A 144,179-nucleotide genomic window follows, 5' to 3' on the forward strand; every position below is an offset into this window, starting at 1 on the left:
CCCTTGTCCCTTTGCTTCCTGACACCCTATGCATGTGATTTTACTTGGAGCAGGTGGTGCACTGACACCCTATGTATGTGGTTTTACTTAGAACTGTCGAGTCTTAGTTGGCTCCACTTTCGCAGTCTGAGTGGACTGACCCAAGCAAATTCAAACCTCCATGGGTATTCCCAGTTGGAAGTGAAGAAATGGAATTGTCTGTCTCCTTTGGAAGGAACTTCAGGTTGTGAGGGTCAGTGTGAATCAACCATGGAACCTCAGGAGCAGCTGCTGGAAGATGGAGTGAAGGTGATTTGGAGAGAAGCAGAACAGAGAAGACATGGAATCCTGAAGAAGCCCAGATGTATTCCCTGTGATGCTGAGGCCCAGCTGCAGGTTTTCCCCGCCCACTGTTCAGTGATTCGGCTCCACTGCTTTGCTGAAGGTGATTGTCTTTTTTTTTTTTTTTTTTTTTAATTGACAGGCAGAGTGGACAGTGAAAGAGAGAGACAGAGAGAAAGGTCTTCCTTTTCCGCTGGTTCACCCCACAATGGCCACTGCAGCCAGCGCACCGCGCTGATCCGAAGGCAGGAGCCAGGTGCTTCTCCTGGTCTTCCATGCACTTGGGCCATCCTCCACTGCCTTCCCAGGCCACAGCAGAGAGCTGGACTGGAAGAGGAGCAACCGGAACAGAATCCGGCGCCCCAACCGGGACTAGAACCTGGTGTGCCAGCGCCGCAAGGCGGAGGATTAGCCTAGTGAGGCGCGGCGCCGGCCAAGATGATTGTCTTTTACTAACAACCTAAAGCAACTTAGTGTTTATAAGGTCAGCCGCAGGATGAAGAAAGGGGCCCCATTCTTTGAACATGATTTTAGCTCTTTACTCTATTTTACTTATAGCACCCAATAATTCACCTCTAGGCTGGATTAGCAGCACATGACATACATTTATCTGTGAAAATTGAGAAAACAAAGGGCTTTTGTTTCTTCTATCCAGTAGAAAAATTAAGGGCCCAGTCTTCATTTTAGAACACAACATAACAGTCTTGTTTCTTAGTTCTACCCTAATGAATCTCCAGAGTAATTACTCATCTTTTTCTTTCTCTAGCTAAATTGGTTCTATTCTAGCTAAACTGGTTCAGATTTTCTTTCTGGCTGGCCGTATTCTAAATTTCAGGGACAAATTTCTTATCATTCAAGGTATTTACTAACATTGGACTCATGGATCTTGCCCCTCATTTTCTTATCCAGAAGTTCAAAATATGGATACTTTTTTGGGACTCTTGGGCCCAATTCAGTTTCTAAATTAACTCCAGCCTTTAACTTCCCATGCCTGTCTTTTTGATTCTAGGAGATATATTTTGGCACTTTCTCACTTCTTCCATCATATTTTCTCTTTGTCTCTCTTTCTCTCTCTCTTTCCCTCTCTGTTTCTGCCTTTCAAATAAATAAATGTTAAAAAGCTTTATTTTACTTATTTGAGACAGAGAGAGGGGGAGAAAGACAAAGAGAAAGGCGATGTCTTTCATGTACTGGTTCACTCCCCAAATGCCTTCAAAGCCAGGACAAAAGCAAAAGCCAGGAACTCCATCTGGATCTCCCATGTAGGTGACAGGAACCCAATTCCATCTTCTGCTGGCTCCCAGGTGCATTATTAGCAGGAAGGTGGGTGAAAAGCAGAGTAGCTAGACTTGAACTCGCACTCTGTTATGGGATGCAGGTGTCTGAAGCAATGGTCTGCTGTAATAACAGTTTTAACAACAACATAAGAACATTCAGCAAAGTTAAGATCACACTGGTGACTGGTACAATAATCATTTTCAATTCATTTAAGACCAACAGCTAAACGTGGCCTACACGTATGACTGTGACTGTGATATGTAAATTAGATGGCGTACAACTGTGCATAAAGGGACCACCCCATCTTGAGTCTTTTTTTTTAATGATTTAATTTTTTTGTTCATGTATTTCTTTATTCATCATTTTACTCTTTCATTCAAAAAATGTCTGCCAAATACTACTCATGGTAGTGGTGAAAGAGCAGACTGAGGTTCTAATCCCAACAGCAGGACATGGTGACAGTGGGCAGCAGAAACACAATAGAGAAATAAGCAAAGAGGTGATAGAATGCCAGGTAGTGATGACTGCTCTGAAGAAAAATAAAGCATCATAAAGAGGCAGGAGCGAGGGAAGATCCATTTTAGATGAGAGGATCCAGGATGGTGTCTACGAGGAGATGACGTTTGAACAGAGGTCTGGCTGAAGTGAGTCTCGCGCACCATCTCGGACAAGAGTGCTGAGGACAAGGGAGAAAGAGGACTTGGAGCAGAGAAGTCTGAGCTCTGGAGAATTCTCTCTCAAGCTCACTGAGTTTGCTGGAAACGTTCAGTTTGTTTGTTTGTGTTTGTGGTTGTGGGACTGAAAGCCTCATTTTCTTCGTGACTCGGCCAGAGGTCGCTCTCAGGTCCTCGCCCACAGCCTTCTCCATCCCAAAGCCAGCACCAGGGAGATTCCTGCTGTCGGGTCTCTCTGAGCAGCAGACTGCAGAGAACTCTGCGTTTACAGGGTTCTTGTGCTAACAATGCTGATTAGCCTGAAGTCAGCTGTTTAGTAATCTTAATTACATCTTCAAAATTGCTTTTGCCAAGTAATAAAATCACAACAGACCTGATAGCTCATTGCATTCAGTCTCTAGGATTAGGAAATTTGGGAGAACAATTTAGAATTCTGTCTGCCATTTGTATCTTTTCCACTTAATTCTGATTTGCTTCTCCTGAATCCACAAACGAATTTTAGTTTTATATATTGTATTACTAGAAAATAGTTTATGTTTCAGCATGAGAAAAATTTAAACTAAACACAGAAGAATACCTAAGTAGGTTAAAATTTATAATCTAGGGAAACAAACACCCTCTGAGGATTTCTGCTATGATTTGAAGGCAGCTACTTTTGTCCCAGCCATCTTGTTTACTGTTGAGTCTGGTAACAGATGGGATCCAAAATTAAAAGTCTCTTCTGCTGCATAAAGCAGGGGTTCTCTTTTGTTGATTGCTGGTGTACCAGTTGATATCCTGAATTTAAAATCAGTGCTACATGCATATTTATAGATGCTATTTCATTACAGCCAGAAAATATTTTATTGGCACCATTATTCTACATTTTTAACAAATACAGTTCGGCATTCCAGTAATTTACATAAAATATTTATTTATGAATCAACTTGCACAAAATCTAATTCACTTGTTAGAATGATGTATTGTAATTTTGAATAAAAAACAAAGAAGATTTAGTGGGCAAGTGATTAAGGTCTTTAAATATTTTAAAAAGCACAAAAAGAGAAGTAAATTATTCTGTGGGGGTATAGTAGTTGTAAGGAGGTGTATTTCAATATATAGGAAGGCTCTTTCTTAAAAATAAAATAGAGCTTCCTGAGCAGGATCCAGGCTGCCTGGAAAACCGTAATGTTTCTTTCCAGTTGAATAATCCCAATAGGGAACGCTACACTGTATGACAAAATGCTATCATGCGGTTTCAGCCAACTTTATCTGTAAAGGGTCAGATACTAAATATTTTTTGTCTTTGTAGGTTATACTGTATCTGTCACAAGTTTTCACCTCTAGTTGTAAGATGAATGTAGGAGCCAGCGCCGCGGCTCACTAGGCTAATCCTCCGCCTTGCGGCGCCGGCACACCGGGTTCTAGTCCTGGTCAGGGCGCCGGATTCTGTCCCGGTTGCCCCTCTTCCAGTCCAGCTCTCTGCTGTGGCCAGGGAGTACAGTGGAGGATGGCCCAAGTACTTGGGCCCTGCACCCCATGGGAGACCAGGAGAAGCACCCGGCTCCTGCCATCGGATCAGCGCAGTGCGCCGGCTGTGGCAGCCATTGGAGGGTGAACCAACGGCAAAGGAAGACCTTTCTCTCTCTCTCTCTCTCTCTCTCTCTCACTGTCCACTCTGCCTGTAAAAATAAATAAATAAAGAGAATAGAAAATGAATCTTGATGTGAATGGAAGGGGAGAGGGAGTGGATAAGGGGAGGGTTGCGGGTTGGAGGGACGTTATGGGGGGGAAGCCATTGTAATCCATATTCTGTACTTTGGAAATTGATATTCATTAAATAAAAGTTAATAAATAAATAAATAAAAATTAAAAAATTTAAAAATTAAAAAAAAGATGAATGTAGGTATAGGCAATGCATGAATAAATGTGACTGTATTCCAAGAAAAGTTTATTTATAAAAGGAAGTGTTGAGCCAGATTTTCTTTGAACTATAGTTCCTCAACTGTGATGTATCACATTTCCTGGGTTGGGTTGGAGGAGGACCTAAACATCAACCAAGTTTTTTATGTATCTAAAAGTTTAATATTTTAGGATTCATTGGTTGGGTTATAGGAAGACACAGACACCATTTGCTGAAGTAACCCCCCTGGGAGGAGTTGTCCCTATACAACCCCTGTTCAGGTGTGCCTGTAGGCAGATCTGATGGAAAAATCTATTAGATGGATGAGATTTAAGCTGACTAGCACTAAATAACTGGGAATGTTATGCACATTTTTAAAAATGGAAACATGTGCATGCATTTTGTGATCCTAATGTGAAGCAGGATTTTTTCCTCCTGAGTTATGCATTGTAACATATTTTTCTATTTTGATGATATTTACATTTAATTGGTTGAGGTCAGATAAGAAGAGGAGTGACAATCAAGCCAATAATAGATAGTGACCAAAGGATTCCAGTTAAATAATACATTTGGATGAAGTTGGAATTTCTCTTAACAACCAGGTTGCAGGATTGTTATAAAAAAAACTTGGAGGGAGACATAAAGTCTCTTTGAAGAACAGCTCCCCTTTGTTTGGTCCCATGTTTTGTTTTGCTTTATTTCTGAAATTTTGAGAGAAAAGAACATTATAATTTGTTCAAATGAAATTATTCTTTAGAGCATGAGTGATCGTTCCCATGGACTGGAACACAGGAAATGAGGGCCAGTCATTTTCACCCTCTCCTGATGTTCAGAGATTATTCCTGCATTGATTTATTCCTGAAATCTACTGTATGTTTTTCTTAAAGGTTATCATGAACCTTAAAAATATTTTATAATAATCATTTTATGTTATAATTTACATTTTGTATATAATGTATCCATTAACAGATTTTTATAGCTATGGTTATTTTTAATACTTTGGTAGTTTAACTTTTATACTAGAGTTAGAAGTGATTTTTGTACATTATGGTATTAGAGTACCCTGAATATGACTATATTCTTACAATGTTTTAACTTTTTCATGTGCTTTCATGTTGTTAGTTAGCATCCTTTCATTCCAACTTTGTGAACTTCTTTCAGCAGTTTTTGTAAGGCAGGTTTAGTGATGATGAACCCCCATAGTTTATATTTGTCTGGAAAAGTCATTATCTCTCCCTCCTTTCTGAAGGCAAACTCACCAAGTAAAATACTCCTGGTTGACAGTTTTTTATATCAACCCAAAAGATTTCTGCTAAGAAATCTGATAATCTTATTACAACTCCATTCCACACAACAAGTTGCCTTTCTCTTGCTACTTTCAAAATTTTCTCTGACTTTGGAGAAGGTGATGATAATGTGTCTTGGTAAAAGATCCCTTTCTATTTAATCTATACAGGGTTCTTTAGGCTTCATAAACCCGAATGTTCATTTCCCTCCCCAGATTTGGGAAGTTCACTGAAGTTATTTCTGTAATTACTTTGCTAAGCCTTTCTCTTTTCTCTAGTACTCTCATAAGGCATAAAGGCTTTCTTGATAGGGTTCTATAAGTCCTATAGGCTTGCTTGCTTCTTTTTGTTTCTCTAAATGGGTTATTTCAAATGGCTTGTTTCAGATGTTCCTGATTGTTTCTTCTGCTGTATTGAATTTACTTAAAGCTCTATGTAATTTCTTGATTGGGTCCTGTGATCTTCAGTTCCAGAATTCCTATTTGGTTCTTTTTTAGGGTTTCCATCTCTTTATTGTCATTCTCATGTTGTCCATTTGTTATTTTCTTGTTTTTGTTTAGTTGTCTCTCTATATTCCCTTGTAACTCATTAATCTCCTTTAAAACAGTTATTTCAAATTCTTCGTCAGACAGTTTGTACATTGCATTTCTTCAGGGCCAGTTACTTTATTCTGTTCCTTCAGTGCTGTCATGCCCCTCTGTTGGTTTGTGATTCTCGTGGCCTTGTGCTTGGCTTGTGAATTTGAAGAAGTAGGTATCCAGTCCACTCTTCACAGACTGCCTTCAGCAGGGAAAACCATTCACCATCCTGTCCATTAAGGGTTTTGGTGCCTGCCATCACATAGGACCCATGGGCAAACTTGTTGCTGGAGTCCGTGGGCATCCTGGTCTGGTTCCTGGGTCAGTGGATGGGTGCACCCGAGTTCACAGGGGCTGCTCTGTTGCCTGGGTCATCAGGGGTGAGTCTGGATCTTAGGTTTGTGTGTGTCAGCCTGGTGCCAGGGTTCATTAGGATGGGCTGGATCAGTGGAGTGAGAGGGGAAGGCCTGGGTTCAGTGGGGCCCCCTGGATCTTGCGTGTAAAGATTTGCTTGAAGCCTAAATCTTAGGGGAATAACTTGGTACTGGGACAGATTTTGAGCCTGAATTTACTGGGGTTAGCCTGACACTGGAGTTGCTTGGCACCTAAATTCACAGAAAGGAGGCATTTCCTGAATCCATGGAGGCTGTCCTGGCACTGGGGCCCATCATGGTGGGCCTAGCACCTCTGCCCAAATGGGGCTGGCTAGAACACAGGACCATGGAACTTGGCATGGTCCTGAGGAAGTCCTGGGGACCTGATTCTTCAGGTGCATCCTAGAGATTAGAATTGTGGGGGCCAGTTTGGGGTTGGGGCAGGACTAAATTCTGGGTTTGTGGAGACCATCCTGGAGCCTAGAATCCCATAGGCAAGTCCAATCTGGAGGTGACCTGAACTTGGAACCCCAGGGGCTGTTCTGGCACTAGTGTGGCCCTGGAGGCTGGATCTGCAGGAGACAACCTGGAGATTGGGTCAGCCCTGGTACTGGGGTCTGTGGTGAAGTTTGGTGCTCGTGTTACTCTCCTTTCCCTTTGCATAGGGTATTTCTCTCCAAACTGTGTTTTCCAGGCTCAGGGACAAGATGATGCAGGTAATGTAAAAATGTTTTTCCTATACTCTTTAATGTATCTTTTCACATTTTTATGCTCTAAGCAGGTACTATAACCTCTCGCCTGGATTCCTTAGCTTTTCTTTTTATTAAAGATTTTATTTATTTATTTTAGAGGCAGAGTTGCAGTCAGAGAGAGGAAAAGATAGAGAGAATGGTCCTCCATCCACTGGTTCACTCCCCAGTTGGCCACAATGGCCAGAGCTGCGCTGATCCAAAGCCAGGAGCCAGGAGCTTCCTCTGGGTCTCCCACATGGGTGCAGGGTCCAAGCGCTTGGACCATCTTCCACTGCTTTCCCAGGCCATGTGATAGTTGTTTGGCAAGAGGATGAATACTGAAAACTCCTATTCCACCACCTTACTGACTTCCCTTCATGAAATAGTTAATACATCAAACAGCTGAACCCAGGAATAGGATGATCATGGAATATGTTGACAGGACAGAAAGCCGAAACTGTTGGCAGAAACCTAAAGTCAATATTGGAGACAAGTAAATAGTGCCTGCAATGCCACATTAGGAGGGCTTGAGAACTGCTCATTTTTAAGTGACAAGAGACTCCCTCTTCTCCAGAACCACAGAAGCAATTGTGCTTTCAGGTAGCAAATTTCTATCATTCTCAGCTTCCAAATAAAGTGGGGGTTTTTAAGGTATAGTTTTTACTTTAAGAAGAAGCTATCAGCTTATGCTCCATTTTCCTGGGTATTTAGAAAGTCTAGAAGGAAATGGTATTCTTGTACATGGGAATGTTTAAATGTGAAATACTTTTAGATCAAAGATAATATGTGATTGGTTTAAAATTTTTAAGTGGGCTTGAGTATTTTCAGAGGTTTGTGGGATTAGGGACAGGTGTGTGTGTGTGTGTGTGTGTGTGTGTGTGTTTGACAGGCAGAGTGGACAGTGAGAGAGAGAGACAGAGAGAAAGGTCTTCCTTTGCCATTGGTTCACCCTCCAATGGCCCCCGTGGCCGGTGCGCTGTGGCCGGCGCACCGCACTGATCCGATGGCAGGAGCCAGGTGCTTCTCCTGGTCTCCCATGGGGTGCAGGGCCCAAGTACTTGGGCCATCCTCCACTGCACTCCCTGGCCACAGCAGAGAGCTGGCCTGGAAGAGGGGCAACCGGGATAGAATCTGGTGCCCCGACCGGGATTAGAACCTGGTGTGCCGGCGCCGCAAGGTGGAGGATTAGCCTAGTGAGCCGCGGCGCCGGCTGGGACAGGTGTGTTATTACCATTATTTATAATGATTTTCTTTTTCTTAAGTCAGGACGTTTCATAGCTGTTTAATTCTTCTCTCCCAATTACCGCTCCAAGATTACTAGCAATAGATGTGGCAAATAAACAATAAAAACCATAGTCCTCTAGTGGTCTTAATTTGTTTCTTGGAAATAATACATTTTCCAAGTCCCTAGACACAAAAATGTACCAGCCTTCCCCCTTTTCTTTATAGTGGTGATTGTATGCTTTGATTTGTAATTCAGACATTTATGAGAAAAATCTATGTCACGGTAACTTAAGGGTCATATTAAATACATTTTAAATATGTTCTAAAGTCAGCACAGTTACATATGCATTGTTTTCTTTTTTAGGATGATTCCATTCAGGCAGGCAGCTTATTTCGTTTGCCTGTTTACTACAGTTTCCTGTGGTAAGTGGATTATTTACAAGGCACAAAATGAAGGGATTGGGGAGGAGAAGCAAGAAACACCACCCCTGGAGAAAGCTTCCAAGATTGTTCAGGACAAGTATCCTTTCAACGTCTTGTGGCAAGGACCACTTGCTAGATGTATTGCCCTGGAAACACACGGCAGAGTCGGGGGGAGCCCAGGAGTGATGAGGTCTCAGGGCACATGAAAACAGAAATGTCTGTTTGGACACAACTTTCTACAAAGCAGATTTCAAAATAATCAGCCCTCTATTTATATCATCAATGTTAAGAAACAAACTTTGCCTGAGAATTCTAAAGAACGCTAGGCATTTGGTGGTGTCAGGATGCAATCGAAGTATCTGATAGGTACATGTTATGGATTTTTTCACTCTCCTAGGGAACCATTTCAGAAATCAAAGTACCTAGTTTAACTTTAACTTAGCAGACCATTTTTCTGAGTAGTTAAATGTGAATCATTTGCAATAGCAGGCTTTCATCTTGTTTCTTTCTCTATTCACTCCATTAATTTTCAGAGAATTAGAATGATTCACTGTTTTTCATTAACCATTGTAGAGTGGAGTTTTCTCTGTGCTACTACTGGGGATGGATTTTTTAAAAACTTACTTATTTTTATTTGAAAAGCAGAGTTACAGAGATGGGGGTGGAAAGAATGAGCTTGATCTTCCATCTGCTAGTTCACATCCCAGATGGCTGTCACAGCCAGGGCTGGGCCAGGCAGATGCCAGGAGCCTGGAACATCATCAGGACCTCCCCTGCGGTGGCAGGAGCTCAAGCACTGACGCCATGTTCTGCTGCTTTCCCAGTGTGTTAGCAGGCAGCTGGATGGGAAGCGGCTGGGCCTCCAACTGGAGCCCACGTTGGGTGCCAGAATCACGGGCAGCAGCCGAATCTGCTGCACCACAGTGGCAGCCCTAGTGGTGGATTCTGAATCATGTCAACTTCAGATGTCTACACCACAATGGTTCTCTACTCACCTCTCAGATATATGACTAAGGAAAAACACAACACCTGTGTGTAAGGTTTACATTTGTAAAGAAATAAAATTCCTCCAGGAAAGAGCTTGTCTTCCACCCCACCCAAATCACTACGCCCCTCCATCTGTTCCCTCAAACCCAATTACCTATCTGAGCCACCATCAATACTATTGACAAATCCATTCAAGACTGGGAAAGAGATGCTATGGCCCATGGTCACTTCAGGTTTTTCCTCTTCTCTCCAAATAAATCATTCTAGGAAAATCAGAGGAGTAAATAAGAAGAAATGGAGAAGTATATATCACAGGCAGTCCTAAAATGTAGAAACAGACACTGTTAAAAGTCGTCTGTTTAGTAGGCTGGTGCTGTGGCATAGCAGATAAAGCCACTGCCTGCAATGCCAGCATCCCATATGGGCACTGGTCCATGTCCCGGCTGCTCCACTTCCTACCCAGCTCCCTGCTAATGGCCTGGGAAAGGTAGTGGAAGATGACCCAAGGATTTGGGTCCCTGCCACACAAGTGGGAGACCCAGATAAAGCTCCAGCTACTGGCCAAGCCCCTGCCACTGTGGCCATTTGGGGAAGTGAACTGACAGATGGAAGATGTCTCTGTCTCTCCCTCTCTCTTTGTCCTGTGGACTTTGAAATAAATAATTAAATCATCTGTTTAGTCCTTCAGATTTCTTTGGTCTTAGATATTTTTCTACATGGATTTATTTATAAATTTTACAAAGCTGTTAACTACAGATACTTAATTGGAAATGATTTCCATTTACAACCATCTTTTAATGTGAATAAATATGCATTATATTTTTTAGAGTTTTTGCTCTTACTTTTTAATGATAACTTGGTATGTGCATTTTTGCACACATATTCAATTATTTCTGTAGAATGATTTCAGAAGTGAAAATACTAAATACATAGATGTGAATGGTTTGGAAGGTTTTGTGACATACATAATGAAATTATTTTCCAGGAAGTTTTCCTACTTGAACTTTTCTGTCAGTCTATGAGAGTGCTCATTTATCCTACATGGGTCAGCTCTAAGAGCTAATGCTACTTCCTGGCCTTGCATATATTCACCTACCCAGAGATATGATCCTTACTTATTTTTGAGGATCTGCTGTCTCCCAGTTTTCATCCATGTAATTCTGGTGATGTGGCATCTGATGATGGAGCCTGTGACCCAGTCAGACTCAAAGCAGGAAGTTTACACATCATGCTGGTTTAAGGGCCCAATGAGAGCCAAAATCTTACAATCAGGCTTTTGCTTAGACTCCGGAAATAAGACTCAAGTTTTCTTCCCCACCCCCAAATTGACTTGAAATATAAGAGATTGCAAAGGCCTGACTGCTGGTACTATCTTGCTACTTTGTGGAACCTGATACCAATGGCAACACCAGGCAACAGAACAAACGGATGGAGAAAATTGTAAACTGATGCTATCGATTGATCACAATGTTCAGTTATTCCTGAAGCCAAAACCACTATCACATTTTTGGTTTCTGTATCAGTAAATTCCATTTGTACTAAAGCAATTCTGAATTGCATTTTCTATCATTTATAACCAAAGTCACTACATGATTTAGGCTTTTTTACTGATTTTGTGGAAAAAATGGCATTTAGTTGCATTAAATCACCTGTATTTTTGATTCTTTTTTTTTTTTTTTAAGATTTATTTATTTATTTGAAAGGCAGAGTTACAGAGAGGCAGAGGCTGAGGCAGCAAGAGAGGTCTTCCATCTGCTGGCTCACTCCCCAAATGGCTGCAATGGTCAGAGCTGGGCTCCAGTCTAGCTCTCCCATATGGGTGCAGGGGTCCAAGCACTTGCACCATCTTCTGCTGCTTCCCCAGACTGTAAGCAGAGAGGTGGATCAGAACTGAAGCAGCTGGGACTTGAACCAGCACCCGTGTGAGATGCAGGCACTGCAGATGATGGCTTTACCCACTACACCACAGTACTGGCTCCTGCATTTGTGATTCTTACTATATCTTATATACATACTAGTCACTTATATTTCTTTTATAATTTATCTCTTCATATTTGTTAACTAAGTTGTTTTGTTTCTAATTATTTACTTTCAACAAAGTTGGAAGAGACCTATTGTAGTATAGAGTTGACAGAACTCTTAGTATTGGATCATTATGTGATTTTTGACAGTTCAGAGAAAGAGTTTAAAAATTTAGTGTCACTATAATAATAAAGTTTCTTCTATACCTATTTGTGTATATAAGATTTCTCACCGCTTAGATTCTTTTTTCTTTAAAAATTATAGTGATTTTATTCTCCTTATTTTCTTAAAGATTAATTTTAATTAATTAATTAATTTGAAAGAGTGACAGAGGTAGAAAGACAAACAGAAATAATCCATCTGCCATTTCACTCACCAACTGCCTGCAACGACCAGGTCTAGGCCAGGCCAAAACCAGCATCCAGGAATTCCATCCTAGTCTCCCACATGGGTGGCTGGAAACCATGTAATTAGGCCATCTACTACCTTCCCAGACACATTAGCAGGAAGCTGGATTCAAAGTAGAGCAGCTGGGACTCAGGCTGGCACTCCGACATAGAATGCTGATGCAAATGGCAGCTTAACCCAGGACACTGCAATACCAGCCCTTGATTTTCTTCTCCTTACTGCTTGTGTAATTTTTACAAAGAAGGTTGAATAACTTGCCCAAAGTGCATGGGCATGGAGGCCCATGTGATAGCTTTGCAAGCCATGGGTTTTATGATTTAACATGTAACAGTGCTTTATGCACTCTCTAAAAATAACACAAACTAGACTATCACTGCCATCATTGACATTACCAACTTAGGAGGTCAAGTGAGAACATCTAATATAACTTTGCTTCCATTAAGCTAAGAAGCTGATGTACTTCCCTTTCACTGTCTGACTCACATGGCAGTTCACAAAGGCTGGATCACAGAATGGCACTGGCATTCTTGTGTCCCTGCATGTGCACTGGCATGGGCAGGAAGAATCTTGATACTTATGAATGACAAAAAAAATCCATTGTCTAAAAATGGGCTCTTTATAACTACTGTTGCCACTGGACCAATTACTCAGTGTTTTCTGCATCTATGAAATCTAGGTATAGACACTTGAGAGTTTGTATTCGCAGAAGTTTCCATCTGAAGAGATCTGTGCTCTTTCTGAATATAAATGCTACCTAAAGAGGTAGTCATTTTAGCTACACTTCTGGGCGAAAGAGTAGCAATCTTGTTGAGTTTTTGTAATGGAGTTCAGGGTCAGAACCCCCAGAGAAGCAAAGAAAATGTTCGTCTTCAGTGCTTAATGAAATATATGTTGTCTAAGCTGCACAATCTCTGAAGGAAATTAAAAAATACATACTACTTAAACGAGTGCCTACTGTCCCAAGGGATAAACAAGTGTGTCACTGGAATATTTTGTGGTTAGCAGACCGTTGACTAAAACAAACATGCTACCTGAGCTGGAAGGCTTATTAAGTGGACTTTGAAATAATGTCTTTCATGGTAAACCTAAATTACCTACTAAAGCCAGACACTTAATTTTCTAATAATAGGTGAGTTTCAAGGGTTCTTTGGAGCTGTGATTAATTCCAATCAGCAAATAATTCTAAATTTATTTTCAATTTTGTCTATGCATGCATTTGCTTACACCATCTATGCAAATGAGCTTGTAAAAAGAAGTAAATATGCAATAACTGTCCATTTTCTTGACTTGAACTGAGATGAGGATCCATATTTAACATTGCGTCATAGAAAGGGGGAAATGACTGGAAATCAGAAGTGCTGGCTTTATGTCCCAGGTCATTCATCAGCTGTGCGGATCTCGGGCAAGTCAATCCATTCTGAGATTTAGTTACTTAACTTCTTTTTAAAATAAGAAACAGGGGTTGCCTCTGTGGTGTAGCGGGTAAAGCCACCACCTGCAGTGCTGGCATCCTATATGGGTGCTGGTTCAAGTCCCAGCTGCTCCACTTCCCATCTAGCTCTCTGCTATCGCCTGGGAAAGCAGTGAAAGATGGTCCGAGTCCTTGGGCCCCTGCACCTGTGTGGGAGACCCAGAAGAAGCTCATGGCTCCTGGCTTCAGATAGGCACAGCTCTGGCTATTGTGGCCATTTGGGGAGTGAAGCAGCGGATGGAATATCTCTCTCTCTTTCTCTCTCTGCCTCTCTTTCTCTCTCTGTGTAACTCTGACTTCCAAATAAAATAAAATAAAAAATAAAACAAAATAAAAAACAGTTAAATGTATGTAATAAACCTACCTCAAGCTTAAGTGGTGAGATACTAGAAATATTTTTGTTATGAAAATTTTCTGATAATAGACCAAATATCATTGTTTTTAAGGCAGGATATTTTCATAGCACGTTAGGCAATGGGAGAAAATCAAGCGAGGTTTGCGTTTTTAATGCGGGTAATTCATGTGCAAATTATTGTATGACTTAATGAAAATGAACCAAGTGTTTTATACAGAAGCACCAAAAGTATTCAATAATATTATACATTGTTCAAATAGTTTCCTCATTATATTTTATTCAGCCTCTATAATTGGAGTCACATTGTAAAGCTCTTTAAGTCATCAGCAGAAGAAATGAGAAGGTTAAGACTACAGAGGCATTTCTATTAAGATTATTTGCACTCATTCCAAATTAATTTTTCAATGATTCCATCATAGGGTGTCTGACTCAACTATACAAGAATGCCTTCTTCAGAGGTGGGGATGTGACTTCCATGTACAGCCCGAATGCCCAACACTGTCAGATGATGTGCACCTTCCACCCCAGGTGTTTGTTCTTCAGTTTTCTTCCAGCAAGTTCAACCAATGATGCCCAGAAAAGGTAAAAGCTGATATTGGTGAAGCCAATAGTTTCTCATAATGGTGTCAGTTGTGTGCAAAAAGGTGTAGCAAATCACAGGGCTGTTTCTCAAATGGGGTTCAAGGATCAGTTTCATCAGAATCCCCTAGATTCCCACAAATGCAGGTTCCTAGGCCACATGCCAGATCTACTGATCCATAGTCTCTTTGGCTTGCATACCTTCATCCAGGGTTGGGGAACCTTTGTTCTGCCAAAGACCATTTGGATACTTATAACATCATTCGTGGGCCATATAAGATTATCAACCTAAAAGTTAGTCTGCCATAGATGTATTGAATTTTGAATCTCACCTGCAGTTGCCTAGGCAAGGCCAGACCAAATGATTGTGTGGGCCTTGTATAGCCTGCTGGCAGGACATTCCTCAGCCATGCTAAAGTGTAAGAGGCTAGTCATTTGCATTTTCCTTTTTTTTTTGTTTTTTTGACAGGCAGAGTCAGACCATGAGAGAGAGAGAGACAGAGAGAAAGGTTTTCCTTTTTCCATTGGTATGGCTGGTGCTCTGTGGCCGGTGCTGTGCCGATCCGAAGCCAGGAGCAAGGTGCTTCTCCTGGTCTCCCATGGGGTGCAGGGTCCAAGCACTTGGGCCATCCTCCACTGCACTCCCGGGCCACAGCAGAGAGCTGGACTGGAAGAGGAGCAACCGGGACAGAATCTGGTGCCCCGACCGGGACTAGAACCTGGGGTGCTGGCGCCACAGGAAGAGGATTAGCCTAGTGAGCCGCGGCGCCGGATTTTCCTTTTTAAAAATTAATCGATGTATTTGTTTTGAAAGGCAGAAAGAGAGAGTATCTTCTATCCACTGATTCACTACAGATGCCCACAGTGGCCAGGGCTGAGTTAGGCAGAAGCCAAGAACCTAGAACTCATTAGAGGTCTTGCACATGTGTGGCAGGGACCAAAGTACCTGGGCCATTACCTGCTGCTTCCCACGGGGTCCAATAGCATGAAGTTGGATTGGAAGTAGAATTGGGATTCAAACCTAAGAACTTGAATAGGAGATGCAGGTGCCAAAAGCAGTGTCTTAACTGCTAAACCAAACACCATCTCAGAAGCTAACCAACTTCTAAGTCTTCAAGAAAAATGGCTGAAAATCATCACTGTCTCAAGAAAGAGTCTAACAACAGATGAATATTTCACCTGAATAAGAAAATGCACTTAACTGTCCAGTGTATATTATCGTTATGGATGGTACAGCCTTAAGAAAATATAAATTTAGACAAGGATTTTGTTGTGAATAGAATTAGTAAGATACAGAAATTGCAGCCTTGGGATACGCTAATTCTGAATGGTGCCTAGGTAAGCCAGTTTGGGCACCCATAGTACTTGTGTTGTATGCATGTATCTATGGGAGTTTGTATGCTTGTGAATATGTACAGTTGGCTTGTCATTTGGAAAAGTATGAGTATTTTAAAAATAGCTGGCAATTAAAAATCTTGTTAGGTAATGAAGATGCAGCCACAATTCACCTTAATTTTCTTTCATTTTGATCAATATTCAGAATGAATTTTTTATTGTTCCCTTTCTGTATCCATAAATCAGGGTCACTCACTTTGTGTTTAAAAACTAGAAATTGGATGATTATTCTCTGATCTTACATATTAAACTTGTAGAGAAAACGCAGACTGTATATGAGTATCCTCATTAAAAGTTGAGTTAGAGTCTACACTTCTTATAAATAATGAAAATAACAGTAAGAATAACATTAAAAACAAAAATAAGCCTTCCATTAAGCATAGACTATAAGGAATTAATAAGCAAGGTGAACACCGTTCAAAGATTCAACTTTTATGACTGACATAATTTTTAAGCAAATATAAAGTATTTACTAAAACACTCACCTGTTGGGAACATAACTTCTCCAAAGTTTAGGAACACAAGAAGTATCACTGACTCTTTAATTAGCTTTTTGTACTTAAAAATCGATGAGTATGAAGAAAATCAATGCTCAGGTGAGCTATCACAGGGGCCATTAGATGTTATGGAATTTCCTTTAAAAATGGTCCCTCCAGCAAGTATCAGAGCAACGGTATATTTTCCTTATTCCCTGATTTGTATTAGTGTACAGAAAATGCTAGACATTTTCTTAATGCATGTTTATTATTCTACTTCCTAAGTGGAGCTACTTTTTAAAACAGGTTTGGCTGCTTCTTGAAAGACAGTGTTACAGGAACCTTGCCAAGAGTGCATCAGACAAATGCAATTTCTGGACATTCCTTAAAGCAATGTGGCCATCAAATAAATGGTAAGATATGGATTTCCTCCTGAATTTGAGTTCGTAATGGCTCCATCGGAGAACATCTTTCACTCAGAGCCTGAACTGCCATGGACTTTGGAAAGGAGCACTCAGAAAGACAACAGAGTTATGGCAGTAAAATGGACATCAAAGAGGGGACCTATTCATCCTGACAATCCTGGTGTCTTTATCAATAAGCACACACATGCTCAATGAACTTGTATTGTTAATGAGGTTACCACTACAGTGTAAGATTTGTAGAAAGTGAATAAATATCCAAGAAATAATCTCCCCTTTCATTCTAGGTAAGAATCCTTAAGAAAACAGAGAGAACATCTCTATCCCTCTCCCAGCTTCACTTCCAGTTTCATTTCACCATTGACAATTTTGACACCAGTCATTTTCAACCAGAAGTGAATTTGTCCTGACTTATCTCCCAGGGGCACATGGTAGAGTCTGGAGACACATTTGTTTGTCACAACTGGGGAGCTGCTACTGGCATCCTGTGGAGTGAGGCCAGAGATGCCTCAAACCTTCTTACAAGACACAGGGTAGAGTTCCATTGCAAAGAATTTTTGGCCCCAATTGTCAATTGTACTGTTGACAAAGGATTTAGGAAATTTTATTGTATGCCCTTAAGCCCAGGTTAAGGGACTAGATTCTGTACATCTTGCAAGGAATAATACTTCCTAGAAGAAATTTTCAGGACTAGGATGATGGAGAACTTTAATTTGATACTTGTTGCTATTGGTGCTTGGGAAACAATTTCTAATAGTATAGTAATAAATTTAAGATAGAGGAGCTATTTCTCTAACATGACTAGAACTTATCAGAATGTGAAAAGTGCTGAAAATATTTTCTCAACTGATAGGTTGGTGGAATCTTTTAAAAAATGCTGAAATTATATATCATTACTAAATTATCCATATTATATTAACTTTATAAGTTAATTTCAATTCCCTTTCCTTTCCCATTACCACCATCCCCTCAACACACACACACATAGTCATTGCACTTTGCGTGTGTTTTAAGATTTATTTATTTGAAAGGCAGAGTGACAGAGAGGGAGAGAGAAAGAGATCTTCCATCTGCTGGTTCCTCCCCAAATGGCTACAATGGCAGGGGCTGTGCCAGGAACAATCAGGAGTCAGGAGCCCCATCCTGATCTCCCACATGGATAGCAGGGACCCAAGAACTTGGACCATTTTCTGCTGCTTTTCCAGGCACATTAGCAGGGAGCTGGGATCAGAAGTGGAGCAGCTGGGACTTGAACTGGAGCTCTGATATGGGATGCTGGCACTGCAGGCAACCACATAACCCGCCGTGCCACAATGCCAGCCCCTGACATCTGTGTTTTAATCAGTTAACAAAAAGGTGCAAAGTCTTAATCATAATCCTGACCTAGCAAAGACAATACAATAGCTTACCTGAAATGGAATGCATTTTTCGTTTTATGAGCTCAAATTTATAGATTAATTTATTTTGTATAAATTATTCAATTAACTATTTTTTGCAATTATTCCTTCTGATAGAAAAATTAAGGGAAAAAGAGTAGTTGTGCCTTTCTCAGTACTCCATAGCTATTGTTAGTTTATTCCAAAACTGAGTCTTACTGTGTCTGGTTTTAATGTTCCTTTTTAACTCTCCCCAGATATCTTGAAGTGAAAAATTGCTCTCAGGTACATAAAGTGTTTAAACTCGGGATCAATTTTAATTAAAAAACATTTACAGGTAGATGTATGGCTTTCAGATAACCGTAAAGTAACCACAAAGAAAACTTTGTTTGTAAGTATTCTATCACAACTCTTAGCCTAGCTTTTCTTTTTTCCCATGTGCAACAAAATTAGATTTCATTACTATAACCAGCAAATCCCTCTGCACATGAATGACTGGGGATAATCCACCCCCATGATCACTTCAATATATTGTTTGCCTGATAATTGGTCTAATTTCTGTCTTTTTTTACCACTGAATTTAGTTTTATGACTTCAACCATATTTCCTAGGAGTAGGGAAACTTACATATATTAGGTTATTGGTTCATACTGCTGGTTATACTGTTTATTTAAGCAACAGTTTAGCTAATAAATCTGAGACTTTTAAAAATAAATCTAATTTTTCTCATTGTCTGTTAAAATATACTATTTACATAAATGTCTATGGGTGGGTGTTAGGTGCAGCAGTTAAGATGCCATTTGGGATGCCTGCGTCCTGTATTGGAGAGCTGTGGTTCAAGTCCTGGCTCTGCTTCTTGCTCCTTCTTCCTGCCAAGGTGCATTTTGGAAGGCAGTAGGTGATAGCTCAAGTACTTGGTTCCCTGCCATTCATGTGCAAGGCCAGGATGGAGTTTCCAGCTCATGGATTCAGCCTAGTCTAGCCCAGCAGGTATTTATGGAGTGAACCAGCAGATGGAATAACTATGTTCATCTGTCTCTATGCCTTCCAAATAAATAAAAATGAATAAGAAATTAAGAACTTTTTTCAATTAAAAGGAGCTTAAATGAAATTTAACAAAAATTCAATCAGAAATGGTAATGTTGGCCGGCGTCGCGGCTCACTAGGCTAATCCACCTAGCGGCGCCGGCATACCGGGTTCTAGTCCCGGTCGGGGCGCTGGATTCTGTCCCGGTTGCCCCTCTTCCAGGCCAGCTCTCTGCTGTGGCCAGGGAGTGCAGTGGAGGATGGCCCAGGTGCTTGGGCCCTGCACCCCATGGGAGACCAGGAAAAGCACCTGGCTCCTGGCTCCTGCCATCGGATCAGCGCGGTGCGCCGGCCGCGGCGGATATTGGAGGGTGAACCAACGGCAAAGGAAGACCTTTCTCTCTGTCTCTCTCTCTCACTGTCCACTCTGCCTGTCAAAAAAAAAAAAAAAAAAAAAAAAAAAAAAAAAAAAAGAAATGGTAATGTTTCATCATACATATATAAGAAGTCTCCACATACTATCATGATCCAACACAGAGCTCTCAATGGCAAGGATTACAGATGCAATTCACAATCAGGAATTCAAAACAGAAAAATAAGGAACAAAGATAAAGAAGCTCCTGCATTCAGTGTAAGAGGTTAAAGGGATATAACACAGGGCCCTGGCACACACTATCAGGGTCCTTGCTATTATTGCCTTGTTCACTTTCCAACACCCACTAACAATTTCAGTGTGAAGTATTACCCGTTTTGCTTCATGCACCTTGCCTTTCAGGAAGCAAAGTAACTCCGTTCAAATTCTGCTATTCCTGGGGGAAAATAAAATCACATTTGGCTTTGTTTATTTCAAGTAGAGTTTGATAATTAAGTAATATAATATTTAAATCTCCTGTTTAATAGAGTAGTTGTCAAATATGGGATGTTATCATTCAAAATTAGCCAACACTGGGGCCAGCGCTGTGGCGGTCAGCATCCCATGTGGGTGCAGGTTCGAGTCCCGCCTGCTCCACTTCCTGTCCAGCTCTCTGTTATGGCCTGGGAAAGCAGTAGAATATGGCCAATTCCTTGGGCCCCTGCACCTGTGTGGGAGACCTGGAAGAAGCTCCTGGCTCCTGGCTTCAGATTGGTTCAGCTATAGCCGTTGTGGCCAATTGAGTAGTGAACCAGTGGATGGAAGACCTCTCTCTCTCTCTCTGTCTCTGCCTCTCTGTAACTTCCTTTCAAATAAATAAATAAATCTTTAAAAAAAAATTAGCCAACTCAAATAGTAGTTGATCTACCTCCAGAAAAGAAATTAATTTTCTCTATGTCCTTCATTTGTACAGCTTGCCACCGAGCCACTTACGAAGGAATTGATATGAGAGGAACCAATTTTAATATATCTAAGGTTCAAAGTGTTGAGGAGTGTCAGAAACAATGCACTGACAATATTCACTGTCAATTTTTCACATATGCCACACAAACATTTTATAATGCAGAACACCTGTAAGTAAAATTCAGCGTTTGCTGTTTATGATGATGCTTTTAAGATTTAATTGTATTCTGCATGACTTCATTTATTTTTTCAGCTGAAGGCTTTTAATGACCACTTTCTTTATTTATTTCCTACTACTAGTGTCATTTTTTCTAAAGCGAGTAAGTTCCATTTGGTCTACAGATAGGCTGTTCTTGTGGAATGAGGTATTAGTGATGTAAAATAAGGTCTTCCACTCCATTCTCACCCTAATGTTCTCTGTGTGGAAGGCTGATATCTACTGGATTAAGAATGTAAATCCTTAACCCACTCTTTATCAATGACATTGTTCTGATTGCCTTGTTTGTTTTCTACTGCCCATGAATCATTTCTTTGCTGACTATTACCTGGACTGTTGCATGCATCCCAAAATTTAGGAAGCAAAGTAACCTCTTTTCTTCTCCTTCAGGAACAATTGCATTCTAAAGAAAAGCGCAACGGGAACGCCCAGCAGTATAAAGTTGCTGGAGAATGTGGTGTCTGGATTCTCACTGAAGCCCTGTGCGCTTTCGGAAAGTGGTAATTATGTGACTATTTTTCAATCTGCGATTCCAGTGAGCAGAATAAGAGCCCCCAAGAGATGTCCAGATGCTAGTCACTGGGATCCGTGAATGTGCTACTTTACTTGGAAAATGGGTCTTCGCAGATGTGATTACATTAAGGACTTTCAGATGGGGCGACTGTCCTGGATTATCTGGACAGCCCAATGTAGTCACAGAGAATCTTATAAGAGAAAGAGGGAGGCAGAAGAGTCAGAGTCAGACACAGAGAGATTTGAAGATGTTGCACCACTGACCTGGAAGATGGGGAAAGGATCCGCAATCCAAGGAATGTAGGGGCCTCCAGCAGTTGAACAGAGCAAGGAGACAGGTTCTCCTTTACAGGCTCCCAAAGTAACAGATATCTGCTGACGTCTTCATTAGACCATTTGCAGGCTTGTGATTTCTAGAACTGTAAGACAGTAAATTTGTGTTGTTTATTTAAGTCACTAAGTTGGCAATCATACTCCTATTACAGCAGTAATCGGAAACTAATATAGTGATATTGTGGAGAAAACTATAAGGACATTTCATGATGGTGTCCATTTCTAGAGAATGATCCTGTGATGAATCAATAAAACCTTACGGTTTCAGATATACGAGTATAGGTCATTTCCATTGAATCATCCAGAAAACTGCTATAAAATTTCCCATTACTTAGCATATCAGGGTACAGCTGCTCCCCAACATAAGACAGGTTATATTCCAAAAAACCTGTTGTAAGTCAAAAACACTGTAGGTCAAAATTATGTTTAATACACCAACCTACTGAACACACTAGCCTAACACACAGCACCCTGTAGAGTGTTGGTGGTTTCCCATTGTGCTTGCAGGGCTGTCTGGGTGCTGTAGTTCATTGTGCTACCCAGTATAGTGGTAGAATATCATACCATCTATCACTAGCTCAGGGAAAGATCAAAATTTGAAGCATGGTTTCTATTGAATGCACATCACTTTTGTATCGTCATGAAGTTGAAAAATCATTAACAGAGTCATTGTAAGTCGGGGATCAGTTCTGCACAGGACTGAGTGCTGGCTCTGTGCCGAACCCTGTATTGGTTGCTGGGCCAGGGCCTCTCTGTGAAGACTCGGAAGTTGGCAACAATGCATCTCTTCCTATTTGTCTTTCTTCCCTGGACCCCTCCACGGTGTGTGCCTGCTTTTTTGGTTCAGATTTACTGATAATTTAATTTTAATATTCATATTCTGCCTGGGAGAGCTTCGGAAGGTATGGTCTACAGGAGGAAGGACTCTGTTCACATGCTTTCCAGCCTGCATACAGCACTGTTGCGCTCTCCCTGAGGAATTGACAGCTTGTGCTCTGCCTCAGGCCCTTCATAGCTGTTGTCCACAGTCTAATCTCCAACTGCTCTGTGCTTGCTTTCTTGTTGAAATGCAATGAATCCTCATATTGCTTCAATCTAATTAAACGGCCTTACAGAGTGATAAAAATGCTGGATATTTCAGGAAATGGCTAGCGATCCTAAGGGCATGGCTTTTCACTGGGTATGATTTCCATATTCCTCAGGGAACACCTAAAGGCCAAATGCCTCCTAAATCTATAGCAACTGTGTCTCTGATTCTAACTCGTCAGACAAAATTTCTAAGTCGGACATGATTTGTAGTCATCACCATTCATTGATGTTTTGTGCTTAGTACTTCTCAAAATTGAAAATCCTTTGTACTTTTTCAAAACGGATATGACATTGCTGGATTTTTTTTTTTTTTTTGCCTTTCCAGAAGAATTTTAGGAAGCATGTTTATTTCTGAAAAAAAAAAATGATAGCTGGGCTTTTAAGATATATATTTGAGAAGCAAAGAGACAGAGCAGTCACCTGCTGGTATACTCCCCAAATGTCCTTAATGGCCAGGACTGGGCCAGAAGCCAGGAACTCAGTCCAGATTTCCCACACAGGTGGAGGAACCCAATCATTTGAATCATTGCTGCTGCCTCCCAGGCTTGCAGTAGCAGGATGCTGGCGTAAGAGCAGAGCCAGGGGTCAAATCCAGGCACTCCAATCCGGCACACAAGCATCTTTACCACCAGGCCAAATGCCCACTCCTGACTAGGATTTTGATTAGGCAGGCACTGAATCTGGATCATTTGGGGGCGTTTGCCATAATAACAATATTAACTTTTCTAGTCCATGAAGATGAGTCTTCTATTTATTTAGATCTTTTATAATTTTTTTCAATGGTGCTTTATGGTTTTGAGAATGAGGTTTGTAATTTTATTGTTAAATATACTCCCATGAATTTTATACTTTTTGCTATGATTGTATATGGATTTATATTATGATTTTAATTTTAGGATTGTTCATTTCTTGTGTGTGGATAAAAAATTTATATTTGTATGGATCTTGTAATCCTGCAGCTCTCTACTGAACTCGTTTATTAGGGCTAATATTTTTTGTGTACAACTTTTCTATGTACAAGAGTATGCCATCTGTGACTAGAAATGATTTTACTTCTTCTATTCCAATCTGGATTTCTTTTTTTTTTTTTTTTTTTTTTTTTGACAGGCAGAGTTAGACAGTGAGAGAAAGAGACAGAGAGAAAGGTCTTCCTTTTTCCGTGGGTTCTTCCCCAAGTGGCCGCCACGGCCCATGCGCCGCGGCCGGTGCGCTGCGCTGATCTGAATCCAGGATCCGGGTGCTTCCTCCTGGTCACCCATGCGGGTGCAGGGCCCAAGGACCTGGGCCATCCTCTACTGCACTCCTGGGCCACAGCAGAGAGCTGGACTGGAAGAGGAGCAACCAGGACAGAATCCGGCACCCCAACCAGAACTAGAATCCGGGATGCTATTTAGCCTAGTGAGCCGCGGCACCGGCCAATTTCTTTTTCTTCTATAATTGCCCTGTCTAGACTCTCCAGTATAATGTTTAAGTTTTGAGACATCTTGTCTTATTCCTGATCTTATGAAAAAGGCATCCAGTCCTCCACGATTATCTATGATAACTGTGGGTTTTCCATAGATTATTATTATTATATTTAGGATAGTCCCTTTTATTCTTTTATTATGAAAATATAGGGGGATTTTTCTTAATTTCTTTCTGCACCTATTACAATGATTGAGTGTTCTTCCCTCTTTATCTTAATGATATTACACGGATTTTTTTATGGTGATACAATTTTGCATTCGTTGCCTAGCCCCCACAAAGTCATGGTGTATGTTTCCTTAAGGTTCTGGCTTTCATTTGCTAGCATTTTTTTTAATGATATTGAGTCAATATCAAATAGTAGGAGATATTATATAGTTTCTTTGTAGTGTTTTTGTCTATATTTGTATTAAGGTGACACTGGCTTTATAGAGTAACTTGGGAAAAATTCTTTATTTTTGAGAGAGCTTATGAGGTACTGGAATTGAGTTTTTACATATTTAGTAGAATTCAGTAGCAAAGTTATCTGAACCTAGGCGTTTCTTTGTGGGAAGTTTTCTGATTAGTAATTCCATTCCTTTACCTTTAATGTGTCTATTCAGATTTTCTGCTTCATATTTTGTCAGTTTCAATCATTTGTGTTTCTAGGAATTTGTCCATTATTTAAGGTTATCTAAGTTGTTGGCATAGTATTTTCTTATAATCCATGTTATTTCTGTAAGGGTTGGTAGTAAACTTCTCTCTTCCAATACTCATTTTTATAATTGATTCCTTGTCTATTTTCTTCTTGGTCAGTTTAGGTAAGTTTGTCCATATTGTTGATCTTTTCAAATAAACAACTTTTGGTTTTGCAGATTTTTTTGCACTATCTCATTTCTTTTCACTATAATTTTTATTATTTCCTTCCTTCTGCTTACCTTTGTTTTTTTTTTCCTTAAATAATTTCTAAGGTAAAGTATTATTTATGCATTTGAAATTTTTCTTCATTTTTTAATTTTTTTTAAGATCTATTTAACTGAAAGTCACAGTCTCTCTCTCTCTCTCTCTCTCTCACACACACACACACACACACACACAGAGAGAGAGAGAGACTCTTCCATCCACTGATTCACTTCCAATATGGTTGTAATGGCTAGTGCTGGGCTAGACTGATGCCAGGAACATGGAGTTTCTTCTGAGTCTCCAACATGGGTGCTGGGGCCCAAGGACTTGGGCCATCTTCCACTGTTTTCCCAGGCACATTAACAGGGAGCTGGATTTGAAGTGGAGCAGTGGAGACTGGAACTGGTGTCCAGATAAGATGCCGGTGTCACAGGCTGTGGCTTAGTCTGCTGTGCCACAGCACCAGCTCCATTTTCTTAAATGCCCAGAAACAGTGAGTTTCTCAGCCTTTCCAAGTTTCCAAAGGGCTCTGTGTGGGTGGTATGGCATGCCTTTGATAGGCAGCCTCTATATAAGTTTGCCTTAGCCTTTACTTCCTGCTGGTGAAGGTGCAATTGCAGGTTGGGGTAGACGTAAGTTCTCTTCCAGCTTTAATAATCTATGATGTTTTCAACAGTTTACTTATTTATTTATTTTATTTGAGAGGCAGAGCGTGGGACAAGGGTATCCTATCTAATGGCTCACTTCCCAAAAATGCCTGCAGTTGCCAGGCGTAGGCCATGCTGAAGTTGGGAGCTGGGAACTCAATCCAGGCCTGACCTAAACCATCACTGTTGTCTCTCAGGGTCTGCATTAGCAGGACCTGGACTCAGGGGCCAGAGCTGGGCATCAAAACTAGATTCTTAGATATGGGATGTGGACCCCCCAACCGGCACCCCAATAACTAAGCTAAAAGACAACCTCTGTGCTTTATTTTTTCCTTTAATTAGTTGAGATCTAATTTCCTAGTCTACCATATTAAGGTATTATGAGATATGATATCTCTTGACTCAACTACATTTATTTAAATTATGATGGTTTTTTACTTCCCATAATTGCTGTCATCATTCTTTAAGGTTCCATAATTTTAATGAAATTTCTATTGTTAAATTGAGTAAACTGAGTACATAATAAAACTGAAGAAAAATAGGAAATATGCTTTTTTTATTTGTATGTATCTCATAAATACAACATTAGGTACATAGTAATTCTTCCCATCGCTCCCACCCTCTCACCTACTTTCCATCCCCATTCCTCCTCCCTTTTCTGTTTGGTCTGAGAAAAAAAAACAGAAGCAGAATGAAAGAAAAAAAAAGCAAGAACAGAATAAAAAAATAAGATAATTGTTTCTCAACAGTCTAAACAAGAGAAATATGCTTATTTAAGGAGAAAAGTGGATTCTTTCCTATTCTTATTTCAGTGCATAAATGTGACTTTTGTTCAGCTGCCAAGTATTTTTGCTAATCTCTTTTTATTAAGATCTTTTTCATAATACTTAGGGAAATACAGCATAAAATCTCATGTTTCTTTGGCCCAATTTAGGGTCAGGATAAAATACATGACCCAATTTAGGGTCAGGATAAAATAAACAAGAACATATGCTGAGTAACAGAAACACTTTGCATTTGTGGAGAATATAGTTGACCAATACTATTTCTCTAGCCTAGGGATTTGATCTTATTGTTGAGATCTTATTAGTGAGGCCAATTGTGGTTTTTCCTAAATGGCAAACAGCAAGTTTGGGAATATTTGAAATGACATTGTTTCACTCAGAATGTCTAGTGCCGTGAGTAATCAATATTTCTGATTTCTTTAGTTGATGATGGCAAAGTATAAGCAACTTGAGCTTTCTGTCATTGAGGAACATCTTCCCTCTGTGAGTTCACAGGATGCCACATGAACCTTTTCCAGCATCTCGCATTCTCAGACGTGGATGTCGCCAGAGTTCTCACTCCAGACGCTTTTGTCTGTCGCACCATTTGCACCTATCATTCCAACTGCCTCTTCTTTACGTTCTACACAAATGAATGGGATACAGAATCGCAAAGGTGAGTATGAATGTGTGGTGTCTGCTGCTGTTCTTTTCTTTTTTTTAAGATTTATTTATTTATTTGAAAGGCAGAGTTACAGAGAGGCAGAGAGAGAGAGAGAGAGAGAGAGAGAGAGAGGTCTTTCATCTGCTGGTTCACTCCCCAGATGGCTGCAATGGCCAGACCTGCACCTATCCCAAGCCAGGAGCCAGGAGCTTCTTCTTAGTCTCCCACACAGGTGCAGGGGCCCAAGGACTTGGGCCATCTTCTACTGCTTTCCCAGGCCATAGCAGAGAGCTGGATGGGAAGTGGAGCAGCTGGGACTTGAACTGGTTTATATGGGATGCCGGCACTCAGGCAGCAGCTTTACCCACTAAGCCAGAGTGGCAGCCCCTGCTGCTGTTCTTTCAACACTTTTGTATCTCAAGTTTGAAAAAGGATTTTTTTTTCATTTCCCTCAAAACACACAATTCTCCAGTTTGAGTAGGTACTAATCTGCCAGGTGCAGATCAATTAGGAGATTAGCAGGCTTTTCTACCCACCTTCTCTTACAAACACATCAATGAAACAACCGCCATGAGGAAAAACAGATCTGATGCTTTTCTTACTGATCTCAATGTTTATTATTAGCTTGAAGTAAAACCCACTCGCTGGCAATACGTCCTCAGTGTGGGAGCTCTAATGGCTCCATATTTCAGAAATGAGAGCTCTGTTGAAAATGATCAAGGTTCTCATTCAACCTCTTTATCCACAGATAACCCACGCCTTTCTTTACACACAGTGTAGGGCTAAGAGAATAGGATATAGCTATATAATCACATCAGCAGCATAAATTCCCAGAATTCATTCTTTGATCTATTTTGTGTGCTGCATTTCTAATTAGAAGGCAGAATTTTACCACTGTCCTCCCTTCAGGTTATCTGTACATATTAATTTTCACCAGAAGGAGATGTGGCTTGATTTACATTTAATCCCTTTAATTTGTTAGAGTTCTGTAGTCAAATTACTTTGAAGAGAGTATCTCAGGAGAATAAACTTTGCAGAGTTGCTTTTTTTTAAAATGGGAGCTGCTTTTCTATTTGCCTAGTGCCTGTAATTCAGTTTCTCTTCTGTTGTTTCTTTCTTTTTTTTTTTTTTAAATAGAAATGCGTGCTTCCTTAAGACTTCTGAAAGCGGTACACCGAGTTTCCCTACTCCTCAAGAAAACACGATATCTGGTTATAGCCTTTTAACCTGCAAAAAAACGTTGCCTGGTAAGGTGACTCAATAATATTACATTAAAGTGACAATTTTTATGATTTTTTAGGAAGTAACAGTGATGAAACAGTCCTCAAGGTACCAGCAACTTGAGTGACTAGGATTTATTGCTTTTCTCATTCTTTATCTTTTTACATTTATAACTGGCACAGAACCCTGCCATTTCAAAATTTACTCTGGAGTCGACTTTGGAGGAGAAGAATTGAATGTGACCTTTGTTAAAGGAGTGACCCTTTGCCAAGAGACTTGTACAAAGACAATCCGCTGTCAGTTCTTCACCTACTCTCTACTCCCAGAAGACTGTAAGGGAGAGAAGTAAGGGGATGTTTCCTTGACAATCGGCAGTTTTCTTGAGTGCCCTTCCCTTCCGTGAAGGCTTGACGTACATGCAGTCCATTTTTTCTAGGTGTAAGTGTTCCTTAAGACTGTCTTTGGATGGTTCACCAACTAGCATTACCCATGGGACACAAAAGAGCTCCGGTTACTCTTTGAGACTGTGTAAAACTGAGAATGGCTCCGGTAAGTAAACCGCACTTTTTCATTGAACTGTAACTGTCTGTGTTGCTTGGAGAGCTTGCTTAGTCTTTCATAGTGGACTCATATATTCTGTTTTCTTTGATGGAAGGGGATTCTTGTTGACTTCTAATTCCAACCATTAGCTTCAATGCTTTCTTTGTAGTTTGCACCACAAAAATAAACGCACGCATCGTGGGAGGAAGCAACTCTTCGAGGGGAGAGTGGCCCTGGCAGGTGAGCCTGCAGGTGAAGCTGGCGGCTCAGAGCCACGTGTGTGGAGGGTCTATCATCGGTCACCAGTGGGTCCTAACTGCAGCTCATTGCTTTGATGGGTGAGTTGTGGACGCAGCTTATTTTGCCTTTTCATTTTGAAGGAGTTTCTCCATCATCATGTGACTTTATTAATGGAGAGTTATTCTCTTCTCATACAAGACATTTTCAAGAAGGATGGTGTTTAAATTATTTAAAAGCTACAAGGATCAGGGAACTGACTCATTTGACCCATTAGAACAGAGTGAGGCCTTTTGGTGGGACTGACTCCAGGCGGATCATTTGTCTAAAGAGACTAACAAAATGCCCAGCTGCTGCTGCTTCTACTCACCTCTCCCTAAATGCATTTTTCACAGACTTGTTTTTCAGACCAAAAGAAATTTTATTTTCTGCACTTTGATTAACAAATGTACTCAGTAATAATAATACAAAATAAGAGTGATAGCATATTGCTATGCACATTTCAATGTATATAATTTGATGTAATATTTCTTTTATCAAGCAAATAGTACATAAAGAATTCTGAAGTTTTAAAAGACTTAAACTTTATAGTAGGACAGAGCATGAGTCACAGCTTTGCCACTTATTAGAAATACAACCCTGGATAATTGAGTAATAAAATAGTGGTCTTTTGATTAATAACATAGTAGTCCTTTAGAATCCAACATCCCTGAGGATACCAAAATTTGAGGATGCTCAAGTCCCTTATAAAAGATGACACATTTCTATGGTGCCTATTTGTTAGGTTACTGAAAGGGTTAAATGACAAATTTAAAATGTATAGCACTATATCCAGAACATAAAAAGCATTCCAAAGTATACACCATGATTACTTCATTCAATAAGAAAAGTCAAAACGGACAAAAAATATGAATAAATACAAGAGATAGTGAAAGACATTTTAATCTCTCAAAAATAAATATGAATCAAGGTATTTTTGTTTGAGGAAAATTCATCCCTTCTTTATCAAAGGGGAGGGCTCAGGTTGCCAGGTACCAGGATTGAAGATATTGCCTCCCAAATACAGCAGAGTCAGAGGCACAGGTGGACAGAGCACGTTGCCACCTGGGAGTATATGGCTTTGCTAAGGGAATGAAGTTGTCTTGAAGGAAAAGGCCCAGAAATGGGAAATAATAAGTTTCTTTGTTACTAAATGCATCCCAATTTGGAACTAGGAATTTTTGCCCTTTCAGGCTTAGTGTTGTGATTTAGAAGACACAATAGACGTGGAAACACTGTGATTTAAATGCAAGAAGACCACCTTGCACTGATGGCTCCATTCTGCTCCTCCGTAACCTGGGCAAGCTTGACTTGCACACTCAGCTGAAACTAATGAACATTTCCGGATCTTTTCAAAGACTTTATTTTTAGATGATAATTTTAGGTTTGCTTTGTATATATTCTTTTGAATGTGAATTTAAATTTTTCATACTTTCTAAAATACAAATATATTTTAGACAACACAAAAGTCCTCCCAATTTGCTCTAGTTGAAGGGGTTGTGTAAGATCGGTCTGACTTGATAGCTCTGAATTCAGTGAAAGCAATTCCTTTCAGATTTTGTGAATTTAGGTTGACTTTCCCATTATAAATTGTCTGACTCTCTCCCCATTGCTGCTTTTCTCAGAATTGGGCAACAGCAGTCTTGTATTTTTACCTGAAGCAAACATGATATAGTTGCAGAAATGCACATTGCTCAATATTTCAAGTCTTCAGAGATTTAGTATTGCTGCTGTTGGTGATGACAAATTGCCAGGAGGAGAAATTAACTAGGAAAATACATGGCATATGTAGTATTTCTTTGCCAGTGCTTTGTGGAAAAGGAACGTGAAAGAGAAAAGGGACAGTACCAGAGGACAGTCCTTCCAGTTTCAAACAGGCATTGATTTTTCTTTCCTAGGCTTCCCTTTCCAGAGATTTGGCGCATTTATGGTGGAATTTTATATCTATCAGAAGTTACAAAAGAAACCGCTTTCTCACAAATAAAGGAGATTATTATTCACCCTAAATATAAAATCTCAGAGACTGGTCATGATATCGCCTTAATACAACTTCAGGCTCCTTTGAATGACACTGGTATGTAGCATATTTAAAGGGAAGCTGCACAGCTGTCTTGGATTAGTTCTTCCTGCCAGTTTGAATGAGAAGGGACATCTGGAGAGATTATCTTCATTTTCTGGCTGGTGCAGTTGAGGGAAATTGAGATTACCGGGGAAGTGAAGTTACTCAGGGATTTCACACAAAATCTTTTCTCTTTAAGGGGCAAGAAATTTTCAAAGAAGAATACAAATGCACATACAGGATTGAGATAATAGGCTTTGGAAATACCTATGCCCCCTGGACTTCATTAGACAAGAATAACAGAACCAGCGTTGCCTTGGGTTTAGGAATACAAGAAGTATATTAGGGCGAGTGAGACCAGGTTATGAACTTCTCGACGTAGTGTGGCTGGGGAAGAGCCTGATGCACAAGGCAGCCCAGGAAAACCCAGAGCATCATGGTTTGGGGGGCTGACTTGGAGGCGTGGGGCTCCACAGAGCTGCCTGCCTGCTGTGTCTAATAATGACTGTGACCTTGGCAAGTTACTTTACTCTGCACCTTGAATTTCCTCACCTGTAAAATGGGGCTGATGATTACCTCATTGGTTTGATAACAATTCAGTTAATAAATGAAAGCACTTCTTGGAACAGTGCAGACTCCTGCTCCAACTATTAGCTATGGGGTAGCACACTTTGAATAAGGCACAAGAACTTCTAAATGCTTTGAACATTAAATTGGGGTTCTGGGTTTTTGATAAAATTCAGAAAATTTTAACGTCAAATATCATGTGAATCCTGATGGTGAGAAATTTTCTTGAATCATTGACCTTAGAAAGAAAGCAGAAGGGAGATTATTGGTGCTACTCTGTGGAAAAAGCACTACAGGAGAAGGAAAGCATGTCTTTTTATGACTAATATCCATAACTTTAGTTGACCAAACTCTAATTTAAAAATTACCTTTCAGATATCCAAAAACCAATATGCCTCCCTTCCAAAGATGATACGAATGCAATTTATACCAACTGCTGGGTAACTGGATGGGGCTTCACGAAGGAGAAAGGTACAGCCCAACATTTTCAGTGTTTGTCCCAGAGCGAGTCTTGAGTTGAACCAGTTTCTGTCTAAAGTCATGGTCTTTCCAATTTATTTATTGCCAAATATTTATTCAGTGATTCCTAAAGAAGATGTATTTTGACTTGGGCCTCGAAAAATCTGTAAGGTAACATCTTGAGCATTATACTTCATAATAAAGATCATCTGTTTGGCTTCACATCGAAGATTGGATCATTTAGGGCTGAAAAACCCACTCAGTTTCATCTTATGCTTAGTATTAGTAGTGTTCCTGTCTCCCAAAACCATGTTCTCCTTTGGTGTTAACAACCAGGAGATGTGTCAACTCTTTTTGTGCCTAGTTCTTAATTCTCCTACAATCTGATAAAGCTTGTGAACCACTTCTCTAACAATGCTTCTGCATGCTTAAAGAAGACGCATAAGATTATATGAAGCCAGTTAAATTGTACTGCAGGTTATCAAATTACTTAAAAAGATGACATATGGTAATATGTGTGCTTGTTTATTCACCTATATTATTTAATAGGTGTTCTAATATCTGTCATAATTTTGAAACCATAGTGAGCACAAATGATATTTTCAGTTATCTGCCATGAATGTATTGTGATATGAAGCTATCTGGATCTTGATTGATGGCAAAGTCATAGGTATTGCTAATACTAGTATGTTTGGTGCCAACATTAATAACTAGAGAGAATATTAGACTTCAGTTGGAGGTTAATGAAAACAAGAGTGTACTTTTTCCTATTCATGTTCATGGGCCATGTACATTTTTGTGATAGACCCTAGGTTAAGAAACCCAGTTGGAATATTTTAATTGTCCTTAAACTTTTCATGAAATGGACCATACTTCCTTTCCAAAATTCTGTCTCTGAGAGATACTATGGGGAGTAGCTCTCTAAACTCCCTCCATCTTTTCTGATTTAGTTCTTTATTTAACTAACAAAAATCTTCCCTTGGGATAGGAAGAAATTAAAAGTAACCTTAAATAAAATAAGCCTCTCACCAAATATTCAGTGGGGCACCTGAACACTGGTGAAAATTAAGTTATTTCTAAATAAATTGATCTTCATGGAAATACTTGCATCTACTCAAAGAATAAAGTCACCCTCCACTGTCAGAGGGTTTTTTTCCCCCAGAAATTTATAAATTTTAATTTGAATATATAGAATAAAAAAAGAGGTAAGAACTTCCAGAATTTTGAATTGTAGGCAATAAATATAAAAAGGGATTTCTGAGGGAACTTCTGTTAAGAAGAGAGAATTGTAGAAAATCTGGAAGCAAAGCGTGTGGTCAGCCTACATTGCTGGGATTGTCTTAACAATAGTAAGATATGAGGGACCAGTACAGGGTTATCTCTCTCTCTCTCTCTCTCTGTCTCTCTCTCTCTGTCTCTCTCCCTCTCCCTCTCTCTCTCCCTCTCCTTCTGTTTACCTCTAAACTTCCAAACCTCACTGCCTGATTTTCTCCAAAGACATAACCCCAGTAGTTTTAAGAGTCCAGTCTTCTTTCCATATTTATTTTATTCCCTCCCTCTGAAGTTATATGCTGGTTATTTCACAGGTGAAATACAAAACATTCTACAGAAGGCAAATATTCCTTTGGTAACAAATGAAGAGTGCCAGAAAAGCTATAGAGATCATGCAATAACCAAACAGATGGTCTGTGCTGGCTATAAAGAAGGGGGGAAAGATGCCTGCAAGGTAATTATTATATAATACACAATAGGCTCCTTGAGATAATGTATTTCAAAATATTTTATGATAGTATCTTTCCTTTCAGTTGTTTTTAAAAAATTTAGAGATAAATGATCTAGTGATTTTATTAGTAACTTTACCAGTTTGATGTGTATATAATGTACATCTAGTAAGGTTTATGGTACATATGTCACAATCTGTGTGCATGTAGCATTTGTGCTCAAATATAAGAACATTACTTATTAGGACACTTACTTATTAGGACAATGATGTCAAAATTTCCTTGTAGAATTTACTTCCTAATCGAAAAGGGAATAAACTGAAAATGCAAGCATACACTATTAAATCATTTTTATCACACCCAGCAGCTCAATGCATGAGATATATGAAGAACTTCAAAAACGGTGTGTGTGTGTTGTGTGTGATGTGTGGAGTTTGATTATAGAATTTAAAGAATATAGCTATTTGAATGACATGTGTCATATAACATTCTATAATTTATTTTTCTGCCTATTGTGACACAGGGAGATTCAGGTGGTCCCTTGGTTTGTAAGCACAACAACATCTGGCTTTTGGTGGGCATTACCAGCTGGGGTGAAGGCTGTGCCCGCAGAGAACAGCCAGGTGTCTACACCAAAGTTGCTGAGTATGTGGACTGGATTTTGCAGAAGATGCAGGAAAAGGATTGAGACATTTAGGCTGCAGCTGGCTGTGTGGAGAGGCCGCACAGTGAAGGAGCGCCACTAGTTCCACAACCTGGGTTCAAGTCCAATTCTGAGTGTTGGAGCCCTTGTCTGCAAAACACGGAGAGCGCGTCTACCTCACAACCTTGTCATAGCATGGAAAAGACAATACCCACACGGCTGCTGAGCACCCTGTCTTTCAAGGCATGCTTTCAGCTCCAACTCACTGGGAGCTAATAGCAGAGGATGATGGAAATCGCCACGACTGATTGTGAAATAAAAGGGCAGAAGAGCATGACGAGAAAGTGTGACACACACCTGGAAATAGGTGAATCCAGATTCTAGCCCTGAGCCTGGGGTCTTTCTAATCTTAGTGCTTCTTCTGGAGCTCCATGTATCTCAGAGATGTAACTCTCTGTGTCTCACCTGCCTGCTCTTGGAAACCTGCCACTGGGGTGGGCACTGAGGCACAGGAAGATAAGTCGCCACTTGCAATACCCTCAGCCCATACTGGAGTGCCTCATTCCAGTCCCAGCTCCTCTGCTTCTGACATCCAGCTTCCTGCTAACCTCATGAGCAATCTAGATTCTGTTCCAGGCTCCTGGCTTCAGCCTGGCCCAGCCCTGGCTATTGAGGGCATTTGGAGAGCGAACCAGTAGGTGGAAGATTTTTCCCTTTCTTTGCTTTTAAAATAAAATGAAAATAAATATGAAAAACAAATCTGCCTGCTTCACTTGGGGTGAAGAGCCAGGAAGCTTGGGTTTTGCTCGGGCCTGTAGGGAGATGACCTTGCAATGTCCACTTCTACAAGGAAGAAGGATTACCTGATTCTGGGAGATTAAGCCACCTTTTCATCATGGCTGCATTGTTACCCAGACATTGCTAAAAGAAAGGGCATATGGAGGGGCCCCTGGGGCTACAAGTTTTTCTAGTTGCTGCTCTTGCAATATGACAGGGACTTTAGAACGTTTGTGGAAGATAGGATTAAAAGATACATTTATTTGGGTGCAAAATTTTGAGATCTATGCAATGTGTTTTTGTAATGTTCATTCTCTGTGAACTTTTCGAAAACCTCTCAAAGGTTCAGTGCACAACCTGCCCATGGGACAAGGAATCTGCCTTGCACAAAGGCACTGATTTTGAGGTTTCAGAGGATATTCGGTTCTACAATGGTGGTACAGGGAACATTGTTAAGTATAAAGTTAGGTAGAAGGCTCAGACTTGCAAAGGAATGGTGGTAGTAAATTATCATAAACTGCTGGTCTAAATCCTTAGGCAGCACAAATTCCAAACTTGATAGTGAACACCACAATTGAAACTAGGTGGCTTGATTCAGTTCGGTTATGCTGAGTATCATTTACACAGAATTGGTTGTTTACAAAATGCTGTGTAGGTCAAGTAAAAAAATAAAAGAGTAAAGATTTCTAAAAAAGGTTGAGTTTTTCCTTCCATACTCAAAGATACAGTGAGTGGGGGCAGGGATAAATATGGGAAGAGCTGCAGGAAATCATGAGGTCTGACTTATCCTTAGGCCACTGAGTAGGAAGCTAAAGAGTTAAGAATTAACGGCATCGTGGCTATAATCCTCCACCTGAGGCGCTGGATTCTGTCCTGGTTGCCCCTCTTCCAGGCCAGCTCTCTGCTGTGGCCTGGGAGTGCAGTGGAGGATGGCCCAGGTCCTTGGGCCCTGCACCCGCATGGGAGACCAGGAGAAGCACCTGACTCCTGGCTTCAGATCAGCGCAGTGCGCCGGCCGCAGCTTGCTGGCCGCAGCGGCCATTAGAGGGTGGACCAACAGAAAAAGGAAGACCTTTCTGTCTCTCTCACTGTCCACTCTGCCTGTCAAAAAAAAAAAAAAAAGAGTTAAGAATTTACTTCAGAAGCCAATGGCTTTTGTAAAATGTGGCTAGATCCGTGAGTTGATTAAAAAGTACAATTTCACATTTTACCCTTGAATGCAATAAAGGTTTTTGTTCTTGTCATTTGTGGATATTGTTTCATAGTTCAAAGGGAAAAATGATTTGCATTGAAATCTTGTATCTTGGGGTTTTGACATTGATAATTCTAGTGGGTGTTTAAACAGGATTTTGGAATGCTCACAGAGTAAACCTTTGGCTTTTGTTAGTCAGGGAATGAGCTAGTTTGGGCAAAACAGAGAATTGTGAAATGTGGACCTTTCCCCAGGCATCAGTTATCATTTTAAAGTTGCCAACTGGAATCCAGAATACTGGAATATTCTCTTTATTATTCACCATGTGTTCATGCACAGGGAAGAACAGAGAAGCCCTTCATATAATAAGTGCCTCAAGGGACTAAGAATCACATAAGAGGCTAAGCAAGTGAGGTTACAATGACTTCCCCCTCTCTGCTCCATTGCACTGTGGGCAGCTTTGATGGGTGCTCTCTCTCTCTCTCTCTCTCACTCATATTGCATATACATGGGCATTCAGTAAACGTTCCACAAATGAATGCTCTTTACTACAAGGATGAGGCAATGGAGGCTTGAAGAAATAAAAAGAAACAAGTTCAAGGTCACTGGCAAAGAAAGGGCAAGGACGAGGTGTGGCATTCATATCCCAGATTATGCCTTATAGACCCACATTATATCACCTCAAACTGTGAGAAGAATGATAACAGAGGTATTTATAACCATTATTTGTTATTTTCATTACATCTAAATTAGTAGTTCTCAACCAGGGCTGATTTCGTTCCCACTGGGGCATCTGGCAATGTCTGAAGATATTTTTGGTTGTCACAATTTGGGGAGGGGGGTTGGCACCGGCTGTAGTGGGTAGAGGCCAGGGATACTACTCAACATCCTACAATAGGCCCTCACACCAAAGACTCATTGTGTCGCAATGTTAATAATTCCAGCACTGAGAAACTCCGATCCAAGTTCAGCAGTGAAGTGCAGGGACGGTAAGACAGAAGTTGCGGACGTGGGAGTCTGTGCCTTTTGTCAACGTGAATTTGGTGAGAAAAAGAAGGGGCTGCCAGAGAAAGTTGCTTGTGGTTGTGACTGAGGGGGCACCTTGTCCAGCACTGCGCTTTTGTGAGCCTCTTGTCCCAACCTGGATTTTAGATCACAATAAGCCCAACACATCCCTCACCTGTGATCCTAACTGCTGACTTGAACTTGGATCCCTGTGCACTACATTCTAGACTCTTCCTGAGATTTTTCCCTGTGTTTCCCAATTTTCTTCAGGTTTCAAAAATATTTTATTTCTTAACAAAGCAGTTTACCATTAAGAAAAAAAAGTAGTCAACATCACAATTTTGAACTGCAATGCTTACATTGAAAACTTTTAGAAGACTCACTGTCAGTTTGAAAGAAAGGCCTATTTAATCTCAAAGAATCGCTGTGTAGTTAAGACACTTATTCTGTGTCTTTTCTAACATTTATTTCACAGGATTTAGAGATTCCACTAATTACATCAATCAAACTTAGGAACATATTATTTGGTTTGCCAGTGAAGTTTGGAGTTCTGTTTCTCTCCAATGGGTTATTGCTTTCCTGTTTGGACTGGAGCTTTAGGAGAGAGATGAGACTTCAAAGAGTAAGCAATATAGTGAACTTAGGGAACTTCTATCATCTCTTGTAGCAGCTTTCCACAAAAACTTTTCTTGGTGTACATTTGTTACTCGATATTGGAGCCTCATAAAACACATTGCATCATAAAGATGTGCTTTTTTAAAATTTATTTGCATGCATTCATAAATACAACATCAGGAACATAGTAGTTCTTCCCACCATACTTACCCTCCCACCCCTCCTCCACTTCCCTCTCCTGTTCCCTGTCTTTACCAAGATCTATTTTCATTTGAAGATGTGCTTTCTTTTTAATGGAAATAGAATGTACTTAATTTTCAATGGGAAATTCAGGAAAGCAACTAAGACTCCTTATACCAAGGATGGGTTACAACACATTGGTAATAGATCAAATAGATCAAAATATCTGATGAACTATCTTCCAGATGGAACATTACAATGGTGTCTTAGCACTTTATATAAAGATCCTTCCAAGTTCAAATCCTCCTTAATTTTATGCCTGATGGAATAACATGCTGGCTTCTTTCTTCAAAAGTTATGTAATGGGGACTGGCACTGTGGCGCAGCAGGTTAACACACTGTCCCGAAGCACCGGTATCCCATATGGGCGCTGGTTCGACACCTGGCTGTTCCACTTCCGATCCAGCTCTCTGCTGTGGCCTGGGAAAGCAGTAGAGGGTGGCCCAGGTCCTTGGTCCCCTGCACCTGCATGGGAGACCAGGAAGAAGCTCCTGGCTCCTGGCTCCTGGCTTCAGATAGGCGCAGCTCCAGCCATTGTGGCCAATTAAGGAGTGAACCATCAGATGGAAGACCTCTCTCTCTCTCTGCCTCTCCTCTCTCTGTGTAACTCTGACTTTCAAATAAATAAATAAATCTTTAAAAAAAAAAAAAAAACTTCTGTAATGAGTTTGTGTGGGGCTCCATTTCAAGTTTACCTTCATGTTGGTGTCTCTCACTGTCTTCCTTAGTAAGTTCTTTTTGTTCTCATGTTGCCTTTTCCACAGAAAGTTTTGAAAGGGCTGCCCAGTGTCCCTCATCTGGGGTCATCTTTCCTCTCAGGCATTGGGCCATGATGGACTCGACACTCTTTGACTACAGAAAGTGTTCAGATAAAGTCACTGGCAACCGAATTATGCTAGACGGGAAGTGAGATTATCAATGTCCCCAAATACTTAAATACTCAAAGCAAACTGGTGTTGTTTTCTAGGTTCAGAGGGTCACACTCACATTATTAGCACATTGTCCCTGAACAAAGTACAATGCTTCCTTTGGTACACACAACTTCAGCAAGATCTCTAAATGGGATAAATGTCGTTTTGCTTCTCCTCTGCTCTTCAGAATATTGATTCTATTTATAAACCCAAGATCTAATTTTGCTTTTCTATGGAAAATTAGGAAATTTTTCTGAACCATAAAATTACATTTCTTAAGAATGTATTTAGGGGCAGGCATCGTTTGGTAAAGTGGTTAAGTCACTGCATTTCATATCAGAGTGCCTGGTTCAAGACTCAGCTACTCTACTTCCAGTCCAGCTTCCTGCTAAGGTGCATCCTGGGAGGCAGCAGAGGATGGCTCAAGTAGTTGAGTCCCTGCCATCCATCTTGGAGACCCGGATGGAGTTCCTGACTCCTGACTTTGGCCTGGCCCAACTCTGGCTGTTGTGGGAATCTGGGAAGTGAAACAGCAAATGGAAGATGGCTTGATTTTTATTTTCTTTCTTTTTTCCTCTCCTTTCCTTTCTTTTTTTTCTCTCTTTTTTTTCTTTTCTTTTCTCTTTTCTTTTCTTTCCCTCCCTCCCTTCCTCTTGTCTCTCCTTTAAATAAATGAAAAATAACTAACTAAATAAGAACTTTTTTAGAGTATCAGTTTTCAAAAGGAGTTTTTTTTTTTGTTTTGTTTTGTTTTTTTAAAAAAGAGGTTGATTCTTTAGAACAAATCATATCTGACTAGGTCCCTGAAGAGATAACATTATATGATGAATATCATGGGAAGATGGATTTACAAGAGCATGACACTTGCAGCTCACATGTTTTTTTTTTTTTTATTTTTTAAAGATTTTATTTATTTACTTGAGAGGTAGAGTTACAGACAGTGAGAGGGAGAGACAGAGAGAGTCTTCCATCTTCTGGTTCATTCCTCAAATGGGCCCAATGGCTGGAGCTGAGCTGATCCAGAGCCAGGAGCTTCTTCTTGGATTCCCATGCATGTGCAGGGGCCCAAGTGCTTGGGCCATCTTCCACTGCTTTCCCAGGTTATAGCAGAGAGCTGGATGGGAACAGGAGCAGCCAGGACTAGAACTGGCACCAACAGGGATGCAGGCACCCCAAGTGGAGTATTAACCTGCTGTGTCACAGCACTGGCACCTACAGGTCACATTTTACCTCCTGCCAATTCCTCCACCCACAGCAGCTGAAGTCTCCTCCTTCCACTGCACTGCAAATCAGAAAGTTCATCTGGCTTTCCATAGTTTATTTTCAGGCTCAAGTTAGGCTAACAGTTGATATCTGGAAGTGTGGTTAAGTGCAGCTTGGCTAGAAAGCATACTACAGGTGAGTCTGCCTGTCTCCTGAAGCGCACAGGCAAATTCAAGTTGTTCAGCTGCCTGTGTGTGACACCTGCATGAACCCACGGTAAAAAGAAAAAGAAATCTAATGTATTAAAAAGCTAGCAACTCCACAGTACATTTCTGGCACACTTTTAGGACTTTCACAGACATACAAAGAAACAATGTTACATAACATTGGAAACTGGTAAAGTAAATATTCAAGTGAAGGGAACATTACCTACAGAGGCTCATTTAGCTCAGGATGAAGACAGTTTTGAAAGAAGAAAGGCGTTCTTACTAAAGATTGTAGCAAATAAGCACAAAGGTGTTTCCAGGTATGGTTTCAAAAATTATTATTTAATATTTCTCTCAATGCTTGAAACATCCTTTTTAACCATGGGTAATTTGAAAAAATTTTTACAGTAGAGAATGATTTTAAAGTGGGTCTAATTTAATGGTTTAGTTAATATCCATAACCAATATGAGAGGAGATGCAGAATGAAAGAAGAGTAGAAATGTCTACTTAGTAAGTATTTTACTGATTAAAAAAGACATTCAAGAGCAATGCTTAAAAATCAGAAGTGTTGATTTGTCTCACTAATGAGTCAGTTTTCATAGGAAATTCTGTTCAATGCTAAGTGGAGATAAATACATTGATAATCAACTACAACTATTTATCAAAAATACATCTATAGCATATTCATTAAATACAAAATTCCATAAGTAGAAATTCATTCAGAGCTCTTAAAAGATATACAGACAAGCCTCAAAGATGGAAATCAAGGGAATAAACTGAAAGAGGAAATGGAAATACAGATGGAAAACTAGAGTGGGGACAGCAGTCAGATAATGACGATGAGAAGGACCTGATAGGTAGTGAGCTGGAGGCATAGAGAGGGAGGGAAGGAGGAGAGGGGGTCACTTTGCAGAACTGTGACAGTCTTGAACATTGCATAAAACCTCACTAAAGAATGTTCTGGAATTTTGAAGCAGTTTGATTAAATGTTACAATAGGAATTCTGTGAACACTATTGCATTAACTACTCCTCTCCCTCCTTATTTCTTATAAATCCTGATGTCAGTAAACTGCTTCTAAATTTACATTTTGTGTCCTAAAAATATGCACATTTTTTTCTTTTTCTAGGATGATTTTATCATATCAAATGTTACATTTCATTTTAGTTGCCTCAGTTTCTGGTGGTAAGTAGAACTTTTTCTTTAGTACAAAATGAAACAAAAACACTGCTAACTTGTAGACGGCAAAACAAGGGTGCATAAGCCCAGAGAGGGCAATAACACCACTCTTCCCACACATGTGAGAGAATCCTACGCCATCTACTCCAGGGAAAGAAATTAAATACTTTGGTTGATTTTCCACCCATGACTCCAGGGATGTTTAAAGCAGGGAAGGAAACTGAGGTGAAGAATAATAGTGAGGGTCTATATCTATATCTTAAGCTATCTGTATCTTTACATCAAATATATACCCTTCTATATAACACATTTAAATAATATTTAAAAATATTAAAAAGAGAAGTCTGATTTGGATCATTGATTAGTTTTCTATCAAACAGTTCAAAACAATACAACACACATTCAAAAACAATTTTGTGCTGAAAAATGTATGTAAATATTCATACATCATTTATGTATTTCAGTGATTTAGCTACTGTTGCAGCCTACATCATGCTCACTATACTTGTTTATCAATTACTTAACTAATATTTAGTAGGACAGATTAGTATTTCTTAATTCTTATGTTTATTCTTTATTCAAAATAAAAGTTCAAACATTCCTTTGAAAATAACTTATGTATGTTTTGTGTGATTTCTAGCATTGTTATTAGCATTTTAGCCACAATCGACCCTTTTTTCTGGCTTATATTAAAAATATAAAATCTTGGTAAAGATATTTAAAATAAAATAAATTCCACTTAATGTATTAAACTATTCAGTACTTTTCATTGTGACAAGATTGTTATCCAGGTTATTATATTCCTTCATGGTCATTATTTTACAATTGTATTGATATTTTATTGAGAAAAACTTTCAGTATTAATTCTAATGATTTTTTAAAAAATGGCTACAAAAACTTCACACGTTTATATACATTCTTTACACATGGATATGGAACATTAGCAAAACTTGACCACATCCAAAGTCTAAAACAAGTCTCAACAACTGTTAAAAACTAAAAGTATACTGAGCATAGTATTTACATTAGGATTGAACTAGAAAAACGTAACAAAAAAGCAACCTGAAAATTCTAAATGTTTGAAAATGAACCACAATCTTTTTGTAAATATGGCTCAATGAAGAGAAAACATTATGGGTTTGGAAATACATTGAATTTAGTTATAATTAGAATATGGCATATTGAAATGATAGGATGTAGCTGAAACAGTCCTGAGATCAAAGGTCTATACTTGCATATTTACTTTAGAATAGGGAAAAGGTACAATTTAATCACATGAGACTACAGCTCAAGAAGGTAGAAAGAGAATAACAAATTAGCTGTAAAGAACCAAGCAGGCAAAGGTAAAGCAAACAGCAGATATTAATTAAATGGGAAGCAAACCCTCTGTATATTAGGGAAGGTCAACACAGTCACACTTTCCAGTCCATTCTATAGCTGGTGTATTCTAGGCAAAATCTGAAAGGAACATTCTGAGAAAGAAAAAACTCACGGGCCTTTTTTTTCTCATGGATATACACATAAATATCATAAACAGCATGTTACCAAATTTAATCCAACACTATGTTAAACACAATAAGGATGATTACATTGCAGCATTGCAACACAGTTGGGGTTATTCCATGAATGAGAAGCTGTTTTAAAATTGAATAATCAATACATGCACTACTTTTGAGTATATACCAAGAAACGTGAAAGCAGGGACTCAAAGAGATATTTATATGCCCATATTCAGGTACCATTATTTGCAATAGATAGAAGCAATTCAAGTGTTCATAAGTGGATGAATGAAGAAAGAAAGTGTGGTATATATATATATACACTGAAATATTATTCAGGCTAAAAAGGGAAGGAAATTCTGACACATGTACAACATGGATTAATTTTGAAACATTATACCAGTCACAGAAGCACAAATAGCATAAGTTGTACTTATATAAGGCACTTAGTCAACTTCACAGAAACAGAAAGTAGAACTAGAGAGGCTAGCAGCAACTGAGAGGGGAATAAGGAGTTAGCATTCAATGGGTACAGAGTTTCCATTGGGGAAGTTGAAAAAGTTCTGGAGATGAATGGTGTGACAGTTGCACAGCATTGTGAATAAACTTAATTCCATAGAACTAAACACTAAAGATGATTAAAATAGCAAATTTTACGCTATGCATATTTTACCACAATAAAAATAACTTAAAAAGTAAGTATACTGCAGAAAAATATTTGGAAAAATTCAATTCATAATAAAAAACTCTTAGTAAGCTCAAAATAGAAGAGGATTTTCCTCATTCATTAAAGTTTATCTTAAACAAAAACCCAAACCAAAATGCTTAAAGGTGAAATACTGAAAAACTTCTCAAGGTACTAAGAACAATCTAAGAATACCCACTGTTATTTCCATTAAGTATTATACTGGAAGTCAGTGTAGTTAGCAAAAAAATAAAGGGGAGGATTAAGTGAAAATTAATTATTCACAGATGAGAATATATATCTAGAAAAATCTAAATTAACCAATCTAAAAACTATTTGAGTCAAATTACATTAACAAGAAGTTTATATACAAAGTCAATACACAAAAGTAAGCATTTGCTGGTCATGCACACATACACACACATGCAGAGACTAAACTAAATTAAACTTTTTACTGGCATTAGCTGCTGTGTTAGGAATTTGAAATTCTGCCTTCTGAAATTAAGAGACCTAATTACTAAGCAATATATTCTAAGATTAGCACATAAAATATAACTCATGACATCTGTTGAACTTATATATAATTTCTATATTAGCAATATGGAATTTACCAAATAATATTTAATCTCTGAAATAATTAATATTCTTATTAAAAGTAATTTTTTTGTGCTTTGCACAAAAGGTAAGACTTCTGTGGTTAATGGGAATTTTTTAAGGCAGAATGGGCTCTCCATTAATGAGAAGCTGCCATACAGTTCAGCTGGGAGTAGAGTGTTGGGAGAAGAGACAAACTGCCAGGTAATTCTTGGGATGGTTGTGAATTCTGGGGAAAATCATGTGCTATACAGGGTATATTTGTGCAATTTAGAAGGTGTTTATGATTGTTTTTGAGGAGGGTGTATCACAAGAACCTTGGCTCTCTTGTGCCATTGATCTCTTTGGCAGTTAATGAACAATGTAGACTCCATTCTTGGAGTAATGCTTCTAAGTACATAAAATAAAAAGAGACCTAGCAAGGGAGTCATTATACTTAAGTATGGCTAGTAAAAATATAAAACAATGTGATATAGAAATAGACAGGGTTTTTATGAACACATTATGTGACAGGATTTGGTGGTGGGTCAAAAACTGCACAGTAGTAATTACCACCAGGTTACTAAGGAGTCATAATGAGTTTTTTTTAAGTCTGTGATTAATATGATAAAATCATAGATATAATGAATATTCATGTGGTTTACAGCTTCCATTAACAATAGGAGAATTTGCTACTATTTCAGTTACATGCTAGTGAAAATACAAATATTTCCTTTCCCAAGTTTATAGGCTAGAAACCTTTTGTGGTAGTTCTTGCTACCTTGCACCCACATACTTTCCTACATATCTGTCTGCATGATGATTGTTACAATAAATATTTGAGTTTTATTTAATTCTGCTCAAAGTGTTTTCATTTTTGTTCTCTATATTTGTTTTTAAATTTATTTGACAGGTAGAGTTATAGACAGTGAGAGAGAGAGAGAGAGAGAGAGAGAGAAAGGTCTTCCTTCCATTGGATCACTCCCCAAATGGCCGCCACGGCCAGCGCTGCACCAATCCAAAGCCAGGAGCCAGGTGCTTCTTCCTGGTCTCCCATGCAGGTGCAGGGGCCCAAGCACTTGGGCCATCCTCCACTGCCTTCCTGGGCCACAACAGAGAGCTGGACTGGAAGAGGAGCAACCGGGACTAGAACCCGGTGCTCATATGGGATGCCGGAGCCGCAGGTGGAGGATCAACCAAGTAAGCCGTGGTGCTGGCCCCTCTCTCTCTATTTTTTTTTGATATTAAGAAGACCAAGAGGTATATAGCAGTACCCTTCAATGCCAAGATTAAAAACTGCAAACTTTTATCCAATGACTAAGGAACAAATAGCCTAAACACTACACACAATCAGAAATATTAGATATTTCTTTCTCTCTCTCTTTTTTAAGATTTTTTTATTTGAAAGACAGAGTTGATAAAGAAAGAGAGAAACAGATCATCTATTTGCTGGCTCACTCCCCAAATGGAAACAGCTGGGTATAGGTCAGGCCAAAGCCAGGAGCTAGGAACTCCATTCGGGTCTCTTGCATGGGTGACATGAGTCCAAGAACTTGGGCCACTGTCTGATGCCTTCCCAGATGCATTAGCAAGATCAGAAGCAGAACAGCATGGATTCCAGCCTTTGCTCTGACAGGGGTCATAAGCAGTGACTTGGCCCAGTGAGCCAAAATATCAGTCCCATACATCTCTTTCTTGAAACAGAAAAATCTAAATGTTATGCAACTTACTGTTTCAAAAAACACACTTATTTATAGTTTCAGCTAAAAAGGATTCAATTATGTTTTGAAGGTCTAAAGTTCTTTTAGTACATTAGCCCATTTTAAATGGTGAAACAGTGTGGTCTGCTATCATACCCAGCGCCATCAGACACTACTGGAAAATGACCACTCCGGAAGGGGCCTTTGTGTCACATAAGCACAGAATTTGGAAGAACAGTGATGAAGAAAGGGAGAAGCATGGGGCCATTCCAGGCCTGGATGGGATCCTAAAGACCATCTTTTGCCAATAAAAAGCTGTGAATGATTCAATTATCCACAAAGCACTCTGTGTGTCTAAGACAATCACTCACAGGCACAGTTCCAGTGAGGGAAATGTGTTATTCTGTGAGTTTCTTTTCCATCCAAGGCTAAAATTCAAGAAACCAATATAAAGCTGTTACTGTCTTGATTTCCAAGGTCAACTACAATCTTGTTGAGTGGACCTACTTGCCTGGCCTCTGTGAAGTTATTACCTGACTCAATACGTGTACACTAAACTCCAAAGTAACCTGTCTTGTACATTGCTTCACAGAATGTGTGATTAAGCTGTTCAGTGACATCTACTTCCAAGGAGGAGACATTACTACTGTTTATACACCAAATGCTAAGCACTGCCAAGTGGTTTGCACCTATCACCCAAGATGTTTGCTCTTCACTTTTATGGCGGAGTCATCTGTAGATTCTACTAAGTGGTAAATGGTTAAGTTTCTAAATGGAGGAAAGAGATTTGAGAATCCAATTATCCATTACAAAATTTCCATTATTTTATAAAATTTAATGCTAACAAGGGGAAAACAAATAGTACTTCAACTAAAATGTTAAATATCACAGGGAAAAAAGGGTGGTGTTTAGCAGGTTAGAGAAGAACAAAAATGCTTATCACTGTAGATTTTTCAGACTCTGTTGCAGTCAACAATATTAATACTATAATTTCTTTCTTGTTCTTTTCTGTTTATTATTGATATTTTGTATTACTTAAGCTAGACCTTTATCCTGCTATTAGAAAAAATTAAATATTTATAAACATAAGTTGAAATATTGTGTACAGTGTTCCCATCATCACCAAGACTTATACTTTTCTTTATCTAACTATATATGTATACATATTTAACCATTGGAAGTAATTTTAAAACATCATGACATTTTAACCCACAAATGCTTCAATATTCATAAATCTATGCAAATGACATAAGAAATTTTTTAAAATTCCCTCTTCTGGTTGCTTTTGTACCCCAAATATACTTTATTGCTGCTAATCAAACTGTGTCAAGATTCACAAATTACATTTGGTTGTTTAGTCTCCATACTGATGTTTTTAAAATTCTGGAATAGTCTCCTACCACTTTTGTGTCCATGTTGATCCTGAAAATTCAATGATATAGTCTTTCTACCAAAATTAAGTTTAAGACATTTTTGTGTATTATGGCTACATTCACAGATATTTATAGAGCACTCTGAAATTATAAAATTTATTATTCTGTCATTTAGAACTGGGATTATAATATTTTCTTAACAAGGCAGTGAGTAAATACGTTAGGCTTTGTGGGTCAAAAGGCAAAATTAAGGTTATTATGCAAATACTTATACCATTTAAATTGTGACCAATTAAAAATATAAGAATCATATTTAGCTCATGGGTTATACAAAAACATGGTGATTTTAAGCTACATTCCACCAACAGGCCATAGTTCATCTATGCTTGTTTGTTTCCTGTTAAAGAGGAGTGTCATGTGTGGTCTCCTCAATGCAGGAATGTTGAAATGAAAAGCAAACTCAAAATCTTGCTAAGAAAATATTTGCTTTGGCATGAGCTGGAGGAGTTTGTTTCTTTCTCTTTGAATTTCTGCTAAATTTTAAAATCCACTATTTTAAAACATAAATTCTCACTCAGTAATTTTTTTTTAAAAATAGGTTTTCTTGCATCCTGAAAGACAGTGTTACAGAATCACTGCCCAAGGTGAATATGACAGGAGCCATTTCTGGGTATTCTTTCAAGCAATGCCCACACCAACTAAGTGGTAAGATGTCCTGTTAGAATTAATAAATAGTAGTCATTGTGATATATACATATTGTCACATCAGATATAGCTTAACAGCTTTAAAATAAAATGCTGCTATGTGGAAATAAACTCTCTTTAATATAGAGTAACTATTGCAAATGCAAGCTTGCCTCTTTCCCCTGTCCCACACTATAGTTCATCAAAATTTCTTTGCTTGGTGGTAAGACATCTTAGTACTTAGCTATCATCATTCCTTATTTTCTTTGTATTTGCCAGCCTAAAATTTTATGTGGAAGTCTTTATCAAACCTATTAAATCAAATGATGCAAATATAAAGATTGAAGTGACCCTTGTCTTCACAGAGAAATAGCACTTGAAAAGGTTAATGAATGAATCAGTCAGGAGTTAAGGAGACAGGAGAGGCTAGGTCAGAACATCAGATGTGAATCTACAAGTTTAAAACCTTTGTGAGATAAGACCTTTGGAATTCTTGTAGTGCTTCCATGTGAATACAGCAATTTAGTAGGTTAAAATAAAAACAGAACAGGCCTTTGGCTTAGCAGTTAAGACACCTAGGCTCACATCCCCCCACCCCCCAACCCCAGGTCAGGGAGCCTGGTTTTCAGTCCTACTCAGCTCTCCATTCTGGCTTTCTGCTAATGTACACACCTTGAAGACAGCAGGTGATGGCCCAAGTGGTTGGGTTACTGACACCTACATGGGAAACCTGGATTGAATTCCTAGCTCCCGGCTTCCCCTGGCCCAGTCCTGGCCACTGAGGACATTTGAAGAATGAACCAGCTGATGAGATCACTGTCTTTTAAAAAGTTAAGAAGAAAAAGGGTATCTGAGGAAAAGTGGATGAAAAGTGTAACAAGTCAGGAGGAAACAACTGCTAATATAGAAATATTGCAGTGGCCCCTGGAATCTGTTGGACACTGTTATTTTCCATTTTTACTTCCAGCCTGCAACAAAGATATTTATGTGGACCTAGACATGCAAGGTATGAACTATAATGGCTCTGTAACAAAGAATGCCCAGGAATGCCAAGAGAGATGCACGAATGATGCCCACTGTCATTTTTTCACGTATGCGACACGGCAGTTTCCCAGTGCGGAGCATCGGTGAGTGAGTGTAACTTAAGCCCAAGGACGTTGGAGTGTCCAGTGAAAAACAAAATGGTGATTTATTACAATTTTTTCAGCAACTTAATGCCAAAATTTATTTTCAGCTTCTAAAAGACACTTCTATTACTCATAGTTTTCTTCATGAAAAGTGCACTGAAAGCCTCATTTAGATGCATTTCATGGCAAGGAGTCTTTTAATGACTTTGTTATATAAAATACATATGCTTAACTCCTATCAGCTAATTTTAGTGGTGCTGTGTCTTACATTTGATAACTTTGAAATAGCTACAATTGATCTGATGGGAAAAGCCCTTCCCAGGATAAAAGATGTCACAACCTAGCCCTACAGAATAAAAAATAAAAACATACTCATCTGTCTCTGTAATGATAGTTGCATATCAAGACAAAATAACTGAAGTCAAGGTGAAAAGTTTTATCTTGCTCCACTCAGGATTTCTGAAAAATTCCAGGGATGAATCTATTGTATATGAATATAAAAATGTCTCTAATGACTAAATCAGTGTTCACTTTTTAAAAAATTTATGAAGAAAATGTATTAATTTTTTTAAACTTAGAAATATTTGAGATGATCTCTATTTGCGCAGTGAACTGCATTTATCCAGAATCCAATGAAGAAAGTGAAATAAGTTCAAATGACTAATATTTGGATTTTAACATAGGACTTTAATATTCTGCTTTCCACAGATATAGAAAGGAGAAAAGTGAGAAGGAAGCAAAGTATCAAAGATTTATTTTAAAACAACAATGATTTTTTAAAATTAGGAATTAGTTTTCCATGGCTTGTCTGAAGCTCATATCGAGAAATATCTTTGTCTAAGAATTCACACAAGGTGAACTGCAAGCCAAGAAATTGGGATTTCCTTATCAGTACTTTAACAAAAATGTTCAAGTGTTAAACTTGAGAAGGGCTTGAGAAATCAGTCATTCATTCACTCCTACTCTTTGTGTCATGACCCTTCTTCAAGCTGTCATTTTACTGATGAAGAAATCAAGTTCACAAAATTCTCAGGACTACTGGGAGCCTCGGAGCAGTGCTGGGACTCAAGTCCAGCTGTCTAACCTTCCCTATGGATGATCTTCAAAGTCATTCCCGTGTTCTCAGGTCCAAGTCATCTCTCCAAATGGAACTTCTTATCATCTCATAGTTTTCCTTGCACTTAGAAAAATAAGAATTTTTTCCACTTTTGTTTTTATTCAGGAATATTTGTCTATTGAAGTACACCCAAACAGGGGCACCAACTGGAATAAGGAAGCTCAAAAAAGTGGTGTCTGGATTTTCCTTGAAATCCTGTGCACTTTCTAACCTTGGTAACTATTGTTTTCTTAATGAGGTAGTCTAACCATTCAGAATGTACAAGGCTGATGATATGTACAGTAGCTCTCACTTAGGATGCAAGTTTATACTCACTGATACAATGGACCCAGTGATCTCTTACCTGCTTCTTGTGATAGGTTTTCATTGTGTGCTATAAAGTCACAGCTCAATTTTGTTCCATTTTTATTTTTTAATATATAGAAAATGGATTTCATGAATTTCATAAGTAGGATTCCAAGAATCCAACAATAGAGCTCATTTTTAAATTTCAAGTTTAAAATAATTGCAATATTGTTCTTAATTTAAACAAATTTAAAGATCTTGGGATAAACTTAAGATTTTAATATGGAATTTACAAGTAGTATGACTGCAATTTCCATGATAATGCTGGTGAATTGATTTCCTAATGTGCTTTCTTCTGTCACACAGCTTGTATCAGGGACATTTTCCCTAGCACGGTGTTTGCTGACAATAACATTGACAGTGTTGTCGCTCCAGATGCTCTTGTCTGTCGCCGCATTTGTACTCATCATCCCAATTGTTTATTTTTTACCTTCTTTTCCCAAGAATGGCCCAAAGAATCTCACAGGTGAGGAATTAGGGTGAAGGGTAACTTGTATTTCTTTAAAAACAGCTGATCACTGTTCATCATAAAATTATTCTTAGTAACTAAAAAGTTAATCTAAGTGTACTGTGAAGAGAAAGTATTGGAAAGGGAAGTATTGTAGATTAGAGAAAATTAAAAGATTAGACAATCAAATGAAATGCATAATCGTTAAGTGGATTCTTGTTTTTAACAAATATGTAAAAGAAGTTTTGGGGAGAATTGGGCAAATTTGTGGACTGGCTATTAAATGATGTTGAGGAGCTGGCATTAACTTTGTTAGGTGGAAAATAATATTGTGATTATGTAGAAAAAACCCCCCTTTTTAAAAAAAATGCATTACAAAGTATTTGGGAGTTAATTATCATAATATTTATCATTTAAATACCTGAGCAAAATAAATAGAAAACACAGGAAATATATTTTTTTCCAAAAGGCAGTTCAATCTATTGCCCTGTTTAAGATCATTGAACCAGAAGCAGAAACGGCAGGAAATGTCAGTGAAATGTCAAACTCAGTGTGGAAAGGGAGAAATGGAAATGAAGACTGACATCAAGAAGGTTGAGTGATAGTAGAGGGGAGCCGAAGAATTGAGGCCATTTCTCTCCTGATGGGAATTAACATAGGAAACACAATGGCAGAGAAAATGTCTTTGATCATCAAAGGGACACTTGCTGGGGTTGCTGACCCTCATTACCAAAAATATTTAGAAATCATAAAGTTAAGTTGGCTCCAAAACCCAGATCCAATATTGAGTCAGCTCTCCATATTTGTGAATTCTGTATTCATGAATTCAATCAACTTTAGAAAATATTTTTAAAAAATTGTGTCTGACTGAAAATGCACAGACTTTTTCTTGTCCTTATTCCATAACAACTATTTACATAGAATTCACACTGCATTTGGTATTATAACATAAAGATGATTTCAAGTATGTGAAAGGATATGCACAGGTTACAGGCAAATACACCATTTTATATAAAGGATTTGAGAATACACAGATTTTAGTATCCTTGGGGTCATGATATTGAGTGACAACTGCATTATCAGATTCAGAACTCTCAGGGATCTTGATATTTGCTTGACTTGGCTGTGTCATTGTTGCGAGTGCCCCCAAGGCCAATGCAGCAAAGGTTAAGTCCTTGAGTTCCTTGCCTATTAGGCAAGTCTTATTTTCCATTGAGTATGGCTGTAATTTTAGAAACACCTGGCCTATTAACAAATATATATCTATTACTTTCACTTACTAAACACATTTAATACAATTTAGTTGGTGCCTACTGTGTTTCAGGTATTGTTCTAGATACTGGGGATATTGTTAGTGAATTATAAAGATAAAAATCTTGCCTAGTTGGCCCAGAGTGGAGGTGACAGAAAAACAGTTAGATTAGGACATACTGTCAATAAATTTGGTGATAGATTGGATGCAAGTTTTGAAGGAAAGACAGTGAGTGATGTCACCAAAATCCTTGGGTAAAGGAATTGGAAAGATGGAAATGCCAATGACAGTGATGTGGAAGACTTCATGAGGAGCAGATATCATGGGGAAGAGATATCTTTCAGACATCTAGGGAAAACCATTGAATTGGCAATTAGAAATGGAAGTCAAGTTCATAAGAAAGATTTATACTAGATACCAACACCGTACAGTCAGCAATTGAAGCCATGAGGTTGGTGAGATTATTGAAGAATTAAATGAAACATAGAAGAAAATAGATTCAAGGATTGAAATTGGCAAATTCAGAAATCAGAAAAATGCCTTTGTAATTTATTATTATGTTAATCGCTACTCTTTTTTCTTTGTCTTACTCTCATCTTTTATAAAATTACCAATCACACTTGTAAGAGGAGTATGACACATGGTCCTTAACACAGAATATGATAGGAACATGGCTGATATAAACCAAGACTTGGCTATCCAAATTTAAATTAAGTAAATCAATCTAAAACATTCACTTCCTCATATAGATTAGCCACATTTCAAGTGCTCAATAGCTACATGTGACTAGTAGCCATTGTATTGGATGGAATAATGAATAATTCATAGATCATTGTTCTATTGGACAGCTCTGCTCTGGACTGTGATTTTGTGTTATTCAGAAACAGGTACCTCCAAGAAGATGCAGCCATGTTGTGGAGTCGCTGATGACTTTCACTTGCCCCCTAAAAATCCTGTAACAACAGCAGATAGGAGATTTCTAGTTTATGTGAAAATTCTTAAATCTTTTAGAGGAATGGAAGAAAATAAAGAAAGAAGATACTAAGAATAGTGAAACAGAATAAGCTCAGAAAAATTTTACAGAACCAAGTGGTCATTTTGAAACTCTGTCTACAATCAATGGGTCATAGAGTGAAACTCAATGATTCATGGCACATTCTTTCAAAATAGGAAAAGTTTTGCTAATAAATGCCAGCAGAAGCTGATCTTACCTTCCATAGGTGCTGTAAAAATGTTTTTTATTTGATATGTTTTATATGTTGTGTTTTTATTTCAATTTTCTTTTTGGTTAGAAATCTTTGTCTCCTTAAGACATCTGAAAGTGGATTACCAAGTACACGCATTCACAAGAACCAAGCTCTTTCTGGTTTCAGTCTACAAAACTGCAGGCATAGCATCCCAGGTAAGCAATGAAAGTACTTCCGATTGATATCAGCAAGTCTTTAGGAGACTGATGAATGTCAAGGTTCTGAGTCTTATATCTGATATGTGATTTGTTGTCTAGTGTTCTGCCATTCTTCATTTTACTACGACACTGATTTCTTGGGAGAAGAACTAGACATTGTTGACGTGAAAGGGCACGGAGCCTGCCAGAAAATGTGTACCAGTGCCATCCGATGCCAATTTTTTACCTATTCTTCATCTCAAGAATCTCACAACAAAGGAAAGTAAGGCATATTTATGTTACCTAGATGCCCATGTCCCATTTCTTTGAGAGGTACATTACATTCATACCACTTTGTTTTTAACTGTAGGGGCACATGTTACTTGAAACTTTCTTCAAATGGATCTCCTACTAAAATACTTCATGGGAGAGGTGGCATCTCTGGATATACATTAAGATTATGTAAAATGGATAATGGTGAGTGCAATATCACTCAAAAAACATATGAATGTGTTATTCTGCACTGAATAAATCATAACAGAGTCAAAAATAGAGAAAGGAGAAAATTAGAAAAATAGCTAATTTAGCAATTTTCTGTTATCTTCACTCCTATCACCCAAGCTAATCATGTTTTGAAGGTAAATACTGGGTCTTGACCAAATTATTAAATTTCTAATATTAATTGAATATGTGTTTAAATTTGATGCATTTATTCAACTGGTAACACTCAAACTCAGCTAATGCTCTTATGTCTGGCCGTTATCAAGACCAAGGATGTTTCTTATTATACCTGATAATTGAATTAATCAGTACTTTGGCTAATCAAATTTTTTTCTTATAATCTTTGTATGAAACCTAAATAACCATCAACTGTTCTCAAAATTATGTATCTATTCATGAAACACTAGAGTGACTCATTTTCAGGGGGCTTCATTCTTCCATATTCCCTGCAAGAGTTCTGCAGATATGAAAATTGGCCAAAGTTAACCTTGATTTGTAACAATGAATATGGTTAGGCACAAATACAAAGGTTATCTGTATACAAGACTTACAATTAACAATAATTATGATGAAAATCAGATCAGCAGTGTTTCCATCCCAGTGGCCAGTTTCTAAGCACAGAACCAAGGGATAATTTATGTACAAGTAGAGTTGTTTTAAGGGACAGAATCCCAACAGGAAAGAACAAACTACAAACACTTCCCCCTAAATCACTGTGGTAATATATTATGGCTTTGCTATTTTAGGATTATTTTTAAAAATGTATTTAATTTATTTCAGAGGCAGAGAGACAGATTCAGAGAGCTCCCAACCACTGGCTAACCCTCCAAATGCCCAGAATGGCCAAGGCTGGGCCAGGCCTAAGCCAGCAGCCAAGAACTCAGTTGGGGTCACTCATGTCGGTGTCAGGGACCCAAGTCCTTGATCCATTACCTTCTGCCTCCCAGGGTGCTCATTAGCATCAAGTTGGCACAAGGAGTGGAGCTGGTCAAACCGGGCACACACTCGATCCTGGGATGCAGATGCCCTGCGTGATCTCAACCACTGAGGCCAACATCTGCTCCATCTTACTATTTACTAATTTACATAAAGCTACATATTTTTGACTTTATTGTTTAATGTCCAATGTTATAATGCATTATGAATTAAGGTGCAACTGAGATTTAATGGATAAAGTGAAAGTGATAACCATGCTTTAGAAGTTTACAGTTTTAGATGTATAAAAATTGGGGCAGTGAGAATGCTTGCTGTACTGGATGAATCAATCTTTAATGTCTGTGAACTTATCTCATGGAACGTACAGAAGAATATTTCGCTCAATGCTAACGTCCTAACTAGTAAATTTTGCCTGCCTAGAGTTTATAGGTGTTCTCATGAAAATCTCTGGATGGCTTCAGCATCTTATAAAAACCAATCAAGTTGTATTTCCTACTTTCTCTATTTTCCTCACAGTAAATTTGCCCAAGACAAGAAGAAGCACTCAAAATAATTCAGTCATTTTGATTCCACTTCTTTTTTCAATTTTTAAAAATTTATATAAAGGGAATAAATTTTATGTATTTCATATTTACAGATTTAAGAGTATAGTGATACTTCCTACACTATCCTTCCTCTCCCCCATGTTCCCACACTCTCTTCTCCTTTATTTCTTATTTTCTTTTAATTTTTACTATGACATACTTTAAATATACTTTACAACCACAAGTTTAATTCTCCACTAAATAAAGAATTCTACACAAGTAGTAAGTAGAAAAACCACTGTTCCTCAAGAGTATAGACAAGGACTTTAAACAATAGTCAATGGAGGGACACTTAGAAAATTCTGTTTTGTATTCAACATCTTTCATTATATTCTCTGCTGAAATTATAGACTCTTGCCTGTAGGATATACAGAATATATATCAGGTGGAGATTGATAATTGTGGGAGAAAACATTAGAGAAAAGAAAAGAGAAAACTTTGGGTTTTTTAGTGCATTTTCTGAAGTAAGAAAATTAGATCACAAGTTTTACTGTACATTAGTAGATGAAATAACACCCTGAAAGGACAGGATATGTCTGTCTGTGATGTTTATCATGTCCTAGACTATTATTGGTTTAGAACATAAATTCATTTTCTGAAGATAAGTAACAATGCCATTAAAATAAACATTTCTTAATAAATTTGAACATTCTATTTTCAGAATTTTGTTTAAACTGAGAAACCAAATAGTGAACATAAAGAACTATGACCTGTACCTCATTAGGTCTTACATTGAGCTATTTATAAGCAGTTATAGCTTTCCTTCGTAATTTTCCTAAAATTTGTTTTATGCTCTTTATGTCAGAAGTTTCAGAATAGAGTTAAAATATTTTAGACTGTCCCTTCAAAAGAAATATCCCCACTCTTTTTTTAAGATATATTTTTAATTTATTTAAAAGGCAAAGTTACAAAGGGAGAGGGTGAGGGATAGACTCACTCCCCAAATGTCTGCAACAGCAAGGGAAGGGCCAGGAGGAAGCCAGGAGCCAGGAACTTCATCTGAGTCTCCCACATGTATGCAGGGGCCCAAGCACTTGGGCCATCTTTTGCTGCTTTCCCAGGTGCATTAACAGGGAGCTGCACTGAAAGTGGAGCAGCTAGGTCTTGAGCCAGCACCCATATGGGATGCCAGTGTTGCAGGGGAGTGGCCCAACCAGCTATACTACAACGCTGACCCCCCTCCTCTTCATACATAAGTGAGAACACCATCCTGGCTCCCACAAACACATCACATTCATTTTTACCTCAGCTTGCTGGTAGCTTGTGTTGCCTTCTGAACTCCTTTTCCTGTTCTGTCCTTCTATTTGAAATCTCCTCCAGTATTGTATGTTCATTTTCCTATTGAGGGAAAATAAAGGCTTGGAAATATTGCGTACTCGTACAAAACTAGTAGACATCTAGGACCTGATGTTTCATGGGGGGCTCTTCTGCTAACTGCACAGTCCTCCTGTAGCTCAGGACATGAAGCTGCTCTCACCCTCTGAGCTCTGCCATTGGAAGTAGTCTGGCCCCAGCATGTTGGCATCAGATGGGAGTTTGGTAAAGCAAATTTCAGCATTCCCCACAGACCTACTGAATCAAAATCTGTGTTTTAAAAGACACTCAGGTGATCTGCAAGCACTTGAAGTTTGAGATGCGCTGCTCTGGAATACCGCCACCTGTGAACATCTCCCTCCTGCACCGTCTGGGTTTTGCAGCCAGTTTGGCCAAAACACCAGTCAGGAGCTTGCATTAGTGTGTTATGCAACACAGAAAGTAGATAGGAGATGGACTATCCTGTCCAGGGCAGCAGCCAGGAGGGGAAAGAAAAAGGGGATGAGTCAGTTAAATCATTAGAGAGGGCCAAGGTGGTCCCAGGAGAACCTCAAACTGTCAACAAGGCCAAAAAGCGGAAGAAATTCATGGAAAGAAACTCAGTCCTGTTTTGGATGTGGATAAACAGGAGTGTGGGTAGGAGCCAAAGTCTGCCCCCTGTGAAGGGGAGGCGTCAGGCAAAGGCTGCAAACTGAATGAAAGGTTCTCAAGTTTTTTTTTTTTTTTGACAGGCAGAGTGGACAGTGAGAGAGAGACAGAGAGAGAAAGGTCTTCCTTTTGCCGTTGGTTCACCCTCCAATGGCCGCCGCTGCAGCCGGCGCACCGCGCTGATCTGATGGCAGGAGCCAGGATCCAGGTGCTTTTCCTGGTCTCCCATGGGGTGCAGGGCCCAAGCACCTGGGCCATCCTCCACTGCACTCCCTGGCCACAGCAGAGAGCTGGCCTGGAAGAGGGGCAACCGGGACAGAATCCGGTGTGCCGGCGCCGCAAGGTGGAGGATTAGCCTACTGAGCCACGGCGCCGGCCGGTTCTCAAGTTTTGTTCATAAAATTAATTCTCAAACTTCCCTCGGGCTGATTCAAAACCCAGATTTCTGGGCTCCACAGCTGGAGTTTCTGATTCACTAGATCTGGGGCGGGACTCAGGCATTTGGATTTCTAGCAAGTTCTCAGGGGGTTCTGTTGGTCTGGGAACTGCTCCTGGGGAACTTAAAAACCGTCAGTATCATCATTTGAAGGACAGACTGCCTTGTGGCAGCAGATGGAGATGGCAGCGTTTTGTGTGGCCTGCGATTACAAGATGACTTGGTCAACTTTCATGTGCATGGTTTGCTTTATCAATTTGATGATAAAGTCTTCAACTCAATGTCATGGTGAACTATGGAACTGAAGGAATATTTCTTCTTTTTTTAATTTTTTTTTTACTTGAAGGAGCATAACTACTGATGGAAAGTTAACAGTGGGAAGCTACTCACTGCAATCTTTCTGTTGTAGTGTGCACAACCAAGATCAAGCCCAGGATTGTTGGAGGATCTGCCTCTCTTCCCGGCGAGTGGCCTTGGCAGGTAACCCTGCACACTGTGTCACCCACCCAGAGACACCTGTGTGGAGGCTCCATCATTGGAAACCAGTGGATATTAACAGCTGCTCATTGCTTCTATGGGTCAGTGCCATTGCTATTTTCATTAGCTCACCAACTACACACACACACACACACATATGCAAACTATTAGTTGAGTATCAGTAAACACATATTTAAAGGTAGATTTTCTTATTTATTAAGTTAATTTCCTATCTTTAGAGGGAAAAAAAGCAAAAAAAAAATCAAGAAATACTCATGATCTACCAGTAGTTGAATAGGTGCAGGAACACCGCTGTTTGACTGCATGTTATCTCATTTTCCTAATTAAATGCACACATACTTTCCGAGGCTTTCTTGCTTTCTGTAAGAGCTTATCACCCCCTGTGCACTGTGCCCAGAACTAAACTCACATTGAAACTCCTGTTCTCTGAACCAAGTCTCATTCATATTCATCCTCTCTTTCTATCCTTCCCTTCTTTCCAAATACAGAGAGTTCATTATGCATCCTTGAATTGGGTTCCTTGTTTATGTCATTTTCAATATTGGCCAAACCTAAATCTCCATCTGAGGAAACAATGCAACCCAGAAAATTACAGTATGCCAAACTTCCTCCTTGCTCGTTACTGTCCTCTGAGTTGTTTCCAGGCACAGCTTTGTGTGCTGTTTTTTTGTGTGTTTGTTTTCTGCTCAGTGTGCAGGTTCATACTATAACCCAAGGATACATCTGAGCTCTGGAGTTCCCTTTACCTTTAACATTTGGGGAAATGCAGTCAAGCAAGTCCACAGGAATTTCTCAGGGTCACAGACTGTCACGAGCAGCATAGAGACTAGCACCCAGGACGTGTGTATGTGTGTGTGTGTATGTGTGTGTATTGGCAAGTAGGAAAAGCATTTGTTCATTCTATATGCACAATATATGGTTAATGCTACCTCAGTACATTTATTTTAAGCAGGATAGATGAAAAAAATTTAGGATGAAATAACTTTTTTCTACCTAAAAGCCTGTCATTGGCAGAAAATATTAATAATATTAGTAATAGTTAAAATGCTATGAAGTTCAACATGTTTGTGAATTATTTAGTAAAGTTAATTTCTTTCCTCCTATTGCTTGCTCCTTAGGATAGAATCTCCTAAAATTTTGCGTGTCTATGGTGGAATTTTAAACCAATCTGAAATAAAAGAGGATACGGCTTTCTTTGGGGTACAAGAAATAATAATTCATGATCAATACAAAACTGCAGAAAGTGGGTATGATATTGCCCTGTTGAAACTAGAGACAACAATGAATTATACAGGTAGGTGTAATTTTGACTGGAGAGTTAACCTCAATGGAGACCTAGCTAAAACAGTTATCACTACTAGGTTCATGGCCTGTGCCTGCCATGCTCTCTGTGTGTTATTATCACTTCAGGGGTTCTGTAGAGCTAGTCTCTCAATTTGTTGAGAATGAAATTCCATTACATTTTATTTTGGGATTATTGTGAAGATATGTTTCCTCCAGGCTTCTTTAGGTGCCTAGAATGACATGAACATGGGATATAGAAATGTATAACCAAGCAAAAAATGAATATAGAAAATGGAGAAGATATAAATAATGTAAAAGAAGAGAATCTCTAAGAGAAGCGAGATACATTTTGCTTCAGACAACTAACCTATATTTTAAAAATTTAGATTCACAACGACCCATTTGCCTACCTTCCAAAGGAGACAGAAATGTAATATACACTGATTGCTGGGTGACTGGATGGGGGTACAGGAAACTAAGAGGTAAGACATGATGCCTTTAAATATGCATCATCCTAACAAGAAAGAACACAGTTTAATCATCACCTTTTCTGCTCTATCAAGCCACACAGCTGAAATGTGAGTGAGACAACACTATTCCAATGTAAGAAGTATATTAATCCATGTGGAAAGACAAAGCCACCCACATGAGGATAATGTCATGTTTGATTGGGAATTTTTCACATGACTAACTCTCTGTAAAGACTAAAGACTAATTATGTTTTAATGAAATTTAATGTGAAACAGCCCTTTTTAATAAATGTTCTAAGTTGGTTATCCAATTGTTTTCCCTAGGACATAATTCCAGTTAGAGTCATAGTTAATTTTTAAACTTAACTAACAGTAACAAAATATCACTTCTAATAGTGGGAATAGCATCTCCTTTACACTCTGCAATGACAAAAGGCCTAGAGTAAACCTATTTTTTCCTTCTAGATTGTTATGTAGATATGACATTGACTGTAAATGTGTCTATATATTTACATAAATTGTATCTATGATTATTCTACCAAACAAAACCAATATTTTTTTCAGACAAAATACAAAACACTCTCCAGAAAGCCAAGATACCCTTGTTGTCAAATGAAGAATGCCAGAAAAGATACCAAAGACATGAAATAACCAGTGGGATGATCTGTGCTGGCTATAAAGAGGGGGGGAAGGATGCATGCAAGGTAAGAGATGTTCTCAACCAATCGCGTATATCCAACCTGCAATGTTTAAAGCATTTTAAGAGTTTAAGAGTATCTTCGGGCTATGAGCAGACACCACAGGATTTGTCTTTCTTAGGCTGAAACGTAAAATGCTCAGACTGGGTGAGAGCCAGCAGTTGGGTTCTTTGAGTTTATGAAAGGACCAGAACAGAACTTGAGGCAAAGTCACTCAGAGCAAAATCTGTTTAAGATGGGAAGTTCTGAACCAATCTCTTTGTGTGTGTGTGTGTGTTTTTCTTTTTTTCATTTTCTTGTCATAGGGAGATTCCGGAGGCCCCCTATCCTGTAAACACAACGAGGTCTGGCACCTGGTGGGCATCACGAGCTGGGGGGAAGGTTGTGCACAGCGGGAACGGCCAGGCATTTACACCAATGTGGTCAAGTACCTGGACTGGATTTTGGAGAAAACTCAAGCACCGTGAGGGAGCTCCAGGCACCATCTGACTTCCTGAAGTGCAAACCAGATCATTCCTGGGAAGAGGGCTTTGAATTCACTGACGAAGGCACCAGGCTACCATGTTGCCTCCACAGTAACGAATGGAAAGTGCTTCATGGATGTAAGAAAATACCAGTGAAAATGCCACTTTCATAACTCCCATCCTGTGACATTCATCATAGGTTTTCAGCATCTAGTCTTCTTTATTCTACTGGGCCAATGAATGATATGTTTGATTTGTTTGAATATGATGATATGTTTGAAGATTAACACAGGAGACATAGGCAGGTATCCCAGAGAAAGAATCTAGCAGAGACAGCAAGGGATCAGATAGAACTGCTGAAAGAGACTACCATAAAAAGATCTGTTAAATAAAAAATGGGAACTGGAAGATAAGGGAACAAGAAAAATAATCATCAGCTTTCAGGAATCTATACTCTGCCTCTATGAACACATGCCTTTTGTATAGGAATTCAATAGCAGCTTTGCAGAAGAGTCAGGAATTTCTGTCATTTCAATTTTTAATATACCTTTTTCTCAAATCAGTGTTGCTAGACACAAGGTTAGAGGGACTAGAAATGAAGACTCCAGAATTCCTGTGTGGCAGAGCATTATGAATAGTATTTTTCCTGAAACAGTACCTTAGGGAACAAATCTTGAAGATCTACTTGCCTAAGAAACTATTTGGGGATAATGGTGTATTTATTTGGAGTGGTTTGGGAGAGAGAGGCTGGAATAGATAAGGGAAGAAAGCTAAACTCCCCTAAGACAAGCTGTTGTCCTGAGTGTGGGCTGCATAATAAATGTATTGAACAATGATCAGTATAAAGTATATCAGCAATACAGGGAAAACTGATTTGGAACCAAATGGATAGCTAGAGTCTTGAGCCTCTGCAAATGGCTCCCTGTTTTCAAGGTCTGGATTTTTCCCTTTAGCACAAATACTTACACAGTTATTGTTCTAATAAAGCGCAATAACCTAGAATTTGAACTGTCTCCAAATAGTTTTCAATCCTTGTCAATAACTGTGGGGAACAACTGAGACTAGACTAAATTACTGGAACTAGGACTAATTCTATGCATCTGATCTCCCACAATATGGTGCTGAGAGCAAGCAAACAACTTCTACGAAGCTGCCTCACCAGTTTGACTGATAAACTGCAGGAGCTGATCCTGCTCCTGATTGGAGGAGAGCAGCGTGCTCGGCGTGTGGGCAGCAGAGTTGGGATTGGTGGAAGAGGACTATAAAGGAAGAGAGAGACAATATGCACCGGGGAACATCTGAGGAACATCTGAGCAACCCCTGATAGAGCCGGCCGGCGGTGTGCTGCTCCTCCGCGGAAGCGGGGAAAGTGGTGGGGGTGCCGCCCCTCCATGGAGGCGGGGCGCGGGGGGTGGGGGTGGGGGCGGCAGCTAACCCGGGACGGCGTCGTTCCTCCGCGAGTGAGGGAATGGCAGCTAACCTGGGAAGGGCCGGGCAAAAAGAACAACGCAGGGTCCAGTGTCGTTCCTCTGCGAATGGGGGAGCGACAATAACTATACAGTTAGTCCAATATGAAAATATTTATTGAATACAATTAAACAATAACATGCCATTGAGCACTGGGGGTACAATGGTTTGCAAATAAATGCATCCCCAGCATCATGAAGTTTACAGTCTATTTAGTATAACAAAATAAAATGATTACACAAAATCCTTAATTTCAAACTGAAACGAGTGGGAAACATAGGATCCTGTGAGAAAGAAAGGTAGGTAGATGTGTGAGGTTGCCTCAAAGGTTGGACTAAAAAGTTCTTTGGGGAAGACCAAATTGACTGTATGGCATAAAGGAGCCAAAATACTTGTAGATTTAAGCAAACCTGGAATGGAAAATTGGAGTGCCTCTCAAGATTAGCAAATAATATTATGTCATTATCTCTTTATTACTTTAACAGTCTTGAGACAACAACTGACATAGAAAAAGGCTAGGGTGTAATTTCTGAAAAGATGAGAACTATCTGTAAAGTTTTTCTTGTGAAGTGTTGGAGAAGAACATGGCTGTGGTTGGATCTGGTTGGTCTCCCCAAGCTCATGTGCTGGAAGTTTGGACCCAGTGTGGCTGTGTGGAACATTTAAGAAATGGAGCCCTGGGTAGAGGTTGGGGTGCTGACCTTGGAAGGGATTAATATAGCTCTTTTGGTACCCTGGTTAGCTCTCACAAGAGCAGGTTACTGTAAAGTGAGGATACCCATGTGCTTGGCCCCTCTGCTCACAGCCATTTCCTGTCCCACTTCTTTGTCACGTTGCAAAGCAACCAAAGGGGCTCTCACCAGAGGCCAAATAGATGAGGCCACCTGATCTTGGACTTTCAACTTCCAAAACTAACTAAATAAACCTTTTTTTTTTTTTCCACGAAACACCCAGTCTCCAGTATTTTGTTATAGTAACAGAAAACAGACTAATACTAACACACATTTTTTAAAAGATTTTTTATTTATTTATTTGACAGGTAGAGTTATAGACAGTGAGAGAGAGAGACAGAGAGAAAGGTCTTCCTTCCTTTGGTTCACTCCCCAAATGGCCGCAACAGCTGGAGCTGCACTGATCGGAAGCCAGGAGCCAGGTGCTTCTTCCCAGTCTCCCATGTGGGTGCAGGGGCCCAAGGACTTGGGCCATCTTTTACTGCTATCCCAGGCCACAGCAGAGAGCTGGACCGGAAAAGCAGCAACTAGAACCGGCACCCATATGGAATGCCAGCACCGCAGATGGAGGATTAACCTTATGCGCCACGGCGCTGACCCCACAAACACACATTTTAACTTTTTAATATGTAGCTTTGTAGTGTCTTAATTTTTGAACAGTTAGAACATAGCCGAGATTTCTAAGTGAAAACACTATAAAAAGATATAAAACATGCAGAGAAAAGATCTCCTTTCTCATACCAAAAGATTGCACATTTGCACACCATTTAGCTCTTTTCTCCTCGACATTCTGTCTTGGAGATTTTCTGATTTGCACAGAGAGGGCTTCCTTGGTCTGGTACAGAAGCCTGGTCTCCATTACAGGGGTTGCAAAGGGAATGCCCTTTAGCCAGTCCTCTGTTCAAGCAGACTTAAGTTGCTTGCAATTTTTCCCTCTTTCAAAAATAGATAAATCTGCAGAAAATATTCTAGAAGTGAAATTCTTGAAAACGAAGCAAAAAAGTGTAAATGCACTTACAGTTTTGATGAATATTGCCCAATTTTTCTTCAAGAAATTGCAACCATTTTCCTTCCTGTTAATGATGTGAAAAAGGGCCACACTTTGGCTGATGCTATGAAATCAAACTCAGGAATCTGAAAGGTGGAAAAAACATATGTCAACTTCGGCTCATTTTGCAATTCTTTTAATATAAATATGTGATATGAATGTGGTAAGATCCTTGAAAGATAACTGCCTCAGTTTTTACTTAAATATTAATTTGGTAGTTATCACATAGACAAAAATAGAGTATGCTCTCTGCAGTCATACAAACATGGTATGAAGTCTGGCCTGAAGAGACAACCCATGTCTCAAAGCTTGTATGGGTCACACGCTGGCCAGTGGTGGATCAGTGCCCTGTGCACCCGTGCTGTGCTCCTTCCTCCCCGTGTGTCAAGACATGAATGTGAGGTGGAAGCGACCTCATCCCCAGTCCCAGGGGTGGGTTCCAACTGGTGCATGTTCACTGCTGTGATCCCATCTTTCCTGCCCTGGGGATCAGTTGATGGTGGGCAGACCTAGGTCCCTGGCACATGGCCTTTCCAGCCACAGTGACTAGCTCAGAGGGGACAATTTGAGCAAAGTTCAAGTCCTTGGGTTACTTGCTGAGGCAGCGGTTTCTCTTTCCCCTCTAAGTGAAGGAGGAATCATGGCCTTTGCTGTGACAGCAGCAGTGTGGAGAAACCAATCTGGGAGCACAATACAGTGGGGACACAGGGCCTGCGCCCTGAACAAACTCTGGGCTCCCCTGTTTCACAGCAAGAAGTTCCCTGTTGTGTTCAAGCCAGTTTGCGTTGGGGATTCTATGACTTGAAGTGGAGACATCTGGATGACCGGGGCTTAATCACTCTGTTAGTAGTAACCTGATTCCTTCCCATTTAACCTAGGCTGTCAGGCAGTTACTGGGTACTATTCTATAGCATACAAGGTTTTCTTTTTTTAAGTTTTTTCTGATTTTAAAAGTTTTGTTTCCTTGCATAATTGTGTTCTTTTTTTTTTTTTTAAAGATTTATTTATTTATTTGAAAGAGTTACAGAGAGAGAGGAGAGGTAGAGAGAGAGAGAGAGAGAGGCTTCCATCCGATGGTTCACTCCCCAAGTGGCCACAATAGCTGGAGCTGTGCTGATCTGAAGGCAGGAGCCAGGAGTTCTTCCAGGTCTCCCACACGGGTGCAGGGGCCCAAGGACTTGGGCCATGTTCTACTTCTATCCCAGGACATAGCAGAAAGCTAGATCGGAAGAGGAGCAGCCAGGACTAGAACCAGTGCCCATATGGGATGCCGGCACTTCAGGCCAGGTCGTTAACCCGCTGCGCCACAGCGCTGACCCCACATAATTGTGTTCTAAGCCTTCAAAGAAACAGGGTAGATTATGACCCTTCCTAGAACTGCCCCTGTTTCTGAAATGTGTGGCACTTTTGGCCACCCTGCTGATGATACCAGGGTTCTCACACTAGGAGGCTGCCACCATCACAGACCCTAAGCAGGGACTCCAAACTTTGGTACCGAATCATATAAAAGACTAAAGGTATGGGTATGTGACTCAGTCATTGAGTTGCTGCTTGGGATGCCTGCATCCTGGACCAGAGTCCCTAGTTTGAGTCCCAGCTACTTTGCCTCTGATTCAGCTTCCTGCAATGTACACCCTAGGAGGCAGTGGGGAATGGCTCAAGCATTTGGGTCCTTGCTAGACATGTGGGAGGCCCAGGTCAAGTTCCTGGCTCCTGGCTTTGACCTGGCCCAGCCTTGGCTGTTGTGGGAATTCAGGAAGTGAATCAGCAGATGGATGATCAGTCTCTCTTTCTCTGTCTCAAAAATAAAATGAAATATAAATTAAAAGACTGAAGTGTAGGCCGGCGCCGTGGCTCACTTGGCTAATCCTCCACCTGCAGCACCGGCACTCCGGGTTCTAGTCCTAGTTGGGGTGCCGGATCCTGTCCCGGTTGCTCCTCTTCCAGTCTAGCTCTCTGCTGCGGCCCAGGAAGGCAGTGGAGGATGGCCCAAGTGCTTGGGCCCTGCACCTGCATGGGAGACCAGGAGGAAGCACCTGGCTCCTGGCTTCGGATCGACGCAGCACCGGCTGTAGCGGCCATTTGGGGGTGAACCAACAGAAAGGAAGACCTTTATCTCTGTCTCTCTCTCACTGTCTAAATCTGCCTGTCAAAAAAAAAAAAAAAAAAAAAAAAGACTGAAGTGTATGTTAAAGAAAGCTTTAAAAGTAGTAACTTCTACACTATACATGTTCCACATATAGCCTTAGCCTTAGCTATTGTCCTGTCCCTTAGCTATTGTCCTGTCTCATTAAAGCATTCGAGATGTGTACCCATCTTGTTAAGGTGCCTGGCTCCTCGCGGGCCTGTTCCAATTCTCTGTTCTCCCTCTGTGCTTTCTCCACTGCTCATTATGCCCCTGTGTCTGGTGCTTTTCCACATCCTTCCTGGGCTCTGTGAGAGTGGGGCCTTCCCTTTCCCCCTGGGAGAGCATTGCCTGCACACTGCTTGGAAGCCTTCCAGAGTTTACAATGTGAGAGTGCACTGGCAGCTGGAATGCTGCAGCAGCGGGGAGCCTGGGGCCTTTGTGCTCACCATAGGCTTCTCTGTTCTCCAATAGGGGCTTCTCTTGGTGCCAGGTGGGGGGTCTGTGAGCTCCAGCCCAGCCCACAGGCCCCTTAGCTGTTGTGCACCGGCTCATCCATGAATCAGGGCAGGGACCACTTCTCTCTCTCTCTCCATAAGTCAGGCTTTCAGAGAAGCCACTTATCCAAAATACCTCATGTAGTAACTGGCAAAAATAGCACTCAACAGATTAGTTCTGTCTCTTGCCCTTGGATACCAAGCAATTTTATTACACATGTAGGAGTACCCAGTGGGACTCCCAGATGGAGATAATTGTGTGCCTATATGTGTTTGTTTTACCTGTTCTTCCTAGAGAGATGTCTACATTTATCTTTTCTCTACTGATGCAATTTTTTCCCTTCACACAGAACCCCTGGTGGTGGTCACACCTTGTTATCACCACAACTTTCAAAGGACTCTGGGCTGTGCATAGGCAGCAATTCATAAACCCTATGGTGGTTACACAGACTCTGCCAATTCTGGATTTTGTCAAAAGAACAGTAAAGATGGCATCCGTGAGCTTGGTGGGGAAGGCAGCTTAGCAAAGTCATTGCAAGGAAAAGAGCATCAGCCAGGGGATGCATTTTTTTTTTGTAAGACTTACTTATTTATTATTGAAAGTCAGAGAGAGAGAAAGAGATCTTTCACCTGCTGGTTCATTCCTCAAATGGCTGCAACTGCCAGGTTTGGGCCAGAAAAAAACCAGGAGCCAGGAACTCCATCCTGATCTCCCATGTGGGTGGTAGGGGCTTAAGTACGTGGGCCATCCTCTTCTAACTTCCCAGGTGCACTAGCAGGGAGCTGAGTGGAAAGTGGAGCAGCGGAGACTTGAACCAGTGCTTTGACATGGTATTCTGGCAACACAGGCCATGGCTTAACCCACTGCACCACAACATCAGCCCCTCTTTTATTTGTAAATAGCCATCATTTGAAATCATTATCACCACTGTAAGAATGGGAGAGCAGTGAAGAAAAATTAAGCCAAAAACTCGCCTCTCAAATATCTATATAATTAAGCAAATCGATATTTGATTTGGGTGTCTCTGAATGTATTTCTCAAGTCATTTTTTTCACCGTAGTTAAGGGAAACGTTAACCAAGTGTTTAAAAATTATTTTTCTGCATCATATCTACTTCATGATGTTTTTAATATGGTTAGGAAAATCGAAGTAGATCTCTTTTTTCAGACTTGAAAGTTACTCTTTATTCAGGTTCTACATTGTTAACAAGAACTAAAATGAGGACTCTGAGCTCTGATGGGCAGCCCATAATATTCAATCTGATATCCACATAGGGGGTTGGTGATATATTTATGAATGTGCTCGAATTCATAAAAATAATTTCCAGCTAAATTAAAGCTCAGCCTCCCAATTTTCTCACTGTTTCCATTCAGCCAGGTTCTGAGCATTGGGCATTTGTGCCTGTGGTTCCACTTTATTCTCTGCTGTAACTCGGGGTGTTAGAACACACGTGGAGAATAGTACACAGCTGTCCTGGAGAATCAGAATAACAAGCTGTCTGATCAGTTCTCTCCTTCTGATTTGCTGCCTTGACCAGAGTGTTATTGGCAAAGAAGCGATGAGACCAGTGTAAAGTGATATTGCATGTGAATGACTGGGAACCTTTCATCTGTTAGAGGTGAAAGACATATCAGTGATGTCAGTGATCATAACCAGAGAGGGGGAGCCAACAGTGGTGAAGTTCTCTCTCCCAGCTCCCGTGCCTGAAGGCCACGTGCTGAGCCACAGGTCAAGGGGAGCAGAGCATGGGACACAGCTCTTCAGGGTCCACTTATTATTATTTATCGTTTACTGTTTATGTATTGTCACCCCATGCCAAAGTTCAACTGTCAGAAAGGAAACCAACAGAAAGACAAATTGTTTCCAAGAATGTTTGAGGGACGGGAAAAGACAGGGAATGTTTAAATTGCATACAATGCAGTTGCACTTTAAATTTAAAAAAAAAAATTAAAATTTGTTTGCAAGGCCGAATGACAGAGACATCCACTTCCATACACTCACTCACTCTCCAAAGACCAGCTGCAGCTATGGCAGGACCAGGCTGAAGTCAAGGTCCCACAACCCAATCTGGGTCTCCCACAGAGGTGGCAGAAGCCCAAGTCCTTGGGCCATCACCTGCTGCCTCCCAGGAGGCACTTCAGCAGGACACTGAAATTGGGAGCAGAGCCAGGACTGGACCTAGGGCCACTCTGGCATGGGATACGGTTGTCCTAAGTGGCAGCTTGAGCACTGTGCCAAATGCTTGCCCCACAGGATGGTTATTTTGAACAGGTCTGTTCTGTGACCTTAACTTTTAGGTTTCTTTAGGGCAATGCAATTTAGTAAATGCTTGTACACATTAAGCGATCATTAATTTAAGTGTCAATTTAAATGGAAAGAGCAGCTGGGCAGCAGAGGGTGATGGGAAGGCAGCCCGTTTGCCAGGCACGTATTTCTCTCTGCTGCTACACACGTACTAGCAACAGGTCTCTCAGATGCTGCAAGCATCGTAAAAGGCATTTTATACTCCCTAGCTACTCAGTCTTCCCTGGTGGTGTGAACCGAAGGTAGGATATGGTTCTCAGGGCAGGGTATGCATGTTCTCTGCTCTATCTCCCCTGAACTCCCCCAGCTTCTCCTACAGGGTAGGGGAACAGTCTGTGTTGAAATCAATGAGGAGCCTTTAACTTTTTGTTTGATTTATTTGAGTGGCAAAAAGACAGCAATGGGGGGGGGAGAGAAAGAGAGAGATGGAGAGACTGAGAATGTGTCCATATGAGATTTCTCCCTGTCCAAATGCCCACAAAGGCCAGAGCTGGGCCAGATGGCGGTCAGGAGCTGGGAATGCAGGTCTGCCACGTGGGTAGCAGGAACCCCATCACCTGAGCCATCACTGCTGCCTCCTTGCTGCCTTCTGTCTCAGAAGGAAGCTGGAGTCAGGAGCTGGAGTTGGGAATTGAACCCTGGCACACTGAAATGAGATGCAGATGTCTCAACTGGTGTCTTGGCTGCTGTGACAAATGCCCAGTGGGCAGCGTTTTTAACAATTCTCACAGAAGATGTGATCACAGGAATATCACTTATATCATTAACCCTGAATTCTACAAAAAATGAGTTAAAATAAACATTCTTGTGTTAAGTGAACAGTTTTTTAAATGGACACCATAGAGCTTTCTGTATTACCTGGCGAGCAGTCCACACGGTGTTCTTCTTGATCCCCAAAACTTACAGGAAAGCTGTCACAATGTCCAAGCCCTTGACATCCCACAAATGAAGGATGAGGATGTTCTCAGATTCCTTGCAGCAGGAACCCAAGGTGGCACCAACCTTGACTTTCAAATGGAACAACACATCTACAAAAGGCAAAGTGGTGGCATCTACATCACACATCTGAAGAGGACCTGGGAGAAACTTCTGTAGGCATCTTGTGCCATTGTGGCCATTGAAGACCCTGCTGATGTCAGGATGATATCCCTCAGAAACGCTGGCCAGAGGGCTGTGCTGAAGTCTGCTGCTGCTCCTGGAGCTATTCCTACTGCTGGCCGCTTCAGCAGCCTTCACTAACCAGATCCAGGCGGCCTTCTGGGAGCCACAGCTTCTGGTGGTTCCTGATCCCAGGGCTGACCACCAGCCTCTCACGGAGGCGTCTCATGTGAACCTGCCTACCACTGCTCTGTGTCTCACAGACTCTCTTCTGTGCTCTGTGGACATTGCCATCCCATGCAACAAGGGAGCCCACTCAGTGGGTCTGATGTGGTGGATGCTGGCCTAGGAGGATCTGCGCATGCATGGTACCATCTCCTGTGAACACCCCTGGGAGGTCATGCCTGATCTCTACTTCTGCAGAGATCCTGAAGAGAATGAAAAAGAAGAGCAGGCTGCTGCCGAAAAAGCTGTGACCAAGGAGGAGTTTCAGGGTGAATGGACGGCCCCAGTGCCCGAGTTCATGGCTACTCAGCCTGAGGTTGCAGACTGGTGTGAAGGCAGCAGGTGCCCTCTGTGCCTATTCAGCAATTCCCTAATGAAGACTGGAGCACTCAGCCTGACCCTGACATCCGGACTGCAGCACCCACTGCTCAGGCCACTGAGTGGGTGGGAGCAACCCCCGAGTGGTCTCAAGCTGCTCTTCATAGTCTCTGAAGCAAAAAACAGAAATGAGGCTGATGGAAGATAAACATGCTTCTAGAGAAAAAAAAAGGTCAACATGTTTCTAGAGAAAAAAAAGTCATCATAGAGACATAAAAGTTCAGTGGATCCAACAATCACTCATTAACAAAACTCATAATGTTTTGTTAATATCTTGATTAACAACACCAGTAAGAATATTGCGACATCCATCTCCTACAGGATGCCTGCTGTGTGCTGGGCACTGAACCACATACTCTACTGCTGGCCACCATGGAAGGCAGAGCTTTATTTTTATTTGAAAAGCACAGCGACACACCCACACCCACACCCACACCCACACTCACATCCACACCCACATTTGGTTTCCCATCTGCTGGTTTACTCCCTCAATGGCCATAACATCCAGGACTGGGCCAGCATGAAGCAAGGTGCCCATGTTCGTGGCAGGAACCTGAGTGCCTGAGCCATCGCCTGCCGCCTCCCAGGGTGCACATTATCAGGAAACTGGACTCAGAATAGGAGTGGGGACGCAAATCTAGGCCTGCTGCACCAACCATCCATCCTAAGGTAAAGGTTATGTTACTGTCTTTCTCAGGGGAAAAAAAAATCAGTTTGTAAATATTTTCAAGGAATTCTCCATTGTGCCACTAGATGGCACTTTTGCACCTGTCTTTGTTCCATCTTAAGGTGCGTGGGTAGAATGTACTTAGAGGCTTAAACAAATGCTGTGTTTGTCTTATCTGGGAACATTCAATCAAATCAACTGCTTCCATTCAAACACACTTGACTTTTTCAAACACAATTGCACATATGCAGGCTCAGGACAGCACTTTCTCCTTCCCTTCCTTTCCCTTCCCTTTGCTGGCTGGTCTGAGCCCCAGTGGCCTGCCTGCAGTGGGCCAGTGTGAACACTGCTGTCCTTCTGGGACAACTCCAGGGCTCAGTGGGAGAGCGGACCTGTGTCCCACCTTTCCCTGCTGGCACTCAGCTCAGCGCCAGCTCCTGCTATTTCTCCAGTTTCCTTTCAGCTATGCCTCTCCCCCTAGGTTCATGGCCCCAGCTTTCTTTCCCTCTCCATGTCTTCTGTGCTGGATGTGGGAGCTTAATTCCCGTCTTGGTTATACAAAGTATAACACTGTGTATTTTTTAAAAATATTTTTAAAATTTATTTGAAAGGCAGAGTTACACAGAGGAGGAGAGATCATCCATCTGCTGGTTCACTCCCCAAATGGCCTCAACAGTGAAGCCAGAAGCTTCTTCTGGGACTCCCACATAGGTGGCAGGGGCCCAACAACTTGGGCCATCCTCCCCTGATTTCCCAGGAGCATTAACAGGGAGCGAGATTAGAAGTGGAGCTGCAGGAACCCAAACTGGGGTCCTTATGAGATGCTGGCACTGCAGGCAGAGGCATAATGTCACTGATATTGTATTTTTATTTTATTTTTAAAAGGTTTATTTGAAAGGCAGAGTTACAGAGAGGCAGAGAAAGAAAGAGAGGGGGAGAGAGAGAGAGAGAGAGAGAGAGAGAGGTCTTCCATCTGCTGGTTCACTCCCCAGATGGCTGCAATGGCAGAAGCTTTGCTGATCCAAAGCCAGGAGCCTCCCCAGGTCTCCCATGTGAGTGCAGTGGCCCAAGCACGTGGGCCATCCTCCACTGCTTTTCCGCGGCCACAGCAGAGAGCAGGATCAGAAATGGAGCAGCCGGGACTAGAACCGGCGTGCATATGAGATGCTGGCACTGCAGGTGCAGCTTTACTCCCTAAGCCACAGTGCGGGCCCTGACATTGTATTTTTAAATCCAAAGAAAACCCTTTGAATACTGAAGGCTTAGTGACCATAGAAAACATCCTTCCCCTTCCCCCAATACACCCATTAGAACACACACACACACAATCACTCCAAGCCTTCATAGCCAGATTCCTCCGCAGACGTTGTCCCTGCAGCTCTGAGTTTCCTTTGCCCCACTATGTCAGGCCCTGCCTAAGCATACTCCAGCCCTAGGCGCAAAACCAGGTTCTGTGTGGCTACAGCTTCCACTATTTGTGAAGAGGTTTTAGAACTCCTTCTAGGTGCACAGCGTCAATCCGGATTTGTTCGTGCGGTCAGTGAACAAGTCTGAGGAACAGTCCTGCCCTCCCTCGTGGATGGTGTCGCCTAAGTGGGTCCGCTAGTTAGAGATTTGGTGACAAGAATTTCTGGGGAACTGGGATGTAGGCGCGACTATTCAAAGGGAGCCATAGGGAGATTACTGATGCCATAAACAGGAGTGTCAATTGGTAAAGTCAACAACAGGAGTCACTGTGCACTTGCTCCTCATGTAGGATCTCGGTCCTTAGCGTGCTGTACACTGGGGCTTGATGCCATAACGAGTACTCAAACAGTATATTTCACTTTGTGTTTCTATGGGGGTGCAAACGACTGAAATCTTTACTTAATGTACACTAAACTGATCTTCTGTAAAAAAAAAAAAAAAAAAAAAAAAAAAAAAAAAAAAAAGAAAGAAATTTTCAATTCCCAACTTGACTCTCACTGGGATTAAACATGACAATAGGTCTGATCTGATTTCATCATCATTTAAAAAAAATCATCTATTATTTTTCACTTTATGTTTCTGTGTGGGAGCAAACTGTTGAAATACTTACTTAAGGTATGCTAAGCTGATCTTCTGTATATTAAGATAATCGAAAATGAATCTTGATGTGAATGGAAGGGGAGAGGGGGTGGGAAAGGGGAGGGTTGTTGGTGGGAGGGACGGTATGGGGGGGGGAAGCCATTGTAACCCATGAGTCGTACTTTGGAAATTTATATTCATTAAATAAAAGATAAAAAAAAAATAGTAAAAAAAAAAAAAAATTACAGAGTTCAACCAAAAAAAAAAAAAAAAAAAACAAACAAAGGGAGCCAGGGGAATCCTTCGTCGCTCCCACATATGTTCACCAGAGGGCGCCGTTACCCCGTGAACATACCTGGACTCCCCTCTAAATCCCATTTACCCGGTCTTCAACTTCGAGCCCTCAGGTTTCCTACAGGTGCCACGGTCCAGCCTCAGCTTGAGTGCCCTCTACCAAAACTATAATTCAGTCCACAAGGTGGAGAGATTTAGGCATTGTGGGGGATCAAACCTGCAGAGCCTCTGAAAAGTTGCAGTTAGGATCATTTGTGCCTGGCTCCCTGGAAGGTCAGAGACCTGTACCACCCAGCCCTGCTTGGCAACCGAGGACTGGGCCTGAACCACCCCAAGGCTTACTCACTGCACTGTTCCGCTAAGTTTACCTCCAGGCAATAGAGTTCCCTTCTGAAAAGGAGTTTATATGACACACCTCTGGCAAGCTGACACTTATTTGAGTGCCAGGTACTTTGGAGGGTAGGGATGAGGACTTAAGTATTTTATGCAGATGGAAGCCCTCACACTATTCATTAAAGGAAGACACTGAATATTAGAAAATATACAGCAAAGCCTTCACATTTAAGTACGATTTGGGAATGAATTTGAGTTCCAGAATTCTTCAAACTTACCCTAAGTAATGACTGTTATAACACACAGGACTCAAAAATTCAAATATGAAAAATATTCGGAACTCTTACACTCAAACTAATGACACTGATTGTCATACCTATTATCCAATTCATCAAAGAAAAGTCAATTGGAGGCCGGCGCCATGGCTCAATAGGCTAATCCTCCACCTGCGGCGCCGGCACACCGGGTTCTAGTCCCGGTCGGGGCACTGGATTCTGTCCCTGTTGCCCCTCTTCCAGCCCAGCTCTCTGCTGTGACCCAGGAATGCAGTGGAGGATGGCCCAAGTGCTTGGGCCCTGCACCTGCATGGGAGACCAGGAGAAGCACCTGGCTCTTGGTTTCGGATCAGCAAAGTGTGCTGGCCGCAACGCGCTGGCTGTAGCGGCCACTTGAGGGGTGAACCAACGGAAAAAGGAAGACCTTTCTCTCTGTCTCTCTCTCACTGTCTAACTCTGCCAGTCAAAAAAAAATCAATTGGGTTTTTGAGGCTTGTAACTGTAATTTTGAAATACTTTTAAAAACACCACAGATAATTAAATGAAGATTGATAATTTATTTTTCATTAGGAACACACATTGAAATCTTTAAAATTATATTTAGATGATTTTTTTCTTTAAACAATTGTGGTGAATCTAAAATATAACTAATTGATAAATATTCAAGAAATGTCCTAAAATTCTTTCAAGATTTTATGTGGGTGCTACACATCTAGTTGTAATTATCTTGTTGTCCATGCTTCTAAGCATATAAAATTTCTGTTAAATGTTTTATTATGTGATTATCTGCGAAAGTCAGAGTTACAGAGAGAGACGGAGAGACAGCTAGAGAGAGATCTTCCATTCACTGGTTTACTCCCCAAATGGCCACATCAGCCAGAGCTGGGCCAGGCCCAAGCCAGGAGTCCAGAACTCCATCCAGGTCTCCACATGGGTGGGGCGCTTTCTGATGCTTTTCCCAGGCACATAAGCCGGGAGCTGGGTTAGAAGCAGAGGAAGCAGGACTCAAACTCGCGCTTGGCTCTGGGATGCCGGCACTGCAGCAGCAACCTAGCCTGGTGCACCACAATGCCAGCCCACACGTGTTTAGAAACTTTTGCCTGCATTTTACGAATACAAACACAAGGCATGTTTCTTGTTTTTATGAATGCTTGTTCATGAAAACATCAAAATTCAGAGATGTGTATAAAAATTACCCATGATCCCAATGTGCTGCTCATAGTTTGACTTAATTTTTTCTGGTGATTTCTATATTTACAGACTCTGGCAATAATGGAATTAAAAAGTTTATTTTGGTGCAAAAAAATTTTGAAATCCATGCATAATTTTTTCATAATATGCCTTTTCTGTGAATATTTTTGAAAACTTCTCATATTTGAATACAGATTAACAAAAAGTTCAGCACAGAACACAGGCGGATTTGGATAAAAATGAGATAAATCACATTTGATGTGCGTGGATTTAGGCTGGTTTGATCTCTGGGTAAATGTGAGGTTCCTTCCATGACCGTTTCTCATGAATAGAGGAACGCATCAGCTCTCACGCTATCCCCATAAGCTCACTGTGGATACATCTTTTTCTGATTTCTGCCAAATCTGCAAATGTTTACCAACAAGCAGGTGCAGAGGCAACTGTAGAAGCTGCTGTGTAGCTTAGCCTGTCTTGCCCACTGCCTTGATATCCCGCCTCACACCTGGTTTAAAAGGTTACTGAGAGGGGGAAACAGCACCTGGGGGGAAGGACCAGCCAGCCTGGAGGTTGGGCTCCATGGGCAAAATCTCAGCCATAGCCAGTGGGGCTAGAGCCGTGGCCGTCAGACTCAGCACTGTGGGCACAACTGTGGGATGAACGGGCTTCTTACACTCTACTCGCCCAAGGGTCCTGGGATCCATGGAATGTTTCTAACACCAAAATTTTGCTCTTTTATTAATTAATAAACTCCCTGGCACAGATTTCAATATCACCATCTGAAATACAGGTTAAACATTCGTAATCAACAATGCTCCAACTTCCAAAACCTCTGAGCACTAATGACATGCCACAAGTGGAAAACTCCGAACCATAAAATGTTGTTTCATGCCCCGAATTATTTAATAACATCCTTTTTAACCTATGTGTGTACAATGTATATGAAACACAAATTTCATGTTTAGGGTTGGCTTCCCTCCCTAAAATACTTCTTTATAATAAAAAAAATTAGAAATCTGAAACACTTCTGACTCTAAGCATTACAGATATGGGACATCCAACTTGTAATACCTAACCACAACTGGATTAGTTTTTTTTGTTGGTTTCCTTTTTAATTTTTAAATTTTTCTATATTTAAAAATTATTTATTTTATTGAAAAGCAGAGATTGAGAGAGAGATAGAGAACGAGAGATATCATCTATTGATTCACTATCCAAATGCCATAGCAGTTGGGGCTGGGACAGGCCAAAGCCAGGATCTAGGAATTCAATCCAGGTCTGTTATGTGGGTGGCAGGGATACAAGCCATCACCTGCTGCACCCCATGGTGTGTATTAGCAGAAAGCTGCAGTTGGAAGGAGAGCTGGGGCTTGAGCTCAGACACCCCTATGTGAGATGTGGGTGTCCAAAGCAGCACCTTAAATACTGCACCAAATGCCCAGCCCACTCTCTGCCTAGACTGTTGATTAGGGTGTGCTGGACAGTAACTAACCATTCCTTTCAGAGTAGCCTGTTCCACACATGCACCACACAGTTTATATTCGTCTGCTCACTTTCATTCTGCCTTCCTTCCATCTGTTTTCAACACTGAAGTCAGTGACCCCGACCACACGTGCCACTCTCTCCCTCTCTGAACTCGCAAAGCTCCCCGTCAGTCACATCCAGAGCAAAAGGCATCATCCTTCCGGTGGCTCACGAGGCCCTCCCAAACCCTGCTGAGCATGCACAGATTAGACATTTGATATTTTTGCATAAATAAATGAATGAAATGATGACTACTGAAATATTTTAAAAATAAATTACTATACTGGCAACATAATAGATTTCTCATTATAGTTCAAGTGTGTTTTTGAAAATTCCTCCTTTAATATTTTAAATCTCTAGCTATTATGTACTAGCAGAATGAAAAGTTGTTCTACTGCTGTAGGGAGTTCCCAAATTTAATCTAAAGACAACTTAACTATTGGAAGGAGCTTATTTATTATGAATTTAATTTTTAGTACCATTGTATCCTATAGTGAAACTTCATAGCATGGTACCATCTGATAGTGACATGTTTATTTTTCATTAGCATTTACATCCAATACTTTATTTTATGTCATCACAGATAACTATTATCTGCTTCTTCTTACTGATCATCCATTTTTTTTAGCTTTAAAGACAAAATTTTTAAGAAATAAAAAATATGTTCAATTGTACAGTACTCAAGGCTGCCATGATCAAATAGATGCCATGGATATTTTACTAATTTAACATAATTTCTGAAAATTTCTTACTTTTCTTTTTTTCAAGTTTTATTTATTTTTATCTACTTGAAAAGTAGAGTTGCAGAGAGGAAGGGAAGGAGGAGGGAAGGGAGAAAAAGAGAGAGAGAGAGAGAGAGAGAGAGAGAGAAATATTATATCTTCTGTTTCCTTCTCCAAATGCCCAGTACAGCAAGGGTTGAGCCAGGCTTAAGCCAGGAGCCCAGAACCCCATCCAGGTCTCCCATATGGGTGGCTGGGGTGTAAGCACTAGAGACATCATCTATTGCCTCCCAGGATGCATAGCAGGAAGCTGCACTGGAAGCAGAGTCACCAGGACTTGAACTGGCGCTCTGCTAGGGGATGTAGGTGTCCCAGGCAGCAGCCTAACCTGCTGAGCCACACACTTTATCCTCTACTGAGTGGTTATTCTGTCTGACTGAAGCTGCAGCTGTGTCCTCTGCTTTCTGGTGTGTGGGTATATCCACATGAAATGAGGTATGGTCAGACCCACATGGAATGGGGTGTGGTCAGAGTGTGGACGGAGACAGTGTGGTAGAGGGAGTAATGTCCTCCCCATCCATGTGGTGTCCACATCCGGGTCCCTAGAGCCTGTGACTAAAGTACCTGACACAGAAAACAAGGGGTCTGACTAATGTGATTAAGTTAATAATCTGGACGAGAGAGAGTTCTGCATTGTCCTAGTGGTCTAAAAGGATCATCAGGGTCCTTCTCAGGGGAGTTAGGAGGCTCAGAGTCAGGAGAAGAGGTGACCCAAAAGCAACATGGTGGAATAGTGAGAGGAAAAATCCAGAAGCCAAGGCATACATGTGGCCTCTAGAAGCTAAAAATGGAGTGGAAATGAGTTTGCTCTCAGAGCCTTCAGAAGGAACCAGCCCTGCATACACTTCGACTTTAGCCCAGTGAGATGAGATGGAATTGGACTTCTGCCTTCTAGAAGGGAAGAAATTTGTGTTGTTCCCAGCCACTAGGTTTCTGGGGATTTGATATGGTTGTGGCGGGAAATGACGCACATGGCTTTAAGAGCTTCCTTCTAGGTGGACATCACTGATTTATTACATGACAGGATCAAAGGGCCAATGACTACACTCAATGATTCGTTTTATAGGGGCAGTCACTGCTCAGTCTCTCCTGAATGTAAACCCTTCTTATTCCAGATGGCCATTTGTATTTGTAAGATTTGCACCATGGGTCCCAAGGCCCCAGTGATTTTGTCATAATTGTCGGAAACTCCATACCTGTGCAAGATAAGCAACAGCAGATAAGGCAGAGAGTAAATCTTGAAGAAGCTGCCTCCACTTAGAACTGTCCTGTGGTCAAATGCCAGGGTGCAGGTTAGCCACACTGTCAGTCCATTGCTCCTGACCACATACAAACTTAGGGGCTTTGTCAGCACACACAGGGAGGTGGACGGCTGATTTCATTTGTGCAATGCACCATGAGGCCAAGGCCTGCTTGGCTTTGCTCTAGCCCAGTTCACCTTCTTCATAAAGTCATAGCTTCTGAGGAAAACTAACTTCTTTAAAATAAAGCATGTCCCTTTCCTGTAAGAAAAATGGACATGTAGCAAAGCAAAACTCAACTGCCTAGAGAGCCAGGGACCTGCTCTTAGATGCCCCGTGCAGCCACTCTGTGACACTCTTGTAGTCTGTGTTAAACAGATTGTAACTTTACATTGTCAATTCCTTCCAGTCAGGAACCCTGAAATTGTTTTCTTCTCTGATCCATCACCAAGGCCTTTGCATTGATACCCCTGTATACGTATGCTTCTCTTCATCTTTTCTGCTGCCAACCAAAACCAAGTCACCATCACCACCACCTCCTTGCTGCTGAACTTATGTGGCAGTCTCCTAACGGGTGTCTGAGCCTTCACTTTTTGTTTTCTTGCAACTCATTTTCTGTGATTAAGCCCTACCAATATTACCCTAGGTCTTTGATTTCTATCAAGATTCCTACCTATTGCTCTACGATTCTTAAGGCCCAAAGTTATCTGGATCCTGAGTCTCTGTTCAATTCTATCCTAGTAATATTCGTCCTCATGCATCATTTTCCACTGCAGAGGACTGAGTGACTAAATCCCAGCAATATTCTTTTTTTAATTTTTTATTTATTTATTTTTTGACAGGCAGAGTGGACAGTGAGAGAGAGAGACAGAGAGAAAGGTCTTCCTTTGCTGTTGGTCCACCCTCCAATGGCCGCCGCAGCTGGAGCGCCTCAGCCGGCGCACCACGCTGATCCGATGGCAGGAGCCAGGTGCTTCTCCTGGTCTCCCATGGGGTGCAGGGCCCAAGCACTTGGGCCATCCTCCACTGCACATCAACAACTGCTGTCACTGTGCACTTTCTCCCCATGTAGGACCTCTTTTTTATTTTATTTTATTTTTTAATTTTTTGACAGGCAGAGTGGACAGTGAGAGAGAGAGACAGAGAGAAAGGTCTTCCTTTGCCGTTGGTTCACCCTCCTATGGCCGCCGTGGCCGGCGCACTGCGGCTGGCGCACCGCACTGATCTGATGGCAGGAGCCACGTATTTCTCCTGGTCTCCCATGGGGTGCAGGGCCCAAGTACTTGGGCCATTCTCCACTGTACTCCCTGGCCACAGCAGAGAGCTGGCCTGGAAGAGGGGCAACCGGGATGCAATATTCTTATGTTGAAACACTAACCCTCAAATAGATAGCATTAGAAAGTAGGACCTTTTGGGAGGGTAAGGTCTCAAGGAGATCAGTATCCTTTATAAAAGAGAATCTAGACAACTAACTAATCTCTTCCACTATTTGAGGACACACTGAGAAGGAGCCTTCTGTGAGCAGATGGGCTCTCTCTGGACACTGGATCTGCTGATGCTTTGATTTTGGACTTCCAATTTCCAAGACTGTGATTACTTTTATAAGCAACTGAGTTTACAATATTTTGCTATAGCAACTGGATCAGTCTAAGACAGCTGCTGATATATTTTCTAGATTTTTTTTTTGCTTTCTTCTGCCTGGAAAATACCATCTTCAGCTCGTCATTTGATGACTCTTAACTCATTTTTAGATCTTAGCTCAAATGCCACATCCATGGAAAAGATTTCTCCCTCACATTAACTAAATTAGACCCTCCCCACAGCCAACACTCGCACAATACCCTTTTTATGTCCTTATCACAATTAAAAATACCTTATTTTTCTTCCATTTATTTTCTATCATTGATCTGAATAGATGTTTAAATAGCTTCTAAAATATAATTTGCTTTCAATAACTATTCAATAACCATGTGAATGAAAATAACTAAATGCATGAATGAGTTAATGAATCAGCAGAAAGTCCATTGCTTCTTATTGGCTATCATGAAAATCTATTCACAAAACCAAAGCAACATAGAATTTTAATTCACAATGTTTTTCTGTTATCCCATGATTGCTACTAAAATTCAAGTTTCTGTGCAGTTTTCCACAGTATGAAATAATTGCTCTGAAATATATGTACCCAGGAACAGACATCTGCCACGAAGGAAAGTACTACCATCAATACAGCAAGCAGATAGCTGAATAGAGCCTTCTATTCACTGACGGGACTCCATTAAAGGTCAACAAAATGTTGAGATGGGTTACCACTCTAAAAAGTTGCTGTTTAGCACTCTGGCCTCAGAATCAGCCCTTAAGGCATTCGGATCTGGCTGAAGAGCCCATGAGAGTATTTTAGGCATGGAAAGCCAAGACACTCTGGCAAAAAAAAAAAAACCCAAACAAACAAACAAAAAACACAACAACAACAACAAAAACCACAACCTAAATGGAAGATCTCTGCTAGTGAGATCCCAGTAAAAAGAATGGGCCATCAAAGAAGGAGGTACCTTTCTCTGAAGGGAGGAGAGAACTTCCACTTTGACTTTGACCTTGTCTAAATATGATCAGAGTTGGCAAACTCAAAAGGCTTCCATAGCCTTGGCAACTCATGACTAGAGCCTAGGGTGATTACTGAGGCCATAAACAAGAGTGTCAATTTGTTAAGTCAACAACAGGAGTCACTGTGCACTTACTCCTCATGTAGAATCTCTGTCCTTAATGTGCTGTACATTGTGATTTAATGCTATAACTAGTACTCAAACAGTATTTTTCACTTTATGTTCTGTGTGGGTGCAAACTGTTGAAATCTTTACTTAATATATACTAAATTGATCTCCTGTATATAAAGAGAATTGAAAATGAATCTTGATGTGAATGAAATGGGAGAGGGAGCAAGAGAGGGGAGGGTTGCAGGTGGGAGGGAAGTTATGGGGTAAAAAAGCCACTGTAATCCAAAAGCTGTACTTTGGAAATTTATATTCATTAAATAAAAGTTAAAAAAGGTTTACTTTTTATTGTAAGAAGTAAATAATTATATAAGCCCTGAAATGAAATATAGCTCAGTGACCAAAGTTGGAATAATTCAAGCAATATAATGAATAATGTGGTATGAGTTGAATATCCCTTATCCAAAATGCTTGGGATGAGAAGTGTTAGAGATTTCATAATTTTTTAAAATTTTGATATTTATCTATAGATAATGACATATCTTGTGGATAGAACCCAAGTCTAAATGGGAAATTCCTTTATGTTTCATATATACCTCATTAATATAGCCTGAAGTTTTTTTTTTACAATATTTTTAGTGTGTCTGCATTTTGTCTTTAATTTATCCATCACATGAGGTCAGGTTTGGAATTTTACACTTGTGGCATCACATTGGCACTCAGAAAATTTCAGAATTTGGAGTAATTCAGGTTAGATTTCCAGATTAGAGATACTTAACCCATATTGAATTATATTCTGAAGTAAAAAAAAATCATGAGTTCATGCTGATACAGAAATTATTGAATGAATAAAAGATGAAAGAGAGAGAGGAGAAATCTCTCATACAGATGAAGTCCAACTACCTTACACAGATTACTCCTCTCAAGGAGGCAGGACTTTATTCTCTACCCCCTGCTTAGTGACTTGCATCCAAAGAATCAGGTACAGGTGGGCACAAAAAGGTAAGTTTATGGAGGAGAAACTGGTTAGATAATCAAAGTTAACATAATCAGTATTATGTCATGTTGATAACATGCATTCTTTTAAAATAGAGTTATTGATATAGTATTTGCATAACACATCATTCACTCGGAGTTCGCAGTTCAGTTACTTTCAGCATATTCACAGAATTTTGTCACTATCAGTCTAATCTTAGAACATCTTCATCTCTCCCCAAAAGAAATGGCTTTCCTATGAGTTTCTCTTACATAGGCAATCACCAATCTACATTTGGCCCCTCTAGGTTTCCCAACTTTGGACATTTCATATAAATGGAATCAGATAATACATAATATCACATCATACTATATGATTCTTTGTGAATGATTTCTTCCACTTTGTTTTAAAAGTTCAACCATGTTGTATCAGATATCAGTACTTCATTCCTTTTCATCACCAAACAATATTCCTTTGTATATTGGATATACCCATTCTATCCATCTACTCATTCTGTAGAGATTCGGATTTTCTAACTTTTTTGGATATCGTGAATAATACTGCTATATATATTCTTGGACAAATGTTTGGGTAGACATATGTTTATCTTTTTTCTTTGGCATGTATATGTATGTGTGTATGTAGAATTTCTGGTCATATGCTTAACATTTTAAAGACCAAACTATGTTTGAAAGCACTGATATCATTTTACATTCTTAGTGGCAAAAGTCAATTTTTCTATACCTTTGCTAACACTTGTTATTGTCTTTTTGATTCCATAGCCTTCCTAGAGGGTATCTCATTGTGGTTTGATTCACATTTCCCCAATGACTAATGACATTGAGACTCTCTTTATGTGCTTGTTGGCTATTTGTGTATCTTCTTTGGAGAAATATCTTTTTAAATACTTTATCCACTTATAATTGGGTTATTTCTACTTATTATGAAGTTATAAGAGTTGCTGAGATATTCTGGATACTAGTCCTTTGAGGACAAGTGATTTGAAAATTCTTTTAGCCATATGGTTGGCTATCTTTTTCACGCTCTTGATGATGTCCTATGAAGCACAAGGTTTTGCTTTGGGGACTGGCTTTTCACCTAAAGGTTGACATTGCTTAGGATACCTGAATTACATCTTGGCATGGTTGGGTTCAAGTCCAGCTCTGCTCACAACTCCAGCTTTTGCTGATGTGCACTCTAATAGGCAGCAGGTAATGGCACAGCTAGCTGGGACACTGCCACTCATGTGGGAGACTTGGAGGGAGAGTTTGGCTCGCAGCTTCAGCCTGGTCCAGCCCAGGCTGTCTGTGGCACATATTTGGGGAGTACATGGGAATTCTCTCTCTATCTCTCTAATAAATAAAATAAATAAATGATGTTTCAAAGCTTTTATTTTTGATGGAATTCAATATACCTATTGCTTTTCTGTTGTTGTTTATCATTTTGATTTTATATCCAAAAAACCATGGCTTAACCCAAGGACACAGATTCAATCCTATGGTTTATTCTAGGAGAATTATAGATTTAGTACATACCTATGGTATATGATCCACTTTGAGTTAACTTTTGTATATGGAGTGACTTAGGAGTCCAAATCTATATTTTCCATGTGGATTCCACTTGACCTAACACCATTCATTGGAAAGATTATGCTTTCCCTGTGCAATGGTCTTGGAACCCTTGTAAAAATCAGTTGACCTTAAAAGTGGAGGGTTATTTCTGGACCCTCAGTGCTATTCCATTGATTTGTGTGTCTAGACTTAAGCTAGTTTCACACATTGTGCATTCCCATAGCAAATTCATTAGTAAATTTTTGAAATTGGGTAATGTGAGTTCTGAAACTTAATTATTCCTTTTAAAGATTATATTAGATATTTTATATCATTTGCATTACATCATTAATTTTTTGATCAGCTAGTCTATTTTTGCAGTAGAAACATCTGATATTCTCCTAGTGAACCAAATCTATAGATCACTTTGTAGAGCATTGCTGTCTCAATAATATTGAGTCTTCTGATTCATGGATGTGGATTATCTTTATATTTATTTAGATCTCTACTTCATTTTATAGTTTTAGTATGTGGTTATTTTGTTAAATGCCTCTTTTTAAAATGTATCCTTTATAATGCTATTGTAAATGGAATTTTCTTAGTATAATTTCTGAATTGGTCATTTCCAGTGTGTAAATTTGATTTTTAAAAAAAAGGATTTACTTAATTTATTTGAAAGACAGAGTTACATAGAGAGCTAGAGACCGTGAGAAAGAGGTGCTTCTTCCAGGTCTTCCAAGTGGGTGCAGGGGCCCAAGGACTTGGGCCATCCTCTGCTGCTTTCCCAAGTATATTAGCAGGAAGCTGGACTGGAAGTGGAGCAGTTAGGACTTGAACCAGCATCCATATGGGATGCCAGTGCTGCAGGCTGGGGCTTTAACCTGCTGCACCACAGAGCTAGCCCCAATAAAATTAATTTTTGTGTATTAATCTTGCATCCTGACTCATTACTAAATTGGTTTATTAGCACTAGTAGTTATGCGTGTGTGTTTATGTGTATGAATCCCTTAGGATTTTTAAAAAATACATATAAAAATGTGTTGAGAGAAGATATTTAATTTTTTTTTCTCAAAATAGGAACTCCTTTTTTCTTTTATAATTATCATTGAGGGCAGTGTTGAATGAAAGTGGTGAGAGCCGGCATTCTTACCTGGTTCTTGATCTCAGGGATAAATCATTGAGTGTTGCTCCATTAAATATGATCTTAAGTCTGAGTTTTCCATATAGGCTTTATCATGCTGAGAATGTTTTCTTCTATTCCCTACTTTGTTAAGTTCTTATGAAGGTTCTCCCTAGACAAAGCTTATTAAACATTTTTTTTTTATCATGAAAGGGGTTTGGATTTTGTCAATAGCATTTTTTGTATCTATAGAGATGATCAGCATGATTTGTCCTTTTTTCTGTTAATATGATGCATTTGATGTATTTTTGAATGTTAAAGTGAACTTTTATCATGATGATAAATCATACTTGGTTGTGTGTCTATTTTTTATATGCTGCTAGCTTAAGTCTGCTAATATTTTATAGTGTGATGTTGAGTATATAGGGATATCAGTTTGTAATTTTATTTCTTTACAGAATCTTTAGTTATAGCATCAGGATGATACTGGCTTTATAGAAGGAGTTGGGAAATATTCTATGGTTCTATGTTTTGCTGGCATTTGTGAATAATTAGTATTAATTACTTTCAGTGTTTTATAGTACTCACTAGTAAAGCCCTGTGGGCCAAAGGTTTTATTTCCTTGTCAAACTTTTTGAGTTGCCAATTTAATCTCTTTCTTGTTACAGGTCTTTTTAGATTATCTATTCTTTCTTGGGTAAGTTTCAGTAGTTTATGTCTGTCCAGGAATTTGTTCATTTCATTTGAGTTATTTATCTATGGCATACAGTTGTTCACAGTGTTGCATAATATATACCTTTTTATTTCTGTAAGCCAATAACGATATTGCCTCTTTTGGTCCAGATTTGAGTCTTGTCTCTTTTCTTGGTGAATCTCACTAAAGGTTTGTTTATTCCATAAATATTTTCCAAAAATAATCAGATATTTTACTAGGTTTTTCCTTTTGTTTTATATTCTCTTTCATTTATTTCCACTAAAACTTTCATTATTTCCTTTTTCTTCCCTCTTTGGGTTAGTCTGACAAAATAAGGATGATGCATACCGATGGCCCTCAATTTAACAATGGTTCAACTTTGTGGTTTTTTTTTTTTTTTTTTGGCTTTGCAGTAGTATTAAAGTTGTATGCATTCAGTAGGAACCAGACTTTGATTTCTGACTTTTGATCTTTCCCTAAGCTACTGATATGTAGTATGATATTCTCTCCTGAAGCTTGGCAGCACCAGTCAGTAGCAACTTCCAGCCAGCCACGTGATCATGAGCATAAACAACCTACACTCACAGCAGTGCTGTGTGGGTACCATATTATATATAGATGCTCTTCAACTTATGTTGACAAATTCTAGTTGAAAATATGTCAGAAATCCATTTAACACACAGAACCTACTAGCTTATCTGCTTTTTCTTTTAATGGACTTTATGACTACCCAACTTGAAGTTCTAACACCACATGATGTTACTGTCAAGTGCTTGAAAAATGATTTGTTTTTCCTCTCAAAACATTTGTATAACTTTATGACAGGCATTTCCTGTTTTGATTAATATTCTGCATCCACAATACAAAAGATTTTACTAGATTTGTATTAAGCTGAAGCCAGGAGCCAGAAACTCTATCCAGGTGACTAATGTGGGTGGCAGGGTCCCAAGTACTTGGGTCATCTTCCATTGCCTTTTGAAATGCATTAACAGGGAGCGAGATTGGAATCAGAACAGCAGGGACTGAAACTGGTGCTCTAATGTGGGATGTCAGCAGTCAGTGGCTTTACCTGTCGCAACACAACATTGGCCCTGGTGGGCTGATTTCTACTTGGAAATAGAGCATGAAATACTGACAATGCACTCAGTACATGCCCCAGGAGGAGGTGTTATTCTCATTTTTATTTCACATATGAGAAAACTGAGGCAAGTAGAGGTTAAAAATGAGAGGAGCTGGTAAAAGACAGCCACAAAACCAAAGCTCTTGATGTATGTTTTTCTCTACTCCACGAGGGACCAATGAATGTGACTTCAGAACCAGGTTTAGCCTTTTGTCTGTTTGGGCAAGCACAATTTTATTGGAACATAGCCATAATCATTTACTTGCATACTATCTATGTCTACTTTTGTGTTATAACTTTAGAGCTAAGTAGCTGAAACAGAGACACTGTGGTTCCCACAGCCTGGAATATTTACTATCTTGTGTTTAATCAGAAATTGTGCTGATTCCAGCTCAGTTCTGCACTGCTTCTCATCATAACACCACCTGTTTCCTGAATACTGTGAAAAGCAAGGGTACACTATATACTCATCAAAAGTACCTAGAAGAATGCATGGCACATTCAAGAAACTGCTACAAATTATTGTTGTTTTCGGTGCTGTATTATAAACAAAAAATGAATTTCTTTTTCTCATCCATCTGTCTCTCAGTAATTAGTAGTACCCTAAATTATTTCTGTTTTAATCTTAGGGATGAGATTAACTTACCAGGCTGCTTTATGTTCTTGCTTGATGCCTTGTTTGAGCACTGTTTCCATCAGTCACATTCACGGAACGTCTGTGAAAGCTGTGGACACTTGTCACGAGAAGAGGCTGTGTTTCTTTGGTGGTAAAGGATGCTGAGATGATCCACACTGTAAGAAGAAGAAAAGAGAAGTTCATTTGCAGAGAAAGACATTCTGATTTTTGGCAGTGCCAAAATGAGATTATCCTGTAATTCCCATGCAAAGGAGAGAGAAAAATCCAGGTTTTTTTTTTTTTTTTTTTTTTTTTGACAGGCAGAATGGACAGTGAAAAAGAGAGAAATGTCTTCCTTTTCCGTTGGTTCATCCCCCAATGGCTGCTGCGGCCAGTGCGTTGCGTCGATCCAAAGCCAGGAGCCAGGTGCTTCCTCCTGGTCTCCCATGGGATGCAGGGCCCAAGGACCCGGGCCATCCTCCATTGCCTTCCTGGGCCACAGCAGAGAGCTGTGGAAGAGGAGCAACTGGGACAGAATCTGGCACCCTGACCGGGGCTAGAACCTGGGGTGCCGGTGTCGTAGGCAGAGGATTAGCCAAGTGAGCCACGGCGCTGGCCCAGAGCTGGTTTTAAACTGGATTCTTGGCCGACACCTCTCGCTGTCTAACTCTGCCTGTCCAAAAACAAAACAAACAAACAAAAACAAAAAAACCCAGCTCTGACTAGATTTTCCTGCAAAGCAGAAGATGATACTGAGCTGAGTAATTCACACTTCTCTTTGGAACCCAGGGTCTATGTGGGGCATTCATGCTCTGCTGACAGGAACCAGTGATGTGGCTGCAGCCACTCTAGGATCCAGCGACTTCTGCGTCTCACTTGGCTGCTCTAGAAAACCCGAGGTACCTCTAGATGTCACCCAGGGACCACCTGGTGGGGAACAGGAGCTGCTTTGGGAAGGCAGAGTCTCTCCCCAATACCTCACATGTGGTTCATAAGAAACAGAACATTGGAAAAGATTCAGTACTGTTCAAGATAGAACAAAGAAGGTAGCTATTTTTTTTTAATGGAAGAGTGGTTGTCTAACTCACTGGAAGTTTGTCAGAGGCACACAGGAAAACCTCTATTTCATTTGCAGAGGTCATACTTTGTCTGAGTTCCCTTTCATGGAGTTTTCTACAGCCCTCCTCTGTGGGGAGCAATCCGGACTAGACTAAGTTGCTCGAATTAGGACTTATTCTATGCATCTGCTCTCCCACAATATGGCGCTGGGAGAGAAGTAAACAGCTTCCGCACAGCTGCCTCCAGTTCAACCAATTAACTGTAGGACTTGCTCCTGATTGGAGAGCAGCGTACTCAGCCGAGTTGGGATTGGCGGAGGAGGACTATAAAGGAGGAGAGAGACGGCATGCACCAGGAACATCTATGGGGAACATCTAAGGGAACCCGTGCAGCCCCCCAGAGAGCCGGCCGGCGGTGTGCCGCTCCCCTGCGGAAGTGGGGAATGCGGCCAGGGGGAACTGCCCTTCCACGGAGGTGGAAGGGATAGTAGCCAACCCGGGAAGAACCAGCAGCAAACCCGGGGAGGGCCGAGCAGACGAAAGAACAGCGCAGGGTCCTGTGTCGTTCCTCCACGAAGAGGGGGAGCGACATAATGGTGCCGTGACTCGGATATGAAGCCTAGGCAGGGTTTTGTGTTGCTCCTCCACGAAGAGGGGGAGCGACATAATGGTGCCGTGACTCGGATAGGAAACCTAGCTTGGATAGGAAACCTAGGACGGAATAGCAAACTTAGGAGGGAAGAAACGGGAAGAACTGGGAAAATATCGGAGAGAGAAACTAGCAAACAGCCTAGGGAAAAGCCGGACGAAAAAGGAGCCGGAAGAAGCTATTGAAAGCCTAGGCATAGACTCGGATACGGACTACGGGGGGAAGCTGGGAGAAATCTCTAAGGTCGAAAGCGAAAGTGAAAGCTAGAACAAACAGACTCGGACGCAGACTGTGGGGAGAGGCCAGGAGAAATGAGGGAGGAATATTGTTGGAAGAAAACTTAGGGAAACATACCAGGTAGAGAAAAGTGTTAGGGAAATTGAAGCCGCGGGGGGCAGGCCGAGGCGGAAACGAAAGCCACTTTGGGGTTCTCAAGTTAGCCCGGGAATAGGGGGCGAAAAGTTAAAACCAGAAGCTGAGACGTAAGCCAGATTGGGATCCGTCTGATTAGCCCGGGGAGCAAAGGACGGGAAGCCAGATCGTGGGGCGGAGACGTACGCTGGGTTGAATTCGCCAGGCTAGCCCGGGGAACTTAGATTGAATCCTAGTGGCGGAGACGCAAGCTACGCTGTGTTACTCGCGGAAGCCGCCGCGTGCAGAGAGAGCACGGGGCGTGAATAGATAGGGAACGCTGGCGTAGGCCGTGGTTCAGACGCGAAAGGGTTAAGCGTGGAGACCGCGGACCGCGCAAAGCCGGGAAGCCGCGCAGATGAGGCGCGGGCTGAAGCGGCTCAGAGCCGGCGAGGCGCGGAGAAGCAGCCTCGGGGCGGAGCCCGCTGGCGGGGCGAGGCGCCGGGAAGCTGCGCGGAGCCGTGAAGCTGCCGGCAGGGCGAGGCGCCGGGAAGCCGCGGGGATAAGAGAAAACAGAAGTTTAGAAATGGAATGAGAGCGGGAAGCTGCGGGGATAAGAGAAACAGAAGTTTGGAAGTGAAGTAAAAGAGAAATGGGAATGCTGGAAGATAGAAGTGAAATGGGAGAGGTAGGAATGCCCGGAGATAGAGAAATAGAGAAAAATAAGGCCTCCCCTCAACATGCCAATTAGAAGGCTTGGATTCGGTCTGCCCGATTAGTGAGGCGGTGAGCACCTGGGCGGCTAGCCGCAGGTCACCGAAGACAGGCACGAATTAACATCAGTAAAGCTTCCCCACAATGCAACAATTAGGAGGCTTGGATTCGGTCTGCCTGATTTAAGGCGGTAAGCGCCAGCAAAGCTCGACCAGAGTATGAGCTGCAGGTCACCGAAGATAGGCACGAACCAACACTAATAAGTCTCCCCCACAATACGGCAATGAGAAGGCTTGGATTCGGTTTGCCTGATAGGTTTTGTAAACACCTGCAGGCAGTTCTAGCAGAGCAGAGTATGCGCTGCAGGGCACCGAACACAGGCACGCATCAGCGCCTAAAAACCTCCTCACAATGGCGAAGAGAGGACCCGGATTCGGTTTTCCTGATTGATAGGACTTGTAAGAGCCTGTGGCAACTCTAGCAAGTACAGCAGAGTGTGTGCTGCGGGACACCGAAGACAGGCGCGTATCAACGCCAAAAAATAAAAAGAAAGGGGGATCTGTGGGGAGCAATCCGGACTAGACTAAGTTGCTCGAATTAGGACTTATTCTATGCATCTGCTCTCCCACAATATGGCGCTGGGAGAGAAGTAAACAGCTTCCGCACAGCTGCCTCCAGTTCAACCAATTAACTGTAGGACTTGCTCCTGATTGGAGAGCAGCGTACTCAGCCGAGTTGGGATTGGCGGAGGAGGACTATAAAGGAGGAGAGAGACGGCATGCACCAGGAACATCTATGGGGAACATCTAAGGGAACCCGTGCAGCCCCCCAGAGAGCCGGCCGGCGGTGTGCCGCTCCCCTGCGGAAGTGGGGAATGCGGCCAGGGGGAACTGCCCTTCCACGGAGGTGGAAGGGATAGTAGCCAACCCGGGAAGAACCAGCAGCAAACCCGGGGAGGGCCGAGCAGACGAAAGAACAGCGCAGGGTCCTGTGTTGCTCCTCCACGAAGAGGGGGAGCGACACTCCTCTGCGTAGCCTGCTCTTCCCTCCCTGGCTGGTATCCCCCTTGCTCCTGGGGTATAGGTGGTCCTGAAAGCTTTTGCAACCACACAGGGTCTCTGATATCCTTGTGGGATATCAGCCACATCCTTCTCCCAGCAATTGGTCAAATGAAGTAAAAATAAAGCATTTCAGTATTTATTTAATTACCCTAATTATTAGCCTGCCCTTTCATTTTCAATTTATTTTTACACTTTTTTTTAATGAGTCATGGTGTTTATTAGCTGCCTTTAAATGCTTATTAAGCTGACCAAAGACTGAATCTCCCCTCAATTACAATTAATGTCCTCTAAAAACAAATCTATTTGTACAACATAGCATTATATATATTTGAGATCCCTGGATAAGTCAGGGATGTGGTGCATGAGCAAACATAAGCAAGAAAAGAGAAAATGTGTATCTATTAATTCAGCAAGTTTAGATATGCAAGTTCACGACAACAGGGTTTGCTGTTTGGTACCATTGCGGGGTGAAAATTAGCACCAAACTCTAGGTTTTTTTTTTTTTTTTTTTATCTCGTCTCAGCTAATGTTGCTTTAATTACTTCTTGAGGACACTGTCTAGTGGAACTATCTGGAATGATGGAAATATTCTTTACTATGCTGCCCAGTGGAGTAATCATGAACCTCACATGGCAACTGAACACTTGTAATACAACCAAGGAACCAAAGAATTGAATTTTTTATTTAATTAAATTTAAATGGTCCTATGCATCTTGTGGCAGTCCTACTGAACTTAACAACTCTGGAGACTTGTGAATATTTTGCCATCCATTCTATGCACACTACACTTTGTTGACTGCAGATACTTGTAATGAGCTTAATCCCACAAATTCACATTATGCTTGACCTAGAAGAAGCATATGATCACACGCATTGATTGTAGCTATGGCCACGCTGGACTCTTAGAAGCATTGAAAACCTTCGTGATGCCAATATCCTGCCACTCCTTGCCTTCATGCTGTGTGTAATTAAATGCAGTTTTATATAAATACACTGTATTTTATATACAGACACACAAACATCAAATACATTTAACAACATCATACAAAGTATAACAAAGTCCTATAAAGTTCTATTTGTTCCCTATGTTTTAGCTTTTTCACTTCAATGTATTTTTAAGTCATCACATATAAAATTCTTTAGACAGCAAAATGCCCCCACTTTGCTAGTGCTCAAAGCACCTGTGCCTACTTAGTTAAGCCAGCACTGATATTGCACTGAGTAGTACAGAAAGCTATGGGATGGGAGTTGAGCGATGAGGAAAATTTCCCATCTCAAAATTCCTCAAGAGAGGGGAGAAGGGTTATAGAATGCCAAGGTTCTGATGAAAAGCTAAGTGATTTCTAGAGAGGCTAACATACACATTCATTTATCATCTCACAGATGCACAAAACTCCGAGGAACTGTAGCTGTTGTCTCAAGTGGGCTGTTTTTGTCTGCAAAAATATTTCTTTTGGAAAAATTATACATAGAAACCTGCCATAAAAATGAGAAGGAACCATTAAGCAGGAATGTAGAGAGGCTCTAGCACCATGCAGGGTCCCTGGAAAAGGGGCCGTCTGAGATTCCCGGGACACTTCAGGAAATGAGTTCAAAACAAATGATATCACTAGATGGAAGAAAATAAATACAGAAAAACCCCTAAGTCAGCTATAGAAGCAGTTCTTGGCTTAAACCTATTCATTCATGGCTTAGTGCTAAGAGGTGTTTCCCTATACTCAAGTCTTCAGCACTGTGGCATTTCAGCTGGAGACTGGCTGGCCAATCTCAGCAGGGCCCTGATAGGCCAGTTAAGAGTTATTGAGAGGAAGGAAATAAGGATTCATTGGCCATTACAGCAAGACATAACCATAACCTTTGTTCTGGTGAGATACTTCTGGGATCAGAGCCTCCTGTTCAAACATGAGTCTGTTGAGGGTTGAGGAGGGAGTAGTGAGGAAGCAAGATAGAGAAAGAAGGGAGAATGAGATGAATGAAACCTTTCATTACATAATCTCTGTTCTTTGAAAATATCCAAAAAACTAGTTAAAATATTAAACCTGTTATAAATATCTTAGTTATTCATCATAGTTAATGAAAGATCAGGTTGACAACACTTGTTCTATGGACTCCAGTTTAAGCTGGTCTTAAGTACTTCCCCACCTCAGCCCAGCCCCAGTATATCAGATATGCATATAATAATAGTTCAGACTTTTCTTGGTTTTGATTACCATGGCATATTTGAGGTGCACTGGTCAGGAATTTTGTAGAAAATCTTAGCCTGGGTGTGTGCTGTTTTTCTTAGGATTAGGCTGGGCTATGAGGTTTTGGGAGGACAAGAGAACACTGTTCCCATCTCAGCATACCAAGGGTACATCCTACTACCATGACTTATATCCATTGATGCTGACCTTCATCAGCTGGCTGAGACAGAGCAGGTCAAGTTTCTCCAGAGTAAAGTGACTCTTTCTCCCTATTTCCATACCCTGAACTTTGGAAGGTGGTAACTATGTGAAGCCCACATTTAAGGAGTTGAGAGATTTTTCTACTTCCTTGATGGTTGGGTATTTACAAAATTATCTGGCATTCTTCTGTACAGAGATTTGTCTAGACTCCTGCATATATTTACTAGACTAATTATATAAAAATTGATTTTGTATTTTGGCTTGTAATCTGATAATACATTATGGATTTTGTTGAAATTGTTCCAACTTTGGTCATTGAGAGCTCTTTCAACTGGCCCTCAGGCATCATCTTGGGCAACTCACTGATGTACTTTGACATCAGTGCACTGTTATATTTTGAAATCATATACACAAGTGGTCTTAAAAAATTCATGGAAAATATATATTATGGAAAAAATGTGTGAAAGTCAATTTTTCACCAAAATAAACTTATCCTTTGATTCCACTTTTCATGAACTTTTTGAGGTAACTTCATATATCATAGATTACTGTAGACTATAGTAGGCTAAAAAACACTAGGACTAATTCCACCTTTTCAACCGCCTCTCATCTAATCTCTGTCTCACTTATCTCTGCTCATTCTTTTTATCACTAGATAAGATTCCATTATATAATATACCAGTGCAAAAGGTTCTCAAAATCACCACTGTCTTAACAACCAGAAAGAATCTGAACAGAATTAAAATCAGCAATTTTTGTTAGATCCACCAGAGAAAACTGAGATCAAAGGGAAATGACTACCTCCAAGTTGGAGAGATTGACACGTACATAGAGAAAATTATAGCTTATCAGAATTAGGGCAGACAAAGCCACTGCAGCCGGTACTGGAGTAGGAAAACTTAAAATGTAATTGACAAATATCCAGGAGATCAATATACATAAGCTTGAGAGCTTAAGATGCCAGGAGCAGCGAGGGCCCTGTCCTGTGGGGGACTGTTTATGAGTTTTACCTGCAGGATCTCTAGACGGTTCTCAAAGTGAAAACCAGAGAAAAATCCTGCAATGCTTCCTACGGTGAAGGGCACTCTGGCAAAATGCCCAGAACATTCTGTTCTCCTTATCAAGGTCTGTCTTCTGAATTTCCTGGAAAGGCAAAGGATCCAGATTAGCCAAGAGAATGTTGAAGAAGAAGAGCAAAGCTAGAGACCGACATTACCCAAATTCAAAACTTATTACAGAGCTATGATAGGACAGCAGAGGTATGGGTAAAAAATTAGACAAATAGACCACTGGAATAGAATGGAGAGCCCAGAAATAGACCCACAAAAATGCGGTCCACTGGTTTTTGACAAAGAAGCAAAAGCAGTTCAATGGAGAATGGAAAATCTCTTCAAAAATGACTCTGAAACAACTATATTCACACATAAAAGAAGGCATCTGGATAGATATCTCACATATTTTATAAATAATAAATTCAAATCAGGTACATGTAAAATGCAGAACTAAAAAATTTTTGTAAGATAACTTCAGAAAAACATAGGTGATTTTGGGTATGTCAATGACTTAAAATACAACACCAAAAGCATAATGATTGGTAAGTTGAATTTCCTTAAAATTAACAACTTCAGCTCTGCAAAAGCTACCATTAAGAGAATGAACACACATGTCACAGATTAAGAGAATCTTTTAAAAAGGCTTGAATCCAAAATATATAGGAATCTTTAAAACTCAGTAATAAGAAAATAAACAATCCAATTAAGAAATGAGCAGAAGCTCTGAACAGACAGCCCATCAAAGATACACAGATACAGAACAGGCATATGAAAAGATGTTCAACACTATGTGCCACTAGAGAAATGCAAATTAAAATGAGACACCACTACATATCTATTAAAAATCCAAAGCACTGACAAGGCAAAATGCTGTGTTGATACAGAATAACAACTCAAGAATACAAAGCTGGATAGCCATTATGGGAGATATCTTGTCAGTTTCTTGCAAAATTAAATATAATCTTAGACATATAGTTCAGATAACATGTATCTTGGTATTTACCCAGATGAACTAAAAATTTGTGCCCACAATTAAAACCTGCACACGAATTTTATAGCAGCTCTTTGTAATTGCCATAACATGGAAATAATCAACTGCCATTTAACAGGCTACTAGATAAACAAACAGTGGTATAACCATATAATGAAATAACTGAACAACAGAAGGAAACAAACTATCAAATCATCAAAATATATGGTGGAATCTTAAAAGCATATTAGTAAGACAAAGAAGCCAGCCTGAAAAGTCTATTGTGAGATTGTGATATTTTGAAACGCTAAAAAAGTCAAAACTAATGAGACCTTAGGAAAAACAATGATTGCCAGGGTTTCGGGGATGAAAGAGGGGGAAAAAATAGATGATGTATGAAATTTTTAGGGCAGTGAAAGTCTTCTGAATTATACTGTAATGATGGTTACATGTCTTCATGCATTTGTCACAATCTGTAACACACACTCTACCACAAGTAAACCCTGTTGTAAACTACAGAACTGATTTAAGAATAATTTTATAAATATGATTTATCAATTGTAATATATGCAGTATAATAATACCAGATGTTAATGGGGGAAATTATGAGTGAGGGACATGGGAAATATATAGGAACTCTACTTTCTGCTTAATGTTACATACATCTCAAGCTTCCTATAAAATATAGTCCATTAACCTTTAACAGAGGTACTCTGGTCTGGAAATGAGCTCAACAATGTAGAACATGATGGATGTGAGATAGCTCTGAGTACAGCTGTCCAAGTGACCTTGAACAAGTACAGAGTGGAAAAAAAACATCAACATTGGCTGGGTCACATGGCTAGTGTGAGGATCAGATGAGAATCTAAGGGGAGCACAAGACCAGCTCTCTGGATGACTGTAACATCACCATTAGAGTTCTTGTGGAGAAAATTTGTAATAACCGAATTGCTCAGAATGGCACTGGGCTCCATTGTGAATAGTTTGCTTTCATGTCACTGGAGTTTTTGAGCATAGATTGCTTAACCATAGAGTCAGCATTGATTTCGAAAAGAAACACACTATCACAGAAATGAGCAGACAATGTATCATCTAATGTCCCTTCCAATACTGAAACTGTAGCGTGCTGAGAAAGGAGATGAAGCATATAAAACCACTTAGGAAACTGCAAAAGTCAAACACTACCAGCATTATCTTGTGATATCTCCTGTCTCTACAGTGTGTTTCAGCTCACTGCTAAGGACGTTTCTCCACAGCCTTAATTATGCAGTGACAGAGAAAACATTGGTGCTTATAAATTCAAACACATTTTACATATGCAGTTTATGAAATAAGAAGAGACTGATTTCTCATGGTTATAAAGCTAGTCAGTGATAAGGATGAGTTGAAACACTGGGCCGAAGTCTCATTTCAGGTCTTATTTTAGTTTCCAGTTACAGCAACAGCTTCAAAAGCCTACAGATTCTATATTTGCCCTTGAACAAAGATTACATCCTTTTCTCATTTTAAGCTCCATAGGCATTGGCTTTTGGGTGAGAACATTTCCACCTGCTGCCCTTTGTAGGTGTTACTACAACTGGCAGTTCTTTCTGCATCTACTGACTGCAAATCAACTATTACCACTACACATGGGCCATGACATCTCCTTACTAACATCATAATAATAATCACACTAAACAATCTTCAAGTCATTATTATACTACCACTTGGTAATAGGCTTATGAAATCGAGAAGATGGGATTTTATTTTAATCTTCGTTTCATAGATAGGAACCCAGAGAAGTTTTAATTCACAGAGTTAATCGTGGATGAAATGGGTTTTGACATAAGTCTTCTGACTCCTAAGCTGGTGTTTCTCTATTTGCTATTGCTATTTGGGAACAAAGTATGGCAGTAAATACAAAATATATACCTTGCTTTAAGCCACTTATTGGACTGCAGAAATTATGTGTTCACACTTACTCTTTAAAAAATGATTGTGCCACATTTGATATACACAAAAGAATACAGGTAAGCTACATATTATTATGCTGAAGCATGGTAATAAGAGGAACACCTATGAACTCTATCCCCAAATGACTTGAATCTACCTGTGTGAGACTTCATCCTATTAATTTCTCTTACTCTGGAGGTAATGCCCATCATTATTTCTTTTAAAAAACTTTTAAAAAAGCTTGATCACAAAATCATATGTATTTTTAAAAGATTTACCTATTTATCTGAAATGCAGAATTACAGAGATGCATAGGCAGATAGAGAGAGAGGTCTTCCATCAGCTGGTTGACTCCCCAAATGGTTGCAACAGTTGTAGTGAGCCAGTCTGAAACCAGGATCCAGGAACTTCTTCCAGGTCTCCTACACAGTTGCAGGGGCCCAAGCCCTTGGGCCACCCTCTGCTGCTTTCCCATGCATTGCAGAGAGCTGAATCAGAAGTGGAGCGGCCAGGTCTTAAACTGGTACTCATATGTGATACTGCCACTGCAGGTGGTGGCTTTACTCACTACGCATGGCACCAGCCCCAATCATAGGAATTTCTAATGCAACATTTGTTAGTTTGTTTTTGTTACGTAAAACATTTTTTTCTGGGCCCTATGCTGCCTACAGCAAATTATTCTATTTATTGAAGACTACATTTCTTTCTTTTTTTAAAAAAAATATTTTATTTATTTATTTGACAGGTAGAGTTATAGATAGTGAGAGAGACAGACAGAGAGAAAGGTCTTCCTTCCATTGGTTCACTCCCCAAATGGCGCAATGGCTGGAGCTGTGCTGATATTCATATCAGCAAGGGCCTTCTTCCTGGTCTCTCATGTGGGTGCAGGGAGGCCATCTTCTACTGCTATCCCAGGCCATAGCAGAGAGCTGGACTGGAAGAGGAGCAACCAGGACTAGAACTGGCACCCATATGGGATGTTGGCACCACAGGCAGAGGATTAACCCAGTGTGCCATGGTGCTGGCCCTGAAGACTACATTTCTAAGATTCAAGTTATCTTGTGTAACTGGTATTTATTCATTTTCTACCAAATGAAATTTCACTATGTAAAACATTTGGACATACATTTTCATCTCTACATATGTGGACATATGGATTATTGATAACTTTTAGCTGTTATAAACAACGATATCACAGCATTTTTGTGTTTATCTGCTACATTTGAAAGCGTTTTACATCTAGGAGTGAAACTGTTGGTTTAAGTGACAAGCAATATTTAAATTTATGAGATACTACCATATAGGCTTCCAAAACTGTTATAACAATTTGAATGATCATGAATCTTTTTTTAATCTAGTGTTTATAAACTGCTATTTCATTGAAAGCTCAAGCAGAGTAAATTTTCTGTATGGTGTTTTCATTTGGCTTCCTTCTCTTTGAAGTAACTCTTCATGTCTTTTACACATTATTCTACTTGGTGTTTCTTTTTCTTTTTGATAGGTAGCAGTGTAGAATACCACTGTTGTGGGCAGGGCAAGATGGCAGTACAGCAGTGGGACATTCTGAGTTGCACAGGGAAAATTGGATAATTAATGAGTAGAGGGGATACAAGCAGATGGTGTAATCACAAAAAGCTCACGCAGAGTGGCCCAGGAGTCCACCAGAGACTGTGCAGGTCCACACCAGGGGAAGTAGAGAGGTAGCTGATATGCAGAGAAGGAGTGGGGCAGGGACCCAGTGAGGAGACAGGCAATGCTTCCTCAGTGAACCAGGTGAGAGGTTGCCAGCCCACAGAGATGCAGACAGTGTTGAGATGTGAAGTTTTTGTGAACAGCGCTTAGAACTCTAAGTGGGAAGAAGGAGAAATTCTAGGGGTTGGGCAGAGAGGTTGAACATGGCACAATCCATCGGTTTCTTTCCTCTCCCCCCAACCAGAGCTACAGCTGGTGGGGATTGTTTACATTTTTGAGTGTAGGCAGCAGGCAGCTGCTTTCACATCCTGCACACAAACCCATCAGTTGTGGGGTCCACCACACAACACACCCAACTTGGGAACAAGGATCACAACAATTCAGAGTAACTCCCTTCCCCCCATCATTCAAGTTGTACAACAATGAATAATACTAAACAGTGAAAACCCAAGCTCATTTTAGGAACAATCGAGCAGGGAGCTCAGCCCCAGTAGGTGGGGCTTGGTATACCAAAGCCCTGGTGCTTGTCTCCATAAGTACCCAGAAATAAACAAAGCTCCAGGAGGTGGAGTTGCGTGCTTCCAGTTGCAACAGGCACAGACATGTAGCAGCTCATAGTGGAGGGAAATCAATTTGAAAACAACACCAATCAGAAACCAGACAGAAATGCCAAAGAATAAAGGAAAAATCCTGAATACGAATAAGGAAGAATTTAGGAACTTGCAATGGAGCAATCTAAATCTTCAATAATGGAGGCAAATAGGAAAAATTGAGACCATGCCAGAATAGGAATTGATAAAATTAATACTCATATTACATGGAAGCAATCAGAAAAAGACTCAAGATCTGAATGAAAAGCACTCCCAAGAAATTGAGATTTTAAATAGAAGCCAAAATTAAATACTGTAAATGTTAAATTCTATTAACCAGATAAAAAATGCAGTGGAATCTCTTAGAAATAGAACAGATGAGGCTGGCGCCGTGGCTCACTTGGCTAATCCTCCACCTGTGGCTACTACCCCGGGTTCTAGTCCTGGTTGGGGTGCCAGATTCTGTGCTGGTTGCTCCTCTTCCAGTCCAGCTCTTTGCTGTGGCCTGGGAGTGCAGTGGAGGATGGCCCAAGTGCTTGGGCCCTGCACCCCGCATGGGAGACCAGGAGGAAGCACCTGGCTCCTGGCTTTGGATTGGTGCAGTGCACCAGCTGTAGCTGCCACTTAGGGGGTGAACCAACGGAAAAGGAATACCTTTCTCTCTGTCTCTCTCTCTCTAACTCTGCCTGTCAAAAAAAAAAAAAAAAGAAAGAAATAGAACAGATGATATAGAAGAGTGACTATCAGAACTAGAAGACACATTTCAAGAAATAATAGTCAGGCCAAACACAAGAAGAAATTAGAAAATTAAAAATCACGGTTGGAAATTTACAAGATTCTATCAAGCAATCCAACATACAGATCATAGGAGTTCTGGGAGGTGTGGAAAGAGAGAACAGGGACTGGTGCTGTGGCTCACTTGGCTAATCCTCTGCCTGCGGTGTCAGCACCCTGGGTTCTAGTCCCAATTGCTCCTCTTCCAGTCAAGCTCTCTGCTGTGGCCCAGGAAGGCAATGGAGGATGGCCCAAGTGCTTGGGTCCCTGCACCCGCATGGGAGACTGGGAGGAAGTACCCAGCTCCTGGCTTCAGATCAGCTAAGTGCTGGCCATCGCGGCCATTAGGGGAGTGAACCAACGGAAGGAAGACCTTTCTCTCTGTCTCTCTCTCTCTCACTGTCTGCAACTCTGCCTGTCAAATAAAAAAATAAATGTACATGCACCTAATTACAGGGTGCTTGGCTATTTTAAAGAATAATTAAGGGAGTTAAAGGGAGATATAGACTCAAATACAAAATAACAGGGGACTTCAATACCTCACTTTCAGCAATGGACATAGCAATCAGACAGACGATCAACAAGGAAACAACAGAGCTAAGTGACACTATAAACCAAATAGACCTAGCAGATACGTACAGAGCCTTCCACCCTACAGCAAATGAGTACACATATTTCTCCCCAGTGCATGGAAATTTCTCTAGGATAGATCTATGCTACGCCATAAAGTGAGTCTCAGCAAATTCAAAAAAAATTAAAAATCATACCATGCATCTTCTCAGACCACAATGGAATGAAGCTGGAAATCAACAACTCAAGAACTCTACATTATATGCAAACACATGGAGAATGAACAACATGTTTCTGAATGAGCAGTGGGTCACAGAGGAAATTAAAAGAGAAATCAAAAAATTTCTGGAAACAAATGAAATGACAATACAACTTACCAAAATTTGTGGGATACAGCAAAAGCAGTGTTAAGAGGAAAGTTTACAGCAATTGGTGACTACATCAATAAACTGGAAAGGCACCAAATAAATGGACTATCTATGAACCTTAATGAATTAGAAACACAGCAGCAAACTGAACCCTAAACCAGTAGAAGAAAAGAAATAATTAAAATTAGAGGAGAAATCAATAAAATCGAAACAAAAAACATTACACAAGATCAGCAAAATGAAGAGCTGTTTTTTTTAAATAAACAAAAAAAGGAGAAAGAAGACTCAAATCAATACAAGTAGAGATGGTAGAGAAAATGTAATAACAGACACCACAGAAATAAAAAGAATCATCAGAAACTACTACAAAGAGCTGTATGCCAACAAATTGGGAAGCCTAGAAGAAATGGATAGATTCCTGGACACATACAACCTACCTAAATTGAGCTATGAAGACAAAGAAAACCTAAACAGACCCATAAGCAAGAAAGAAATTGAATCAGTAATAAATGCCCTTCAAACAAAGAAGAGCCCAGGACTGGATGGCTTCACTGCTAAATTCTACCAGACATTTACAGAAGAACTAACCCCAGTTCTTCTCAAATCATTCAACACAATTGAAAGGGAGGTATTTCTCCCAGATTCTTTCTATGAAGCCAATATCACCTTAATTCCTAAACATGGAAAAGACACAACAGAGAAAGAAAACTATAGACCAATTCTCCCTGATGAACATAAAAGCAAAAATCTGCAATGAAATCCTGGACAATCGAATCCAACTAAACATCAGAAAGATCATTCACCAGGACCAAGTGGGATTTATCCCTGGTATGCAGGGATGGTTCAACATTCGAAAATAATCAATGTGATAAACCACACTAACAAACTGAGGAAAAAAAACCATATGATTATCTCAATAGATGAAGAGAAAGCATTTGATAAAATAAAACACCCTTTCATGATGAAAACTCTAAGAAAATTGGGTATAGAAGGAACATTCCTAAAAACAATCAAGGCAATTTGTGAAAAACCCACAGATGGCATCATTTTGAATAGGGAAAAGTTGGAAGCATTTCCACTGAAATCTGGTACCAGATATGGATGCCCACTCTCACCGTTGCTATTCAATATAGTACTGGAAATTTTAGCCAGAGACATTAGGCAAGAAAAAGAAATCAAAGGGATACAAACTGGGAAGGAGAAAGTCAAACTATCCCTCTTTGCAGATGATATGATTCTATATATAGGGGAACCAAAAGACTCCACTAAGAGACTATTGAAACTCATAAAAGAGTTTGGCAAAGTAGCAGGATACAAAGTCAATACACAAAAATCAACAGCCTTTGTATACACATACAATACCATGGCTGAGAAAGAACTTCTAAGATCAATCCCACTCACAATAGCCACAAAAACAATCAAGTACCTGGAATAAATTCAACCAAGGATGTCAAAGATCTCTACAATGAGAATTATAAAACATTTAAAAAAGAATAGAAGAAGATAAAGAAAAATGGAAAACTCTGCCATGTTCATGTATTGGAAGAATCAGTATCATCAAAATGTCCATTCTTTCAAAAGCAATTTATAGATTAATGCTATACCAATCAAAATACCAAAGACATTCTTCTCAGATCTAGAAAAAATGTTGCTGAAATTCATATGGAGGCACAGGAGACCTGGAATAATTAAAGCAATCTTATATAACAAAAACAAAGCTGGAGACATCACAATACCAGATTTCAAGACATATGACAGGGCAGTTGTAATCCAAAAAGCCTGATACTGATACAGAAACAGAGTGATAGACCAATGGGACAGAATAGAAATGCCAGAAATCAACACAAACATTTACAACCAACTTATATTTGACAAAGGATTGAAAACCAAACACTGGAGCAGGGACAGTGTATTCAATAAATGGTACTGAGAACATTGGATTTCCACGTGCAGAATCATGAAGCAAGACCCCTACCTTACACCTTACACAAAAATCCACCCAACATGGATTGAAGATCTAAATCTATGACCTGACACCATCAAATTAATCAAGGACATTGGGGAAACCCTGCAAACATTGCACAGGCAAAGAATTCCTGGAAAAGACCCAGAGGCACAGGCAGCAAAGCCAAAATGAAGAATGGCATTACCCAAATTGAGATGCTTCTGAACAGCAAAAGAAACAGTCAAGAAAGTGAAGAGACTACTGACAGAATGGGAGAAATTATTTGCAAACTACACAGCTGATAAAGGATTAATAACCAGAATCTACAAAGATATCAAGAAACTCCACAACAACAAAACAAACAACCCAGTTAAGAGATGTGCAAAGGACTTAAACAGACATTTTTCAAGAGGAAATCCAAATGGCCACAGACACATGAAAAAATGTTCAGGATCACTAGCAATTAGGGAAATGCAAATCAAAGCTGCAATGATTTTTCACCTCACCCCAGTTAGAATGGCCCTCATACAGAAATCAACAAACCATAAATGCTGGAAAGGATGTGGTGAAAATGGCACCCTAACCCACTGTTGGTGGGAATGTAAACTGGTAAAGCCACTATGGAAGGCAGTGTGGGGATACCTTAAAAATCTGAATATTGACCTACTATATGACCCATCCATCCCACCCCTGGGAATTATCCAAGGGAAATGAAATCAGTACATGAAAGTGCTTTCAGCACCTCCATATTTATTGCAGCTCAATTCACAATAGCTAAGACATGGAAGCAACCTAAATGCCCATCACCTGAAGACTGGATAAAGAAATTGTGGGATATGTACACTATGGAATACTAAACAGCCATAAAAATGGATGAAATCTGGAAATTTGCATCAAAATGGAGCAAGCTGGAAAATGTCATACTTAGTGAAATAACGCAGTCCCAAAGAGAAAAATACCATATGTTCTCCCTGATCTGTGAGAATTAATAGTGCTCCTAAAATGAAAACTATATAAGTAAAATTGGTACTTTTAGAAACAATGACTAGTTCTTGTCCTGACTGCTGAGGGACAGTTTTTTATTATTACTTTTTATTCTGTATTTCCTTTTTTTCCTTTGTTTTCTTTCTTTTCTTTTCTCCATACTATATGTTGAACTCTTTATGTAACATAGAGTTAATCATATGTATATAAAGTCAATTGAAAAAAGATCTCAGTAAAAAATAAGAGGGGGAATATGAGAGGGAGGAGGTAGTCTATAACTGTTAAGCTGTATAGTTCTGCATACAGTCCTACAGACTTACTTCTAAGGCCACAGCCTAAAAACTTGTTGTGGGACTCCAAACCCATTAAAATCAGTGGTATAAATTCCATCTTAATTGTTGAAATAATCATATTAAATTTTAAAGCCAATATATAGATAGGATTAAGTATAAAAGTGATTATATAAATAATATCAAGTGCCTGGTAATAATAATAGACAGAATAAAAAGGAAGAGATGTCCAATATGGGAAGCAGTCCACACAGCAGACTCCTAGAATGACATTCACTGTAAATAACACTCTGACCTCAGAATCAATCCTTGAGGCTTCCTGGTCTGGCTGAAAGGCCTATGAGACCATTTCAGGCACTGAAAGCCAAGACTCTGTGGCAAAAAATATCTTACATGAAGGATTTCTATGAGATCTCAGTGGAAAGAAGGGGCCATCAAAGGACATATTTTTCTTTCAAGGGAGGAGAGAACTTCCAATTTGCCTATGGCAGTGTCCAAATACTGATGGAGTCTATGGTCACAAAAGGCCCCCATAGCCTTGGCAACCCATGGGAAGAGCCTTGGGTGATCACTGATGCCATAAATAAGAGTGTTAATTGTTAAAGGAACAACAGAAGTCACTGTGTACTTCCTCCCCATGTAGGACCTCTGTCCTTAATGAGTTATACTATGAGAATTAATTGCAAATCCTGTTCTCAAACTGTACTTTATATGTTGTGTGGGTGTGTGGGTGTAAACTGTTGAAATCTATACTTAATATAGAGTTGGTCCTCTGTATGTAAAATCAAACTAAAAATGAACCATAATGAAGAAGGGGATGGGAGAGGAAGAAGGAGGTGGGATGGGAGTCGGAGTGAGAGGGTGGATGTGGGGGAAAGAACCACTATATACCTAAAGTTGTACCTATGAAAAATACATTAGTTAAATAAAAGCTTTTAAAAAAGAATACCACTGTTTTGTCCATTATATATTTTGTATGCATATTCTCCCAGTTTATAGCTTGTCTTTTGAAAGGATTTATATTATCTTATGTACTCAAGTAAATAATTTGATATAATTATAATTACCAGTCTTGTCTTTCATTATTGATATATTTAAATCACATTAAAATTCTTCTCCTTCATTAAGTTCATACAATTGTTTTCCTGAAGTGGGCATTTGGCACAGTGGTTAAGTCAGTGCTTGGGATACCTGCATCTCATATGGAAGTTCCTAGTTGGAATCTGGGTTCTGCTTCCGATCAACTTCCTGGGAGGCAGCAGGTGATGGCTCAAGTACTTAGGTCAGCCATCCATGTGAGAGACCTAGACTGAGTTCCAGATTCCTGGTTTCAATCTGGCCCAGCCCCAGCTGTTTCAGGCATTTGGAGTGCAACATCTCTTTTCCTCTGTCTCTCCTACTTTGCCTTTCAAACAAATAAAAGAGTTGCTATAAAACTATTTTCTCAAAATTTTTTCCTAAACTATTTTAAGATTTTAGTTTTCAGCTAAGTCTAATCTATCAAAATTAATTTTGGTACAAGTTATGTAGTGGTGATTCAATGTTTTACCATATGCATTAACAATTATCTGAGCATTATCTTGAAAATTTTAGTCTTTCTTCAGTTATCAGAAAGGAATTTTCTTTCCTTTTTTTTTTTTTTTTTTTGACAGGCAGAGTGAACAGTGAGAGAGAGAGACAGAGAGAAAGGTCTTCCTTTTGCCATTGGTTCACCCTCCAATGGCTGCCGCAGCAGGTACGCTGCGGCTGGCGTACCGTGCTGATCTGAAGCCAGGAGCCAGGTGCTTCTCCTGGTCTCCCATGAGGGTGCAGGGCACAAGCACTTGGGCCATCTTCCACTGCACTCCCGGGCCATAGCAGAGAGCTGGCCTGGACGAGGGGCAACCGGGACAGAATCCAGCGCCCTGACTGGGACTAGAACCCCGTGTGCCGGTGCCACAGGCAGAGGATTAGCCTATTAAGCCGCGGCGCCAGCCAGGAAGGAATTTTCTTATTTAAATTTTTATTCATGTTTTGGTCTATTCCTAGGCTCTTTAATCTATCCTTATTGTCAGTTTGTTGATTCCAGTGCCAGTACTACACTGGTTTAATTAACCATTGATTTATAGTATATCTTTATCTCCGGAAAGGAAGGCTGTCTCCAATTGTTTTTCATAAGTCTCACTTATGTGATTGCTGGTCAATATTAAATTTAGAATTATAATGTCATCTCCCCCCCAAAAAAAAGGAATAAAGAACCTGTAGGACTTTGAAAGTGGATTGAACCTAAATTAATGAGGAGAGTGAATACTATTGTGTATATTATTCAGAGCTTGATGATAGTGAGTCTGCCTATTATTAATTAATGGAAGTTCTACTGCCCTATGTGCACAAAGAACAATCTCTGATACTGACTATATTTTATGATTTATTTATTTATTTGAAAGACAGAGTTATATATAGAGAAAGAGAGACACACACACAGAGAGAGAGAAAGAGAGAGAGAGAGAGAGAGAGAGAGAGAGAGTCTTCCATCTGCTGGATGGCCACTCCCCAAATGGCCACCAAAACCAGGATTAAGGACTTTCTTCCGGGTTTTCCATGTGGGTTCAGGGGCACAAGCCAGGACTCAAAGTGGTGCCCATATGGAATGCTAGCATTGTAGATAGCAGGTTAACTTGTGCCACAGCACTGGCTCCTGATACTGGTCTTTTGAGAAAAGAAAGGCTTTGTTTTATGCAGGATGAAGGTATTTTCCAGTGAAAGGCCCCTTCATGCTGAGTGAAATAAGCCAGTCCCAAAGGGACAAATACCATATGTTCTCCCTGATTGGTGACAACTGACTGAACACCAAAAAGGAAACCTGTTGAAGTGAAATGGACACTATGGGAAACGGTGACTTGATCAGCATAGCCCTGACTGTTAATGAACAACTTAATACATTATCCCTCTTAGCAGCTTTTTGTCTGTTCTACTTAATATGACTGGTTTAATTCTGTAATTAATACACAGTTATTCTTAAGTGTTGAAAATTAACTGAAATGTGATCCCTGTTAAACATAAGAGTGGGAATAAGAGAGGGAAGAGATGTATAATTTGGGACATGCTCAAGCTGACTTGCCCCAAATGGTAGAGTTAGAAACATACCAGGGGATTCCAATTCAATCCCATCAAGGTGTCATGTACCAATGCCATTTCACTATTCCAAGTGACCAATTTCAGTTCATAATTGATCATAATGAAAGGACTAAGAGTCAAAGGGAGCACATAAACAAGTCTAGTACCTGCTAACACTAACCGATAGAATAAATAAAGGGGAGAGTGATCCAACATGGGAAGTGAGATACTCAGCAGACTCATAGAATGGCAGATGTCCTAAACAGCACTCTGGCCTCAGAATCAACCCTAAAGGCATTCGGATCTGGCTGAAAAGCCCATGAGAGTATTACAGGCATGGAAAGCCAAGACACTCTGGCAAAATATCTCTGTGAGTGAGATCCCAGTGGAAAGAACAGGTCTTCAAAGAAGGAGGTACCTTTCTCTGAAGGGAGGAGAGAACCTCCACTTTGACTACGACCTTGTCTAAACAAGATAAGAGTCGGAGAACTCAGAGGGCTTCCATAGCCTTGGAAACTCATGACTGGAGCATAGGGAGATTACTGATGCCATAGACAGGAGTGTCAATTGGTAAAGTCAACAACAGGAGTCACTGTGCACTTACTCCTCATGTAGGATCTCTGTCCTTAATGTGCTGTGCATTGAGATTTAATGCTATAATGAGTACTCAAACAATATATTTCACTTTGTGTTTCTATGGGGGTGCAAACTGTTGAAATCTTTACTTAATGCATACTAAACTGATCTTCTGTAAAAAAAAAAAAAAGAAATTATCAATTCCCAACTTGACTCTCACTGGGATTAAACATGACAATAGGTCTGATCTGATTTCATCATCATTTAAAAAAAATCATCTATTATTTTTCACTTTATGTTTCTGTGTGGGAGCAAACTGTTGAAATCCTTACTTAATATATACTAAGCTGATCTTCGGTATATTAAGATAATCGAAAATGAATCTTGATGTGAATGGAAGGGGAGAGGGAGTGGGAAAGGGGAGGGTTGCGGGTGGGAGGGACGGTATGGGGGGGAAGCCATTGTAATCCATAAGTCGTACTTTGGAAATTTATATTCATTAAATAAAAGGTAAAAAAAAAGAAAGGTCCCTTCAGAATATCTAATCTCACACATTCTGTCACAAATAAACACATCTCACATTTAGCAGCTTTTCTGGTTCTCAATTTCTTAAACAAAACAGAAATACCCTAAACAACAACAACAAAAAATGAGGGATGTTAAGGTTGATGATTAAGAAGCATTCTCTTAGTGTGCTTACGTGAGGTGCGTAGTGATCAGACTCTGACATGGCCACAGATCCCCTGGTTTTCCACACACCTACCAGTCAGGATGGTCAAAGGAAAATATCTCAGTCCAGCAATGCTGCTCTTGTGAATGCTCACCACAAGTAGGCAGCACATGCAGTCATATGATTCCTCCTATTTATTTATTTACCTTTGCTGAAATAATTAGCTAATCTATCATTATTGAATTCTAGTGAAATCTTCAGGTGGCAAGTGTGAGCCAGGAGTGGCCAACTAAACTATCATTTGTGATCATGCTCCAACCTTTCCAACCTGTCTGTTCATTTGTGTTTATGCAGTCCTGAACACTTGGACATTGCTCTCAAGGTTTTTCCTAGGAATACCTTCCATTCATTATCTTTGAAAGTGAGAGTTGTGCCTTATTCATTCCTATGTCTACCACCTAGCCTGGTACTTGTTGACGGTATTGCACTCTTCAAATGGGGTAAGAATAAATAAACTTATCCCATTTTTGCGTGGAGTTGGTTATATATGACACTTTAATATAAATATAGCATGATTCTACCTACTAGTTTATATGAATATATATATTTATATATATATTTAGAGAACTCTGAACATACCAAATAAATTGAAATATACAATGACTATTTTGGAGAGTATAATTCACAGAAAATATATAGACTTGGCAAGTAGAGGTTTAATTGCATCTCATTCTAAATGCCAGAAACACAGCTAGAAAATCACTCATCAGACTCATTACAGTTGAGCTCCACTTAAACGATGTGCCCAATCTGTGTTCTCATTGATTTTAAACCCCATATGTGTACTGTCTAGATTCTAACCTATCCTGTTAAATCATTTTCACCATTTGTTTTTTCAAATAGCAAATATATGTGATTTTATTATTTCATATACTTAGGAATACAATAAAATTAAAGAGGAAAAAAATGGGTGTCTGCCCTATTGGAACTCTGATTCTCCAGGAAGAGACCGATGAACAGTTGTAAGAGTGTCAAAAGTATTTTGGAAGAGGTATATACAAAGTATCTGGACAATCTGAATAATTACTTCTGCCTAACAGGAAAAAATTAATATAAGTAATTATATTTGTAGCAGATGGCAAAAAAATGAGTAGGAGTTTTCCAGGAGGAGCACAGCATGAACATTTCACTCAAAGGGAACACCATGAGATAGTGGTATTACAGAAGACCATGAGTTATCTCTGGAATCACTACTTCCCAAATTTTCATTAACAATCACTTTGCTCTTCATAAATCTTTCCTTCTTTGCAAAATACGCATAATTATCTGAGAGATAACACAGGGCAGTCACAGGATTGATGGAGATAAATTATAAATGGCATGGTACAGCACTTGGCTCAGAAAGATTAGACAAAAAGTGGTAGCTGTAGCTCCCAAAGGCAAATAAGTCAGGGTCAGGAAAGCAAAAGCAGGGCAATAATTAAAAAAACAAGAGTGTCAATTTGTTAAGTCAACAACAGGAGTCACTGTGCACTTACTCCTCATGTAGGATCTTTGTCCTTAATGTGCTGTACATTGAGATTTAATGCTACAACTAGTACTCAAACAGTATTTTTCACTTTATGTTTCTGTGTGGGAGCAAACTGTTGAAATCTTTACTTAATGTATGCTAAACTGATCTTCTGTATATAAAGAGAAACGAAAATGAATCTTGATGTGAATGGAAGGGGAGAGGGAGTGGGAAAGGGGAGGGTTGTGGGTGGGAGGACGTTATGGGGGGGAAGCCATTGTAATCCATATTCTGTACTTTGGAAATTTATATTCATTAAATAAAAGTTTGAAAGCAAAAAAAAAAAAAATAAAAAAAAAATTTCCAGTGAAGTCCAACATATCTAGAGAACAATCTGTCATTATTTATTTGTCACTTGTATTTGATCTGACTCTGTAAAGACCTTTGAATAAACTGAAGAGATTGAAGAAGGTAAAGAGGAAAGAGACTGAAGATGGGGAAAGTGAAAAATGTTTACTTCATCTTTACTTTTTTAAAAGAATAAACTTGCTCTTTAAATCAAACATTGTGTTTGGAGATAATGGTAGATTAATATGCAGTTTTAAGGAAAGATAAAGGAGGATCCTATGTACTCCTAACCCAGTTTCCCCCAGCGAAAACAACTTGAAAAACTATAGTATAATATCAAAACTAGATATTGGAATTGGAACAATTAAGATACAGAGAATATTTCCATCATCAAAGGTATCACTCCTATGTTTTTTTTAAATTATTTTCTATCATTTTGTTATTTGAAGAATACACTTTAAATGGAATCCTATAGTAAATTACCTTTTGGGATTGACCATTTTTAAACTCATAATTCCCAAAAGATATGTCCAGGCCTTTTCATATGTCAATAGTTCATTCCCTTTATTACTGATTAGTAATTCTAGGAAATAGACGTACCATAATACTCACCATTTAAGAATACATGTATTATTTCCAATTTTTGGCTATTATGAATAAAACTGACATAAATAGCAGCTTATATTTATTTCTAGTTTGTATGATAGGGAAGATGCACACATACATACCCACACACATACACAAATAGAGAACAAAAATTTGTGTGTATTTATTTGAAAGAAACTACCAAAGTGTCCACAAAGTCACTGTGCCATTTTTACATTCATACCAGTGATGGATGCAGGTCAAGTTTCTCTGCATCCTCTGCCAGCATTTGTCAAGCCACTCTAACAGGTATGCAGTCATATCTCATTATTATCTTAGCCTGCATTTCCCTTGGAACTGATTTGGTTTTTTTATATTCTTATTTTCCATTTGAATAGCCTTTTTAATAAACTGTTTCTTAATGCCATTTTCCCCTTTTTAATTAGTCTTTTTAAATTGAGTTTTGAGAGTTCTTTATATTTTGTAGATACTATTCCTTTGTCACATATATTGGTTCCAAGGATTTCCACTACTTCGTAACTTGTTGTTAATCCTCTCAACAGCAGCATTTACAAAGCTAAGGTTTATTAATTTTAATGAAATATTTGCCAATTTTTCCTCTTGTAGATTGTGCCTCAGTATCTTCTATTCCTCTCTCCATTTCTTGCTCTCTTCCTTTATGATTTAATGATTTTCTATGGTAGTATGTTTTAAAACCTTTCTTCTGAGTGTCTATTATATATTTTTGTACTTTGTGGTTTCTGGGAGGTTCACATAAAGCATCTATACTCATAACACACTATTTTAGGCTGATCACAACTTAATTTCAACCACTTCCATAAACTCTATACTTTTTTTTTTTGCCAGGCAGAGTTAGTGTGAGAGAGAGACAGAGAGAGAGAGTTATAGACAGTGAGAGAGCGAGAGAGAGAAAGGTCTTCCTTCCATTGGTTCACTCCCCTAATGGCCTCTACGGCTGGCATTGCGCCAACCCAAAGCCAGGAGCCAGGTACTTCCTCCTGGTCTCCCATGCGGTGTGCAGGGACCCAAGAATTTGGGCCATCCTCCGCTGCCCTCCTGGGCCACAGCAGAGAGTTGGACTGGAAGAGGAGCAACTGGGACTAGTACCCAGTGCCCCAACTGGGACTAGAACCTGGGGTGCCAGCGCTGCAAGTGGAGGATTAGCCAAGTGAGCCACAACACCGGCCAAAACTCTACACTTTTATGCTCTCTGGTCCCACAATTTGTTTTTGATGAATGTTTTGTATGTCTTATAGTTTATGCCCGCTAACTGATTATTATAGTGATAGTTGCTTTTATTATTTTAACCCTGATGCTGAAAATATAGTTGATGCCACAATTACAAGATGAGTGTTGACTTTGACGATATGTTTCAAACTACCAATGAGTTTTATATGTTCATATTTCTACTTAGCAACCTCTTCCTTCAGCTTGAAGGACTCCTTTCAACATTTCTTGTAAGGCAGATTCAGCAGTAATAAATCCACTCAGCTTCTAGTGGTCTGAGAAAGTTTATATTTTTCATTCATCTTTTTTTAACTTTTATATAATGAATATAAATTTCCAAAGTACAGAATATGGATTACAATGGCTTCCCCCTCCCCATAACTTCCCTCCCACCCGCAACCCTCCCCTTTCCCTCTCCCTCCCCCCTTCCATTCACATCAAGATTCATTTTCAATTCTCTTTATATACAGAAGATCAGTTTAGCATATATTAAGTAAAGATTTCAACAGTTTGCACACACATAGAAACACAAAGTGAAAAAGACTGTTTGAGTACTAGTTATAGCATTAAATCACAATGTACAGCACATTAAGGACAGAGATCCTTCATGAGGAGTAAGTGCACAGTGACTCCTGTTGTTGACTTAACAAATTGACACTCTTGTTTATGGCATCAGTAATCACCCTAGGCTCTTGTCATGAGTCGCCAAGGCTATGGAAGCATTTTGAGTTCACCAACTCTGATCATATTTAGACAAGGTCGTAGTCAAAGTGGAGGTTCTCTCCTCCCTTCAGAGAAAGGTACCTCCTTCTTCGATGACCTGTTCTTTTCACTGGGATCTCACTTGTGGAGATCTTACATGTAGGTTTTTTTTTTTTTTGTCAGAGTCTCTTGGCTTTTCATGCCTGTAATACTCTCATGGGCTTTTCAGCCAGATCCGAATGAATTTAGGGCTGGTGCTGAGGCCAGAGTGCTGTTTAGGACATCTGCCATTCTATGGGTCTGCTGTGTATCTCGCTTCCCATGTTGGATTGTTCTCTCCCTTTTTTATTCTATCAGCTAGTATTTGCAGACACTAGTCTTGTTTATGTGCTCCCTTTGGCTCTTAGTCCTATCATTATGATCAATTGTGAACAGAAATTGATCACTTGGAATAGTGAGATGGCATTGGTACATGCCACCTTGATGGGATTGAATTGGAATCCCCTGGTATGTTTCTAACTCTACCATTTGAGGTAAGTCAGCTTGAGCATGTCCCAGATTGCACATCTCTTCCCTCTCTTATTCCCACTCTTATATTTAACAGCGATCACTTTTCAGTTAATTTTCAACACTTGAGAATAACTGTGTATTGATTACAGTATTCAACCAAAAGTATTAATTAGAACAAATAAACAAAAAAATACTAAGAGGGATAACGTATTAAGTTGTTCATCAACAGTCAGGGCAAGGGCTGATCAAGTCACCGTTTCTCATAGTGTTCATTTCACTTTAACAGGTTTCCTTTTTGGTGCTCAGTTAGTTATCACCGATCAGGGAGAACATATGGTATTTGTCCCTTTGGGATTGGCTTATTTCATTCAACCTAATGCTTTCCAGATTCCTAACAGGGATCTCTTTTCAGTTAAAATTTAAACACCTAAGAATAATTGTGTGTTAATTACAGAGTTCAACCAATAGTACCAGAACAAAAAAAATACTAAAATGGATAAAGTATTACATTGTACATCAACCGTCAGGACAAGAGCTGATCAAGTCACTGTTTCTCATAGTGCCCATTTCACTTCAACAGGTTTCCCTTTTGGTGCTCAGTTAGTTGTCGCCAATCAGGGAGAACATATGATATTTGTCCCTCTGGTACTGGCTTAACTCACTCAGCATGATGTTTTCCAAATTCCTCCATCTTGTTGCAAATGACCGGGTTTCGTTGTTTTTGACTGCTGTATAGTATTCTATAGAGTACATGTCCCATAATTTCTTTATCCAGTCTACTGTTGATGGGCATTTGGGTTGGTTCCAGGTCTTGGCTATTGTGAATTGAGCTGCAATAAACATTAATGTGCAGACAGCTTTTTTGTTTGCCAATTTCATTTCCTTTGGGTAAATTCCAAGGAGTGGGAATTGAATGGGTTGAATGGTAGGGTTATATTCAGGTTTCTGAGGAATCTCCAGACTGACTTCCATAGTGGCTTAACCAGTTTGCATTCCCACCAACAGTGGGTTAGTGTCCCTTTTTCCCCACATCCTCACCAGCATCTATTGTTGGTAGATTTCTGAATGTGAGCCATTCTAACTGGGGTGAGGTGGAACCTCGTTGTGGTTTTGATTTGCATTTCCCTGATTGCTAGTGATCTTGAACATTTTTTCATGTGTCTGTTGGCCATTTGGATTTCCTCTTTTGAAAAATGTCTATTGAGGTCCTTGGCCCATCTCTTAAGTGGGTTGTTTGTTTTGATCTTGTGGAGTTTCTTGATTTCTTTGTAGATTCTGGTTATCAACTGTCGCTCCCCCTCTTCATGGAGGAACGACACTAAACCCTGCCTAGGCTTCATATCCGAGTCACGGCACCATTATGTCGCTCCCCCTCTTCGTGGAGGAACGACACAGGACCCTGTGCTGTTCTTTTGTCTGCTCGGCCCTTCCCGGGTTTGCTGCTGGTTCTTCCCGGGTTGGCTACCGACCCTTCCACATCCGTGGAAGGGCGTTTCCCCTGGCCACTTTCCCCACTTGCGCAGGGGAGCAGCACACCGCCGGCCGGCTCTCTCGGGGGCTGCACAGGTGTTCCTTCAGATAGATGTTCCCCTTAGATATTCCTGGTGCATGTTGTCTCTCTCCTCCTTTATAGTCCTCTTCCGCCAATCCCAACTCTGCTACCCACACGCCGAGAATGCTGCTCTCCTCCAATCAGGAGTAGGTCCTACAGTTTATTGGTTGAACTGGAGGCAGCTGTGTAGAAGCTGTTTCCCTTCTCAGCGCCATATCGTGGGAGAGCAGATGCATAGAATAAGTCTTAATTCCAGTAACTTAGTCTAGTCCGAGTTGCTCCCCACAATCAACCCTTTATCTGTTGCATAGTTTGCAAATATTTTTTGCATTCTGTCGGTTGTCTCTCACTCTCCTGACTGTTTCTTTTGCAGTACAGAAACTTCTCAATTTGATTTTGGCTTTGACTGCCTGTGCTTCTGGGGTGTTTTCCAAGAAGTCATTGCCGGTACCTATATCTTGCAGGGTTTTTCCAATGCTCTCTAATAAGTTGATGCTGTCAGGTTGTAGATTTAAGTCTTTAATCCATGTTGAGTGAATTTTTGTGTAAGGCGAAAGGTAGGGGTCTTGCTTCATGATTCTGCACGTGGAAATCCAATTTTCCCAGCACCATTTATTGAATAGACTGTCCTTACTCCAGGGATTGGTTTTAGATCCTTGATCAAATATGAGTTGGCTGTAGATGTTTGGATTGATTTCTGGTGTTTCAATTCTGTTCCATTGGTCTATCCATCTGTTTCTGTACCAGTACCATGCTGTTTTGATTACAACTGCCCTGGAGTATGTCCTGAAATCTGGTATTGTGATGCCTCCAGCTTTGTTTTTGTTGTACAAGATTGCTTTAGCTAGTCGAGGTCTCCTGTGCCTCCATATAAATTTCAGCACCATTTTTTCCAGATCTGAGAAGAAGGTCTTCGGTATCTTGATTGGGATTGCATTGAATCTATAAATTGCTTTTGGGAGAATGGACATTTTGATGATGTTGATTCTTCCAATCCATGAGCATGGAAGATTTTTCCATTTCTTGGTATCCTCTTCTATTTCTTTCTTTAAGGTTTTGTAATTTTCATCGTAGAGATCTTTAACGTCCTTGGTTAAGTTTATTCCAAGGTATTTGATTGTTTTTGTAGCTATTGTGAATGGGATTGATCTTAGAAGTTCTTCCTCAGCCATGGGATTGTCTGTGTATACAAAGGCTGTTGATTTTTGTGCATTGATTTTATATCCTGCTACTTTGCCAAACTCTTCTATGAGTTCCAGTAGTCTCTTAGTAGAGTTCTTTGGGTCCCCTAAGTAAAGAATCATATCATCTTCAAAGAGGGATAGTTTGAGTTCTTTCTTCCCAATTTGTATCCTTTTAATTTCTTTTTCTTGCCTAATAGCTCTGGCTAGAACTTCCAGAACTATATTGAATAGCAGTGGTGAGAGTGGGCATCCCTGTCTGGTACCAGATATCAGTGGAAAATCTTCCAACTTTTCCCCATTCAATAGGATGTTGGCCGTGGGTTTTTCATAAATTGCTTTGATTATATTGAGGAATGTTCCTTCCACACCCAGTTTGCTTAGAGTTTTCGTCATGAAAGGGTGTTGTTTTTTATCAAATGCTTTCTCGGTGTCTATTGAGATAATCATACGGTTTTTCTTCTACAGTCTGTTAATGTGGTGTATCACATTGATTGATTTGGGAATATTGAGCCATCCCTGCATACCAGGGATAAATCGCACTTGGTCTGGATGGATGATCTTTCTGATGTGTTGTTGCATTCTATTGGCAAGAATTTTATTGAGGATTTTTGCATCTATGTTCATCAGGGATATTGGTCTATAATTTTCTTTCAGTGCTGCATCTTTCTCTGGCTTAGGGATTAAGGTGATGCTGGCTTCAGAGAAAGAATTTGGGAGTACTCCCTCTTTTTCAATTGTTCTGAATAGTTTGAGAAGTATTGGAGTTAGTTCTTCTTTAAATGTCTGGTAGAATTCAGCAGTGAATCCGTCTGGTCCTGGGCTTTTCTTTGTTGGGAGGGCCTTTATTACTGTTTCAATTTCTGTCTGAGTTATGGGTGTGTTTAGGTTTTCTATGTCTTCCTGGTTCAATTTAGGTAGGTTGCATGTGTCCAGGAATCTATCCATTTCTGATAGATTTTCCTGATTGCTGGCATACAAGTCCTTGTAGTAATTTCTGATGATTCTTTTTATTTCTGTGGTGTCTGTTGTTACATTTCCTTTTTCATCTCTGATTTTATTGATTTGGGTCTTTTCTCTTCTTTTTTTAGTTAGTTGGGCCAATGGGGTGTCAAATTTGTTTATTTTTTCAAAAAACCAGCTCCTCGTTTGGCTGATTAATCCTGTTGATTTCTTCTATGCTTTTAATTCTTTCTCTTCTCCTACTAGGTGTGGGTCTGGTTTGCTGCAGATTTTCTAGATCCTTGAGGTGCAGTGAAAGCTCATCTATTTGGTGCCTTTCCAATTTCTTGATGTAGGCACCTATTGATATAAACTTTCCTCTTAACACTGCTTTTGCTGTATCCCACAAGTTTTGGTATGTTGTGCTATTATCCTCATTTGCTTCCAGAAAATTTTTGATTTCTCGTTTAATTTCTTCTATGACCCAGTGTTCATTCAGGAGCATGTTGTTCAGTCTCCATGCATTTGCATATTCTCTAGGGATTCCTGAGTTGCTAATTTGCAACTTCATTCCTTTATGGTCTGAGAAGCTGCATCATATGATTCTAATTCCTTTGAATTTGCTGAGACTTGCTTTATGGCCTAGTATGTGGTCAATCCTAGAGAAGGTTCCATTTACTGCTGAGAAGAATGTAAATTCTTTCTGTGTAGGATGAAAAGTTCTGTAGATATCTGTTAGATCCATTTGGGCTATAGTGTCATTTAAATCTACTGTCTCCTTGTTGATCTTCTGTCCTGTTGATCTATTTCTGAGAGTTGGGTACAGAAGTCCCCCCAGTACTATTGTATTGGGGACTAAGTCTCCCTTTAAGTCCCTTAACAAATCTTTTAAATAAACCGGTGCCCTGTAATTAGGTGCATATACATTGATAATCGTTATATCTTCCTGTTGAATTGATCCCTTAATCATTATATAGTGCCCCTCTTTGTCTCTCCTAACAGTTTTTGTGGTAAAGTTTATGTTGTCCGATATTAAGATGGCTACGCCCACTCTTTTTTCATTTCTGTTGGCATGGTATATCTTTTTCCAGCCTTTCACTTTCAGTCTGTATGGATCTTTGTTGGAAAGATGTGTTTCTTGTAAGCAGCAAATAGATGGGTTTTGTTCCTTTACCCAATCAGCCAATCTGTGTCTTTTAACTGGACAGTTCAGGCCATTAACGTTCAATGTGACTATTGATAAGTAGTAGCTTTGCCCTGCCATTTGCCAAAGATATTTTCTGATATATGTTTTGAACTTCCTGTGATCTTTTGGTGTGAGATTTCCTTCATTTACCTTCTTTCATATTGATCACCATGTTTCTGTGTTTCTGTGTGTAACTCATCTTTAAGCATCTTTTGCAGGGCTGGACGAGTGGCAACAAATTCTTTCAATTTCTGTTTGCTATGAAAGGTCTTTATTTCACCTTCATTCACAAATGAGAGCTTAGCAGGATATAATATTCTGGGCTGGCAGTTTTTCTCTTAGTACCTGGGCTATATCTCGCCATTCCCTCCTAGCTTGCAGGGTTTCTGATGAGAAGTCAGCTGTGAGTCTGATTGGAGATCCTCTGAGAGTAATCTGATGTTTCTCTCTTGCACATTTTAGGATCTTTTTTTTATGTTTCACTGTGGAGAGTTTAATTTCCATGTGTCATGGTGAGGATCTCTTTTGGTCGTGTTTATTAGGGTTTTTATGAGCTTCCTGTACTAGGATGTCTCTGTCCTTCTCCAAACCTGGGAAATTTTCTTCTAATATCTCACTAAAAAGGCCTTCTAATCCTTTTTCCCTCTCCATGCCTTCAGGAACTCCTAGAACCCGAATGTTGGTTTTTTTAATAGTATCCTGAAGATTCCCGACAATATTTTTTAGATTTCTAATTTCTTCTTCTTTTCTTTGGTTTGATTGTATATTTTACTGTGCTCTGTCTTCTAAGTCTGATATTCTCTCTTCTGCTTCACCCATTCTGTTTGTAAGGCTCTCTATTGTGTTTTTCATTTGATCTATTGAATTCTTCACTTCATTATGATTTCTCGTCACTATCACAGTTTCATTTTCTACTACTTGTTTCATTTCATTTTGATTCCTCCTTAATGTTTCATTTTCATGAGAGAGATTCTATCTTGTCCATTAAGGATTTCTGTAGTTCGAGAATTTGTTTTTGAGAACTTCTTAATGTTCTTATCAATTTTTTGAGATCTGCTTCTTGCATTTCTTCTATCTCATCATCTTCATAATCTTGAATTGGGGTGTCTATTTCATTTGGGGGCGTCATAGTGTTTTCCTTGTTCTTGTTACCTCAGCTTTTGCGTTTGTTTGTCATATTGGAGATATTCTTTTTTTTTTTTTCTCGTTATACTGTGACTCTAGATTAAGAGCACTGTCTGTTTTTGATGCATCCTTAGAGGCTATGGTGGTTGTGGCCAGAGAGCTCTGGTTCTACAGGGTTAAGGGTGTGCCAAAGTGATTCACCCTGATTGTTCTCTTCCTTGCTCTCGCTCTCTTTCTCTTTCTCTCTCTCTCTTTCTCTTTTTTTTTTTTTTTTGACTCAATTGGGAAGTAATTCCACACAGCTGAGTGGAATTGAGAGTAGTTGATGTATGAAATCTGGCCCCTGTGAGTATTTGCTTGCTTACCAGAGTCAGGTTTTTCTGCTTGGCTAATGAGAGACACCCGCTTTACATATGCAAAATGGCGCACACCGCTTTACTTACATAAAATGGCGCATGGCCTTTGTCTTGCTCGGCTTTGTAAGGTGAGTGGAGAGAGAGGCTAAATGTCCATGCAGGTTCCCTTTATTTATTCGATTTTTTCTCTCCTCCAGCCAGCCTGGTGAACTTTCCCCAATGGGGTTTCAGGCCTCGTTCTCTGCAGGCTTTTTCTGCCTTTCCCCGCTCATGTCTCAGGTTACCGAGAGGTTTTTAGCTCACCTCCTCTTCCAGAGCTGGCGCACAGACAGCGGCTCCGGCATGTCTCTCATTCATCTTTTAAAGGATAGGATGGCTGGGTATAGAATTCTTGGTTGGCAGTGTATCATGCCCCTGAACCCAGCTTTTGGAATATATATCATCCTACTCCCTTATGGCCTGCAAAGTTTCTGTTGAAAAGAAAAGTCTGCTGATGGTCTTATGTAGTTGCCCTAGTATAAGCACCTTTTCCTTGGAATTTCCAAGGTGGTTTTTTTTTGCATCTAGTTTTGACAAATTGTTTGTAATGAGTCTTAGTGTGTCTCTTCATATTCATCCTCTTAGGTGTCTGTTGAGTTTTCTGTATCTGAATTTTTAATTCCTTCCTCAAACCTTGCAAATTTTCTGCTATTATTTCTTTGAGAATGTTTTCTATTCCATTGTCTCTTCTGGCACTCCAGTAATGCATATATTGTTTCACCTGATGGTGTTTTGTAAGTCCCTTAGGTTGCCTTTCATTCTTTTTTCTTCTGGTTCATTAGACTGGATGACTTCTTGTGACTTATCTTCAGGTTTCACTACTTCTTTTTTGTTTGATCTTGTCTACTCTTCAATTCCTCTATAATATTTTGAAGTTGGGTTATTATATTCTTTATCCCAACTATTTGTTTGATACTTTCAAATATTATATCTTTGCTAAAATTTTCAGTTTATTCCTTCTTTGGTCTCTTTACCCTAGTGAGCAACTTTCTGTCACTTGGAATTCCTTTTCAGGTAAACCACAGATTTACATTTCATTAAGTCAGCTTCTAGAGACTTTTCTTTTTCTTTCACTTGGAACATATTTTCTATTTTATTTTCCTTGACACTTTGTATTGGTTTACATGCATTAGATAAGATTCACCTCTCCCAGTGTTATTAGTTTAGTCTCATAAAGGAGATGTTCCTTCCCAATAAGCCAAGACAGAGATCTAGTTGTTGCTAAATCCTTGTGCTTGTCAAACATGCTGTCATTGTTTTCAGTGACTCCCCCCAAAATTAGAGTTTCCAGTTATGATATTGACTTGGAGAGGTGGGATAGAAATTTCCCCTAAAGATGCAGCTGGGGAGACTGGAATATTAAGATGTGGCTCCAGTTCCTTATTTCTTTTCTAGAATCTTAGAAACAGAGTTTTTATCCCACTCATTTTGTGCTACACCAAGAAGAGGGCAGAAGCTTATATTCTCGATTAAGTTCTCACTTTGACCCTGAGGGATAACTTCAGAATGTTTTCAAGTTTAAAAGCCAAAGGTACCCTGGTCTACTGTTGGTGGGAATGTAAACTGGTGTAGCCACTGTGAAAGACAGTATGAAGATACCTCAGTAATCTGAATATAGACCTACCATATGATCCAGCTATCTCACTCCTGGAAATTATGTAAACCAAAAGAAATTAGCATATGAAAGAGTTATCTGTACCCCCTCTATGGTCATTGCAGTACAATTCTAAGCTAAGATATGGAATCAAGCCATATGTCCATCAATTGTTGACTGATAAAGAAATTTTTATGGTATATTTACACTATGGAGTACTACTAAGCTATAAAAAATGAAATCCTATCTTTTGCAACAAGATGGACACAACTGGCAACTATTATACTTAGTGACTATTGATGTACAATGTAATACTTTATCCCTTTTAGTATTTTTTTTTGTTCTAGTACTATTGGTTGAACTCTGTAATTAACACACAATTATTCTTAGGAGTTTAAATTTTTAACTGAAAAGTGATCCCTGTTAAATAAGAGTGGGAATAAGAGAGGGAGGAGATATACAATCTGGGACATGCTCAATCGGACTTGCCCCAAATGGTGGAGTTAGAAACGTGCCAGGGGATTCCAATTCCCATCAAGGTGGCATGTACCAATGCCATCTCACTAGTCCAAGTGATCAATTTCAGTTCACAATTGATCACACTGATAGGTCTAAGAGTGAACCAATGGAAGGAAGATCCTTCTGTCTCTCTCTCTCTCACTGTCTATAACTTTACCTGTCAAATAAAAAAACTTTATAATAGTAGCTCAGCTACGTCAGTTTGAACTCAAACATCTCTTTTTGCTCTCTGTAACACAGAAACTCTCTCAAGATGTCAATAAAAGTAATTTTTAAGAATTGAACTCCCCAAATGGCCACTACAGCCAGTGCTGCACCTATCCAAAGCCAGGAGCCAGGTGCTTCTTCATGGTCTCCCATGTGGGTGCAGGAGCCCAAACACTTGGGCCATCCTCCACTGCCCTCCTGGGCCACAGCAGAGAGCTGGACTGGAAGAAGAGCAATGGGGACTAGAACCTGGGTGCCCATATTGGATGCCGGCACCACAGGTGGAAGATTAACCAAGTGAGCCACAGCACCGGCCCCGTAAAGTTTTTCTAAAGTGGTGCATGGTGCTGGCAAGGATACTAGATCCAAAAATGTGAGGAATGAGGAAAGAGGTGATGTAGGCTGAGTTTGGGGTTTGGGAAGTATAAGAGAGAAATGAGAGAGAGACAGATAGGGAGATTGAGGGTAGTGTTGGAAGAAGGATGCTGAGTGTGTAAGTTATGGGGAGGAAGGTGGAGTGGATATTGCTATAGCCTATGCTTGGAAGTTTGCAATTTCTTACTAGTCTCAGATTTTTAAAAGAATCATGTTGAGGGCTGGTGCCATGGCTCACTAGGCTAATCCTCCTCCTGCGGCGTCAGCACCCTGGGTTCTAGGTCTGGTTGGGGCGCCGGATTCTGTCCCGGTTGCTCCTCTTCCAGTCCAGCTCTCTGCTGTGGCCCAGGAAGGCAGTGGAGGATGGCCCAAGTGCTTGGGCTCTGCACCCACATGGGAGACCAGGAGGAAGCACCTGGCTCCTGGCTTCAGATTGGCGCAGCGCACCAGCCGCAGCGCATTGGCCGTGGCGGCATTTGGGGGGTGAATCAACAGAAAAAAGGAAGATCTTTCTCTCTGTCTCTCTCTAACTCTGCCTGTCAAAAAAAAATCATGTTGAGTGACCTCTAGAATTGTCTCTTTTTGTTCCACTGAGGGTTAAATGAGGACAGGGCTAGCAACCCAGGGTCACAGCACTTGAGAGAATTAATTCTCTTTCCATCACTAGAGTAGTTCTAGCAACAGAGCATGATAGCCACATGCCATAGAGAAGCACACCTGCCCAGCCTTCATCATTACATTGAGTTCATCAAGAACTTCTATTTCTGATCATTCATCCCTTTGAAAACTATTGCCATAATCGTTTGATGACTGCCTGCTGTCTTTTTGAATAAGTATTTGTTTGAAGAAAGGTAGGACTTCAGCTAAAAGTTTGCTTTCTTTGGGATAATCAATAAATACTATTTATTTCTAATTTCATATTCTTTTAAAAATATTTAATTATTACATAATTAATTACACTCCAAATGCCTGCCACATCCAGGGTTGGGACAAGTCAAAGGCAGGAGTTGGGAACTCAGTCCAGGTCTCCCACATGGATGACAGAGACCCAACTACTTGAGCAATCACCTCCTGTCCCCTAGAATGAGCATTAGCAGAAAGCTGGAATTGGGATGAGGGCCAGGACTCACGCCCAAGCAGGAATCTCAATTGCTACATCAAACGGCCACCCTAATTTAATATGCTTATTATGAAAATTTGTTTTCCTTTGTAAGTCACGTGAAATCCTTATGGAATAGGGGGTATTATAATTACTGAAATGAATGAAATATAATTGATTTACTCAATTTGAATTATTTGCAATTTTGATTCATTGGTTTTCTTGGAAGAGGAATTTAAATGATTACCTTTCATCTTACATTATACATCTATAAGTAATGATTAGGTTGGCATTTATATATCACTAAACTAAGTGCATCTATAAGTAATGATTAGGTTGGTATTATAAATCACTAATCATGGAAATAATGTCTCAGAATTTTAAAACAAGTTAACATCCAATGACCTATAATAAAAATCATATTCATCGGCTGGTGCCGTGGCTTACTAGGCTAATCCTCCGCCTGCAGCACCAGCACCCCAGGTTCTAGTCTCAGTTGGGGCGCCGGATTCTGTCCCGGTTGCTCCTCTTCCAGTCCAGCTCTCTGCTGTGGCCAGGGAGTGCAGTGGAGGATGGCCCAAGTGCTTGGGCCCTGCACCCGCATGGGAGACTAGCAGGAAGCACCTGGCTCCTGGCTTCATATCGGCGCAGTGCACTGGCTGTAGTGGCCATTTGGGGGGTGAACCAACAGAAGGAAGATCTTTCTGTCTCTCTCTCTCTCTCAGTCTAACTCTGCCTGTCCCCCCCAAAAAAATCATATTCATGTTAAATTTGGTGAGTTAAATACAAATTAATTATGAACAAATGGGTGCAATTTGCTTTGAAACAGGCAAAGATTTAAGAATAGTAACATAAGAATATGTATTTGATAAAATATTGAGTTTAAGCAATATAATAGTTTACTTAATAAAAGCCACAATACCACATGAATTCCTATGGTTTAATATTAAATGAATACAAAATTGTATATTTAAGTAAATGTAGGTTGGCTAAATCATGCACTGAACATCAAAACTTTCATGAGAATAGAAGACAAGATCTAATTTAACATGAACAGTCTATTTGAATAAGCTGTCAACCCTCTAGATAGCATCAATAGCATTTACAGAGCAAGAGACATAGCAATGTGGGAAGAGAGGGACAGTCAAGAAGCTTATAAAGACTGAAGTTTGATGGGGGCTGGTGTTGTGGCGTAGTGGGTTAAGCCACTGCCTGCAATGCCAGCATCCCATGGGCACCAGTTTGATCTTGGCTGCCTCACTTCCAATATGGGTCCCTGCTAATGTGCCTGGGAAAGCAATGGAACATAATCTAAGTGCTTGGGCCCCTGCACTCATGTGGAAGATTCAGATAAAGCTCCTATCTCTTGGTTTTGGCCTGGCCCAGCCCTGGCTGTTATGGTCACTTGAGGAATGAACCACTAGATGGAAGATTTCTCCCTCCCTCCCTCCCTTCCTTCCTTCCTCTTTTCCTAAATTCCTTCCTTCCTAACTCCCTTCCTCCCTAACTCCCTTCCTCCCTTCCTTCCTCCCTCCTCTTATTCTCTCTCTCTTTCTCTCTCTTTCTCTCTCTCTCCCACCCTCTCTCTTTTGGTTACTCTGATTTTCAAATAAATAAATGAATCTTTAAAAAAGACTGAAGTTGGAGATGTATAAATCATATCTATTTCTTACCCCTAATATTTTACTTCTTGTTAACATAACTGAAATATTGGGTTAAATGATATTTTAACACAATATAACCAATTTCTTACAAGTTTATAAATTATATTTAATAGTGCATTTTTCCTTTTTTATATATAGAAATAATCTCCTTGGTTTATTTGTATAGTTCCATTCACTGTGCGTCTTTTTAACTTTTATTTAATAGATATAAATTTACAAAGTACAGCTTTTGGATTACAGTGGCGTTTTCACCCCATAACTTCCCTCCCACCCGCAACCCTCCCCTCTCCTGCTCCCTCTACCATTCCATTCACATCAAGATTCATTTTCAGTTATCTTTATATACAGAAGATCAATTTAGTATATATTAAGTAAAGATTTCAATAGTTTGCACCCACACAGAAATACAAAGTGTAAAGAACTGTTTGAGTACTAGTTATAGCATTAATTCACATTGTACAACACATTAAGGACAGAGATCCTACATGGGGAGTAAATGCACAGTGACTCCTGTTGTTGACTTAACAATTGATACTCCTGTTTATGGCATCAGTAATCACCCTAGACTCTTGTCATGAGCTGCCAAGGCTATGGAAGCCTTTTGAGTTCACCAACTCCAATCTTATTTTTTTTTAAACTTTTATTTAATGCATATAAATTTCCAAAGTACGACTTATGGATTACAATGGCTTCCCCCCCATACCGTCCCTCCCACCCACAACCCTCCCCTTTCCCACTCCCTCTCCCCTTCCATTCACATCAAGATTCATTTTTGATTATCTTAATATACAGAAGATCAGCTTAGTATACATCAAGTATGGATTTCAACAGTTTGCTCCCACACAGAAACATAAAGTGAAAAATAATAGATGATTTTTTTTAAATGATGATGAAATCAGAGCAGACCTATTGTCATGTTTAATCCCAGTGAGAGTCAAGTTGGGAATTGATAATTTTTTTTTTTTTTTACAGAGGATCAGTTTAGTATGCATTAAGTAAGGATTTCAACAGTTTGCACCCCCATAGAAACACAAAGTGAAATATATTGTTTGAGTACTCATTATAGCATTAAATCTCAATGTACAGCACATTAAGGATAGAGATCCTACATGAGGAGTAAGTGCACAGTGACTCCTGTTGTTGACTTTACCAATTGACACTCCTGTCTATGGCATCAGTAATCTCCCTATGCTCCAGTCATGAGTTTCCAAGGCTATGGAAGCCCTCTGAGTTCTCCGACTCTTATCTTGCTTAGACAAGGTCATAGTCAAAGTGGAGGTTCTCAGGCCGGCGCCGCGGCTCACTAGGCTAATCCTCCGCCTAGCGGCGCCGGCACACCGGGTTCTAGTCCCGGTTGGGGCGCCGGATTCTGTCCCGGTTGCCCCTCTTCCAGGCCAGCCCTCTGCTGTGGCCAGGGAGTGCAGGGGAGGATGGCCCAGGTGCTTGGGCCCTGCACCCCATGGGAGACCAGGAAAAGCACCTGGCTCCTGGCTCCTGCCATCGGATCAGCGCGGTGCGCCGGCCGCAGCGCGCCGGCCGCGGCGGCCATTGGAGGGTGAACCAACGGCAAAGGAAGACCTTTCTCTCTGTCTCTCTCTCTCACTGTCCACTCTGCCTGTCAAAAAAAAAAAATAAAAAAAAATAAATAAAAAAATAACAAAGTGGAGGTTCTCTCCTCCCTTCAGAGAAAGGTACCTCCTTCTTTGATGACCTGTTCTTTCCACTGGGATCTCACTCGCAGAGATCTTTTGCCAGAGTGTCTTGGCTTTCCATGCCTGAAATACTCTCATGAACTTTTCAGCCAGCTCCGAATGCCTTTAGGGCTGATTCTGAGGCCAGAGTGCTATTTAGGGTTTGGAAGGAACATTCCTCAATACAATCAAAGCAATCTATGAAAAACCCACAGCCAACATCCTATTGAATGGGGAAAAGTTGGAAGCATTTCCACTGAGATCTGGAACCAGACAGGGATGCCCACTCTCACCACTGCTATTCAATATAGTTCTGGAGGTTCTAGCCAGAGCTATTAGGCAAGAAAAAGAAATTAAAGGGATACAAATTGGGAAGGAAGAACTCAAACTATCCCTCTTTGCAGATGACATGATTATGTATTTAGGGGACCCAAAGAACTCTACTAAGAGACTATTGGAACTCATAGAAGAGTTTGGCAAAGTAGCAGGGTATAAAATCAATGCACAAAAATCAACAGCCTTTGTATACACAAGCAATGAAAAGGCTGAGAAAGAACTTCTATGATCAATCCCATTCACAATAGCTACAAAAACAATCAAATACCTTGGAATAAACTTAACCAAAGACGTTAAAGATCTCTACGATGAAAATTACAAAACCTTAAAGAAAGAAATAGAAGAGGATACCAAGAAATGGAAAAATCTTCCATGCTCATGGATTGGAAGAATCAATATCATCAAAATGTCCATTCTCCCAAAAGCAATTTATAGATTCAATGCAATCCCAATCAAGATACCGAAGACCTTCTTCTCAGATCTGGAAAAAATGGTGCTGAAATTTATATGGAGGCACAAGAGACCTTGAATAGCTAAAACAATCTTGTACAACAAAAACAAAGCTGGAGGCATCACAATACCAGATTTCAGGACATACTACAGGGCAGTTGTAATTAAAACAGCATGGTACTGGTACAGAAACAGATGGATAGACCAATGGAACAGAATTGAAACACCAGAAATCAACCCAAACATCTACAGCCAACTTATATTTGATCAAGGATCTAAAACTAATTCCTGGAGCAAGGACAGTCTATTCAATAAATGGTGCTGGGAAAATTGGATTTCCACGTGCAGAATCATGAAGCAAGACCCCTACCTTACACCTTATACAAAAAACCAACTCCAATCTTATTTAGACAAGGTCATAGTCAAAGTGGAAGTTCTCTAATCCCTTCAGAGAAAGGTACCTCCTTCTTGGATGGCCCGTTCTTTCCACTGAGATCTCACTCACAGAGATCTTTCATCTAGGTCATTTTTTTTTTGCCAGAGTATCTTGGCTTTCCATGCCTAAAATACTCTCATGGGCTCTTCAGCCAGATCTGAACGCCTTAAGGGCTGATTCTGAAGCAAGAGTGCTGTTTAGGACATCTGCCATTCTATGAGTCTGCTGTGTATCCTGCTTCCCATGTTGGATCATCTCTCCTTTTTAATTCTATCAGTATTAGCAGACACTAGTCTTGTTTATGTGATGCCTTAACTCTTAATCCTATTATTATGATCAATTGTGGACTGAAACTGATCACTTTGGCTAGTGAGATGGCATTGGTACATGGCACCTTGATGGGATTGAATTGGAATCCCCAGCGTGTTTCAAACTCTACCATTTGGGGAAAGTCCGACTGTGCATGTCCCAAATTGTACATCTCCTCCCTCTCTTATTCCTCCTCTTATATTTAACAGGGATCAATTTTCAGTTAAATTTAAACACCTAAGAATAATTGTGTGATAATTAAAGAGTTCAACCGATAGTATTAAGTAGAACAAAAAAATACTAAAAAGGATAAAGTATTAAGTTGTTCATCAACTGTCAGAACAAGGGCTGATCAAGTCTCCGTTTCTCATAGTGTTCATTTCACTTCAACAGGTTTCCTTTTTGGTGCTTGGTTAGTTGTCACTGATCAGGGAGAACATATGATATTTGTCCCTCTGGGACTGGCTTATTTTACTCAGCATGATTCCTTCATTTTGTTGCAAATGACCAGATTTCATTGTGTTTTTTTTTTTTTGTTTTTAGTGCTGTATAGTATTCTATAGAGTACATGTCCCATATTTTCTTTATCCGTCTACTGTTGATGGGCATTTAGGTTGGTTCCAGGTATTAGCTATTGTGAATTGAGCTGCAATAAACATTAAGGTGCAGACAGCTTTTTTGTTTGCCAATTTAAATTCCTTTGGGTAAATTCCAAGGAGTGGGATGGCTGGGTCATGTGGTAAGGTTATATTCAGGTTTCTGAGGAATCTCCAGACTGACTTCCATAATAATAGATGATTTTTTAAATGATGATGAAATCAGATCAGACCTATTGTCATGTTTAATCCCAGTGAGAGTCAAGTTGGGAATTGCTAATTTCTTCTTTTTTTTTTTTTAACAGAAGATCAGTTTAGTATACATTAAGTAAAGATTTCAACAGTTTGCACCCCCATAGAAACACAAAGTGAAATATACTGTTTGAGTACTCGTTATAGCATTAAGCCTCAATGTACAGCACATTAATGACAGAGATCCTACATGAGGAGTAAGTGCACAGTGACTCCTGTTGTTGACTTTACAAATTGACACTCCTGTTTATGGCATCAGTAATCTCCCTATGCACCAGTCATGAGTTTCCAAGGCTATGGAAGCCCCTTGAGTTCTCCGACTCTTATCTTGTTTAGACAAGGTCATAGTCAAAGTGGAGGTTCTCTCCTCCCTTCAGAGAAAGGTACCTCCTTCTTTGATGACCTGTTCTTTCCACTGGGATCTCACTCACAGAGATCTTTCATTTAGGTTTTTTTTTTTTTTTCAGAGTGTCTTGGCTTTCCATGACTGAAATACTCTCATGGGCTTTTCAGCCAGATTGGAATGCCTTTAGGGCTGTTTCTGAGGCCAGAGTGCTGTTTAGGAAATCCGCCATTCTATGACTCTGCTGAGCTTCTCGCTTCCCATGTTGGATCACTCTCCCCTTTATTTATTCTATCTGTTAGTATTAGCAGGTACTAGACTTGTTTATGTGCTCCCTTTGACTCTTAGTCCTTTCATTATGATCAATTGTGAACAGAAATTGATCACTTGGACTAGTGAGATGACATTGGTACATGCCACCTTGATGGGATTAAATTGGAGTCCCCTGGTATGTTTCTAATTCTACCATTTGGGGCAAGTCAGCTTGAGCATGTCCCAAATTGTACATCTCTTCCCTCTCTTATTCCCACTCTTATGTTTAACAGGGATCACATTTCAGTTAAATTTCAACACTTAAGAATAACTGTGTATTAATTACAGAATTAAACCAGTCATATTAAGTAGAACAGACAAAAAGCTGCTAAGAGGGATAATGTATTAAGTTGTTCATTAACAGTCAGGGCTATGCTGATCAAGTCACCGTTTCTCATAGTGTCCATTTCACTTCAACAGGTTTCCTTTTTGTGTTCAGTCAGTTGTCACAGATCAGGGAGAACATATGGTATTTGTCCCTTTGGGACTGGCTTATTTCACTCAGCATGATGTGTTCCAGATTCCTAGTATGTGGTCAATCCTAGAGAAGGTTCCATGTACTGCTGAATGTAAAATCTTTAGCTGTAGGATTAAAAGTTCTGTATATATCTGTTAGATCCATTTGGGCTATAGTGTCGTTTAAATCTACTGTCTCCTTGTTGATCTTCTGTCCTGTTGATCTGTCTATTTCTGAGAGTGGAGTATTGAAGTCCCCCAGTACTATTGTATTGGGGTCTAAGTCTCCCTTTAAGTCACTTAATAAATCTTTTAGATAAACCGGTGCCCTGTAGTTAGGTGCATATACATTGATAATTGTTATATCTTCTTGTTGTATTGATCCCTTAATCATTATATAGTGCCCCTCTTTGTCTCTCCTAACAGTTTTTGTGGTAAAGTTTATGTTGTCCGATATTAAGATGGCTACGCCCGCTCTTTTTTCATTTCTGTTGGCATGGTATATCTTTTTCCAGCCTTTCACTTTCAGTCTGTATGGATCTTTGTTGGAAAGATGTGTTTCTTGTAAGCAGCAAATAGATGGGTTTTGTTCCTTTACCCAATCAGCCAATCTGTGTCTTTTAACTGGACAGTTCAGGCCATTAACGTTCAATGTGACTATTGATAAGTAGTAGCTTTGCCCTGCCATTTGCCAAAGATATTTTCTGATATATGTTTTGAATTCCCTGTGATCTTTTGGTGTGAGATTTCCTACATTTACCTTCTTTCATATTGATGACTGTGTTTCTGTGTTTCTGTGTGTAACACATCTTTAAGCATCTTTTGCAGGGCTGGACGAGTGGCAACAAATTCTTTCAATTTCTGTTTGCTATGAAAAGTCTTTATTTCACCTTCATTCACAAATGAGAGCTTAGCAGGATATAATATTCTGGGCTGGCAGTTTTTCTTTCTTAGTACCTGGGCTATATCTCGCCATTCCCTCCTAGATTGCAGGGTTTCTGATGAGAAGTCAGCTGTGAGTCTGATTGGAGATCCTCTGAGAGTAATCTGACATTTCTCTCTTGCACATTTTAGGATCTTTTTTTTATGTTTCACTGTGGAGAGTTTAATTTCCATGTGTCGTGGTGAGGATCTCTTTTGGTCGTGTTTATTAGGGGTTCTGTGAGCTTCCTGTACTAGGATGTCTCTGTCCTTCTCCAAACCTGGGAAATTTTCTTCTAATATCTCACTAAAAAGGCCTTCTAATCCTTTCTCCCTCTGCATGCCTTCAAGAACTCCTAGAACCCGGATGTTGGGTTTTTTAATAGTATCCTGAAGATTCCTGACAATATTTTTTAGATTTCTAATTTCCTCTTCTTTTCTTTGGTCTGACTGTATCCTTTCCTGTTCTCTGTCTTCTAAGTCCGATATTCTCTCTTCTGCTTCACCCATTCTGTTTGTAAGGCTCTCTATTGTGTTTTTCATTTGATCTATTGAATTCTTCACTTCATTATGATTTCTTGTCACTATCACAGTTTCCTGTTGTACTAGTTGTTTCGTTTCATTTTGATTCCTCCTTAAAATTTCATTTTCATGAGAGAGATGTTCTATCTTGTCCATTAAGATTTCTGTAGTTCAAGAATTTGTTTTTGAGAACTTCTTAATGTTCTTATCAATTTTTTGAGATCTGCTTCTTGCATTTCTTCTATTTCATCATCTTCATAATCTTGAACTGGGGTGTCTTTTTCATTTGGGGGCGTCATGGTGACTTCCTTGTTTTTATTACCTCGGTTTTTGCGTTTGTTATTTGGCATATTGGAGATATTTGGTTTCTTCACTGTGTTGCTTTTTCTTATTATACTATGACTCTAGATTAAGTGGACTGTCTGTTTTTGATGGAGCCTTAGAGGCTTGAGATGGGTGTGGCCTGAGAGCTCTATTTGGTGTGCCAAAGGTGACACTCCCAGGTTAGGCATGGTAGATCTCTCTCTCTCTCTCTCTCTTTCTTTCTTTTTTTTGATTCAAAAGGGAAGTAATTCCGCACAGCTGAATGAAGTTGGAGGTAGTTAGCAGGCAAATGATATACCCACAGGAGCCAGAGATCAGAAGCTCTTTCCCAAGGACCACACAGGAAATCTGTTCTGCCTTCAGAGTGGGCTCAGATTCTCCTTCAGTCTCCCACTGGGTTGCCAAAGTTACGGAATTGTAGCGTCTCTGGAGAGCACTCACGTGAATTCCGTGAGTTCTCTCCCCCACCGTCTCTTTTTTCACAGTCTCAGTTCAGTAGCACCACAAATTTACTAGGTCCTAATCTCCTGTTAATTCGCCCCACCCAGAGTCAGGTTTTTCTGCTAGGTTCAGGGCCGGTGCAGACCTGAGGTCGCTCTGCTTATGATGTATGTCCAAGATGGCGCATGCTCTTTGTCTTGCTCACCCTTGAGAGGTGAGCAGAGAGAGAGAAACCCGTTTCCGTACCAGTCACCTTTCTCTCTCTCTCTCTCTCTCTCTCTCTCTCTTCCAGTTAGCCTGGTGAACTTCCCCCCCACCCCGGGGGTCGTTCCCTCTAGTCTCCTCTCTTGGCTTGCCTGCCGGTGTCTCAGGCTATTGAGGTTCGGCTCACCTCGCGTTCCAGCGCTGGTGTGTTGAGTCTGCTGCTGGTTTCCCGAACTGTGGGCTCCCATGCTCTCCACACAGGTCCACTGTGAATCACACGTTCCGGAAGAGTTTCTTCTGCTGTTTCCTCCCCTACTCTTCCTTGAACCTGCAGTATCTCCACTTTTATTAAACTGTCTCTCCCTGGACTATCAGTGTGCTCCCTTCCTATTCCACCATCTTGCCTCCTCTCCACTTGGCTAATTTTTTTGTAATTTTTTTGGATTCAATCCTGTTGATTTCTTTACCCTTTTTGCTAATTGCATCCAAAGCATTCTTTCTAAGGACATTCAAATATGGATTAAGTGTCCTTTATTCAAATGCTTGATTTTTTTCAGATATTGGAATATTTTCTTTTTTCCTATTTATTTATTTAGGCCGGCATGCTGCAGCCGGTGCACAATGCTCATCCGAATCCAAGAGCCAGGTGCTTCTCCTGGTCTCCCATGGGGGTGCGGGGCCCAAGGAATTGGGCCATCCTCCACTGCCTTCCCGGTCCACAGCAGACAGCTGGACTGGAAGTGGAGCAACCAGGATAGAATGCGGCACCCCGACTGGGACTAGAACTCGGGGTGCTGGAACCACAGGCAGAGGATTAGCCTATTGAGCTGCAGTGCCAGCATGGAATATTTTCATAAAGGCAATGAAACATCTTGGGGATGAGACCCAAGTATAAACATAAAATTTATTTATATATATATACACATAACCTAGGGGCAATTTTACACAATGTTTTAAATAACTTTGTGCACTTTTATTATCATGTTGGCACTTAAAAAGTTGTGGAATGTTGAGCATTTCAGATTTTTGGATTAGGGTTGAGACCTGTATTTCAGAAACATTTCCAGTTGATTAAAGTTTACATAAATTACTTTTTTTTGGCAGGAACTATGGTGAATTTAAAAAAATGTTTACACAAGGATATTCCATTTAGAAATGTTTTTTGCTTAAAAACCTACCATGTAATACTTATGAAGGGTTGTGCTATGGCACTAGGAAAGTCCTAAAGCTAAAGGCAATGCAGACTGCTCCCTGTTTCACCATGAAATGCAAATCACCCACTTGGAAAAATCTGGTAGATCATGGGAAAAACTCATCCTAAGAAGGTACTACAGTTACAAGTATGCTTCCTGGATTGTAGTTTGTGGTGAATCAGGAGTCAGCCTCTAGCTGTCCTGCTTGTCTGCTGCTTCCGATGTGGGGTCAATAGGTTGGCAGCTAGTTTAGTTCTGCTTGAGCTGGAATTCAGTGCAAGGCCCAACTGTAATTCTATTCTCCTGCTTGTCAAAATATCTGCTTTCGCAGGATGTATCTACTTCATCTGGACCTACTTGGGTATAGCATGAAAATTTGAGAATTAAGCTCCATGTCAAACTTATGTAGGCATCACATAATTCCTAGATGGCTTCATGTCTCTAGAGGCATCACCCCCTTCACCTGTCTAAAAAAGGGGCCAATAGCGGGGAAAGGCTCTGTATTGAGTTGCAGTCAGCTCCTGAAATTCTTAGAAGTTCCATATCCTTTTTTTTATTTCACAGATAGAGTTAGACAGTGAGGGAGAGAGACAGAGAGAAAGGTCTTCTTTCCGTTGGTTCACCCCCTAAATGGCCGCTACGGCCAGAGCTACACCCATCTGAAGCCAGAAGCAAGGTATTTCTTCCTGGTCTCCCACGTGGGTGCAGGGGCCCAAGCACTTGGGCCATCCTCCACTGCCCTCCTGGGCCACAGCAGAGAGCTGGACTGGAAGAGGTGCAGCCGGGATTAGAACCCGGCACCCATATGGGATGCTGGCATCACAGGCAGAGGATTAACCAAGTGAGCCACGGCACTGGCCCCTCCACATCCTTTGAACCAACATTCTGATCAGTCACAAGATTAGCAGCCAGCCTTTGTTAATTAGAATGTGAAAAGGAAAGGAAGATGTATTCAGTATGCTTACATGAATAATTTAATAGACTAAAAAAATCTTAATTTATTTGAAAGACAGAGTTACAGAGAGAGAAGAAGCACAGAGAGAGAGAAAGAGAGAGAGAGAAATCTTCCACCCAACTTTTTCACTCCCCAAATGGTCACAATGACCGGGGCTAGGCCAGGCCAAAACCAGGAGCCAGATGCTTCTTCCAGGTCTCCCACATGGGTTCAGGAGCCCAGAGACTTGGGTCATCTACTGCTGCTTTCCCAGATGCATTAGCAGGGAATGGTATTAGAAGTGGAGCAGCTGGGTTGTACACCAGAGCCAATATGGGATGCTGGCACTGCAGGCCACTGCTTAACTAGCTATGCCACAGGGCCAACCTAGATTTTTAAAAATTTATTCTGATATGAAACTATGGTGGTTTTATTACTTTGCTTCACTTATTTCATAACAGGCTGGAACTTGAATGGTTGGAATAATGGTAGTTGATTCTCTGAGAAAACAGCTTGTTTCCTTGTTTTACAAATAAATTTTACATTCTAGCTAACAGCCTATTGTCATTAGGAAATAAAGATTCTGAAACCCATTACCTGCCCCCCTCCCTTAATAACACCTGAAGCAAGCTTGAACCCAAACAGAACTGCCTGCACAATTAACTGTTACCTTGGGTTCTTTCAGGAATTGCCACCTATCAGACACTCATCTGTGGTGGAATGAGGTGAAAAGGTCATATCCAGATGGCTGCTGAGGTGAAAAGTTCATGCCAAGATGGCCACTGAGGTGAAAAGTTCATGCCAAGATGGCTGCTGAGGTGAAAAGGTCATGCCAAGATGGCCACTGACAACAGAAACTGCCTGGCAACAGGCTGTGATTGGATGGCTTTGGAAACCACATGACAACATAGCCTGACTGATGGCAGGCCGTGATTGGATGGTTTCAGAAACTGCCTGGCGACAAGAGCCTGACTGGCAACAGGCTGTGATTGGATGGCTTTGGAAACTTCCTGGCAACAGGCTATGATTGGTTGGGGCATAGACCGCCCCTTGACCGGATTGGCTGGTCTTGGCTATATAAGCTGTTGTACTAACTCAAATAAACGAGTCTGCAGGCTGCTCGCCTCAGGCCTGCTTCCAACTGACTTCCAGGGTCTGTGTGGTGACTCTGCGCCTCTTGCCCCCACCACGCTCCTCCTCTCAGAAACGAATCCACTGCAACATTGTTGAGAAATCAATTGCAACACTCACCTAGAAATGCTTTTAGCAAGATTTCTGGGTCTATCCAAAATAAATTATTGTCAATAAACCTGCAATTTGAAGGCTGCAGCTGTGTTGAGGAATAGACACTGGAAATAAAATCAGAAAGAGATACAGTACATGTTATCAAACAGCAGATCTCCCTACCTGCATACACACTATGATTGTTATAAAAAACACCCAATTCATCTTCTGAGAGAGAGAACATTTGTTACTAACTACAGGTCTTATAAGAGAAATGGGAAGGTCATGTTGAAACCCAAATCAATCTCCCCATTCAGCACAGGGTTTGGGAATTTATGGAGTTAGGGAATTGATATGAAGTGGGGTGAAACAAAGCAACAGAACATGATAGATACAGAGGAAATGGGTGGAGAAAAGTCTTTGATCTTACATCTTGACAAATCACATCTTTGCATGCATCATGTGTTCAAAGATGGCTGCTGCAATGTCATTAGAGGTGTGTCATTTAACATTGTAATGAACATAAGACAACTCTCAGGACAGTCTCAGTAGATCTGTACAGGCTCCAGTTGCAAGGTTGGCTGTGGCTGGTTCTGTTTTGTTACAATCAGGGACACTGGAAAGACATCTCAGGAGGTTTTTTAGGAAAGTAACGGTTATGGGATTTCAAGTAACTATCCAACAGGCAGGCAAAGAACTATAATGGTCTATTAGTACATTAGGCAGACATGGGGAGCTTGATGTTAAGTAAGATGAGAAGGATCCTTTGTTGTCAACGGTTGCATATTGAAGGTAAAGACTTTGAGACCCCCCAAACTCAATGGCAGCTTTATGGTAATATATCTCCTACACAATTAACTCATGGAAACCCAAACTCACAGGGACAGAAAAGTAGACTTGGGAAGGAAGTTCTATCTGATGGGCTTGAGAGCTCCTAACTATTGACATAGCATATACTATGACTTCATTGTGTTTATTTTATTAATAATTAATAACAACCTATAATATGGATATGAATGTATTTCATGCAAATCTAATTGAGAAGTAAGGTCACTGTATTCATGTGATTTTAAAGGTTACTGAAAAATCCAACTTTACGTTATCTTTATGCAAAAAAATGACTACTCAAGTTATACATTTGACTAAAAGTTGAAATGTTAGGTAAATACATTCTCATTTTTGTTTGGATTCAGACATCCTGTATCTGGAGCTCTGGGCTGCTATTATGTGGCACTCTTGATTTTATTAAGCATGTAAGAAGTTCTTCTGGAAAAAATACTTTATACTTACTATTAAGAAGACTTTACTGACAATGTAATGGAACTTTTCTGACAATGATAATGATCTCATTAGTTATTTCAATAGTGCCTCAGAGAGTAAGAAACTGTGCCATTAAGGGAAGAGAAAGCACAGCAGAGTTTGTCTCATTAATGAATTGAGCCACTAATTAGTTAATCTATTCCAACATCTCTAATGATGTCCTAGTTAATGACCGCTAGAAATGCAGCGGTATTTTAATATACAAATCTGAACCTATAACCTTTGCAGATGTAACATTGATTACTTCATACATAATAATAACACAAGTAAGAATAGCAGCCAACTTTTCTTGAGTGCTTATTATGTGTCAGGCATTTACGGGAATAGAGAATAACTGAAGGAAACTGAGCTATTTCTTGGCTAGTTGATAGATATCTTACTCAAGTTGCATATACATTTATTAAATTGGGTAAACTGACATAATTAACCAACTGTTCTCAATTATACAGATGGAGGGTACAGGTGGATCCTGAAGGTTCATGACTTATGAGAAGATATATATCAAATCTTGCCTCTATTGGGAAGAAAATTCATTTTTTTTGCAGGTGACATAGGGAAGAGGACTGTAAGGTTGTTTTGTTATTGTTTTTCTTTGTCTCCTTTATATTCTCAACATGCATTTATAAGTCAATCAAGGCTGGCGCCGCGGCTCACTAGGCTAATCCTCTGCCTAGCGGCGCCGGCACACCGGGTTCTAGTCCCGGTCAGGGCGCCGGATTCTGTCCCGGTTGCCCCTCTTCCAGGCCAGCCCTCTGCTGTGGCCAGGGAGTGCAGGGGAGGATGGCCCAGGTGCTTGGGCCCTGCACCCCATGGGAGACCAGGAAAAGCACCTGGCTCCTGGCTCCTGCCATCGGATCAGCGCGGTGCGCCGGCCGCAGCGCGCCGGCCGCGGCGGCCATTGGAGGGTGAACCAACGGCAAAGGAAGACCTTTCTCTCTGTCTCTCTCTCTCACTGTCCACTCTGCCTGTCAAAAAAAAAAATAAGTCAATCAAAAGATAATGAAAGCTTACCTATCAAATGGAGTTCATTGTTATGTGGTATGAAAGAAAAGACAGTGTTTCCCATTCCTTTACAGTTTCTGATCATTGATTCAGGCCATCTCGTCCATCATCACATTTAACTAGGACAGACCATATATCTGAGAATTTACCAACAGTAGTGTCAGTTATCACCAAGGATATGGGTGAGGGAACTCAAAGTTTCCTTTGAAACTCCATCTCTGTTACTACTCTTGTGACTTTGCTTCAGTTATTAAAACTATTAAAATTTCACTTTCCTTATCTCTGAAAATAGAGACACCAGTAACTATCTCATTGGAATGCATGTTGTAAAGATTGAATCCAGATGAGATAATATGTGTATAACATACAGGTATAAAGTAAGTATCTGATAGAGGGTGACTTGATCTATTTTTGTGTATATTAATGATAATGCAAGTACCACTTGGACCAGTTCAATTATTGTGTCTCTTTTCCTCTGCCCAAGATTTCAGTACCCCTCCTGCCAATGTGAACTTGAACTCTGACCAAGTTCCTATTTCTATGTCTTAGCTTTATCAAACTTGCTTCCCAGAGACTGAATCCCCAATAATGCTGTTGCCCACAACCTTCTCCCCAGCTCTCAGTCTACTGGCCATATACCTCCTTCGATTATATTATCAAAATGATTCTGGCCTCCACTTGGTCTCCTTCTCCTTCTCCTCCTTCTCCTCCTCCTTCTCCTCCTTCTCTTCCTTCTGCTTCTTCTTCTTCTTCTTCTTCTTGACAGGCATAGTGGACAGTGAGACAGAGAGAAAGAGAAAGGTCTTCCTTTGCCATTGGTTCACCCTCCAATGGCCGCCGCGGCTGGCGCGCTGTGGCCGGCGCACTGCACTGATCTGATGGCAGGAGCCAGGTACTTATCCTGGTCTCCCATGGGGTGCAGGGCCCAAGTACTTGGGCCATCCTCCACTGCACTCCCTGGCCACAGCAGAGAGCTGGCCTGGATGAGGGGCAACTGGGACAGAATCCGGTGCCCCGACCGGGACTAGAACCCGGTGTGCCGGCACCGCAAGGCGGAGGATTAGCCTAGTGAGCCACAACGTCGGCTCCACTTGGTTTTGAGTACAAACTGATATTTCTCTGTATCCCTGCTATCACTAACAGCTGGACACCCGGAGACTTTAAAAACAGCCTCAACCAAGACTAGGTTGCCTTTTGTGCAGTGAGTCACTTGGCTGCCATGGTTGGGGGAAAACACTGTATTATGTGGTGTTTCCTAGGTTCTTTATCTAGCTTCTTTCTCCTTCCAGTTGGCATCAGTCCTTGCATGTACTACATATGAGCATTTTATGTTAGGCAATGTGAAGAAACAACTTCACAGCAACTTCATCAAAGGAGGTTGCAATTTACTTTTCAACATAAAATGCTTGGGGAATTGGCATAAAGTATTAGTATTTTACTACTTTTGCATTAGTAAAATTAGTAGAATAAATATTAGTGTATCAAACAATTTGGGAACATAGACCTATGTTTTATCCTGCTTTATATTGGCTTGCTGATGTAGAGGTGCAACTACATGGGAAATACTTGCAGAAGTGTCAAATCTGTATTAATTTTTGTTAGTCTATAAATAAAACACAGCAACTATAGTTTAATACTACTATAAAATTAAGTATCATTAATGCCAGCCAGTATTATTCTAAAAAAGAAAGTTCTAGATATTTATCTGAGGTAAAAATGGCTTCAAAGAAGAAATCATAGTCTTTTTTCCTTTAGATTCTCCACACCTATCACAGGTTCTTTTGTAATCATTGTGTCCCGATTTATAGCATTGGAGTTGTTAGACACCATTTTAGCCAAAAAACAGACAACTGATAATATCTTTCAGATGGTATTATATTGAGTATAGCCAAACATAGTTCTCTAAAGAAAAACCTTCTTGGTGTGTTATTTTTCCCACAAAACTCTTTATAGTGGGTACTTAGCAATAGACAAATATCACCCCCTAATCTAAGTAGTATCCTCATATCACTATAATAATTAGTTTTCCTTGCAATGAGGCTGAGATATAATCTAGTAATTCTATCAATCTAATATATTGATCATATATTAGTCAAGGTGTGCTATCTTCTGTGATAAGCTCAAAATCTCAGCACTGAAGTTTTATTTCTCAGTCATACAAGTCCAAGTGGATACTCCTGAATGGCAGGACTCACATGCACCTTTCTTCAGAGTGGTGACTCAGGATTTCAGGCCCTTTCCATTTTAAATGATCCTATATCCATGCATGGCTTCTAGGTTTGCTGTCTGAAGGACAAAGGGTAGCATGAAAGATTTCATAGCAATGCTCATGTCCAAGTCTGGAATAATCATGTATAATTCCTGTGTCCATTCCATTGACTAGAAACTGGATATAAAGCCTCTGTAACTGTAAAGCAGACTGGAAAACACAGTCTTTCAGAGTGTCCAGAAGGGAAATGGAATGGATTTAGAAAGCATAGCATTGCCCTTAAATTACACTTAATAGTTAAAATTAAGTTGGATCTGTAATGTGAATAAACTGCATTTAGCTTTCAGTATCCATGCATCAATATCCTTAACCATTTTAGGTCATCAAGGGTAGAGCTAATGTCTGGTGATTCTCAGCACGCAGGGCCTATGTCAATAGATAGTTGAAGAGGTACTCTTCATATTGATGTTCAGAATGACAAAAGCATATTTAGGTGTGTGTTCACTAAAACAAAGGTGATTGTGGAGTAGGGAAGGACAAAACAAGCTGGTCCATTGTCATAGCCAGTATTAATTATAAGGTGGAGAACCCCTGACATAAACATGACACAGGAGTAAATTAGGCCATACTGTACACATTCTACTGGAGTATTCTGTAGCTCCTTATGCTTCCCAAATGTCCTACATAAAGCAATTAATACTTGTAAAAGACCTCTATCAAGAGTGGAATTTCCCTCAGATAAGCAGGAATAATTTGGTTGCTGCCAGATGAAGGAATTCAGAAGCAATTCTTGACATGGAAATAGACATTCAGACCTTCCGCATGGGCAACCAAAAAGAAAAGGAAATCTAAATAATTTAAGACAATGACTTCCCACATTGAGCACATACTCTATTGACCATTGGCATGTTTGCTTTTTGTAATAAGAGCTTCTTTATGTAACATGGGTAATTAGTTTTGTACTCTGTTCTGGGTTTAGCTCAACTTCTGTCCCAGAAAACAGAATCAGGGGGAGATTAGCTCTGGTGTAGGATGTCTGCCAAGTGGCAATCCCTATTGGAGAAATAAAAATAAGCCATTATTAAAAAGCCTTGTTTTGGCTTCAAACATTTCCCAACATTTTCACTGTACTGCTAGAGCTGACAAGTATGGTTTCTCAAGCTGCGCACTACCCTAGGGAAAGCCATTCTCATACATTCCCATGTTTCTGTTTCTGTA

The 144,179-nt window shown here is 40.2% G+C and overlaps 2 protein-coding genes across 3 annotated transcripts; both read left to right on the top strand.

Annotated features, from left to right (window-relative positions):
• Window positions 1–7,586: 7,586 nt before the first annotated feature.
• Window positions 7,587–35,421, top strand: KLKB1 (kallikrein B1). The gene is made up of 15 exons (XM_002709334.5): window positions 7,587–7,724; window positions 8,713–8,771; window positions 14,434–14,596; window positions 16,771–16,877; window positions 20,614–20,773; window positions 21,211–21,320; window positions 27,029–27,188; window positions 28,314–28,423; window positions 28,580–28,742; window positions 28,834–28,946; window positions 29,107–29,275; window positions 31,112–31,287; window positions 32,215–32,310; window positions 33,885–34,024; window positions 34,543–35,421. Exons 2-15 carry the CDS (start codon window positions 8,714–8,716, stop codon window positions 34,705–34,707), a joined length of 1,890 nt encoding a protein of 629 aa, XP_002709380.2. The 5' UTR covers window positions 7,587–7,724; window position 8,713; the 3' UTR covers window positions 34,708–35,421.
• Window positions 35,422–41,036: 5,615 nt separating this feature from the next.
• F11 (coagulation factor XI) lies at window positions 41,037–63,012 on the top strand. 2 transcript variants are annotated; one of them, NM_001082792.1, is given in 15 exon segments: window positions 41,037–41,131; window positions 41,941–41,996; window positions 47,040–47,199; window positions 48,419–48,525; window positions 49,472–49,631; window positions 50,854–50,963; window positions 51,400–51,559; window positions 54,086–54,195; window positions 54,298–54,460; window positions 54,548–54,654; window positions 59,006–59,174; window positions 60,213–60,388; window positions 60,765–60,860; window positions 61,413–61,552; window positions 61,852–62,379. In NM_001082792.1, coding segments are annotated over 14 exon segments (1,875 nt in total). In that variant the 5' UTR covers window positions 41,037–41,131; window position 41,941; the 3' UTR covers window positions 62,014–62,379.
• Window positions 63,013–144,179: the final 81,167 nt, after the last annotated feature.

Source organism: Oryctolagus cuniculus, chromosome 2 (genome assembly GCF_964237555.1).
Source record: "Oryctolagus cuniculus chromosome 2, mOryCun1.1, whole genome shotgun sequence".
Taxonomy (NCBI): domain Eukaryota; kingdom Metazoa; phylum Chordata; class Mammalia; order Lagomorpha; family Leporidae; genus Oryctolagus; species Oryctolagus cuniculus.

Excerpts from the sequence above, each read along its gene's own strand:
- KLKB1 (XM_002709334.5), top strand. The coding sequence starts at position 8,714 with ATGATTCCATTCAGGCAGGCAGCTTATTTCGTTTGCCTGTTTACTACA. Across the intron at positions 16,878-20,613 it reads ATGTGGCCATCAAATAAATG|CTTGCCACCGAGCCACTTAC; the intron begins GTAAGATATGGA and ends TCATTTGTACAG. Across the intron at positions 31,288-32,214 it reads GGCTCCTTTGAATGACACTG|ATATCCAAAAACCAATATGC; the intron begins GTATGTAGCATA and ends ATTACCTTTCAG.
- F11 (XM_051828889.2), top strand. The coding sequence starts at position 48,471 with ATGACAGGAGCCATTTCTGGGTATTCTTTCAAGCAATGCCCACACCAA. Across the intron at positions 49,632-50,853 it reads TTTCCCAGTGCGGAGCATCG|GAATATTTGTCTATTGAAGT; the intron begins GTGAGTGAGTGT and ends GTTTTTATTCAG. Across the intron at positions 60,389-60,764 it reads GACAACAATGAATTATACAG|ATTCACAACGACCCATTTGC; the intron begins GTAGGTGTAATT and ends TTAAAAATTTAG.